The sequence below is a fragment of the Adiantum capillus-veneris genome, chromosome 1 (assembly GCF_014529385.1).
Source record: "Adiantum capillus-veneris isolate H3 chromosome 1, ASM1452938v2, whole genome shotgun sequence".
Lineage (NCBI taxonomy): Eukaryota > Viridiplantae > Streptophyta > Polypodiopsida > Polypodiales > Pteridaceae > Adiantum > Adiantum capillus-veneris.
In genome coordinates, this window is record NC_140931.1 from 2965781 (window position 1) to 3109959 (window position 144179).

The 144179-nt window shown below is 44.3% G+C and overlaps 1 protein-coding gene and 2 pseudogenes across 5 annotated transcripts; all 3 read left to right on the forward strand.

Moving 5' to 3' along the window:
• The first annotated feature begins 9326 nt into the window (after nt 1-9326).
• On the forward strand, nt 9327-9934 carry LOC147464215 (uncharacterized; annotated as a pseudogene).
• Nucleotides 9935-10480: 546 nt separating this feature from the next.
• On the forward strand, nt 10481-11610 carry LOC147464216 (putative disease resistance protein At4g11170; annotated as a pseudogene).
• Nucleotides 11611-38921: 27311 nt separating this feature from the next.
• On the forward strand, nt 38922-118256 carry EMB2423 (telomere length regulation TEL2 family protein). Of its 5 annotated transcripts, none has more exons than XM_086513700.1 (13): nt 38923-39171; nt 65762-65793; nt 65873-65996; nt 66134-66320; nt 66398-66580; nt 66839-66984; nt 67271-67526; nt 98913-99136; nt 108117-108203; nt 116192-116661; nt 116785-117569; nt 117650-117848; nt 117926-118256. In XM_086513700.1, exons 1-13 carry the CDS (start codon nt 38991-38993, stop codon nt 118058-118060), a joined length of 3009 nt encoding a protein of 1002 aa, XP_086369826.1. In that variant the 5' UTR covers nt 38923-38990; the 3' UTR covers nt 118061-118256. The 5 variants fall into 5 exon arrangements, with proteins under 5 accessions (XP_086369829.1, XP_086369826.1, XP_086369822.1 ...); XM_086513696.1 differs by having other exon boundaries at nt 38924-39171; nt 108105-108203; XM_086513712.1 differs by having other exon boundaries at nt 39079-39171; nt 65877-65996; nt 66496-66580; nt 108105-108203.
• Nucleotides 118257-144179: the final 25923 nt, after the last annotated feature.

The window sequence follows — 144179 nt, forward strand, 5'->3', positions numbered from 1 at the left end:
AACCTTCAAAAAATTTATACTTGTGTTTAAAAAATATTTATATATGAAACTTTTTGTCATGCTAATGCTGTTAAAAAAATGGAAGTTGTGTCCTCCCTATGCAAAAATAGTGCAGTGGGTCCGACCAGACTATTTTCGCATAGCATTCAAGGATACTGATGGGCTAATAGTATTCTGCTCTATGACTTTATGAATAGGAATTCCCAAATGTGAAAATGAAAATGTTTGATTTGTACTTGACTTGTTTGAGTGCAGGAACTCAAGGATGGAATGACTGCAGCATTTCGGTCTCATAAATCTCTATAGACATGATTACAATAAGGATTAGTTAATCGAGTATATGTGAGGTCCCGACTGGATCTAGATGCGATTACTAAATATGTTACCGATTAATCATGGTCAAAATTTGGAATGAAATTGTTTGTGATTTGTCATGTGATGTCTTGTGATGTTGAAAAAAAAATACTACAAGTTGTATCATGCTAACACTTAAAAATTTATATGCTAAAAGTTGTATCGTGCTAACAACAATTAAAAAATTATATACTAAAAGTTGTGTCGTGCTAACACTTTAAAAAAATTGGAAGTTATCAGTTTGTTTGAAAAAAAAAAGTATCACTCTTGCATGAAAATAGAGTACTCAGGGTACTCTATATTTGCATAGGAACGGCATATGCAAAAAAGAAAATTCTTTTAACTTTGTGTCACCTTTGCATGATTTTTGAGTCAATGATAAGGCATCTTCCCTCATTAATTTAGTGTAGGAAAGACACACCTATAAAAATGCATTCAAAAAAATATTAAAAAACAAAAGAAAATACGTACCTTTGTGTTTCCTTAACATCATTTTGAGCTTTTGAGTTTCGCTCATTTAAAAGATTTGGTAGTTATAAATAGTATGTCAATCATGCACCTTGAAACTCGTGCACAACGGCCAAATCCATGCAAAACGGTCAAATTCATGCATCGTAATTTGTGCCAATTCAAATTTTACCTAAGTAATTGTACACTACTATATACAAAAGAGTTTGCACCCAAATAACATTTTTCCACCATTATTTTGAGGCTTTTCTCATGTCAATTCCTTTCCTCTTTCCACGCCATTTCTTTCACTATTGTGAGTAATACATTCACTTATGCTAGACAAGGTCTATTTGACCCGGATTTTCTTCTACATGTATTAAATTTTTCATCATTTTCCCTACTCAAAGCATTGGATGGTGTGGAATTACCTATTGTGAGGTAAATTTTTGAATTTGTATATGTATTATCTGCAACTTTTTTTGTACATTTTTTTTCAAACTATGAACCTATGTTCTCCCTACACGAAAGTAGTGTAGTCGGACACATGTTCAACTACTCTGTTTTTGCATAGGGAGGACACCAAATCTTTTGTGAAATCTTTTTAAGGTTGTGAACTCTTGAGAAAAAATAGAGTAGTCGGATGTGTAGGGAGGACACAAAATCTTTTGTGAATTTTTTTTAAGGTTATGTCCTTCTTAAGCATAAATAGAGTAGTTGGATGCAATTTTTGGTGCAACTTTTGAGGTTGTCACTCCTCTTCAAACGAATATAGAGTAAGTTTAAGATAGTGTAATAATTTTGAAAGTGAAAATAAAGTGGCTCTATATTTCCTTTTTTAGTTTAGATATGGAAATGACCAAACGAATTGCAAGGAAGGTTCCTAAGGAAGATGTCAAATCAAGAGATGTCAAAGGAACACCAAAAGATATCAAACCAGGAGACAAAGGTGAGAGCTGTAAAAGAGATAAAGGTGAGAGGGAATAAAGGTGAAAGCTCAAAGGGAGATGTTGAGAGCTCAAAGGGATATTAAGGAGTTGCATCTTTAAAGAAACCAACCAAAAAGGGAGTTGGTATGAAACTCCCACCTATAAAAAAAAGAGATTTTCTCAGAAGGTGAGATGCTTGAGTGAGACAAGGAGAGCAAGAAAGGCTCTTACAGTTGCAATTCCAAGACTTCCTTTTCAAAGGCTCTAGATAGTAAAATAGCAGAGCAGTTTAAGATTGATATGACATGGACAAGAGGTGCCTTGGCATGTATGCTGGAAACTAGTGACGACTTTTTAATTGAGCTCTTCCAAGATGCATACATATGTGCAGCCCACTCTCACACGGTCAGACTTATGGACAAAAATATGATTATCTTGACAAGATTAAGGTACAAACTCGACAAAATTCTTGAACTAGTACCTTTTCAAGATGCAAAAACCTTCAACATACCCCCATCAAGAAAGGCAAAAGAGCTTGAAGTGGTGATTGAGAAAACCATAGAGAAGGAGGATGTTCTAGAAGAAGGGGAGAACATGAAAGTTGACAGGGAGGATCTAGAGACAAAGGAACTTAAGGAGATTGAAATTCAACTCCCTTCATTGAGGATAAGTGTCAATCCCAATGGCTTCAGGGTGGCTGCCTTCTTCGAGGATGACCTTCTTCAAAGAAAGATTATACTTCCCTAGCTGTTGAGTCTGTTGGCATTCAATGATTGTATTATTATGGCATCCTTGAGGTCTACCTTACCATCAAAACCCTAAATGTGTTGTTGTAGATTGTCAATAGTTAACAAGCATTCCTTGTATTTGTTTGTAGATTATTGATGCATGACTATAAGTTACATGTCCAACATAAAGTGAGGACATGGTTGACCCAACCATCTCTCACTATTTGAGAACTAATTACTAACATAAGGAATTGGCTAGCCAATATTGATTTTGAGACTTGTGATCTCCTTCTTTACTCCTACCATGAGAGGTATGTTTTTTGCAACCCTAGCTCAGTTTGAGTTTTTCATCTTTGAGGATTTTGACAATGTGCAGTGGTCTTGTTAAATCTCACAATGGAGTCTTATTGCAATTGATATCACTGATAAAACATATTTCATATTAAACTCTCTCAAGAGCCACCATGAAATGGCTAGAGTATAAGTGTAATTCTCCATTACTTTAGCCAGTGCTCCCACTTTTAGTTATTTTGTCTTTGTTTAAGCCAATGCTTTGGATCTTTCTAAATAGGCCTGCCTCAAGGCTGATAGAGGAAGTTGAGCAATGTCCTCCCATCACAAAGCTCATGGCTGACATGAAAATCTTCAATGTGAAGGACTGGTGCTATTAGGTTGTAAGTAAATACATTTTCAAATATTGTATTTATTTTTGCCCTTCTGTTTGTGTAGTCACCCTTGCAAAAGGAGGCTTTCTCATATGGATGGAGAGTGATAAAAAATGAAAAAAAAGTGGTTGACTACCCCTATTGCAGCCCAAAAAGAATATTAGGGTCTAAGGATTGAGTGAAGCTCAACCGTATGTATCTTGATGAGATCAATGCTCTTGTTTTCAATTACATCCTGGATAAAAAGTGATACTTCACATGTATGTGCTTCATCATTGCATGAAACACAGGATTCCAAGCTCACATGATAGCACTCTGGCTATCACAATAAAAAATCAAAATCTCTAAAACGCCAAGCTCTCCCACCAAGCGTGAAAGCCATAAAGCCACCTTGCATGCCTCGGTAGTAGCAACATAATCTGTCTCTCTTGTAGACAATGCAACACACTTTTGTAGCCTGGATATCCAACAGACTACTCCCCCTGTGAACGTGAAAACATGCCTTGAAGTAGACTTCCTGTAGTCCGCATGACCAAGCATAGTCTGCATCCGTAAATCCCGCCACAGATGCCTTCTTCTTGACAAATCACATGATTGAATCCTTTGTTCCCTTGAGGTACCTCATAATACCCTTTATTGCTTCCCAATGATTTTTGCTAGGATTTTCCATGTATCTGATAACCACTCCCACCGCAAATGCAATATTGGGACGTGAGCCACCGTAGCATACATCCAACTACCAACAACTAAATCATACAAAATCTTGGCCATTTCAGTCTTTTCAACATTAGATGTAGGGTTATCCATTGCAATAAGTTTCACATATGGAGGCAATGGTACACCAATTGCTTCCCCCCTCCATATGGAAACACTCCAAAATCTTGGATACATCTTCTTGCTGCGACAAATAAAGGAGACCTTTCGACCTATCCGTGAATATATGCATTCCAAGAATATGATTGGCATCACCAAGATCCTTCGTACAAAGCTGTCGTGTAGGTTTTGCCTCAACATGTCAATTGCATGAACATTTTAGCATGCAATCAACATATCATCCACATACAAAACCAAGATAATCAGACTATTATCTGCTTCCCTCTTGGTGTACAAGCAGTGATCAATCTGACTTTGATTGAACCCTTGAGATTGCATGAATGTATCAATTTTTTTATACCATTCTCGAGGTTCCTATTTCAGCCCATACAAACTCCTTCTGAGTTTACATACCATCTTCTCCTTCCCTTTTGCAACAAAACCTTCAGGTTGTTCCATATAAATTCCCTCATAAAATCTCATATAAAACTATGGCTTTTATATCCATCTGTATGAATTCCCAATCCTCTGATGCAACCAAGCCCGAAACAATCCGCAAACTGGTCATCTTGACTACGAGAGAAAAGATCTTATCAAAATCAATTACTTATTCTTTCTTGTACCCTTTTGACAACCAACCGTGCCTTGCACTTTATTGAGGAGCCAGAACTGAATTTCTTTTTGTAGACCCATTTGCATGGCAAAACTTTCTACGCTTTTGGAAAATGCGCCAAATCCCAAGTATCATTCTTCTCCATAGATTCCATTTCTGACAGCATGTCCCTATACCATTTCTCGTTTTCCGGACTAGTTGATGCTTCCTTGAAGCAAGACAGTTCACCACAATCTGTCAACATGACACAATTAGAACCAGGAAAAAATATATCCTGATGCCTTGATAGTCAAGTTGACCTCTAACCAAAGGCTCCATATTTGGAGCTTGCTCTCTAGCCTGCAAATCTATAGCTTGTTGTCCTGTCAATTTAGACTGACCAACTGGATGTTTTGAATGTCTTGCATGCTATCCTACATGAGGATCTGCCACTTTTAATTGTCTTGATTTGTGCTACTCTGAATGTGGACCATAAGGGCAATTTTTGATTGAGCATTTTCAACACCATTCCCTGCACTTTTACGAACATCATCAGCAATTTGCATGACCATTGGGCATACACTGTTTTCCAAAAGGTAAATCTTCCCAAAAAAAAACTCTTCTAACTTCTTCAGTCGTTTGAGGTTTTTTATGCATACGATCCTCCCAAAAGATTACATCATGGTTGCAAACAATTCTCCTCTTTTCAGGATCACATAATCTATACCCCATTTCACCATCGACACCATATCCTATGAATACACACTTATAGGACTTTGGCTCCAAATTGTTGCGGTCTTCCTTTATGGATGTGCACAAAAGCTTTGCAACCAAACACTTTCAAATGAGAGTACAAAGGTGGCTTGCCCGACCATGCTCTTTGGGAATTCTTCCACCCAAAGACTTGTGTGGTGATTGATTCATAAAATGTACGGTTGTCATAACAGCCTCTGCCCAAAAACCATGGGATAATGCAGCATGAGATAGCATACATCGGACTTTTTCTTGAATAGTTTTATTCACCCGCTTTGTAACACCATTCTGGGGTGGATAATGAGGTGCAGTCAGCTCCCTCTTTATCCCTTTATCATCACAAAAGTCTCGGAAAGAGTTTGACACATACTCACCCCATTGTCAAAGCCCAAACACTTTACTTACTACTGACTTGGTTTTCAGCAAGTGCCACAAAATGTTTGAACTTATACAGAGCCTCATCCTTATGCTGGATCAGATATACCCACACCTTGGGAATGGCATCATACACAAAGGTTAAAAAATATTGCTTTTCCCCTAGAGATAGCCGTGGCATCTGGCATACATTGGAATGTACCAATTCCAAGGGATAAGCCTTCAATGAAAGATATTTCTTGTGAGGAGTTTGAGAATGCTTTCCATAAACACGGTAAATACCCCAAACTAGAAATCACCTTCATTATGGTTTGACTCATGTGTCCCAACCTACCATGCCACAAGGAAACACTTGTATCTAGTGGTCCCGCACACTAGATACATGTAGTGGATACCGAATGTCACTTTTAGGACCTCTAGCAATGATCCTAGATCCCTTACTAATTTTTCACCTGCTATCCCCAAAGGTAGTGTGGTAGCCATCAACATCTAGCTGCCCTTTTCTTATCAGGCTCTTCTTGAGCTCGGGTACATGCCTCACATGATGCAATGTAAAATTTGATCCATGCTCAAAATTCAAATTCACACTGCCGATTCCCTCAATGTCACATGCATGGTTGTCCCCCAAATGAACAACACCCTGCCTTCCAACACTATAGCTAGAGAACCATTATCGATGTGGTGTCACATGGAGTGAAGCACCTAGCTCCAAAATCCAGGTGTGCATATCATCATCAGAATTAGCAACCAAAAATTGTGCACTATAAGAAGAAGCAAAGAGAATATCGGTTCCACGGTCCACATGACCGATTAAATTGATTTCCTCTATCTTAATCATGCTCTTCTTTTCAGGTTGACCATCCTTTTTGCCATCCCTGCCATCATCGGCCCCTTTACCCCTGCCTTTCTCTTTCTTCCACTCAAATCAATCATGCTTAAAGTGTCCTTTCTTTCCACAATGATGGCACTCAACATCTTTCCCATGAGATTTGTTTTCAGGTTGACCATCCTTTTTGCCATCCCTGCCATCATCGGCCCCTTTACCCCTGCCTTTCTCTTTCTTCCACTCAAATCAATCATGCTTAAAGTGTCCTTTCTTTCCACAATGATGGCACTCAACATCTTTCCCATGAGATTTGTTGTTGCCTTTGTTTTTTGATTTCCCCTTTTGCTAAAATCTATCTCTGCTAGGCTATGCATTGGAAGACTTATTAATTGCAGTATTCTGTCGATTCAGGTCTTCCATTGGCAAAGAGCTCTCCACATGAGAATACATCAGCATAGCATTGGAGTTGCTCATGGCTTTCCTGAATGTATCCCAACTTTCAGGCAAAGTACATAGTAGGAAAGTAACTTTAAATGCATCATCAACGTTGAATTTCAGAGCGACTAGCTGGCTGAAAAGCGAGTTGAACTCATTAAGATGTACAGTCATGGTTGTACCTTCCTTCATTCAAAGTTCCATCAACTTCTTCAACCAATAGACCTTGCTAGCAACATTTTTCTGAGCATACAACTCCTCAAGTCTAGTCCATATAGCATAGACAAAATTCAACTTCTCTATGTGTAATAACAAAAAACCAAAAACTGAAAGCTCTATAATAGATCATGCAAGATCACCTAGATCTTCCCAATCCGATTGCTCAATGTCCGCTAGTTGTACCCCCTTTGTCTTAATAGACTTCACCTATCACTGCACCAAGACATTGTAACACTATTTCTGCGAATAGGGAATAGAGAGAGCTTTCAAAGGAGATTTTGTTGGAAACTGGACCGGTTGGAAAATCTATTGAAAAAGCTCTCTCTATGTACTTTGTGATTCCAAATGTTGGTTGATGTCGTAGTCCGTCACCCAAAATTGTGCTGCCACATTACAAGACACCATTGTAGAGTGGCGGTGACAATGCATGTTTGCATGTTTCAATTATTAAAGGATGCAATGCACGTGCGGGTGAGGGAGGGGGAGACTTGTACATAAAAAGTCAAGAGAGAAAATCACACCTCATCTGGCATGTTGCAGCAGGTGTGAGTGTCAACAAGACCCTTCATGCTCCATCTATAAGGGCATTGGATGGCAAGAACAAGATGGAAGTATGCCATTTTGGACAACTCCTTTATTTATCTCTCTGCTTCTTTCTCTCTATTTTTTCTCACTTGCCTATCTCTCTCTTTCTCTATCTCTCTCTACTCCCTCGCTCTCTCTCATTTCCACTCTATCTCAACAACTCTCTCTCTCTCTCTCTCTCTCTCTCTCTCTCTCTCTCTCTCTCTCTCTCTCTCTCTCTCTCTCTCTCTCTCTCTCTTGCGCGTTTACCCTAGCTTCTTCCCTTCTTGTACCTCCTGTGCCTCCCTCAGGGTGAGGGGCAACCCTGTGGGGTAGTTGTTAACACCCATGTCAGCCCCAACAAGATTGAGGAGACCTCGCTTCTACCCCGGGGGATTCACCATGGAAAACTTACCGCGCCACGTAAGTGCAGTGGAGGGGGGTTTTTTACAAGTTACATAAGCATATAAGTTAGGGGCAGGCCCCCAATAATTTCTCTCCCAAGGTTAAAACTAAGGGAGGGGGTATCATATTTTGGGGGGGGGGGGGGGGTAAGAAGTGAGAAAAGGGAAAAATGAGAGGAAGTTTTTGTGTTTCAAAATCATGGGCCAAAAGAGTCTATCCTCGAACTTGTGAGTCAATAGCTACAAAGATACATGCAAGAACTAACACAGCTTTGTATTAATTGCCTGTTTTGTGATTATAGTTCATTTGTTGATTGATGAAAGCTTTGTATGATTGCAAATTTACACGAAGAACCTAGTACAACTTTATAATTGTTTTTTGAGTAATTTAGATGGGTCAAAATTGGATGAGTAGCTAAAGTGTAGGCTAAACAGGCACATAGTTTGAAAGTCAAACGAAGACACAATGAGGGTACATCTAGTTATCAATAGAAGTGGTTCTTTAGTCATTGCCAATCACTATGGTACACGCTCTTTGACTAGTTTTACTCACTTAGATCATGTGAAACCTAAAATTTAAATGTAAGATAGGAGTATGATAGTTTTCTGTATTGATTGGCGTATAAGCGTAGAAAGGGGGGTCATATCCCCTAATGTGAGTCGTAAATAGGGGTTTTATCAAAGTTGTCCGCTCGTAGGTGGCGTCCCATTTTGTATATAGAGTGAATCCCCCCGGGCTTCTACACAGGTTCACCAATTTAGCTTGAACGCTCATTGGCTCATGTTTTGAGCGAGCAAGACTCAGGCCTGTCAGGTTCTCTGCTCGTCAAGGTGCTCGTCAGGGTTTGTCAAGTTTGTCAGGGCTCAACAATTTTTTATTTACATTCGGTTCATGTTTTGAGCCTCTAGAGTTCACAACCACAGGCAGTCGTCAAGGTACTCTCAATCAGAGGAGGTTCAAGGTGCTCTCAAAGTGGGCACTTTGACCATAGTCTGGAGGCACACTCAAAGTATAGCAAAGTGAGCACAATATGGAGATACTTGGAGCAGAGTCTACTTAGAACAAAGTCTTGAGGAAAATCGGAGCAGATCCTATTCGAGTTTAAGGATGACAAATTTCCCAAGGGCCCCTCTAAGAGCACGGCCGAGTTTTGCCACAGTGTTAACAGCCCCTAGTAAACTCGACCGCATCACTCAACTTCAAGCGGCTCTCGATCGAGTCATGGAAAAAAACCGTGACCTCAAAACTCGCCTTAGGGAGCTAGAGGCTCGCTTTGATTCCATGGTCGATCTCGCCAACAACAAGGTCAAGTATTTCGAAGCGAAGGTGTCCCAAGCTCATTCGCAGCGACCACTACCAAGGTGCAAACTTGTGTGACAACGGAGCTTCATGAGCAATTACTACAGGAAGAGAATGTCTTCAAGGTCCGGATTGGTGGGCTACCCTCACCATGGTGCACCATCAAGGATACCCTCAAAGAAGCACTTATTAAGCTCAACGAAATTATTCAACCAGTTAACGTCAAGCCTAAAACCATCTCTTGGATCAATGATACTCATAGTCATGTGCCACCCGAGCATTGTGTTATTACTTTCAAGGATAAGGAGGAACAAATTAAGTTGCTATGCCAGTCGCATGTCCTCAAAGGAACAAATGTATGGATCATTGAGGAACTCACCACAAATCAGCTCAAGATTGAAAAACATGAACTCAAGAAACTGCGCAAAGTGCGCAAGCAAGGTAAATGGGTCGTCTACAGAGGTGGTAAAGCCATTAGCCAGAAGTTTCGAACTCCTAAAGGGACTCCCCCCTCACCTAACTCCCCCTAGGATTTTCTTTTCTTTTGTCCTCCTAGCGGACCCTCAATCCTTACCTAATATGTATCCAACCAAAACCCCTTCACTTAGAAGGAAACATTGTTATGTTTTGTATGGTCCCATGGGTCATATCTGACCTCTGTGGATCTCTCTCTCTCTCTCTCTCTCTCTCTCTCTCTCTCTCTCTCTCTCTCTCTCTCTCTCTCTCTCTCTCTCTCTCTCTCTCTCTCTCTCTCGCTCGCTCTCTCTCTCGCTCTCTTGTTTTTTGAATAGTATATAAACATCCTCTTCCTCTCTTGGTCTATCTCTCCATCTCTCTTTTTCTCTCATGTGCAATACCGAGAGAGGGCACTAGCGCTCATCACAATAGGTACATGAGAAGGATCACCTCACCGGAATTGGTCAATGGACGTGGATAGCCTAAGCCCTACCGCCCTCTTTCTCTCCTAGCTAGCATGCTCTGTGTTGTGCTCAAGATTTCTCCCTCCACACGCACAGCCTATTGGAGCATCACACACACTCTCACATCTACTCTACAACTTCCTGGTCTCAAACCTCATGGCTGAGACTGGTAACCTCTTGTGTAATGGCAACGGTGGTGAGGAAGTAACCAAGGACATAGACATTGAATCAACGATATCAATGGTAGAAAGTACTGACCTAATTTGAAGACCAATTGTTGTGCATGTGGGAAACTATGATGTCTTTCTCAATCATCTGGGCCTCGATGTGAAGAAGAGCTTCTTGGACCACCTCTCTTCATCCTTTGAGGTTGCGGGCATCCTACACTGATTTAACGACTACTACAAGAGTATCCATGCAATCTTCTCTTCGGGCTATGCCGCCTCTTCCTAGTGCTTGAGAGAGCTTTTCAACATCCTTGAATGTTGCTCCGAGGGATGGAGCCAACTCTTCTTGCTCGTCTCCTTCAAAGCTTTCCCCAATGACCTTCATCAAATCAACTTTGTATATGCCAAGAGCTGCTATTCTTCAGCTTTTCATAAACTTACAAAGAGGAATAACTCTCAATCCATTCAAAAGTGGATGAATTCTCTCAAATAATCATCCATGCTCCATGGTTGTTCACTTCGAGATACTGCACAAGGGTAAGCGATTATGATGCGCATTCCCTAATTGGGTGCTAGCACCAAGTATAGACGGAGGAGCCACTTTTCCAAAAATGCTACGTTCTCTCTCTCTCTCTCTCTCTCTCTCTCTCTCTCTCTCTCTCTCTCTCTCTCTCTCTCTCTCTCTCTCTCTCTCTCTCTCTCTCTCTCTCTCTCTCTCTCTCTCTCTCTCTCTCTCTCTCTCTCTCTCCCCCCCCCCCTCTCTCTCCCCATGATGTGAATGCCGTTATTGGGTGCTAGCACTTAAAACAAGCTAGTGATAATATCTCTCTCTATCTCTATCATCCTAAAGCTCCTTGTGGGCACTAGCGCTCAATTTGATTATGAACCCATACATGGGTTGTTTTGCATTACACCCTACATGGCTACCTTCAAGCCGCACACTAACCCAAGCCGAGGGTCGCGAGCTATCATCATACAACACATGCAGATTCGGATTCAGTGCAGTAGGGTTTCATACCTTGTCTTGGGTTGAAGATTCATTAGCCAGACAGAGATATTCAATAGCCATGAGGGCTATTACAGGTCCCCCGAGCAAGACTTGATACACAACAGCCATGAGGGCTCTCGCAGGTTCTTTCAAGCAGGGCTTTTGAAGTGTGCTCTCTCACACCTTTTTGTTGAGACTTTTTGCCCCCAGTGGGCTATGGAGTGGATTTTTTAGTTCAGTTTGTGTATGGTCTTTTGAGGTGGTGACTACATCTTTGAGTTGCATTGCATACTCACTTAGGCGTGACACAGGTACCCGGATTGCGTAGAGCCAACATGTGCCATACTCCTAAGTTTTGTGAGCCAACAATTATAATCCCAACTTAGTATGCTAGTTGTGGGTTTGGTAAAGCTATAGAAGAGAAAGCTATAGCAAGAGATAGATAGAGGGAAGAGAGTTAGAGAGAGTAATGTAGGGAGATGTATAGAGAGAGATAGAGGAAGAGAGAGAGAGAGAGAGAGAGAGAGAGAGAGAGAGAGAGAGAGAAGAGAAAGATATAGAGAGAGGGGAAAGAGAGAGAGAGAGAGAGGAATGGAGGGAGGTATAGAGAGAGAGGTAGAAAAAGCACAGAGTACACTTGAGTACATTGTGCTAAATAGCCATAAGTACCCCAAGTTTAGCCGAATGGTTTCTAGGTGTTCAATTAAGAAAAAGATGGATGAAGCTCCCTAGGTGTACAATGGAAATTGCATTTATGAGTTGGACGTTGTGCTGGATGGTGTACCAAAAATGTTAGGGACGGATCAAAAGTATGATATCTATTGTTGGGTTAAGTCTGTCCATTTTAGAATGAGGTATCCAGCTTTAATCAAGAGAAGTAAATGTGGTGGGCATCTCGTCTCCAAAATTATCTTGCTCGATCAATGCAATGCGCGGACGACCAAATGAGACTTCTTGGACACGGAAATTTCTAACTTCAATTACATCAGTTGATATGCTGAGCTTCGAAAATAGAACACTATGATGCTTCCACTGTGGTCAGACTCCGGTTTTGCTTTGAGAGTGTTCCTATGTAGTCTATTACTTGCTCGCTAAGAATACAATTAGACCCGATTGTTCATCACATCAAAAGCCATAACCACCCCATCGCAAGGGGAGTTTTACGATCGGCAATTTAGCAGACTAGAGAACTTGTCTTTTGTGTGGTGTTTGTCTCACCAGTGCCTGGACCTAGGCATTTGCAATTGAATCTTTCCAAGCAGATGGTAATGGGAGCATAGGGTGGTGTGTATCTTTCTTTCCTTCCCCTACGTTCAAAGAATAGTTTGTTTTGATGTACATGCTAGATTGAAGGTTCTGTTGGATTGTGAAACAACAAAGAAAGCTCTCTCCAAAAAGCTCCCTCCAACCAAGGAGTGGAAAGTTTTTTTTTTGCAAACACTACTCCAATGAAAGGAGTAGAAAGGATCCTTGCAAAATCTATCTCCATTCCCATCCCCTATTTCTTTCATATGGCAAAATTGTGTGCACCCTCGAGCTTCTTGATGTGCAAAAGATTGCTTCCATCACTGTTGCTTGCCATGAATTCAACCCGAAAAAGGAAATTAGAGCCTCTGTTGACCAAAATTTTAAACTCGGTTTATAGCACTAATAGCCACTCACAAAGAAGCACAAGACTAGTTGCACAAATTGTTCTAAGTCCGTCGGCAATTTGGATTCAACTTTAGCAACTTGGATTCAAATCTTTTGAAGGAGTACGAGCGGAAGTGCGACGCAAGAGAGAGTGCGAGAAGAAGAGCACGACGATATGGTGAACTCGCTCTACTGTAATGTGTAGAGCATAGTGAGTTCTTATTAGGTTTTTACAAAAGAATATGTGTACATACCTGGCGGCCCGCCCACTTACCTGGGTGACCACATTGGGCTTTACACCCCAACAACCTCCCACTTAAAGTCCAATGTGGTACTTTAAGTGTGAGAGAAGCTACTATACAAGCTAATATACAAGAGATGTAGAGAAGTGATGTACTACCCTACACCTAACTGCTTGCGAAAATGCGCAAAGCTCTCTGAGGGAAGTCCTTTTGTAAGTAGATTAGCAGGATTTTCTGTGGTGTGAACTTTGACAAGCTGAAGTTGCTTATCCTTGAGCATTTCCCTGATGAAATGATACTTCACATCCACATGCTTTGTCTTTGAGTGATAAACTGGATTGCAAGCCAATTGTATAGCACTTTGACTATCACAATATAACACAGGCATCTCTTCTTTGATTCCCAAATCTGTTACTAGTCGATTAAGCCAAATTGATTCTTTGCATGCCTCTGATGCTGCAACATATTCAGCCTCTGTAGTAGACTAAGTAAACCAATCTTGTAATCTAGAACGCCATGATACTGCTCCACCAGCCAATGTAAACACATACCCTGACGTAGACCTTCGGTTGTTTAAGTCACCTGCATAATCTGAGTCTGTAAAACCCTTTACACTAAACGCTTCATCCTTGTGCTTGAGAAAGTAAACCCATACTTTCCTCGAGTAATCATCTATAAATGTCATAAAGTAAGAAGCTCCCCCTAGAGATAGGTTAGGCATAGGTCCACACAAATCACTATGAACAAGTGCCAACTGTGTATCTCTTCTACTGCTTCTATGCTTATGTGGCTGTTGTGTTTGCTTACCATACAGACAATGTTCACAGAATTCAAAATCATTAAATGAAAAGCCAGGCAAATAACCAAAACGAGACAAGATTTCCACTCCCTTCTTGGACATATGTCCTAACCGGCTATGCCACAAAGAAACGTTCGGCTGCTCGATTACATTGATTACATTTTTAGAGACATTTGATACATAAATCATGTAAAGTCCTCCAGACTTTACTCCATGTGCTACTGTCATAGAACCCTTCGATATCTTCCACATGTTCTGTCCAAAAGTGGTGACGTAGCCAGCATCATCAAGTAAACCTGTGCTGATCAAGCTCTTTGTAATTGCGGGAACATGTCTCACATTCTTCAGCGTGAAAGAAGAGCCATTCTGAAACTTCAATTGAACATCTCCAACACCTAAGATCTCACATGTCTGCCCATTGCCTAGCCGAACATGATCTTTAGTGGTCACATAAGAAGTAAACCACTCCTTGTTTGGAGACACATGAAGTGATGCCCCTGAGTCTATTATACAGTCACTCAGTGCATTTCCATCAGATGCTATAAGAAGAGCTGAGTCCATTGTATTCTTCAAGAAGTAGATGTCTCCTGACACTAGACTGTCATCCTCTGCAACAGTGTTTGTCACATTTATTTCTTGAATCTTCACTGAGGACTTGTTCTTCTCACCATGGTCTTCAACTTTCTCTTTGCCTTTTTCTGCTTTCCATTCTCTGCAGTCTCTTTTCATGTGACCCTTCTTGCCACAATGGTAGCATTCTATGTCACTCTTGCCTTTAGCACTGCGGGACTTGCTACGAGACTGATTCCTCTTTCCACCTTTGTACTTTTCTTTGGTCCTTCCCGTGACAACTAAGGCTGTTCCTTTGCCTTTGTCCATTGTCTTTCTATTGGTTTCTTCAGTAAGCAGACTTCCTTCTACACCTGCTATGTTCAAACCATCTGGAGGTGCAGAATTACTCAAAGCTGTGCGAAAAGTGTCCCAACTTTTCGGCAATGTGATCAACAGGAACATAGCTCTAACAGGTTCATCAAACTTGACACCTTGAGCTGACAACTGACTATAGATTGTGTTGAATTCATTCAGATGATTGGACATAGGTGTCCCTTCTTTCATCTTCAAGTCAACAAGCTTCTTAAGCCAGTATACCTGTGAAGCTGCACTCTGGTTCTCATAAATATCACTCAGCTTTAACCATGCTTGATAAGCCGACATCTCGTCTGCTACATTGAAGTAAACGCTTTCTACCAAAGTCAGCATAATGGTAGAAAGTGCCAATTCATCCATTTCGCTCCATTCATCTTCGTCCATATCTTCTGGTTTTATCCCCTTGAGCTTTATAGGTTATATCTGCTTCTTTTGTACCAACACGTGCCAAATCTGCTTCTTCCACAATGGGAAATTGGTTCCATCCAGCTTCTTGATATTGTAAAGAGCAGTGTCCTGTGATCCAGCCATAGCTACGCTTCACAGTAGTTTACTTTTTTGGGAAAAATTCAGCAGAGTTTCCCCTGTAAACTGACCTCTGAACCAATATCAACTTGTCAAATGAACCAAGAAAGCTTCAGATTCTGCAGAAATTTTGGCAGAGTCTCCTTTGTAAAATGGCTCTGGTGTACTAAAAACAGACCAAAAAATAGCTCAAAAAACACTGTCTCTCTGACACTGTAAGCTACGGGTAAACCTGTCCTGCACCTGTACTGTCTGTCACTGTCCTGTAAGCATAGACTGTGACAATGCCTCAACGGCAGTAAAGCAAAGATGCAATCCCAACTGTCTAACTCACAGTCAATACATCCTAGCTGCCTATCTAAGGGTGCTCGAGGGATCGCTCCAAGACCTGTATCAACGAAAGGATCTCAACATTCGAGAATCCCCCAGCTCAATAAAACCTCACTCGACCCTCAACAAAGGCTGCAGTAAATCTGACAGTACATAGACTTCCCACAAAGTCATACATCCACAAATTTCCCACTGTATGTTGTAACCGCTGCGGCGCTTGTTTGCTACGTGACTCACAGCCAGCACACCCTCAACAGACATACATCATCTCTGACAATACATCCCATGTGGAAGTACCTGCAATGTCAGGATGAAATCTGGAATATCAAGCAGCAAACACAAGCTACCTGATGAACTAGTGGATGTCGCCTACAGTCTGTGTGTAGATGCGCCCGTGTCGTATGTGACACGCCTCCAAGAACTGTGAGCCGTCCTTCGATGTGTAGACAGCCACAAATCAACACTCTGGGAGTGTGGATATCCTCAGCACCTGCAGTCGTAGGCCGAAAACCCCAAATTTGCAGAGTTGGATCTGCACCCGTTGAGACCACGTAGTCGAAAATGGCCTGCGCAGAACTTTGTCGAAGCCGAACGGTGGCCGAGATGACCTCAGAATGAAATTCTGAAAACATCGAGCCCTTATGGCTTGCCCACGAGATTTGGGGCGGTGTCTTCGCCTGTCGAATTTCACTCCAATCTGAGTTGGTGACTCTAGCCTCCTGCAGTGCTGCCCCGAGCCTCGATCTGAGCTCTAATACCAGTTGAAGGAGTACGAGCGGAAGTGCGATGCGAGAGAGAGTGCAAGAAGAAGAGCACGACGATATGGTGAACTCGCTCTACTGTAATGTAGAGCATAGTGAGTTCTTATTAGGTTTTTACAAAAGAATATGTGTACATACCTGGCGGCCCGCCCACTTACCTGGGCGACCACATTGGGCTTTATACCCCAACATCTTTTACACTTCTAGAATCAAAGCTTTGGAGCAATTCCGAATATTTCAAAAATCAAGTCTAGTCAACACCGAAAATAAAGGTTATGGCACACTCTAGGAAACCCTTACTACTTGCCTAACTCAAAACTGAGTTACCAAGCTTACAAATCTGAGAACTTGAAGCTCATAAGCACCTCAGGCTTGTGTACTCTCTTCACATGTTTTTTGCTCCACCTACAAGACCAAGATGACCTTGCTCTAAATCTCACCCAATGCTGCAGTGACAAAGACTACCTGCACACCTTGATACTGAACTAGAGTTATGATGCAACCAGAGTTCTATTGCTGTCACAACACAGCTCTGATGTTAATTCGAGCTCACTGCACTAGATTGTGAAACCAATGCTCTAATACCAATTTGTAAAGATCGAGTGCAGCTCAAGCTGCAGATTTAGACTCAGCAATATGTTCAATTTGCAGATTCAAACTTGATAAAACTATAGAATCAGACACAGTAGTGAAGTGATTGAGATGCACGCACAAAAGATGAGTAGAAGTTAGAGATGGAGAGGATAGCTTCGACACAGTGTTTGTGGGTACAAAAGAGTTGTACCTCTTTAGGTTTTTTCTAATAGATATAGTGTAGGATTATACAACCACCTGATAAGGGTGCAAACCCCGGGGCGGTCACTTTTTAGAATGTGTATGATATCACGTGAGTTAACCGAAGAGGATTATTAAAAGACCAAAATGTATAAAAATGTATACATACAGAGGGGGGTGGGGGTTTTTTAAATAGGCTCACAGTGTAAGTATAGTATGTATATTGGGGTATTATTAATTACCTCTTGAACGCACGTGATATAGGGGTCTTTTGATAAGTGACTGCCCCGGGGTGCAAACGTACAACCGCCCAAAAAGGGTGCGGATGAACATGTTGCCCTTTATCCGAGCATAGGGTAAGCATTTGACCATATAAATATAGTTGTTACTTGAAATGTTGTCTTGGAGAGCTAACACACGAATCTTTCTTGCTAGATGTGGGGGTTTTTTAAATAGGCTCATAGTGTAAGTATAGTATGTATATTGGGGTATTATTAATTACCTCTTGAACACACGTGATATAGGGGTCTTTTGATAAGTGACTGCCCCGGGGTGCAAACGTACAACCGCCCAAAAAGGGTGCGGATGAACATGTTGCCCTTTATCCGAGCATAGGGTAAGCATTTGACCATATAAATATAGTTGTTACTTGAAATGTTGTCTTCGAGAGCTAACACACGAATCTTTCTTGCTAGATCAATAGGAATTGCTACGTCCGCAACCATGTTTGGTGGATAAGGGCAAAGTTCATTAGGTATATGGTCAGTGTCCATATGCCACTACCCACAGTAACACCTAAGCCCCCAAAGGGCCAAAGATATCAAAGGAAGAGGCCAAGCACCACAGAGGGTAAGGAAGGTCCACACAAAGGAGCAGTGGAAAGGAAGAGAAGTCCAAGGAGGTTCCGATGGAAGAGAAGAGGGCAAAGAAGCATGTTGCCCCAAGAAAGATTTTTAAAAAAACACAAACACATGCCAAAGAGGAGCAGAAGAAGGAGAGAAAGAAGAAGCGGAGGACATCAGAAGAACCAAATCCCAAGGAGGAAGATAAGTAGAAAACACCAAAAGAGCTAGAGCCCAAAGAGGAGGAGAAGCAAAAAAAGACAACCAAAGGGATAGAGCCTAAGGAGGACAAAAAGAAAGAAGAAGAGCCAAAAACACCAAGGAAGAGCCCAAGAAGAACAAAGGAGGCTAGCACAAGAAAGATTCCTAGAACTCGTAGAATCCCCAAAAGTATTTTGTGAACCAACATTTTGTAAATAGCTACTTGAAAACATTAAATACTCTCTACTTGAGAACATTACATACTCTCTACTCTAGAGCATTTTGTAAAATCACATACTCATGTTTTTTTGTAAAGAAAAAACATTACATTTTATCTCCTTGACAGTATGATGTAAATTTTACAATTTTCATTGTCTCCATCTCTTGTGTAGCTTTTAATATAGTCTTTCAGTATTTGCTATAATTGTGGCAGCCCTTGTATCTATCTCTGCATGTTTTTCCTAGTCCAACTGTGTTGACAGCAACATGTCAAGGCCCAAACCATAATCCATGCCATCCTCAACCCTACCCCTGACGGGCCTAAATAATCTGCCAACCATGGGGGGAGTTCTTTCAAGTAAGTGGAGATAATGAAAATTGACTCAGAGTCTACCTGTTTTTTCTCATCCTTTTCCTGTTCATGGGCTTTTCTCTCTTTTTCTTCTCCTTCTTGCTCACATGAAGTGAGGAAGAGAATCCAGAATCCTAACCCATATCTCTTGACCTATTGCTCATCGTAAGAGTGATAAACTTAAACCGGGTTGACTTATTTATAGTGTTGTGAAGGCAAGATTGAACATACAATATTGATGACATTGAACAAGACATTTCCACCAAATAAATAAAAATGGAAACCAACAAGATGAAACATCTGAACCAAAATGGAAAAGGAAACCAACATTTATCATTGATATGAAAGTATTGTACAAAATGTTAGTATGCTACAAGATGAGACAACCAACATTTGTCATTGATATAAAAATATTTTACAAAATGCTAGTCTGCTATAATTGATATAATTTGCATAGGGAGAAAGATTTAGCTTGGAAGAAGATGTACTATCCGTTCTAGCATTTCTTGACGTAGAAATTTCTTTTCAATCCTCCTTAGGACCTCCAATCCATATTAAAAAATAGAAAACATAATGTCTCACACAAAGAATAATATATATAAAGAAACCATTATCTACCATACCTTCTCTCCAGCTATCTAAAAAGCAAAAGTTGTAGGTAAATCGATCTCCTCATTGTGTAAGTCCTACCTCACTTGGTACAATGTGCACTTGGTTCTTATCTTCAATGTTGTGAAGTGTTCATTGTTCATACATACATCAATGTCGTGAATGGGTTTCTCATTAAAATCATCCAGGTTTTGATAAAGGGACCAAGTCCCCCCCACCCCCAAACACACACATGCCATCGACTATTAAAAAAATGATATAATGAAGTTTTGGGTATGGATCAAGTATTTACAGGTAATGGAGAAAGATTGCACTTTGCAAAGGACCTTTTGACTCCAATCTTCATCCACAAATTGTAATACATCTTTGCTATCTAAGCACTTAACTAACATCATTGTTTTAAACACTTTCACATCAACCTTTGCAAAGAAATCTAGAAATACAATGATGGGTATAAAAATTGAAACTCTGCTCTGCTTACTTGCAATGTTGGCATTTAAACATTTTTTAATCTCATAAAAGATCCTGCACCTATAGTTTTCACTTGTTACTAAGCTTGGTAGTGGTCACTCTCCACTTCTAAAACAACGAAGTAGTGCAACCTTGGTGACAGTGCCCCAATTATTCATAGAATTTTGTGGGACATAAAAATGGTCGTAAAAGATATCCCTTTTTTTGTTAGATAATCATGAGTTCTCCCTTTGTAAAGCTCTTCACTAATGGATCCATGCCAAACATCCAAGAAATCTATGACACACTCCACCTGTGCTCCTCGACGACAATTGTTAGTTGCTCATTAGTTTCTAGAACAAGCTCAAGGTATTGATGACACTTTACCAACGATACCTTTAGACAAAGCCATTGTTCCCTCTAGAGGTATGCTTACTACCTCTCAAAAACAAAAAAAACCATCAGCTCATGATGTTCAAGTCCTTTGGGAGCATGCACGAAACAAGAAGCGTGAAGGTCATGCTTGGTCAATTTGAGTAGGTGTTTTTGGGCAGAATCGAACAATTTTTGAACCTCTCACTCCATTTCTTTGTGTCGTTGACGATAAAGGTCCTATCAATGAGGAAAGTGTTTTTAAAGTGGTAGGTTGTCTTGTTGATGTCAGAGAAAATACCTCGCAAGACATTCTATATTTCCTTGTAGAAGGGAAAGAAAAACAATTTGTGAATGAAAAAGAGAGGAAACATGCTTTCAAACTTGCACTCAAGGATTTCAAGATAGAAGAGTATATCCAACTTCTCGACAAGAAGAATTCAAAGATTCCATGTTTGCTAGGAAACGAGTAAGTGAAACTAAACTTTTTTCAATTATGTTTGAAGTTTGTGTCCTGAAAAACAAGTACTGAGCATATTACAACAACATGCACAAAAGATAAACAAGAAGAGAACCAAAACACAAAGAGAAGTGCATACATATGAACCGCTTATAGTTAGTTGTGTAAAGAATGAGGATTCAAGAGAGCTACACAAGACAAGCACAAAGTACACAGAGATGGAAAGCTTCTTCTTCTTCTTTACAGAAAAGAGAGTACAAAATGACTAAGTGCTAAAGCTGAAAAGTAGCACATATGTACATGCGGTCACTAAGTGTGAACTCGCTAGAAGCGTACTAGGCTGGCACTATAAGTGTAGTCCAGCTGTAGAATCACTGGCAGAGATCCTCCGTGTCGGTCACCTAACGCGCTAGTGAGTAAATGCCGTAAGCGGCATAGACCCGTAGTGGATGCCAGCTCAAGGTGTAGAGCTCGACATCTCAACACTCCCCCTCGAGCTCTGCATGTCGCAGAGTCCAAGCATAGTCCGGAAACGTTGAAGCTTCTCAGCTCCGAGGTCCTTGGTAAAGATATCCGCTATCTGCTCCTCTGTGCTGACGTAGACCAAGTCGATGTCGCCCGCCAACACTCGCTCTCGAACGTAGTGGTAATGGACCTCTATGTGTTTGGTCCTGGCATGGAACACTGGGTTCCTAGCCAACTGCATGCTGCTGAGGTTGTCACAATGGATGAAAATCTGCTGGTCCACCTGCACTCCCAAGTCCTCAAGTAATGTGCGTAGCCAAGCTACCTCGCACGCCGCAACTGCTGCACCTCTGTACTCGGCCTCTGTGCTCGATAAAGCAACCGTAGGCTGCTTTTTGCTGCTCCAAGTAACAGCAGCACTCCCAAAAGAGAACATGAAGCCACTCGTAGATCTCCTATCAACAATGCTACCTGCCCAATCTGCATCTGTATACCCATACAATGCTAATGGTGCATCTGCTGCATAGAACAATGCGTAGTCAAGAGTACCTTGCACATACCTAAGTGTGCGTCGTACTCCATCCAAATGTGGCTTCCTCGGAAGTTGCATGAACTGACTCTCCAAGCCTACCGTGTAGCTCAAGTCTGGCCTCGTGATAGTCAAGTAGATTAGACTACCCACAATCTTCCTGTACATGTTGACATCCTCAACAACATCACCCTTCTCTGCACTCAGCTTTGCATTCACATCCAAGGGAATAGAAATTGGCTTACAATCAGCCATACCATACTTTGACAACATGTCCAAAGCATAATGTCTCTATGATAGCCATACACCCTCTGGAGTCCTGATCACTTCAATGCCAAGAAAGTAGCGCAACTCGCCTAAATCTTTCATTTCAAACTCCTGTTTGAGAAGACCCTTCACATGGTCAATCTCCATAGCATTGTCACCAACAATAATAAGGTCATCTACATATATGGTAATGACCACAATCCCCACATCACTCTCACGTACATAGAGTGAATGATCAGCATGAGCTCTCCTAAAACCAATACTGACAAGATACTTGGCAATCCTGTCATACCATGCTCTAGAGCCCTGCTTCAAACCATACAAAGCTTTGAGAAGTCTGCATACATAATCTGGGTAACCTGGATCGACATAACCAGGTGGCTGATCCATATACACTTCCTCTTGCAACTCACCATTCAAGAAGGCATTCTTTACATCCATTTGATGCATAATCCATCCTCTAGATGCAGCCACTGCTATGACAGCTCTCACTGTCGTCATCTTTGCCACTGGAGCAAAGGTCTCCTCATAGTCTATGCCATACGTCTGTGCATAACCCTTTGTGACCAGCCTTGCCTTGTGACGCTCAATGTTACCATCAGCCTTATGCTTGGTTTTATACACCCATTTACAGCCAATAGCTTTCTTGCCACTTGGCAATGGCACCAACTCCCATGTGTCATTTGCTTCCAATGCAGCCATCTCTTCATTCATTGCATCATCCCAATGCACATTTCCAACTGCATCCTCAAAACATGTGGGCTCCACATCCTGTATCACCTTAGCCATGTAGGCTTGGTGATGCGCTAGATACCCATCATAAGTCAATTTCTGAACTAGATTTCTGACTCTATTAGATCTGCGCGGTCCTGAGTCACTCCTTTGCCCTCTAGCATCTTCTTGTACTTTCCTTACACTAGGTGTCTTGACAGCCGGAATTCCAAATTCCTCATCAAGACTTTGTTCAGAACCATCTGAATCCATGTCTACATGTGAAAAACCTGATGATGCATCAACCATAAAGGGAGGTTCATCAACCTTTTCCTTTCCTTTTTGTGATACATTCCATGTACCTGTTGGTGGAGTAACCTGCGTACGTAGTCTACCATTCCATGGTTTCTCAACAGAGCCACGAGAAGAGGACTCTTGTGGTCCACTCAAAACCTGTGACTGTGGCCTCACATTTTGTACAACCACATCATCTTTTACATCAGCCCCAATAGTGCCATGTGCATTACTGTACCAGCTGCTCATCTCATCAAAGACTACATCTCTGCTCACTCGTAATTCTCGTGTAGTAGGATTGTAGCACCTGTACCCCTTTTGTTCAAGGGAATATCCCACAAGAATACATTTCTCTGCTTTAGGATCCAATTTCCTACGCAACTCATCTGGTACATGCACGTAAGCTATGCAGCCAAACACTTTCAAGTGTGCCAAATCAGGCTTTGTACCTGTAAACTTTTCCTCAGGTGTTACATCATGCACCGCAGCTGTAGGTGTCCTGTTCATAATGTACACAGGTGTCCTGTTCATAATGTACACAGCTGTATTTACAGCTTCAGCCCAGAAATGATGAGGCATGTTCTTCTCATTCATCAATGCACGTGCAACCTCTGCAATGTGCCTGTTTTTCCTTTCTGCGACCCCATTCTGCTGTGGAGTATATCTGCATGTAAACTGCCTGTGTATACCATGCATTCGCAGAAAATCTGAAAAATCATTGGAGAAGTACTCTCCCCCTCCATCTGACCTCAATGTCTTGATTTGCATATCTGTCTCCTTCTCAATCATGACTTTGAAGTCTTGAAAGTGACCAAACACTTCACTTTTGTTACGCATGAAGTAGACCCATACTTTCCTTGTATGGTCATCAATGAAAGAGACATAATACCTGCAACCATGTATACTTGCAGTATCGGTTGGACCCCAAACATCTGTGTGCACCACCTCAAGTGGCTTTTTACATACATTGCGCTCATGTGGAAATGAGCCCTTTGACTGTTTTCCAAACTGGCATGCTGCACACACTTTATGCATACCATCCACCTTGAATTTGGGCAAACCTTTTACAATCTGTTTTGATTGCATGCTGCGCAATCTCTGCTCATTGACATGGCCAATGCGTTTGTGCCAAATGTCAACATCAGCCACAACACCTGTGCCCTGTGCAAATAATGCAGCTTTTACCTCAGGCATGTCTACATTCAGCGTAAACATTCTGCCCACACATTTGCCCTCTGTGATCAGCTTACAACCATTCTGGAAATCTTCTACATAACAGCCATTTGGATTGAAGCGAACCTGCAAACCCTGCTCAACCATTTGTCCAACAGAAACAAGATTCTTTGTAATGTTTGGGACATGAAGTACATCTGCTAAGTACTTTGATTTCCCACTCTTCGTATTTAGAGGTATGTCCCCTACATGAGCAATGGGGTGAGCTGTGTCATCTCCTGTCTGCACATAGCCTGACACATCTGGTTTGCGCATATCTCTAAACCACTCTCCACGAGACGTCATGTGATTAGAGGCACCTGAATCCACATACCAAACATCATCTTGGGTGGAATTCTCTGCAGTCATTGTATTCATTACATGTTGCATAACAAACATGCGCTCGTTTTTGCTGTCATCTGCATCTCTGCTAGTAGATGCATAGTTGCCCTGTTCTCTCTTTCTACTTGCTTTTCCCTTTGGACAGTCACGTGACATGTGACCTCTTTCACCACAAGTCCAACATTCTCTACTATCTGGAGTATGTTGCTGCCTGCTTGATCCTGCACCACGACCTCTTTGACTCCCCCTGCCTTGAGACTGGTTTCCCCTGCCACCTGTATTGTTTTGATTTGATTGACCTTCCAGAAATTGGCCCCTGCAACCCCTTGGGCCTCGACCACGACCTCTACCTCTACCTCTGTTGGAGTTAGAATAGAAGGCCTGTTCAGAATTATTTCTGCCATGAGAAGAAGATGTGTCAAGGTTCTTCTCCTCAAGAATAAGCATAGAAATCAAATCTTGGAACACGGGGATGTCGTCTCTTGTATTCATGGAAGACCTAAAATGTACATACTCATCTCCTAGACCATCCAAGCATGCACGGACAATGTCATCGTCTTCCACTGAGACTTTAATAGATCCAAGAGCCTCAATGATACTCTTGATCTTCAAAGAATAATCATTGATGGAGAGGTTGTTCCTCTTAACCTGATTTAGCTCCGACTTTAGTTGAAGCTTCCTGGCCTTGGTGTTCACCTCGAACACTCTGCCTAAGTTTTTCCATGCAATGGCGGGGGTTTCAGCATCTTGTAGATAGCCCATCATGCCATCTGTGATGCTCATAGAAAGCCAATACATCACTTTGCTCTGGCCTTGTTGCCAGTCCCTCAAAGCTTTCCTTTGTTCTGCTGTAGCATTTGCCTCGGGAATCTCTAGTTCCTTTTCATTGTCTCCTTCTACATAGTCCCAATAACCTTTTCCTTTTAGGAAATTTGTTATTCTGAACTTCCATGCAGGGTAGTTATTTTTCTCAAGCTTCTCAGTAACAATCTGACTGAAACCGTCAGACATCTTGAAGCACTAAGACAAAATAGCTGCAATCTGCAAAAACCTGCAAATCTACAGAACCTGCTATCGTGGTTCCTGTAACGCTTTCTACACTCAACGAGTGTCCACAATCAAGCGTACATACAACCACTGTACTTGTATAGTAAATCTCTGTATACTGCACTTTGGAGACCTGTTCAGAAACTTGTGCGAAAAACCCCTAAAATCTGGTCGTGGATTGCGAACGAAGGGATTGTGATGCTCTTGCTCTCTTAGCCTCTCTTGCCTGCACCAGGCTCTGATACCATGTAAAGAATGAGGATTCAAGAGAGCTACACAAGACAAGCACAAAGTACACAGAGATGGAAAGCTTCTTCTTCTTCTTCTTCTTTACAGAAAAGAGAGTACAAAATGACTAAGTGCTAAAGCTGAAAAGTAGCACATATGTACATGCGGTCACTAAGTGTGAACTCGCTAGAAGCGTACTAGGCTGGCACTATAAGTGTAGTCCAGCTGTAGAATCACTGGCAGAGATCCTCCGTGTCGGTCACCTAACGCGCCAGTGAGTAAATGCCGTAAGCGGCCAAGACCCGTAGTGGATGCCAGCTCAAGGTGTAGAGCTCGACATCTCAACAAGTTGTGTGCAGAGGAAGATTTGAGCTTTCAGGTTGAAGATGAAGCTCCTTGTAAACATGCTACACCAAAACCTCTTTAACTATCTTCTTGGCTCCAACAACTCAGAAGACTTTCACTCTTCCTTTCCAACATGACAATAATGGGTTTTTAGATAAAGCTTTTCCTATCCTGTTCTGTTGCATTATAATCCAACTACCCTTGGTTATGGATTTTGGGATCCATTGGTTGTGCTCATCTAATGTGGCATAAGTGGTGATGATTTCAATGGATGTGCTAGGGCTTTTAGACCGGGTGGAGTCCATTGCTTGAGGGGAATAGGATGCAAAGCAAATGGTGAAGAGAGGATAGTAGGAAGAGGAAGTGAGACGAAGAGGGGTGCGAAAAGAAGGCCATGAGAAGATTCAAAAAATCTTTTGGGTCGGTGAAAGAGACCTTCTTGAGGTAAAAGGACGATGCACTTGAAAGCTACCTCAGACTGTGGCTCAAAGAAAATTCATTTTAGAAAATCAAAAGCAATTTCCAAAAGAAGATTACGTAACAGAAGCCCTCCCCTCATTGGCTTAGAGAACTCTCTCTCTAAACGTTATAAGGGAAAAAAAGGCCTCAAAATTTCCCTAATGATGACCCCTAAAGGATACATAACTGCAAATCAATGAGAAACCAAGCCATCAAAACAAAAAAAAAACTAAAATGTGAGCCCAAAAGTCTATTTATGTGGCAATAAAATCTATAGTACAAAAAAATTATATAGTCAACCAAAGGGAATCTATTCAAGCGATCATTTCATGTGTGATTTCCCTTATTGTATCTCAACTTGAGGGTCTTCTAGGTATAGCCTCTAGTAATCCATCTGCTCTCGCAATTAAATGGCTCTAACTTGACTATGAGGAATTAGAAGGATTGATTATGGGATTAACAATTGACATTTATTGCCCTCTTGATAGTAAAATTAGCAAAGCTGGAGTCCTTGATTCATTGACCTCTATATGTGAAAGTGAATTTAATTGTATTGTGGTTTAATGTTAATGCTCAAACATGTTTGTTTAATATTTTGTCTCCGACTACTCTTATGCCTACTCACTGCATATTCCATGTTACTATGAGAATGCCGTTACCGTGCTATTTCCTATTTGATTTTGTAGTGCTTGAGTGAGTCACAAAAGGCAGAGGACGAGTTTACCCTCTTATAACGAGTCACAAAGGCAGAGGATGAGTGCACCCTCTTGTAATATTTAACTTCTTGATTGAGTATGAGCCACTACACTCATCAAGATGTTTAAATACTACAAGATCCATACGGAGTGGAAAGATTGAGTTCTTGCTTCCCAAGTTTCACACTCATAAATTCCTATCAAGAAGGGGGGCATGTTAAGGCACCATTCTTATTATTTATTTGTACTAAGTCATGGGCCAGGCTTGTCGGTCCCGTACATGTAGAGCCAGGGATTGGGTGACGGCTGATGAGAGGTGCACCAGAGACTTATTTGTGCTGGACTGATCAAGTGTGTGCGCCCATAAGTGAATGGGATGACCCACATAAAAGCTTGTAACATAGTTTTTTTCTTATTCTCAAATGTTCTAACATTTCTCTTGCTCTCCTTCTCTCCTACGTATCTGCTTGTTGCGTGTGAGCATGAGAGGGAGGGCGTGGTGGGAGAGCAACAATAGCAATATAGTGGTGGTGAGGTAGTCAAGCAGCAATTGTGGTCTTCTTCCTCTTTGAGCATACGAGTTACCCTCATATGGCTAAACAGAGGTGAGTGACACACTGATTGCATCTGTTGAGCTTGCATGCACCTAGGTTGTGTGTTTGTAGGCCTAGTGGCTCGCATGCGATGCATAGCGAGGCCCTTGCAATTTGACACTTATCAATGAGGTATTTGTTGACTTGAACAATGCAGACCAAACCCAACTTCCTACAACACTAAAACTGTAGATTTGTAAAACCCCAAACCTTAGAATTCCTGCATGCAAACACCCTCTCCAAACAAATGCTAAAACGTGTCTGTATTGAAAATCAAGTTGCAATGGCGGAGTCCAATCGGACCCAGGGGTACACCTTTCCAAAATACCTAAAGCACGTGCGTTCAAGAGGTATTTACAAAACCCCTCTACACACAAACATACACACATTTACACACACACACGTCATGTGTGTGCTGAAAATAAGGTGCAATAGTAGAGTCCAATTTGACCCAAGGGACCCACCTTTCAAAAATACCTATAACGTGTGCATTCAACAGATATCTATAAAACCCCTATATGCACACACTTCATATGTCTATACTACAAATCAAGTTGCAATAGTGGAGTCAAATCTGACCTCAAGGATCCACCTTTAAAAATACCTAGAACATGTGCGTTCAAGAGGTATTTATAAAACCATTCTAGAGAAGGAGAGAGCTTAAGCTCTTGCAAGCAAGTGCACTTGCGTGCGTGCACATGCATATACAACCAAGAGAGCACACAATGGAGATAGAGATACAAAATACTTCTTCTTCTTCACTACAAAAAATAATAAGAAGGCCTACAATTTAAAAGTAGGGAGATACAACATAATGTGTATAATGGTCACTGCGAAACCGCTAGTGAATGAGTTGGCAAGACTTAGGGGCCATCACTCTCACTAGGTAGACCATGTGAGTGAAGTAGTACCATCAGCAATGATCCTCCTTTCTGCTACCTCATGGCAGTCATAATTGTGGACAAGAAGTCATCTAGGAAAACCATGCATTGAGCTTCATATCTAAACACATAGATCAAAGCTTATGCAATCATACATGACATCATGAGAGCTATCTAAACATTGGAATTAATCTTGGGTGTGCCAGTTCAGGTTAATCGAGCATCTATTTCATTTCTCAGCTAGTGTCCACTCTCTCATCTAAGTAGTGCTAATTAATCATGGTTGATCCTATTAATCTTAATCGGGTGTTCTGAAAGTTGCAGATTGTGTAGGCATATTGTGGTGATTTGCTACATCCAATGAGCTCAGATTGAGCTTGGTTGTTCTCTCTTTTTTTTAATGGTTTTCTCTCAGTGAAGAGAGCGTGGGCTGAAAATTTTAGCAATTTATTTACATAAGGTGAGAAAATTTGGTGGATGTTTACACTCTTGTGGGCTCTCAAGATTCAAGGGTGGATTCATCACCTCAGATTCCAAGATGTTGGTGCAACTCATGTATGCTTGAGTGCGGATTTTGCGCATGATTTGCTCATGGTCTTGAGCATGTTTATGGCATGTATGGTTATTATGGTCAAATAGCTAGAATAATGCCAGAAGTTAGCCGAATTTTTCCACGATTTTGTGTGTTTATGCACATGGTTTGCAATCACGATTTGATTGCATTTTGGCACTCAATGATTGCTTTGCCATGGTATTTTTGGCATCACATTGTGAGAGTGTTTGGATCATAGTGGCTACGAGTTACAAGTAGCCGAAATTTAGCTTTGGTAGAGGTTGAGTTGTTCTCCCACTTGCTCTACGGGTTCTTGGTACATTTAACAGTTGAGACTTGCACCAATGTGATGATTGTAGAGCACAATGTGGTTATACTAATGCAAGAGATTTTATGTGTTGATGCGCTTGAGTACTACGAGTGTTGGTGAGCTATTTTGAGAGTGTTTTCTCTCCGCAAGAGCTCCTTTCATTCTAGGTTTGGTGCAATTCTCTTTGGCATTGGTTTATGCACATTTCTCTTGCACATGTAAAGCCATAGCTCTTGTTTATTCTACTTTGACATTGTTTTGGTGATTGTGGTCAAGTTGATCTCCCATTTTGACATTCACTTATGGCCATTGATATGTGTGACAGTTTTGAGTCTATGACGATGACTCATGAGAGACAACAGTCTCGTTCGTGTCGACACGAGATGTTGGCATTGTGGTCACAGAGGGCACATTTGACATTGTAGCTTTAGACACACGAGGAAGCGGCACAGATGTATACAAGATGCAAATGTGGTTTTGACACATGTTAGAGAGGTAGTTGCAATGGCGGTATTTGCCAGTGACGGCGATGTCACCTCGAGTATACCTCTTGCCGATTTGTCTATGGATAGCACACTTTCTCCACATAGGTTACTAACTTACTAGATGGAAATGCTACTGTGAGTGGTTTAGTAGTTTTCTAGTGGGAGACTTGGTTGTGTGCGACCCTTTATGTCACACCATGTTGTAAGTGATTTAGTAGTTTTCTAGTGGGAGACTTGGTTGTGTGCAACTTGCTGATGGTTCATTGTGTGACATAGAGGGTGTAGGAGATGTATGTTTGTCATTGCCCAATGGCACATCGTACACACTTTGTCATGTGCAATATGCTCTTCAGTTTTGAGACATGATTTGATCTCAAAGAGACAATTGAGGGACTGTGAATGTCACGTAGTGCTTAGAGGATACTCTTTCTAGATGCATTGCGGTTTGCTAGTCATTGCGAGAGGAGCTACGATTGGTTTGGTTTACCCTATGCATGTATCTCAGGTGCAAGACATCATAGTCTCAATTACATTAAAGTCATGTCAGTGAGAGATTGTACACATATCTTTCATGGATGAGCTCCAAAGTGTTGGCACGACATGTATGTAGATACAGAGTTAGAGTGGTCATGATCTAGCGAGACACATCAAATTGATCCTCTTAGGACAGAGATGCCTCCTACCATGGAGATGAAGAATATGAAGTTCTTTGATATGCTCATGCTAGAGGCTAATGAATTGATGCCTAATACATAGCTCCATCTATGGGTATTGATGGCTATGGCTAAAACACTAGAAGAGCACTTATTCTGACAAACTCCTTGTAATTATTTTGGGATTTGATTGAGTTTTTAGATTGTAATTTAGTAAGTATGCGGAATCTCTAACCCCACAGTAGATGGTAGGAAGTAATCTTGGTAAGTTAGAACCTCCAAGGCTGAGGTATAAAAGCCATTTTTTGTAAACCTAATACAACTTTTTATGAATCAAATGTTGAGCTCCACTAAGTATATGTGACTGCGTGTTGTGTGTTGTGAGAGAGTGAGGTCTTCTTCTTCTCCCTATGTGCTCTCTGGTGGCTACATTGCAAAGGCGATGTCACCATTGTGTTAGCAACGACAAGAGATCTACTTCAAATCCAAGCTTATGTAGTTTCGGTCTCTTCGCAAAGAGCTCTTCCACGAGCTTCGAGGTGAGTTTTCTCTCCAACCGTGCATCCGTTTAGTGATTGCTATAACCATGACGGGATGATCTACGCCTTAGACATAAGCATGTTGAGAATCGGTAACCTGTAAATTTTGGCATGTCTTTATACACGATTTCTACACTTAGTGTTTATGGGTAGTAAGTTGGGTTAGAGACCATAGGATGGTGTCCTCTAGGTGTGTAGAAGTTAGCCGTTGAGTTTCATGACAATTCCATGACATTAGCTTATTTTTCGATGAGCATTGGCTTCATAGATAAGGTAATGGTTGCATTTTCTTAGTGTGTTTCAATTGGTTTCCTTTGGTAGTGATTGTCTTAGAAGGTCGAGTAGGTGATTGACAACCATCTATTTGTTTCCATGCGCCTACTGGTCAAGCTTCATCCTTGGTTGACCTCTTGTTGTTTAGCCTAGTTCTCGCTAATGTTGTTTAGCAGTGTGTCTGCCTGACAACATTAACACCATTTGCAGTGTCAGAGTGTATCGTCACTTTCGGCCTCTCTTAGTGTCTTACTGAGATTCTCAAGCTATTGTTCTGCTTCCTCAGCTTTATGGGTCGTCATTTGGATCGTGTTTGTGAGGTGATCATGTTCTATTTTCATATTGGCTTCCCAGATACGCAGCATACTGTTTTCTTCATCCAGTGTTAGAGACTGTCTAGTACTTGATATGCGGCTCTCACATCCTCTTTATTTGCTACAACGAGGCTTCTTGTTGATGGTCTGGAGATCGGGCCTGAAAAAGGATCTTGGTGTCCCATACCCAACATTACTCTTGTTGGAGGGGTTCTCCACAGGCTGGCCAAAGGTTTCCATTGTGGTGCATGCGGGATTTGGACCAACCCTGGTACTCTAAGCTGTGGGGATTGCCTTTCTTGTGCTCTCCTCTGCGTTTCTTGGTCTGCTTATGGTTCTTTTGATTTGTCATCTCTCACCTATTCTTTAGGGATCTCCTCCCTTTCTTGCTCTTGCCTGGCAACCCATGGTAGGGTTGGAGTGCCATATACCACCTCGGAAGCCTCTGCTGATGTGTATCCTGCTTGAAGGAGGTCTTCATAAGTGTTCCTTTCTACTTTTTCCTTGTCTTCTGGTGATGGTGCTGCCTCTTCAGTCTTTTCTAGTGAGTGTTGTCGTTGGGATGTAGAGGGCTTTGGACTTGGAGGATGAGTAGAGGAGCCTGGTGGTGAAGGTGGTGGAGTTGCACTTTTTGTCTGCTCACCTTCTTTGCCTTTCTCGACTTGAGCCTCTGGCGTTTCTTTCAGTTGCCTCTTGATATCTTGTACCTCCTCCATTGTGAAGGGCTCTAAGTTTTGCTGTTCGATCACCTTTTCAGATTCTTCATAGGCTCGGATGTAATAATTGAACTGATCATCCAATGGTCTTGAGGAGCTTCCCCTGATCCTTGCTAGGTCTGATACCCAATACTCCTCAAAGTCTCCTCTGAGTGCTCGTTCTGCTTTGAGCTGCTTGATCAACCTCTTGATCTGAGAAGCCTTTTGGCCGTGTGTCTCTTTGGGCCTTGATTCTTTTGTCACACCATCTTACCCTTATTTCTTGGGGGATCCTCATACTCTTTCTCTTGTACAGTCTCTAGCCTCTGGAGCCGTGTGGTGACTGGTCGTGCCACTGCTATTTGTGGTTCATCTTCTGTGTCTTGCTTTAACTTCAACCACTCGTTCTGGGTTGGTGGGGCAGTCCATTGTCCTCTTGCACCGCTAGCTTCAATAACAATCTTTGTCAATGTTTCTCCACCTCCAATGTACTTGGGCTTTTTTGTACCCATGCCAACCACTTACTCATGTAGATATTGGGTGTAATTCACCTTTTTGGGCACAGTGCTTCTCAATGCCCAAGTGATTGTAGTGGCCACTACATGTGGAGGCGTTGTGTACTTTTGTGGCCGCTTGCTGCAAACATAACATGGAATTATTGGTTGTAAAGCTTGTAGATCTTTGCAGTCCTCGGGTCTACCAGGTCTTTGAATGTCTAATTGGGTTTCTTGTGAGAGTAGACCTTTACTTCATCTCTTCTTTCTCTAACGGAGCTACCCTTACTATGGAGCCCTAATGCATCTGCTATGATCTGAGGTGTAATCACCACCTCTGTCTTTTGTCCATCCAAAGCAGTAATCACTACCTTGCCATATTTCTAGATTAAGCTGGCTAGCTCGTAGACTCTTTGCACATCTACACCCGTTGGTGGTGCTGAGAAGAAGTTGTACAAATCTGCTCTTTCCAATAGGGTGAGTGTTTCTTCTTTGTTTGCATACTCCAAAACTTCTCATGGATTCATTGGGATATCCACTATATGAAACCTTGAAGGTCTCTGAAGGGTCCTTGATACACCGCCAATCCTTCTCTTTCTAATGTTATCTCGTCTACCCAAGCTTTGGCTTGCTTGAGTGTCTCTTCTGGTAGTGTGTAAGGCTTAGGTGGTTGCAATAATGTCCTTCAAGGATAACCTCTTCTTCTTTGCTGGTGATCGGCTGGCTTCCATTGATCCTGCAGATTCTCCAAGTGTAAAATTAACGTAGTTGTTGAGATTTGGTGTTATTGCAATCTCTAGCTTTCCAAATAACTTCAAAATTGAAACATAAGCAAATTAGGGCCTAAGGGTGCTATGTATGTGGCAAAAAGTGCATTTTGGGTGCAGATTCATGCTGTGAGACATCATGCGCATATGATTTCTAAGTCCTCAGAGTGAAGTGATTTTTCATATGTGCATAGATCATAGCATATGCATCATGGATATATGCATGTAATTCAGTTTGGGTGTCATTTGGGCAAGATGTGACCACTTTAGTTTTTTTCTGACCTTGGATGTGTATTTTGGCCATGTCTTGAGCAAATGATGCTCAAATGGGTTAAAACTTGATGGGAAGACTCATAAGTAGGTGGAATGAACATTGACTAGAAAAAACTCCTCTCAGAATGACATTTGAATACCTTTAGACATTATACGCGTATGATGTCTCTTGATGCAATTTTGCTTGAAAATCATGGGATAGGATGCCCATAACTTGTGCATGATGTATGTGGCTTCAAAATTGAATTTGGAAATGTATTTGTAGATGGGAGGCCATAAAAGGAGTTTGTGCATTCATATTTCCGCCGTGTGGATATATCATGGATAAATGATGTCCATTCATGGTGAAATTTGATTGGCAAGCTCATAAGGTTGTGATGGAATAACTGGTAACCTCATAAGCCCTGCAACTTGTCAAATTTTGTAGGGCTTAGACATCACACGTGTATAATGTCTATTTCATCTTTTTGGCTGAGATTGATTGCAAAGTTAGCTTAGGATGTGTGCATTGCTCTGATGTGCCTGAAATGGAAATTGGATGAGGGTTCATGTGCCCAAGACCACAGGATGTGCTTTTGATCCTTGATTTGCAAAATGAGCTGTATGATGGTCAAGTCATGCCCAAATGTGTCCAAACTTAGGGTATGTGATGTACAAACCATGAAGTACAATTTTGGATGGTCAAAATGCTAACAGAACTCTTCTATGATAGAGCTAGACATTATACGCGTATGATGTCTACACTTGTAAATTAGACATTTGAGCATAGGGGCATAATGTATGTGCTAAGTGCATGCTTTGTGCTTGTTTTGACTTGATTTGGAGCACTTTTCATAGGTCTAAAGCCAATTTTTGAGATTTAGCCTAGACTTTGCGTTTTTGGGTATTAGGCATCCTCCTTGGCTCCAAATCTCATGAAATTTTGTATATTTCATGTTTAGAGTATGCATAATGTATCTGTGTAATATTAGGAGTGAGTTCTATGCAAAATCTGGTTGTGAGACATAATACGCATATAATGTCTATTTGATCAAAATCATCTTTTGGTGCTTTGTAGTGCTTTGTGCTTGTTCCCTAAGCCCTAATAGCTAGTTTTCAAATTAAAAAGTTATTGGTTTAGCATAGAAACTCCCTGTTTGGCATTTCAGTCTCCAAAAGGGATTTCTTCACTTGGAGATGACTTTCCATGGTAATTCTTCTTGAGATTCATCTCCTGAGCTTGTAGATGCAGTAAAGCACTTTTCTATTGGTTTTTTGCGACGAAGTAAAGAGTCTACAGAAAGAAAAAGAAAGAGTGGAGGGTGAGCTGAAAGCAGCAAAAGATGAAGTTTTGGAGCTAAAAGCCAAACTAGATCTCCAAGAATTGACAATCCAGAGACTTAGAGCAACCTCGAGGGCTGCAGGAGAAGTTCCGGGAGCAGATAGCCAAGCTATACAAGCTTTGGAAGCACAAATCACTGCTCTACAAAAGCAATTACGGGTAGAACAAAGACAGAGAGTGTATATGGCAGAAGGGTCCCTAGCCGTAGAGGAGAGAATGATGGCTCAACACCAAGAACTCCGCAAAGAAAACGAACAACTCCAACTCCAGTTAGGAATTCTGCAAGAGCTGCTAGTAGATCAAGCAGAAGAAGCTACATAAAAAGATAGACTTGCTCAACAAAAAATAACAAAACTAGAAAAAGAAGTAGCCGAAGCAAGGACACAGGAAACAGAGTCAGGGCCCAATGACCTTGGCATTAATGCAAGATATTAGCCCTTGGAGGTTCCTAAAGGTGTAGAATACCTACAACACCTAGAGGAACATGTACATACACAGGCAGAGGGAGAACAACCTTTAACTGCACATGATGAGACACGCCTTCAAACTCTGATTGAACAATCCACAACTGAACACCACAAGGAAGCTTTGGAATGGGAGAAGTGAATGATCCACTTAGTAGGAGTCCAAGGGCTCGCCACAAATGTGCTTAGGGAGGAATGGTTGAAACCTTCACTCCCCTACCCTCTCCTAAAGTATGAAGTTATGGTGATAAAGAAAAGAGTCGAAGCAGAAGCAACATAGCCAGTGTATGAGGGAGGTCAAAGATTCAGACACTGCAAAGAAGATAGTGGACTCCCAACCAAAGTGGAGAAAAGCATGGCTCCTCAAATACCCCGTATTTCTAAAGTACTTGGTGGAAGCTCCCAAAAACATCAGGGATGACACTCTGTTTTTCCCAGTCCCTCGCGGACGCACCTGGGCAAACCACACCAGAATCTTGAAGAAACATCCCACCTGGCTCAATTACCCATCCATGCCACCACCCAAGGAAGGAGAGAGAATACCCTGAAGGGCACCATTAAGATTTTCATTGGCTCCCCCGACTTGACGTGTGTGATGACCAGGAAGATATGCAAGACCCTCATGGCGTGCATTGAAGTGTTCGCACCGTCCAAAGTACAGACTCAACCTTACTGTCAACAAGCAACACTGTCACCACAATAACATTTGATTTGTCAAAGCAGCCATCCCTGGAGGTGTTACATCTGTTCTACCAAAGGCTAATGTTCTTACCAAGCTACCACATGCAAGCCATTGAGGAAGCCTTCTACATCGGGATCTTTACTTACGACAGCAAAATATTCGCCCCTACAGTCATCTTGAGCAACATAAGGTAAGCTGCTAAAGTCCCAAGGACTGACTCCAAGGCTAAGAATTCTTACAAGATTAGGAGATCAAGACCCGCCATGTTAGGGACGACATGGAGGTGGAGGGGGCGAGTGTCGACAACTGCAGCTAAAACACTAAAAGAGCCCAAATTTTGTAATACTTATTTTGACAAACTCATTATAATTATTTCGGGACTCGATTAAGTTTCTAGATTGTAATTTAGTAAGTATATGGAATCTCTAACCCCACAGTAGATGGTAGGAGGTAATCTTGGTGAGTTAGAACCTCCAAGGATGAGGTATAAAAGCCAAATTTTTTATAAATCTAATTCAACTTTTTATGAATCAAATTTTGAGCTCCACTAAGTATACGTGACTGTGTGTTGTGTGCTGAGAGAGGGTGAGGTCTTCTTCCTCTCCCTACGTGCTCTGCAGTGGCTACATTGTGAAGGCGATGTCACCATTGTGTTAGCAACGACGAGAGCTACACTTCAATGCCAAGTTTGCATGGTTTTGGTCTCTTTTTGAAGAGCTCTTCCACGAGCTTTGAGGTGAGTTTTCTCTCCAACCGTGCATCCGTTTAGTGATTGCTATATGTCATTGCGACCATGACAGGATGAGTTACGCCTTAGATCTAAGCATGTCGAGAATCGGTAATGTGTAAATTTCGGCCTGTCTTTATACACGATTTTTGCACCGGATGCTTACGGGTAGTAAGTTGGGTTAGAGGTTAGCCCTTGAGTTTCATGACAATTCGACGACATTAGCTTAAGTTTCAGTGAGCATTGGATTCATAGGAGAGATAGTGGTTGTATTTTCTTAGTGTGTTTCAATTGGTTTTCTTTGGTAGTGATAATTGTCCTAGAAGGTCGAGTAGGTGATTGACAACCATCTATTTGTTTCCATGCACCTACGGGGTCCTTGGTTGACATCTAGTTGTTTAGCTTAGTTTTCACTTTGCTAGCGATTGTGAGCAGTGTGTCTACCCGACAACAATGGGTGAGAGGGACGTAGCCATCCCAATGTCGGTGATGACACATCCATACCCGATGAGTAGTCCTAATGATGCAGTGCATGCAAATAGCGCAGGGAAGGCTAGGACAGTCGAGTTTGCGCACATTTCGTCAGCATTTGGGCATCTCATGTATGACTTACTAGTGTCGAGACTCGACATAGCAGGAGTGTTTGTAGTTGGGGTTATCAGCTGTGCAATGATTGACACTAGCATGATGCATCATGGAGCAGTGTACATCATTACAAAATACTTGCAAGATATGCATGCTGATTCTAGTAGGGTCCACACATCGCTAGAGCCTATACGGAGGCATGCATCTACTTCGAGAGAGCTAGAGGACATAGATTGAAACGAGTTTCCTCTCTATACATACTGTACATACTATTAGGTCCTTTAGTAGTACCACTTATCGACACATTTTCTTTTAAGTGGGAGATTGTTGGGGTAAAGGCGGTGTGCCTCTTACCCCGTTCGGACACGTCAGAGGCGTCAAATTGTCCATTACTTATGTAATACACCTTATTCTTTATCAGTTTTATTCTTTATACTGATAAAGAATAAGGGATTCTATCTCACACACATAGTGGTGAGATGCTCCACCCACATCTTGTTCTCTCTCTCTCTCTCTCTCTCTCTCTCTCTCTTTCCCCAGATCAGTGCATTCACGCACTCACATCACTAAATGCCAGAGAGTCAACAAGTGAAGCACTATCGATATTTCTGATTGTTGACCCTATGCACAAAATGCACCCTGACTTCATGCCAAAGCTACCCATCCTAACACGCGTGTGCCACCCTAAGACACGCAAGTAAAACCATTAACATTGTGTCTTTCAAGTGATTTTAAACATTTGAGAGCATATATCTCATTTGTACACGAGTGCAAGGCCGCAAGCACTCAAGGACCCCATCACACAACGCGGGTATGGAAGACGTGGAGCTTACATTGGAGAACAGTGTACGGGAATCACTGTCTGATGCTCTCTCACAGTTGGTTCGCTTGCTCGCAAAAGCGGTTTCTGAAGCGCACGATGTCTGTGATGTCACATATGCTCTTCACTGTTTGGCTTTTCTCCTTTTCCCTCACTGTTTCAAGAAGAATGCAGGTATGCTGAATTGGTTGTGTGTGTGTGTGTGTGTGTGTGAGAGAGAGAGAGAGAGAGAGAGAGAGAGAGAGAGAGAGAGAGAGATTATTGCTGCCCTTGAAGCATTGAATTTGACTGATGAAATCAAATGAAACATATTGAATGCTCTTTGTTGAGCTGGTCAATCATTCTTGATGCTTGAGAACTGTGGATATATGGGTGGAAATTGAGAGAAAGGTACACAGGGAGTCATCCAGGTGGAAAATGTGAGAGAAGCAAGCTTAAGTGTGATCAAAAGCCGAGCACGCAAGTAGGGTATGATGGTGATCCACTTGAACTTGCATCTATCAATCACTTTAATAACTTTATCATCAGAGTAGACTCCAAAACCTTTAGAAGTTGCTTTAGAAATGAAGAATAGGTTAACTGACAACTTAAGCACATGTAGCACATCATTACTGAGAAAAACGTTTCCAACACCAACCACAAGCAAACTAGAACATCACCAATATACATTGATGAATAGATAGTCCGATAACACTCCGTGTTATGAGAAGTGAGACATGTGAGAGGATGCTAGACTATCTCCAATCCACTCTCTTGGCCACGGTCTCAAGCTCTTTGTAAGGTGTAGCGGAAGTGAATGTTGAACTTTGCTCAAGATGAGTACTCCGAACTGTGCTCTTACTTACGGAAGGGAGAGCCTTCCGTTTATTTAGTGAGAGAGTGCAATGGACACAAATGAAGTGGTGAACACTGTGAATGAAGGTGCTGAGACTGAGAGATAGAGAGAGAAGAATACGACACCAAAATGTTGTCAAAACCCTCCTTCGAAGGCCCCACTCTCTATGGCGAGAGCGGTCTACTATTGATTGCACAAATCTCTACAATGCTTGGACTTGCCGACGATGTCAACGATGATGAGGACGACGACGAGACGGGTTGAAATCTGAAAATGCATCGAAAGCCTCGCATCGAAAGCCGAGGCTTTCGGGAACCATCAAGTCTTATTCTAGAACGAACGTGGTAATACGTTCGGTTCAAGTGCTTGTATAGACTTCTCCTCAGTAATAAAGATACTATTACGAGGGGGGGACCAGCCCATCTTCTGGTCCCCAATACTGTGTCGATCTTCTCACTCTCTATCTCTCTCTCTATCTATTTCTCTCTATATCCTTTGGCTTCAGTACTAAGTGATAAAGTCTATTTATCCGAATGTATTTTATATTGTTATGCGCTCCCGTTTGTGACACCTCGACTTGAGAGCCAAGATCGGTTCTTCGTGATTGATCGAATCTACAACGAGGTTAGCTTCGCTAGAAAAAGCATCAACTAAACCATCATCCTTGTGAACAATCACAATTTCTTCTTGCAAATCATCATGCTTGTGAATAATCACATCTTGATCATGCAAATCATCATGCTTATCATTATCATGAAAATCATGTGTCATGCTTTGGAAAAGAAGAGACTGAAAGAGTCTCCTTCTCCGGATTCTGTTCAATCTGTGCCTGCACATTAGGAAAAAGTCGCAACAACTCACCAACCCCAGCATGTAGCGTTTTGAAGACCTACAGCCCTAGCGTTTTTGGAGACTCTAGCGATTGCAGTTTTCATCAGATACAACCTCAGCCATGCAGCGTTTTTCAGCCATGAAGCAACCGCAGATTCAGCCCGAAAGGACCATCAGTTTCAGCCCTTAAGAACCTACAGATTCAGCCCTAGAAGAGTAGCAGATTCAGCCCAACGATTATCAGTTTTCAGCCCTACAGTAGATGCAGATTTTCAGCCCTAAAGAGCAGCAAAATCAGCGTTTTCGGCAACAACAGATTTCAGCCCATAGCGTTTTTGGACAGCAGATAAAAGATTGCAGATCTCAGCCCTTAGGTCGGAGTCGTCATCCCCGTCGTCATCGTCAACATAGCCTTGTTAGGTGCAGCGGAATGATTGTTTGCGCTTTGCTCAAGATGAGTGCTCCGAACTGTGCTCAAGGTTCCTTTTAGTTCTTATGGAAGGGAGAGCCTTCCGTTCTTAATGGAAAGTGCTATGATCACAAACAAAGTGAATGGACACTGTGCGTGCAAGTGTATGAGACTGAGAGATAGAGAGAGAAGAGAGATAACGACACCAGAGATGTAAAACCCTCCTTCGAAGGCCCCACTCTCGTCGATGAGAGTGGTCTACTTAATGATTGCACAATCTGGTACAAATGGTATGCATGAGACTGATACAAGTCTAGGCTATGTTGACGATGACGATGGTGATGACGAAGTCGACCTAAGGGCTGAAATCTGCAATCTTTCTACTGCTGTTCAAAAACGCTACGGGCTGAAATTTGCTTATCTTCTATCTGCTGAATTCTGACTCTATGTCGGTGACGATGTCGATGGCGACGATGCGACGACGACGTGCTGAAAACGCAGATGCTGAAATCTGCGTTTTCCGGGCTGAAACTGTAAACCTGGCGGAAACTGACCGTGTAGCGAGGAACTGCTGCGGGAAGGTGAGATCTGTGAGGTTCGGGACTTGATCTGCGATGTCTAACTGCTGAAAACTGAAAACGCCGGTGGTTCTGGAGTTTCCGTCGCGATGATGGTGCAAAACGCCGGGGTTGATCTGCAACCAAAAACGCTAGGGCTGAATTCTGGTGTTTCTGTCGCCGGGATTCTGCAAATGCAAAAACGCTAGGCTGATCTGGTGTGGTCTTGTCGCCGTGGCTCTGCAAATGCAAAACGCTGGCTGGTCTGCGGTGATCTGATCCAAAAACGCTAGGCTGTTTCTTGGGAGCAAAAACGCTAGGTCACTTGGGGGATTCTGCGGGGGTTCTGCTGAGAAGGTGCCTGTTGAGCATGTGCTCCTGCTGCCTCTTCTGCCATTTAGTGCTAACTTGGGTTTGCTTATATACAAACTTAGCAAAATTGCCCTACCTACTTTTGTTGGGAAGTCACTTAAAAATAATAAGTGAGAAATGTCAAAAATAGGGAAAATAGGCTAAATGCACTGGAAAATTCCCCTAACTGATTCTAATGGATTTTGATGGGAATTCTGATGATCATGCTGTGTGCAACCAGAGGATATGCATCTACACTAAGTGACTGGGCATGCACGGTCTATGAATAGACTCACAAAAGTGCCAGATCACTTCTAATCTAGTTTGATTGGATTGACTGAACCTTGATCATGCTGTAGCTTGTCCACGGACACATAGGGTTGGATATGTCACGTGACATCCCCTCCTTTCAAAGTGTGGTACTGGTACCGAACTGTATGGCGTCGAGGGAGATCGCCAATAGCATCCGGAATTCTGGAAGGGACTCTTCGCCGGCCCACTCTGATGTGTGGGTCGTGCGGTACTTGAACTTCATAAAGGTGTGCAATGCTTGCTTCTTTGGGCCGCGCCGAAAGCGACACAAAGTCTTGGGTGGCTCCTTCAATGCTTCAACTTCGTCGAGAGTCATGCTTCTTTCTTCATCAAGAATCTCCATGGTTGAAAATTCCTGAAACCATTTTCAACACAAAACCATGAACATACCTATTCCATGTAAAGTGAGTGGAAAATATCATGTCTTCCTCAAAGACTGTGCATGCAATGTAGATGAACCAATAGACGTAGTGCCAAACCGTTCACCACACATGCAAACAATGAGATCGAATCTTTCTCTTTTGATCTAGAGCAATCAACTTTGGAAATTCACAACGGAAATGCCCATGCTTGGTGCTCATGCTTTCATGTGCTCTTTCTACAAGTGTGTCATGCCAAGGAAGAGACATGGAATGTGACTTCCTTGAATGCATACTTTTCAGCTTTTCATGTACAATCCGCATACATTCGTGCTCATCCATGAGAGAAACGTGCTCAACATACAATATGTCATGCCTAGGAAAAGGGATCACATAACGATGCTGACTAAAATACAGGAAACGATCACGAATGAAACATTCAAACAATGCGTGCGTATCAATCATGCGAACACATAATACTTCCTGTGACGGTTCTTTGGACCTAGGCTCGAGAGCCAAGATCGGTTCTTCCTGAATGATCGAATCGTCCTGTGGGGGTTCTTTGGACCTCGACTCGAAAGCCAAGATCGGTTCTTCGTGATTGATCAAATCTACAACGAGGTTAGCTTCGCTAGAAAAAACATCAACTAACACATCATCCTTGTGAACAATCACAGCTTCTTCATGCAACTCATCATGCTTGTGAGAAATCACATCTTGATCATGCAAATTATCATGCTCGTGAAAAATCACATCTTGATCATGCAAAGCATCATGCTTGTCATTGTCGTACAAATCCTCATGCAAATCATTAGCATTCAAATCATCATGCTCATCATTATCATTCAATTCATCATGCTTCTCATAATCATGCAGATCTTGTGTGTCATGCTTTGGAGAAGAAGAGACTGAGAGAGTCTCCTTCTCCCGAATCTCTTGCATTTGTGCCTGCACTTGAGAAAAGAGTCGCAAGAACTCTTTCATGTGTTGGTCGCTCTTTTCTTTGATGGCTTTGTTCTCGCGATCAAATTTGGCTTGACTTTCTTTGTTCTCGTGATCCAATTTGGCTTGTCTTTCTTTGGTTTCCAAGTCGTACTTACGCTCTATGGCTGCCATGCTTTCTTCGTAGTCACGATCTATGGCTGCCATTTCTTCTTCATAGGCCTTTATTTCTGCTTCTCTTTCTTTGGGTTCTAACTTTCTTTCCAGAAACAACTGCTTCAAAGCCTCCATAGGAGTTAGTGCAATCCTTGGCGTAGATGGGGAAGGGGGAGGGTCGGAAAAACCTCCTGGTGGGGAAAATTCTTCTTCGCCTCTCTCATGCTCATCACCTCCAAGCGAAGTATCCATTCTGCTTCGAGTGATGACCATTTTGAAGTCGTGGGTTCTTGTGGTCTTGGATTCTTAAGTTCACGAGGAACTTGGGTTCTTGGGGGTCTTGGGGTTCTTGAGGGTCTTGAGATTCTTGAGGTTCTTGAGGGTTTTCTTGAGGTTCTTGCGGGTCTTGAGGTTCTTGAGGTTTTCTTTCGCTTGCAAACCGCGTTTGAGAAGGATCTTCTCTTCACCCGAGTTCTACTCTTTTCCGCTGGCGCACCCCTTGGCGGCCTTGCGCTCACACCAAGGTTGCTTTTTCCCACCTCATGTCGATTGGCCGGTCACTAAGTGCACGGTCCGCTTTCAATGAGTGAAAAGAGACACAAGGGGAGGCTGGACAAGCCCTTCTTTCTTGGGATTCCTGTCACTCTTCAACAAAACACGATTAGGAATCGACACGCCCAAGCGAACTTGGGTTCGTGCGACTTCAACAAGCAAAAAGATTCTTGTGGTTCTTGTGGTTCTTTCCTTGAGTGATCCAGAACACTGCCAAAGCTCTGATACCAATGTTAGGTGCAACGGAATGATTGTTTGCGCTTTGCTCAAGATGAGTGCTCCCAATTGTGCTCAAGGTTCCTTTTAGTTCTTATGGAAGGGAGAGCCTTCCGTTCTTAATGGAAAGTGCTATGATCACAAACAAAGTGAATGGACACTGTGCGTGCAAGTGTATGAGACTGAGAGATAGAGAGAGAAGAGAGATACGACACCAGAGACGTTGTAAAACCCTCCTCCGAAGGCCCCACTCTCGTCGGCGAGAGTGGTCTACTTAATGATTGCACAATCTGGTACAGATGGTATGCATGAGACTGATGCAAGTTTAGGCTATGTTGACGATGACGACGGTGATGACGAAGTCGACCTAAGGGCTGAAATCTGCAATCTTTCTACTGCTGTCCAAAAATGCTATGGGCTGAAATCTGCTAATCTTCTATCTGCTGAATTCTGACTCTATGTCGGTGACGATGTCGATGGCAACGATGCGACGACGACGCACTGAAAACGCAGATGCTGAAATCTGCGTTTTCCGGGCTGAAACTGTAAACCTGGCGGAAACTGACCGTGTAGCGAGGAACTGCTGCGGGAAGGTGAGATCTGTGAGGTTCGGGACTTGATCTGCGATGTCTAACTGCTGAAAACTGAAAACGCCGGTGGTTCTGGAGTTTCCGTCGCGATGATGGTGCAAAACGCCGGGGTTGATCTGCAACCAAAAACGCTAGGGCTGAATTCTGGTGTTTCTGTCGCCGGGATTCTGCAAATGCAAAAACGCTAGGCTGATCTGGTGTGGTCTTGTCGCCGTGGCTCTGCAAATGCAAAACGCTGGCTGGTCTGCGGTGATCTGATCCAAAAACGCTAGGCTGTTTCTTGGGAGCAAAAACGCTAGGTCACTTGGGGGATTCTGCGGGGGTTCTGCTGAGAAGGTGCCTGTTGAGCATGTGCTCCTGCTGCCTCTTCTGCCATTTAGTGCTAACTTGGGTTTGCTTATATACAAACTTAGCAAAATTGCCCTACCTACTTTTGTTGGGAAGTCACTTAAAAATAATAAGTGAGAAATGTCAAAAATAGGGAAAATAGGCTAAATGCACTGGAAAATTCCCCTAACTGATTCTAATGGATTTTGATGGGAATTCTGATGATCATGCTGTGTGCAACCAGAGGATATGCATCTACACTAAGTGACTGGGCATGCACGGTCTATGAATAGACTCACAAAAGTGCCAGATCACTTCTAATCTAGTTTGATTGGATTGACTGAACCTTGATCATGCTGTAGCTTGTCCACGGACACATAGGGTTGGATATGTCACGTGACATCCCCTCCTTTCAAAGTGAGGTACTGGTACCGAACTGTATGGCGTCGAGGGAGATCGCCAATAGCATCCGGAATTCTGGAAGGGACTCTTCGCCGGCCCACTCTGATGTGTGGGTCGTGCGGTACTTGAACTTCATAAAGGTGTGCAATGCTTGCTTCTTTGGGCCGCGCCGAAAGCGACACAAAGTCTTGGGTGGCTCCTTCAATGCTTCAACTTCGTCGAGAGTCATGCTTCTTTCTTCATCAAGAATCTCCATGGTTGAAAATTCCTGAAACCATTTTCAACACAAAACCATGAACATACCTATTCCATGTAAAGTGAGTGGAAAATATCATGTCTTCCTCAAAGACTGTGCATGCAATGTAGATGAACCAATAGACGTAGTGCCAAACCGTTCACCACACATGCAAACAATGAGATCGAATCTTTCTCTTTTGATCTAGAGCAATCAACTTTGGAAATTCACAACGGAAATGCCCATGCTTGGTGCTCATGCTTTCATGTGCTCTTTCTACAAGTGTGTCATGCCAAGGAAGAGACATGGAATGTGACTTCCTTGAATGCATACTTTTCAGCTTTTCATGTACAATCCGCATACATTCGTGCTCATCCATGAGAGAAACGTGCTCAACATACAATATGTCATGCCTAGGAAAAGGGATCACATAACGATGCTGACTAAAATACAGGAAACGATCACGAATGAAACATTCAAACAATGCGTGCGTATCAATCATGCGAACACATAATACTTCCTGTGAGGGTTCTTTGGACCTAGGCTCGAGAGCCAAGATCGGTTCTTCCTGAATGATCGAATCGTCCTGTGGGGGTTCTTTGGACCTCGACTCGAAAGCCAAGATCGGTTCTTCGTGATTGATCAAATCTACAACGAGGTTAGCTTCGCTAGAAAAAACATCAACTAACACATCATCCTTGTGAACAATCACAGCTTCTTCATGCAACTCATCATGCTTGTGAGAAATCACATCTTGATCATGCAAATTATCATGCTCGTGAAAAATCACATCTTGATCATGCAAAGCATCATGCTTGTCATTGTCGTACAAATCCTCATGCAAATCATTAGCATTCAAATCATCATGCTCATCATTATCATTCAATTCATCATGCTTCTCATAATCATGCAGATCTTGTGTGTCATGCTTTGGAGAAGAAGAGACTGAGAGAGTCTCCTTCTCCCGAATCTCTTGCATTTGTGCCTGCACTTGAGAAAAGAGTCGCAAGAACTCTTTCATGTGTTGGTCGCTCTTTTCTTTGATGGCTTTGTTCTCGCGATCAAATTTGGCTTGACTTTCTTTGTTCTCGTGATCCAATTTGGCTTGTCTTTCTTTGGTTTCCAAGTCGTACTTACGCTCTATGGCTGCCATGCTTTCTTCGTAGTCACGATCTATGGCTGCCATTTCTTCTTCATAGGCCTTTATTTCTGCTTCTCTTTCTTTGGGTTCTAACTTTCTTTCCAGAAACAACTGCTTCAAAGCCTCCATAGGAGTTAGTGCAATCCTTGGCGTAGATGGGGAAGGGGGAGGGTCGGAAAAACCTCCTGGTGGGGAAAATTCTTCTTCGCCTCTCTCATGCTCATCACCTCCAAGCGAAGTATCCATTCTGCTTCGAGTGATGACCATTTTGAAGTCGTGGGTTCTTGTGGTCTTGGATTCTTAAGTTCACGAGGAACTTGGGTTCTTGGGGGTCTTGGGGTTCTTGAGGGTCTTGAGATTCTTGAGGTTCTTGAGGGTTTTCTTGAGGTTCTTGCGGGTCTTGAGGTTCTTGAGGTTTTCTTTCGCTTGCAAACCGCGTTTGAGAAGGATCTTCTCTTCACCCGAGTTCTACTCTTTTCCGCTGGCGCACCCCTTGGCGGCCTTGCGCTCACACCAAGGTTGCTTTTTCCCACCTCATGTCGATTGGCCGGTCACTAAGTGCACGGTCCGCTTTCAATGAGTGAAAAGAGACACAAGGGGAGGCTGGACAAGCCCTTCTTTCTTGGGATTCCTGTCACTCTTCAACAAAACACGATTAGGAATCGACACGCCCAAGCGAACTTGGGTTCGTGCGACTTCAACAAGCAAAAAGATTCTTGTGGTTCTTGTGGTTCTTTCCTTGAGTGATCCAGAACACTGCCAAAGCTCTGATACCAATGTTAGGTGCAACGGAATGATTGTTTGCGCTTTGCTCAAGATGAGTGCTCCCAATTGTGCTCAAGGTTCCTTTTAGTTCTTATGGAAGGGAGAGCCTTCCGTTCTTAATGGAAAGTGCTATGATCACAAACAAAGTGAATGGACACTGTGCGTGCAAGTGTATGAGACTGAGAGATAGAGAGAGAAGAGAGATACGACACCAGAGACGTTGTAAAACCCTCCTCCGAAGGCCCCACTCTCGTCGGCGAGAGTGGTCTACTTAATGATTGCACAATCTGGTACAGATGGTATGCATGAGACTGATGCAAGTTTAGGCTATGTTGACGATGACGACGGTGATGACGAAGTCGACCTAAGGGCTGAAATCTGCAATCTTTCTACTGCTGTCCAAAAATGCTATGGGCTGAAATCTGCTAATCTTCTATCTGCTGAATTCTGACTCTATGTCGGTGACGATGTCGATGGCAACGATGCGACGACGACGCACTGAAAACGCAGATGCTGAAATCTGCGTTTTCCGGGCTGAAACTGTAAACCTGGCGGAAACTGACCGTGTAGCGAGGAACTGCTGCGGGAAGGTGAGATCTGTGAGGTTCGGGACTTGATCTGCGATGTCTAACTGCTGAAAACTGAAAACGCCGGTGGTTCTGGAGTTTCCGTCGCGATGATGGTGCAAAACGCCGGGGTTGATCTGCAACCAAAAACGCTAGGGCTGAATTCTGGTGTTTCTGTCGCCAGGATTCTGCAAATGCAAAAACGCTAGGCTGATCTGGTGTGGTCTTGTCGCCGTGGCTCTGCAAATGCAAAACGCTGGCTGGTCTGCGGTGATCTGATCCAAAAACGCTAGGCTGTTTCTTGGGAGCAAAAACGCTAGGTCACTTGGGGGATTCTGCGGGGGTTCTGCTGAGAAGGTGCCTGTTGAGCATGTGCTCCTGCTGCCTCTTCTGCCATTTAGTGCTAACTTGGGTTTGCTTATATACAAACTTAGCAAAATTGCCCTACCTACTTTTGTTGGGAAGTCACTTAAAAATAATAAGTGAAAAATGTCAAAAATAGGGAAAATAGGCTAAATGCACTGGAAAATTCCCCTAACTGATTCTAATGGATTCTGATGATCATGCTATGTGCAACCAGAGGATATGCATCTACACTAAGTGACTGGGCATGCACGGTCTACGAATAGACTCACAAAAGTGCCGGATCACTTCTAATCTAGACTGACTGGACTGACTGAACCCTGATCATGTTGTAGCTTGTCCACAGACACATAGGGTTGGATGTGTCATGTGACAGCCTAGACTTCCATCAGTCACATGCATTCCCATTGTACCAGATTGTGCAATCATAAGTAGACCACTCTCGCCGACGAGAGTGGGCCCTTCGGAGGAGGGTTTTACAACGTCTCTGGTGTCGTATCTCTCTTCTCTCTCTCTATCTCTCAGTCTCATACAGGTGCACGCACAGTGTCCATTCACTTTGTTTGTGATCATTGCACTTTCTCACTAAGAACGGAAGGCTCTCCCTGCCATAAGAAAAAGGAACCTTGAGCACAGTTTGGAGCACTCATCTTGAGCAAAGTTCAAACATTCATTCTGTTGCACCTTACACCGAAGGCCCCACTCGCTATGGCGAGAGCGGTCTACTATTGATTTCACAAATCTCTACAATGCAATGGACTTGTCGACGACATCGACGACAATAGGACGGCAACGAGACGGACTGAAATCTGAAAACGCTAAGGGCTGAAATTTGGAAATCTTGTATCTGCTGAATTCTAACTCTATGTCGGTGACGGCGGCGATGACGACGACGCGATGACAATGCGCTGAAACCGAAGATGCTGAAATCTGCGAATAGCGGGATGAATTTGCAAACGCAGGCTGATCTGACCGTGCTGCGAGGATCTGCTGTGGGAAGGTGAGATCTGCGAGGTTTGGGGATTGTGGTACGGAATCTATATGTTGAAAACTGAAAGCGCTGAAGCAAAGGGTACTTCTGTCGCCGAGAATCTGCAAAACGTTGGGCTGGTTTGATATCTGATGCAAAAACGCTATGGATTTTGCTGTGTCCTGCTATCGCCAGGCAGATCTTCAAATGCAAACGCTTGGCTGATCTGCAATGCTGAAAAACGCTGGTCCTTTGTCACGTGACACGTCACACATCCAACCCTATGTGTCCGTGGACAAGCTACAACACGACAAGGGTTCAGTCAGTCCAGTCAGTCTAGATTTAGAAGTGATCTGACACTTTTTGAGTCTATTCGTAGACCGTGCATGCCCAGTCACTTACTGTAGATGCATATCCTCTGGTTGCACACATTATGATCATAAGCATTCCCATCAGAATCCATTAGAATCCTTGAGGGGAATTTTCCAGTGCATTTAGCCTATTTTACCTATTTTTGACATTTTTCACTTATTATTTTTAAGTGACTTTTGTTGAAAAGTAGATAGGGCAAATTGAGTAAGTTTGTATATAAGCAAACCTAGGCTAGCACTAAATGGCAGAAGAGGCAACAGGAGCCAAGCTTAGCAGGCAACTTCTCAAGCAAGACCTTGGCGGTTCTCCCCTCCAAGCAAGACTCAACACCTAGCGTTTTGCATCATCAAGCATCATCACCCTAGATCAGCATCAGCCTGGCGTTTTCCATCGGGAGGATTATCGCCCCACCTACCCCAGCATCTAGTGTTTTGAAGACCTGCAGCCCTAGCGTTTTTGGAGACTTTGGCGATTGCAGTTTTCAGCAGGTACAACCTCAGCCATGCAGCGTTTTTCAGCCATGAAGCACCTGCAGATTCAGCCCTTAAAAGAGTAGCAGATTCAGCCCAAAGATCATCAGTTTTCAGCCCTACAGTAGATGTAGATTTTCAGCCCTAAAGACCCATAAAATCAGCGTTTTCCTTGGCGTTTTCGGCAACAACAGATTTCAGCCCATAGCGTTTTTGGACAGAAGATAAAAGATTGCAGATTTCAGCCCTTAGGTCGGTGTCGCCATCCCCGTCCATATCGCCGACATAGCCTAGACTTGTATCAGTCACATGCATTCACTTTGTACTAGATTGTGCAATCATAAGTAGACCACTCTCGCTGACGAGTGGGGCCTTTGGAGGAGGGTTTTACGTCTTTGGTGTAGTATCTCTCTTCTCTCTCTATCTCTCAGTCTCATACACTTGCACGCACAATGTCCACTCACTTTGTTTGTAATTATTGCACTCTCTCATTAAGAACGGAAGGCTCTCCCTGCCATAAGAACAAAAGGAACCTTGAGCACAGTTCGGAGCACTCATCTTGAGCAAAGCGCAAACATTCATTCCGCTGTACCTTACATTGGTATCAGAGCTTTGACAGTGTTCTGTATCACTCAAGGAAAGAACCACAAGAATCACAAGAATTTTTTTTGCTTGTTGCGGTCGCACGAACCCAAGTTCGCTTAGGCGTGTCAATTCCTAATTGTGTTTTTGAAGAGTGACACGAATCCCAAGAAAGAAGGGCTTGTCCAGCCTGCCCTTGTGTCTCTTTTCACTCATTGAGAGCGGACCGTGCACTTAGCGGCCGGCCAATCGACGTGAGGTGGTAAAAAGCATCCTTGGTGTGAGCGCAAGGCCCCCAAGGGGTGCGCCCGCGGAAAAGAGTAGAACTCGGGTGAAGAGAAGATACTTCTCAAACACGGTTTGCAATCGAAAGAAAACCTCAAGAACCTCAAGAACCTCAAGACCCTCAAGAACCAAAGTTCCTCGTGAACTTAAGAACCAAAGATCATAGTGCATGGTCGTCACCCGAAGTGGAATAGATACTTCGCATACAGGTGATGAGAATGAGAGAGGCGACAAAGAATTTTCCCCACCAAGAGATTTTTCCGACCCTCCCCTTCGCCATCTAAGCCACAAAGTGTACCAAATCCTATGGAGGCAATGGTCAAGACGATGATGGACATTATGGCCAAACAAGAAGAGACTCGCATTGCATTCCAACGCGACGAACAAAAAGAAAGAAAAGCATAAAGAAAGGAGGAAGCTTCAGCAAGACGCGCGGTCTGGGAGGCCGAGCGTGAGGCTCAAAGAGAACTACGCTCTCAAGAATTGGTTCGACAAGTACTTGCCTCGAAGTCCGAACCAACCAAAGATCGTGGGAGTTTCTTAAGTGGCGCAAGCCACGATACGGATTCCAACAACCCCAGTCACAGAGAAGTTGACTTTCATTAAGTATGATGATAAGATGGATGCTACGGTTATTCATTCTTGGTTGCATCAATTTAATGCTTATTTTGCGACAACTAAGAAGATGGGGAATAGCAAGGTTTTGACGGCAGCTATGTACCTTGCTGGTGATGCCATCAATTGGTACCACGCATGGCAAGAGGCACAATTAGCCGCGCACCTAGAGGAAGCCGACGAACTCACGCCCCTTTCCTTCAATTGGGCTGATTTCCAAGACAAGCTCAAGGCGCGGTTTATGCCACCTCAGTACCTCGCACGATTGAAGGATGATTGGCGCGCTCTCAAGCAAAATGGTATGCCGGTTATGTCTTTTTCAGACATTCCTCATCATCGAGGTCTAGGTCCGGCTCGATCTCAGCCACAGATGAAGTACCTGGTGTTGGTGGATGTGCATCTCCACCTGCCTGAGAAGCCTCTTGCTCCATCTCCCACTGTGTAAAAGGATCTGTCTGTTTGTCTGTACTCTTGCAAAGCATTTCCAAATTTGCGTTGACGAAGACAAGATCATTAGCCTTCTCCACTCCAAGCCGATTCCTAATTTTGGAAGCAATGTGGCTAAAGGTACTCCACAATTGCTCCAAGCATGAGGTACTAACTGACTGACTGAGAATACGGATCGCCAATCTTTGAAGCTCAGGGCCATCATAGCCATAGTCCTCCCACCAAAGCACTGAACCTATCTTCCTGCGATCAATCTGAGCATCTGGACTGCCAAATGACCCCCGCATCTCTCTGTACTGTCTCAGCTGATCTCTGACAATGCGTCGCCCATCTTTGTCTAGAACCATCTTGTTTAAGATCTCTGTAAATTGGTTCATGACTTCGCTATCTCTCTCTTGCCTTGCACCTTGGAACTCTGGATCCACCATGTACGCTGCCCCGTGTAAAGGAGAGACATATGAATTCCACCTCGAGCTGCAAAGTGCATGGATCTCCTCATATCGCTCTGCGTTCGGCTCAAGCTGTGCAAGCTGCTCAATCATGCGGTCCATTGCCTCATAAATCTTGCCAATGCAAGGATCCATGCCATCCAGAACTCGAAGCAAATGAACCACCGGTTTTACTTGTGCGTCTAGACTCTTGAGCTCCTTCCAGAACTCAAGATCCTCTGTCTTATCCTTGCACAAAATCCCTGCAACTGTCTTTGCATAGGAGGAGGTGGTGAACTCATCACTGATGAAGACCTGTCGAACCGCATTTTGACATTCAGATAGCCTGCGCACAAGAAGAAAGTTGAATGCGAAGCGGGTATCTGAATACTTTAGAAGCACTTTGCCGCCCGACCTCTTGAGGTACTCACTCCGAACCAAGTTGTGATTGTTGATGAAAGTAACCATCTTCACTGCATCAGTAATGACTGGAGCAATCCAGTCTAGCTTGTCGATGTCTTTTAGAAGGTTGTTCAAGCAGTGTGCCATGCAAAAGCACACTGTCACATGCGGATAGTGGCCCTCTATGATAGCTACTGCTGCCCTGTTTGATGCCTCCCCATCTGTGACAAAGGCCACCACGTGTTGCTCACCGATGGTTTCTATGGCCGCTGTCCACTCTGCAGAGAGGACATCGGTGGACTTGCCACTCTCAGTGGCATCATGAGAGTGCACAAAGTACATCTCTCCACTCGAGTATGCGACGAGACCATGGATAGATCTCTTCTTTGTATCGCTCCACCCGTCGGCAATGAGGGAAACGCCATGTTTTGCCCAAAGACGCTGAATGTTGAGGGTTGCTTGCTCCACGATAGCCTTCTCTCGATCGAGCAAAGTGGTTCGGAGAGCCTCTGAAGATGGCGGCACATAGCTGGTGCCATACTCTCCTATTCGTTGCACCATGACTTTCCAATACTCAAACCTATTTCGATTAAACATAGAAGAGGTTAGTATCAAAAAGGTGGAAACGACGATAGCGGAAGAAATGAGAGAGAAGATTGATAAATCATAAAACAATGAACATACCTCGCTGCGACAAATGGGATATGGCCGTGATAGAAGAATCGGGCCACGGCTGCATCCACCTCTTCCTTCTTCTTTGGGTCCCAAGAGGTGGCAAGGGTCTTTTGGCGACGAGTTGGACCTTGTGAAGATGCACCAGCACCTACATTGGGTAGAGAGGAAGAAGGGAAAATGAGGGTCTTTGGATCAATACCTTTGCGTGCGGGCTTGGCTTTATGGTTGAATTGCCGATCCTTTTCCTCGAGCTCCTTCCTCTTCTCGATGGTTACGTTGGCACAAAATCTCACCTCATGTCCCGGCACTCGAAGAAAGTGGCCCTCACTTTGTCATTCCCCCCTTTCCGCGTGTAAGAGCATAGCTTGCATGCCCATGCACGAGAACCTCCCGCCGCCGACAAGGTGCCCTCCGAGGTCACTTCATCCCACCACGACCATTCCTTCGCCTTTTGAGTGTTGCCCGCATGAACGGAGGGGGTTGTACGAGAAGAAGAGGCCATGGATGATGGATTATCCGTGAAAGAGAGAGCTTGATCTTGAACTTTGAGAGAGAGAGAGGGCTTGAGAGAGAGAGGCTTGCCGCTTGATTCCGTGAGAGCTTGAAAGAGAGCTTGAGCCTTGAGGGTTAGAACTTAGAAGTTAGCCCAAGAGAGAGAGAGGTTGAGAGCTTGAGCCTTGAGGCATGCCGCGGCGCCACACTATGGCTTGAGAGTTGAGAGCAAGCTAGGGAGAATGAGCTTGGCTTGAGAGTTGAGAGCAAGGCTCAAGCAAGGGAGAATGGGCCTTGAGGCTTGATGAGTGTGTGAAGAATGGGGGAGGAGGGGGGCATTATATATGTTTTTGACTGCTGAAAATGGCCGTTGGCTGCCTAACAGTCATTTTTTTTCAATTTCAAAAACTGCCGTTTATGGCCGTTGGGGCCGTTCCGTCCCATTCCAGCCCATTTCGGTCGTCCCGTTCCGGTGACAGTTTCCAGCCGGAACGCCGTTCCGTTCCGACGCGTTCCAGAAAATCCCAGCTGGCCAGAACGCCGAAACGGCGTTCCAAGGCCCGAAATGTCCGTTCCCTGGTAACTCTGCTTTTTCTAATCGTGTTTTGCAGTTAGGTACTCAATTACGCAAGTCGGATGATGAACGCAAAGAGGCATTCCTTTATGGATTGGACGAGTATATCAAGTACGATGTTGAGATGCTTGATCCAATCGATCTCAACAAGGTGGTAGCGATTGCTCTCGCACAGGAGATGAAGCACAACAAGGGAAAGCCTAAAGAGAACAAGACTTCCACAAGTACATCGCAGACTTCTCAGAACCCTCAGAACGGTAAGAATGGTAAGAACGGTAACTCTTCTAACCAATCTTCCAGCAGTCTCTCAGAAAAGAATTCTTCCAATGAACCTAAGGGTAAGGCTAACACAATTGCTAAACCTAAGCTTACTCCGGATGAAAAGGTAGCACAAGGAATTGTAGGAGGATACATCACATCGGAAGAGCAAAGGACTTATTCTAAGGAAGGTCGTTGTTTTCATTGTCACATTAAGGGTCACATAAAAAGAACATGTCCTAAGCTTGAATCGAATGAATTTAAAAAATCCACAGAACCCACTTCCTCTGTCAATGCAATTACTGATAACACGAGTGTGTCCCAAGTTTCTCTTGACCCTCTCATTGATGATTCTCTCATTAAATGTTATGGTCATATGTCGGGGCAGCGTTTAGCCAAAAGCAAATGGACGAGTTCACTAGAGGACACAGGCACAGGCAAGCTTGACAAGGATGGCAGTACCAGTACTCAGTTAGCTGCCTTGGTACCCACGAGGTCCGACAACTCGTGTTATAAATGTGACATGACGCTTTGTTTGGCTCGAGAGTTTGAAGCCAAAGGCAAAAACAAGAATTCACAGGTGGACAAAGACAAAGGCAAGCTAGACAGAGATAACGATAATAAAGATTTGACAGAGGAGATTGGCATGGCACATGTGGCGGCGGCCACAGTGGCCTCGACGTCAGATTTCTAGTCAAAGGGCAGTTGCTGCCACTAGCTTCGGCCAGAGAGAGGTTTGTGAGTGGCAGAGAGGGGCAAACAGTGCTCCCTATAATTAATTTGGACCCTTGTGTTGGAGTTCAAGTTATCGGTGTTTGGACTCGTAGGTCGGAGTTCAAGGCACATGCATTTGGCAGGGAACCAATCACATGTATCTAAAACACTATGGATGAGTGCACCAATCCATTGTTGTTGGTCAGATTATGGACAAGATGTATTCCACGGTTCATTATCTAGGAGTATTATATTTCGGGCGTGATGTGTTCACGGTTCACGAATGGAGATTCTTGGGCATAGTGTGGTCTACAGTTCAAAGTTTCTACAAAGGCAACCAATGCTCAAGATGGCATTCTCAGGTACAAAGTTGAGGGTAGCAAATCCGAGGTGTATCTAGCATTACCGGTGTTGTGGGGGTGTCCATGGTAGCTTTTTCATCGACTTGGTCTCACTATTGATATCCACTATGAGCTGCAAAGAGGGTGTTAAATTTTTGGCATCTCAAGTGAACTGCCCAATGTGATCCCATTATTTAATTTGGCTTTTAGGTATTTATTTTACTTATTTGTCAAAGTCTGGGTAGGGCAATTTACTCAGGTTGCTATATAAGCAACACCTTGTCTCCATTGTATACACATTCAGTTATTCATTGCCAAGGTTGATTGGTTCAGGAAACTCTCTCTCTCTCTCTCTCTCTCTCTCTCTCTCTCTCTACGCTTCAGCATCATCGACTTTGACAGGCATTGCACGCGGTGAGTTCCCGTGCCCATTTAGTGGGCAGTACGCGTTAGGAGATTAACACCAAGGAGAGCCATCGCAATAGATTCGAGATCTATTGGTTGCCCGATACGGAGAGGAGGTTTGCTCGCGGTTGCAAACAAGTTCATCACCCGATTCACCCTTTCCCACTGCACCTTTGACATGGTATCAGAGCCACGACGTGCTCTTGAATCGGATTGGTGATTTGTGCGAGTTTTTGGTGCTGAATTTCCGCGACGAAAAGAGACAGTTTGTTGTTTTTTCCGTGTTTTTCACTCAGTTGGGGCTGATTTTGGCTGTAGTGGATAGACTTGTAGATTTTCTCACTTCTACGTCACAAGCCCCAAGTTCTCCAACCATAGTTACAGGGGACGGGGGGGACGGGCCCTAGGGCCGGGGGACGGTTGTAACCGGGCCGAGGATGGAAGGGGACGCCTTGGGACAGCCGGATCTTTGGCCGGACGGGCGGATCGCAGGGGGACGGACGGGGACGGCCGGATCGGATGGGGTCGACAGCAGTCAGGCGGGCTAAAAGTAGCCGTTTATGACCGTTTTAAACGGCTCTTTGCAGCCCAACTGCCACGTTTTGGGGGGCCTTGGCCCTTGAGAGGCTATAAAAGGCTCCCTTGGGCCTCTTAATACTGATAGTCTCATTCCAATTGGCAATTTCCCTCAAGCTCAAGCTTTCCTCTCTACTCAATGCTCATTGCTCAAGCCTCATAGCCTCATTGAGTCATTGCTCAAGGCTCAAGCATGACCATTGACTACTCTACACTCTAGTATCTACCCTTGAAAGTTGAGTCTCCACTCTCAAGTCTCTCCCTCTTCTACCCACTTTGAAGTTTGAAGCTCTCCTCTCCCTCTGCTACCCACTTTGAAGCTCTCCAAAACTCTCTCTTCACACAAGCTCTCCTCTAACTCCTCTAACTTCTAAGCTCTACTCTCTCGAGTCTCCACCATCATGTCATCTCAAGCCAACTCCACTTCTCAAGCCGGTTCTTCTCGAAGGAGGCCCGCCGTGCAAACGTGGTCGTGGTGGGATGAAGTCGACTTTAGCACGCGTGGCAAAGGTGGCGGTGCAAGACCATGGACATGCAAGCTATGCCCATACAAGAGAACGGGTGGTTCAAACAAAGTGCGAGCCCATCTTCTTCATGAACCCGGTCACGAGGTGAAGTTTTGCCCTCATGTAGCTCCCGAGAAGAGGTTGGATCTTCTTGAGAAGCTCACGGTGTATGAGGTTGCGGAAGCGGCCAAGAGGGGCCGTTTTGTTGCCGTTGATCCCTCTGCCACAGCGACACCGCGAGAGCAAAGGGAAGCCAACCTTGACGACATCTCTTGAAGCTTCAAGATCCATGCATCTACACCGTCCTCTTCCGTTCCGCATCGCCAAAGCACTCTCAACGAAAATTGGAATCCTAAATTGAAGGAAGAGGTGGATAGGTCGGTTGCCCGATTCTTCTTCCACGACCACATTGCCTTCCATGCTTCGCGGTGAGTTTCCCTTGGCATATGCTCATTGCAATCTTCCATTTTGTATTCATAATGGGTTATAACTTCTCGACTCTCGACTCTCCATACTAACACAACATGCTCTATTTTGTGTGGATAGGTCTCCATACTTTCGAACCATGGTTACGAAAATAGGGGAATATGGCTCCTCTTATGTGCCACCTTCATTGGAAAGGCTTCGCACCACCCTCCTTGATAAAGAGAAGCTTGCCGTGGAGCAAGCGGCCCAAGCAACCAAGGATTTGTGGGAGACCAATGGCGTCTCTCTCCTTGTAGATGGATGGAGCGACACCCACAAGCGGTCCATCCACGGGGTGGTGGCCTACTCTCGGGGGGAGATGTACTTTGTGGAGTCACATGATGCATCCGATAGTGGCAAGGCTTGTTACGGAGTGGACAAGCACCATAGAGATCACCGGCCCGGAGAATGACCTTTGTATGGTTGCAGATGGAGAGGCGTCAAATAGGGCAGCCGGAGCTATCATTGAGGGCATGTATCCCAGCATCCATGTCACATTTTGCATGGCGCATTGCCTCAATAACCTCCTCAAGGACATAGGGAACTTGTCATGGATTTCACCCACCATTGGTGACGCCTCTCGAATTGTCTCCTTTGTGCTCAACCATCAAAAAGTGCGCGAGGAATTCTCAAAGAGGAGCCACTTGTCCTTGCTCAAATATTCAGAGACAAGATTTGCATTCAATTGGCTTATGCTAGGCCGCTTGTTTACATGTGGCGGAGCCTTAAGGGGCCTCTTTCTCAGTGATGAGTTCCAGGCCATGCCGGAGTCTACATCAGCAGTAGGATTGACATGCCGAGAATGGGCCGACGACGCCGCTTGGTGGGAGGAGGTGAAGACTCTTGACGCCATGGTCAAGCCTATTCTACATCTACTTCGAGTGGTGGATGGCTTGCAACCATGCATTGGCAAAGTCTACGAAGCCATGGATCGGATGATAGAGGCACTTGAGAAGCTTGTGCCTGACCCTGTTCAGTATGCGGAGATTCATGGCTTGTGTGAGTTGAGGTGGAATGGATACTACTCTCCACTTCATGCGGCAGCTTATGTGCTCGACCCTGAGTTTCAGGGAAGGCGTCAAGAGACCGACAAGGAGGTGAGCAAAGGATGGCGGCTTACATTGGAGCGCCTTGAGCCTAGCAATGACATTAGGCGCAAGATTAGAGACAAGCTACTCAACTACAGGCAAAAGAAGGGCTCCTAAGGATGTGTAGATGCACAGCTTGATCGCAACAAGATTGGATCGGTTTTGTGGTGGGAGGACTATGGAGGAGATGGCCCACATTTGCAGCGCTTGGCTGTTCGTGTCCTTAGCCAAGCATGTACCACTAGTTGCTTGGAGCAACTATGGAGTGTGTACAGCCACATTGCCTCTAAGAAGAGGAATCGCTTGGGGTTCAGAGGGCCAATGATTTGGTGTTTGTGAGCGCTAACTTGCGTATGCTTGCCAAGAGCGTCACACACAAGGCAGATCCTTTCACTGAGTGGGAGATGGCACAAGAGAATCCATCTATGGCCGATACTCTTTTGGAGGAGCTAGAGGAGGACTTCAAGCCTCTATGCGAGCCTCCCGAGCCCTCATACGTCGCTGACGACCTCGACTACGACGACGATATGGAGATTTAGCAGGCGAGCACTTCTTGAGTTTGATGATCATTGATCACTCGACTCTCGAGTCTAGACTCTTGAGTCTACTACTCTACCTACTACATAGCCCTTTGTACTTTTTGTTATCCTTGAGGCCTCAGGCTTGTCCTAAGTCCTTTAGGCTTTTTGACTCTTGAGCCCTTGTGGCATGCACTTCTGATTTTGTATTCATCGATCATCGATGTTTTATTAGCACATTTCAGCCTATATGACTCGTGTTCTTTGGTCCATTTAGTGTAAATTTATGGTCAAAGTGATGCTCTATGTGTGTGGCATGTGTGTAGGTCAAAAAATGCCAAAAAAACTCTTTTTTTTTTGCCGTTCCGACCCCCGTCCCCGTTTCCTGACTTTTGCCGTCCCGTCCCCGTTCCCGTTCCCGTTCCCGACCCCGTTCCCGACCCCGACCCGCCGTCCCATGTAACTATGTCTCCAACACCATGGAGAGGAGTGATGATTCCGACATGAATTTAGTCCGTGATGAAGAAGTACATGGGGATGCTACTGGCGGTGGTGGTGAACCACCCACCAACGAGGAGTGGGGAGATTGGTCCAATTCTACTCCAGCGTAGCTGATCAACGGGAGTTTACCTCCAAAGCATTCATTCAGTTGTATGCGGACCATGGAATTAAGCAAGAGCTTGTGAATACCAGACCGCCTTCAGAGAATGGAGTTGTGGAGTGGAAGAATAGGACAATGGTTGAGATGGCGCGGACTAAAAGTCTTTATGGGCAGAGGCAGTTGCGGCGGCAGTTCATACCATATACCGATCTCCGACCTCTTTGGTTCCAGGGAAGACCATGTTCGAGGCCTACTTTGGGAGAAATCCTGTTGTCTCTCATTTTGGGATATTTGGGAGCGATGCATATGTCCATGTACTGAAAGAGCGGAGGGGGAAGTTTGAACCCAAGTCAAGGAGAATGTTTTCTGTCGGCTACAATACTCTTTCCAAAGGATATCGACTTTAGGATTGAGCCAAGAAGGATGTTGTACTCAACAGTGATTTCTTCTTCAACGAGTTTCTTCCTTCAGCAGGGGCTTCCGCTCTTATGTCTTCCACGACGGACCAGATTTTCCGATACTTGGAGAACCAGATTATGATTTACCTCTTGAGGTTGATGAACCCTCTTTTCCTATTCCTCTCCCTTAGGCTACGGAGGAGGATGCACACGTTGCAGATGATGCAGATGACAGTGGTCTCACCATAGTGCAAAGATAGAGCCAGATGTATGAGTAGCTCCTCCCTGGGCAGCAAGTCAGACAAGTTACCTAGTGGTGATGGGAGACCTTGCAAGATGTAGCGACTTCAGATTTTCTACCAGATTGGCATGATGCTAGTACAACATGACGCTCTCAGTGACTTTGGTTTGCTGAGGTAGATGGGGCTTTATTACAGGTGAAGTATGCTTTGATGTCGATAGTGATCAAGGAGAGAGATCGTCTGACAGTTGAGGAGGCGCTTTCACAACCAAAGTGGAAGTTGGCCATGCAAACTTGATTCCAGCAAGAAGAATAACCCTTGAACGCTGGTTCCGTGGCCTGCCAAGGAGAATGTGATTGGTGTCAAATGGGTCTACAGGACCAAGTACAAATCTGATGGTTCTTTGGACAGGCACAAGGCATGACTCGTTGCTAGGGGTTTCTCTTAGAGAGAGGGTGTGGACTATGACGAGACCTTTGCATCGACTGCGAGGATGTCAACCATTCGTGCAGCTTTTGCCCTTGCTACCTTTTTTGGATGGCTGGTTTTTCAGACCGATGTAGTTTTGGCTTTTCTTCACTACGACTTAGAGGAGGAGGTGTATGTAGAGCAACCTCCAGGGTTAGAGGATCCAGATTTCGGAGGCATGGTTTGTAGGTTGCTGAAGGCTCTCTATGGCCTGAAGCAAGCCCCCTGAGCGTGGTACCATATCATCTATGTGAACGATCTTGTGATCATAGGTAGCCATGTTGAGCACATCAGTAGTTTTATGGAGACCTTGGCTAAGGAGTTTGTGATGACAGATCTTGGCTTGTTTCATTACTTTCTTGGATTGGAGATATGGCAGACTGAGGGGGGCATCTTTCTCTCTCAAGAGCACTATGCCGAAGATTTGTTGGAAGCATTTGGTATGACTGAGTGCAAACCTATCTCAATCCTTATGGATCCCAATCAGAAATTGTCATAGTATGACCCCTCAGATGTAGCAAATGGTACAAAGTATCGTAAACTGGTCGGTTCTCTTATTTGGGCTCTCAACACCCAATGGGACTTCTCAGTTCTTTCATGCAGCGACTTGTCAAGTCACATTTGGAGTAGGCTCTTCGGACTTTGCGGTATTTAAAGGCGACCAAGTTGTAAGCATTGAGTATGCGTATGGAGGTACTGACTCAACGATCATTCTACAAGGATGGAGTGATTCAGATTGGGGTGGAGATCTAGATGGACGACGGGTGACTACAGGTTACACCTTTTCTTTTGGCTCAGGAGCAGTTTCATGGAGCAGCAAGAAACAGGAGACAATTGCCTTCCATAGAGGCAGAGTATAGGGTTGTTTGCAGTGCTACATGTGAGTCAATGTTGTTATGGAGGCTACTTTCAGAGGTGGGATTTCCCAACAAATGACCACGATGTACTCTGACAACAAGAGTTGTATAGCCATTGCGAGGAACTTGGTATTTCATGCCTTTACCAAGCATATAGAGATACAATACCATTTTGTTTGTGAGAAGACAAAGGATGGCTCATTTCGATTGGAGTATATTTCGACATTAGATAACCTTGCTGATATCTTCACCAAACCTCTTCCACAGGCGACATTATCCTCTCTTGCTAGCTCCCTTGGACTTGTTTCCCGCCCAAGAGCTATGAGGGGGTGTTAGAGTTCAGATTCCTATCCAATGGTGGCTCCAATATCTCCGAGGAGCAGATTAGGGAATGAGGGTTGTTTTGTGGTTGTGCTCGGTTGTATCCGAGGTAGACGTACCTTTTCTCGGTGATGCACTACAGTGTTGCCCACCCGGCAGGTTGGCATGAGATGGGACCCCCATTCCTAGGGTTCCCCGGTGTCAGAGTCTTGAGTTTTGTGCACTGCAACTACTAAATATGTGTCCCAGGTCACTTTTAGTGAGTTACATATTTATTAGCATTTTTAGTTCACATATTTATTAGCATTTTTAGGCCATTTATCAGGTTTCTAACTAGGTAGGGAAATTCTGGCTTTTGTACTTCTGGCATGTTGTTCAATGCAGTGCTCAATCGTTTGGGCACTCTCTCTCTCTAGCGTTTTCCTCTTGCTAGTGTTTTCGGTGTCCACAGCCTCTCTCGCTCCCCAAAGTTTTTTTCGCCATGTAGGGAGATACAACATGTTGTTATGGGGAGATGACATCATGGTTTCAGGCGCATGGGTTCAGCATAGACAAATTGCCCCCCTTCCAGTACTCACTGGATGCACCCTCTCTGACTCTTACACAGTCCGAGATCACCAGGCTCATCCGCCAAGACCTGATTGAGCTAGACACCAGGAGGACATGGATACAGCGAGCACAGGATCTGGGCACGAAGATGGCTCTCTACAAAGAGCATCTTCTCCAGCTTACGGAGGACGGTTTTGTGACGAGGCCCAGTGGACACACACTCGTCTCATGGGATACGGTGTGCTATTGGCCAGATACGCACATCTTCACACCAGCTGTGGATCGAGATTGGGAGATACAACGGAGTAACAGCAGAGGCCAGAACATGCCCCCTGTGTGACATGGAGCCTGAGGCAGAGTTGCACTACACATGCCACTTCCCCATCTACTAAGAGATACGAGGCCGCTTCCACTGCTTGTTTAGAGAGGGCTTTGAATCACTTTCCAAAGTCTTCTTGTATGAGGATCAGAGATGCTTGGGTTTGTTTCTGCTCGAGCTGCGCAGACACAGAGAGAGCTTGATGAGAGGAGAGGCCAGCCAGTCTTAGAGACACATCACAAACTTCTTTAGAGCAGACACTGGACACCCGGAGGAGCTACTACCACAGCAGAGCTTGTCGCCTCACACCAGAGGCACACTGATCGACCGAGCGACTAAGCTGGGGAAATCTAGATGCCCATGATTGCAGAGGACGACACAGCATCAACGGAGGCCACATCAGAGGATTCGGATCACTTTGGCCCGACATGCACGACGCCTGGTCAGACTGCGGACCATGGAGGAGATTGATGAGATCCGCTAGCAACCGATGCTGGATCTCTTGTGACTTGTGATTTAGCTATCCTAGCTAGCTAGTTAGTTCACACCTACCAGTTTAGGATTCCATAGTATTTTTATTTTGTCATTTTGTCATTTTGTTACGCGGACTTTGTATCAGATCCATCACATTGTAACGCTCTGGTCTCATAGGTCACTTTGGTCTTTTGAAGACGTTAATATAACATTTCATTTCATTTCATCTCTCTCTCTCTCTCTCTCTCTCTCTCTCTCTCTCTCTCTTTGGCGTTTTCTCCTAAGATCCCTCTTCCTCTCTCTAGCGCTCCCTCTCCCCGCCATGTAGACACCCTACACGTGCGGTGTTTGCTTGCAGGTGGTTGCCGTGCCCGTACAATGGCGGTTTGTGCTAGGAGCTTGTGTACAAGGAGATCTATCTTGATAGATCCGAGATCCGTTTGCTGCCCGGCCCCGAGAGGAGGTTTACTCGCGGTTGCAAAGGAGATCATCACCCGATTCACCCTTTTCCTCTGCACCTTTGACAAATTGAGCCGTGCATTGAGGTATAGCATCTGCTTATATTTTATTTACACAATCTAAAGCAAATATCACATCCGTAAGGATGTGGTGGCCCTTGAGAGGGTTGGTTGGGACTTCAATGAAGAGGCCTACCAGTGTAGGTGAAATCCCGTTCAGATGGGTGCAATAAAAAAGGTTCTATGTGTCAGAATCCCTCGACAACACTTTGGGCTGATGCATAAAAGGAAGCACTTTGAAACAAGTTACTGCGATGAATTCTCCTGTACAAGCCCCAGGAAGCATGTTGTATGTTGTAGGATCTCTAAGGAGTCCTTTGCCTTCTTGCTCTAGTACCAGGAAGGTATGAGATGAGGAGAGCAGATGTAGGAGACAAACATTTGAGAGAGAGATAGAGACAAAGAGAGAATAACTGAAGAGCATTAACTGAATAACTCAAGAGGATGCTCATACAAATGGATGAATGATAATGGGAGAGCAGGGGTACTAGTAAAGGTGACCTAGAGGTGTGCAAAATGGGAGCGCCCTGACTTAGGACCTGATTTGCAAGAGAGTGCACCTAGCTAAGAAATGTGCCACCTCATCTAAAAATAGGGCGACTGGACCAAAAAAGGGTCAACTGACTATTAAAAGATTTAGGACAATAGTAACGGACCAGAATGGACTAGATTGCATATGCAAAGCCAATCTGGCGTTACAAACATGACATGCAATTTAGAATGTCACATCTAGTGAGATGATGTCTCCAACACTCACCTTGACTTGCTATCTAGTGCAAAAGCTCAACTAACTGTGCAATGTTGTCATTCAAGTTCAGTTTCAGTACAGAATAATCGGAAGGCAAATTGTAATGTAATTTGTGCAATTTTTTAAGTTGTAATTGTCATCTTTGTGTGCAATTGACATGTGGGATTTTTGCAACAGACAGTGGTGCTCTTGCGATGGATGTTGCTGAGGTATGCTGCATTTTGCTGACAGTTATTTGGTTTCATGGTTTCCTCACAAATTTATGGCATTATGTACCTTTATTGCTAGCAAGCTTCCAAATGTCACGAGAAAGCATTAGAAGTCTCTTCAAATGGAGATTGGAGGAGAGTCTTAAAATCTGTATTTTATCAGGGATCATTATTTCCGGTTCTGGCAAATATTTTGCTGTTCAGTGAGTGTTGGAACTATCTAATTCGTTGAAATTTGGTGCATTCTAGGGACACTGCTTCAACTCCAAAAACTTGTTAAGGACTCGGGAGCATATTGTCATTTGGTGATTGTTGCACTTATTTTGCTGGTTTTATGTAGGTGTAGCACCAGATTGGCTCGCTTGTTTTTCATCTGCAGAGCAGGCTCATCTGTTTGATGCATTCTTCATGTTAGCACCGGCTACTTTGATGATAAAAGAGTTGGTTAGTGCATTGGCACCCGCATATGATAAGGTCAAATGCGATTTTCCTGTTGAAACAACCCTCAGCAGCAAAGCTATTGAGAGGTATTTCTTTTGATCTTTGGTGTTAAAGCGTTGAACTTTCAAGCATACGTCTGTATCACTTAGTAAGTTTTTTGCAGACTTTTGGTGATTCACCTGTTTGAAAATGATGGAATTAAAAAAATAGCCATGGAGTTTGCTAAGAAAAGTAAGAGTGAAGGCTTGGTTTCTCGAACAGATCAGTCAGTTAAGGTAGTAGCTCAAGTTGTTGCATCCGTACCAGATAAGGCTCGGCGGGAGGCACCTGCTTCTTTGCTGTTACCGTATCCATATGATACTTGTTCTAATCTGAAAGGAATTCTGTTATCTTTTGCACAAGCTATGCTAAAGTCTCATTGATTTTCATCATTAGTCTCCCTACCTCTGCCTACGGAAATATAGTTGATTTTGTTTTAAGAGTACTTGGAAGTGTGTAACTTTGCAGGATATGTATGAACAATTTTCACCACCCATCTTTGAAGACGATGTAATTTAGGCTTTATATGAGCAACAGCCTTTTATTCCTGAACAGAATACTGCAGACAGTTCCATCTTTTTGCCACGCGCAGTGCTTTGCAGGCTGCAGAAGAATATTGGCTGTCAAACCTGGGAAATTCAGATATCTTCAGAGGACCCCTTCGTTTCACTGCCGAGTTATGTGCAAGATTCTGCAGGCGTGGACATGCAGGTTTTCCTTGCTTAGACGATAACTTTTTGTCAATGGAAATAAGATGCTTCTTCCATTAAGATGCTTCGTAGTTCTTAATTTTCAAGATTGTTTTTTGGTTGAATACAAGTAGCATGCAAGGACTGTAATTACTTTCTTACCTCATCATCCAATTTGCGTGGAAACTATTCATTGGTTTTTTCATTGCATTATCTGTTCTCCTGTGCTCAGCACCTTTCATTATCCACTTTCACACAGCTCACTACTTGTTATTTTTAATGCTTGCTAACAGACTGCATGTTTGCAGATGTTGTTGCATCACAGATTCTGTTCAAACTCGGCAATAATTTGGAACAATGTGACCTTGGTAACACAAGAGGAAGTTCAGAAGAATTTGGCTTTTGGACGGTTATCATGGACTCTATGGGGGACATTTACGCTCTGGAGAGACTTGTGAGGGAATTGTTGCTGGAAATGTCAAAGAAACAGATCAAGGATAGTGATGCTTATTGCATCTTATGTCTTTTGTTTTCGAAACTTATTGAGTGTCGCAACAACATAAGGTAAGGCTTTTGAAGTAGATTGACCAGTTAAGGTGTGTGATAATGGGCCTTTATGAAGTTGAATTGTTTAAATCTCCTCATTATTCTGTGGAAAGTATTGATCACTGTTGGCTTTCTAATTTGCACTCATCAGGGATGAAATATAAATATCCAATGTTCCATCTTTGCATTTTTGGGTGAATATTATGTTACCTTTACATACATGTCAAGCCGCAATCTAGAGAAGTTTATGCATCGAGGTTATTAATGTGCATTTAGGCTGCAAACGAATGTAAGTTTTGGATTGACCCTTGTCCATGAGAGTTCTTTGACCACACTCAGTGATAATTTTGCAATTGGATTGGTGTTCATCTTCAAAAATATGCACCTGCCAAATAATATTGCCTTCATAATTTGCACAACAGTGCCTCCCTGTAGATCTGTGCTGTGGTAAATTGAGTGTCTTGGTCATCTCATGGTTTGTAATCCCCCCGCACACCCCCCCCACCTCTCTCTCTCTCTCTCTCTCTCTCTCTCTCTCTCTCTCTCTCTCTCTCAACCATCTTCTTCTTGCTCCCCAACTACAAAACCATCCTCCTCTTTGAATGAGGGAACCGCACCCACCCTTACATACTTGAGCCCATCCGCTTGAGTGCCATCCACACTATTGCCTCCATCTGGATCACCTCTTTTTCTCTACGGTACGAGACAGGGTGTTGGGGCACTAAGGAGGAGCCTCATCAACTATGCACTGTATGCCTCCAACAAGTTCGCGAGTCTGAGTATCACAGCCTACTTGAGTGCTCAGCTTTTGATCAATTTAGAGGTTGCTTTCCCCACATTTTCAGCCATGAGATCTCCCATTCCTCCCCCAGCCATGATGTGGACTCTTAATTGCAACACTCATTTTCACATTCTTAAGCAATGAGAGTCACTGATCAGCTCCACACACACACACACACCACATGATATGTTTCTTTTGGTCCTGTAGGTCATATTTGATCTTAGGGGATGATAATGGAATCTATCTATCTATCTATCTCTATATATTTGTGCAAAAAAAAAAGGGTTTGTACCTTGTTGATATTGGAAATATTACGAAAGGCAGACTCTGCCAATTACAATACAACATGAAGCCACATTACAAGATACAACCAATGGTTTTGAAACCTTCTTCATCGAAGCTGAAATTTGCAGCATCATGGGTGAAACTCTGGTGCCTTCTTTGACAACTCTAAAAGACAGGAGAGGGATCGCTTTTATAGGCATGAGCAGCCCCTAATAATAGAGGGCACCCTACCTTTTCTTGAATCTGGTGCAGACGGGACTGCACAAGAGGGGAGTCACTCCGCTCCTTTGTCTCAGGTTACCCAAATGGAATAAAGTCACTGATTTTCCTTTGGATTTCAGGGATACTGATGGGCTGATAGTATTCTGCTGTATGACTTTATGAAAGAAGTACTTCGAACTGGGAATTCCCGAAATGAATTTGATTACGTATGCTCTCTCATGTGACTAGTGTCTGAGTGCATGTTTGAAAGACGAAATGATTGCATCATTTCGGTCTTGTGATTTCAGAGAGATGAGATGGACTTGATAACAATAAGAATTAATCAATCGAGACATCTGTGGAGATCTAGGATAGATCTAGATGTGATTGCTAAACACGTTGCCGATACATCATGATCTAATATCTCGATGAACGTTGTGATGTGAATGTGATTTGAATGTTCAGTGACTGTAGGCTTTGTGAAAGTGCTAGATTTGTGTTGTCTCGTGCATCAGTGGTTAGAGTCAGTGTCTACTGAACTGGTTTTTGGCTTATGTTTGATTTTGCAAGCCTGATTTTGCAAGCGTAATCGAGGGCGATTACAATTCTTTCAAGAGGGGGTATGTCACAAAATGATGACGTGGCATGCCCACTCGGACGATACCCAATGGAAGATGACAAAATTAAAAGTTTTAAGTTGTTCCAACTTATGGGGACCCGTTCAAAGGTGCCTTGGGGGACACAAAGACTTTTAAATGGCTGTGTAATGGGCTGCTGACATGGCAGGCAATATGGACGCCCGTGCTTTACGGTGCAGATCGCGTTGGGCTGAGCTGCAACTTTTGGGAGGCCAACTTCTTTTGAGACTTGAATGGCTTGGGAGCACTGAGCAGGGAGGACCCTTGGACATTGTACATTGCTCAAGAATTAATATAAAAATAAATATTGAAAGGGGCGCGAGACTTTGGGGCCAATACCTCTGGGCAAGGAACTACGCCGGGGCCGTGTCATCTCTTTGTAATTGTGATAAGTTCTGTTAAGTGATTTTTAAAGTATTTTCTCGTTTGTCGTGCCAGATTCCCGACTTGGGGTGTCCAAGTCTGTTACATCTTTAGGGGCTCCCATTTGAGAATCTCTCGTGTCAAGTAGAGGCCGCAGAAAAGTATCCCAAAATCTAGTACAACAGGGAGTGGGAGAAACTATATCAGAGAGATGAGGGTGCCCTACTTTTTCTCTCCCAGAATAGTGTGTTAGTGTGTTTGCTGGGGTGCCTAGAGAGAGGAGAGGAAAAGTGTCTAAAGTGAAAGTCTGCCAAAGATAGAAAGAAAGAGGAATGGCCTGTAGAGAGCGACACAGGGCTGATTTTTAGTTGCTCTCATCTGAGAATGTCTCCTATCAAGTGGTAGAAACGTATCTCAAGATCTTTGATTGAGAGCATCTAGTACAACAGGGAGTGGCTTACTGATTTGTTCCACCCTACACAGATGACAATTCATTAGGATGTTTCAGGCTGAGCACTATAGGGATTCACGCTTGCTAGAGCAAAGGAGATTAGAGCACTTTGATGATAGATTGCCCCTGGTTACAACATATCTGAGTGATCTAGGATGTTAAGAGTCAAAGGAGATTAGAGCACTTTGATGATAGATTGCCCCTGGTTACAACTTACTGACCACCACATCAACATATCTGAGTGATCTAGGATGTTAAGAGTCAGACATGAGAGACATCTCTATGAGAAATGGCAGCAAAGGGCTACTGATATTGTGAAGGTTACACACGTCTTGACAGAGGGCTCCCACATGTACACTATTCTACACATTCCATTACCATAGGATGGAGCTGACTAGGTTTGCATTTTTCATGATGAAGGACTTTTCCAGCCATATAGATACGCATTGAGCCCCATATAGGGAATAGAGAATTATGTAGCCCAATGTGACATAATAACGCGTTTTGCGGCTCTGAAACCCTGAAACCCTAAAACCCCAAAACATTTCACACCCTAAACCCGGACACCCATAAACCCCGAAACGCTTTGAGGAAATGGTCGAAATGTGTTGGAACAATTGAAAGCTTCGATTTTTTTGCAACAAGAGCCTTGTATTCAACTAGTTTTGAGCAATATTTAGTGAGATAATAATACAAAAATATTTATTGTTTTTAGACACGAACAAAAGAATAGATTTTGGTTTTTTCTCATAGAAGAAAATTGAGATTTGTTTTTTTCTACCTCAAGGTGTCAAAGGTACAAGGGAGAAGGTGAATTGGACGATGATCAAGCGTGCAACCTTGAGCAAACCTCCTCTTGAGTACAGGTAGCCACCAGATCTCAGATCTACCATGACAAATCTCCTCGTATTAGCTTTCGAACAATGGTAGCCACCGCACGGGCGTCAGACAACACAACTTTTGAACAATGACGTGTAGGGGAGGGGGGGGAGAGCTACTGGAGGAGAGAGATCGTAAATGAAAAACTCTTGAGAGAGAGAGAGAGAGAGAGAGAGAGAGAGAGAGAGAGAGAGAGAGAGAGAGAGAGAGAGAGAGAGAGAGAGAGAGAGAGAGAGAGAGAGAGAGAGAGAGAGAGAGAGAGAAAGAAATGAAATGCTATATTAATGTCTTCAGAAGGCCAAAATGACCGATGAGATCATAGTTACAACATGGTGGAATCTAGTACAATGTCTGGGTACAAAAGATAAAAAGTGATCTTTAGAGAAAGAAGCTCGCTGCCTGCTGTGTCGCCCGCCTTCCCCCCTCTTCGCGCTGTCCCCTGCGCAGCATCCCTCTCACCCGCTCCCTGCCCCCGCGGTCTCCCATCGCTGCTGTGCTGTCCCCTTCCCTCAGCCTGTCCCCTCATTCGCTGCCCTCCCCGCGCTGCCTCCCTCAAGGCCCCCCCCCCCCCCCCCCCACACACACACACTGCTAACCGCTGGTCCTCAGCCTGCCGCTTCTTAGCCCGCCTCCCGCCTGGCCAGCGAGTACCATTGCTGGTCTTCTCCCCTCCTCGCCCACCTCCATTGTGCGCCATACATTGCCCCCCCCCCCCCCCCCCCCTAGGGCCTCAAATCTGTTTCGCCTTGGCAGTGACATTTTAGTGACATTACCGTTGTAGCTCCTCAAAGGGTGGTCTTCACTCGGTCCATTCCATCACATCAATAGACACAGATGGAGGCTCATGCTTCGCCCCCGAGGGACTCTCAAGAAGCCCCCTCCCCCGACCCTGCAGACCCACCATCCGACTTGCTCTTTCACCGACAGAGCAAGCGAGCTTCGCAGCGAAGGTGGAGCGCCTCCAGGCGACCTCTGTCATTTGCAAGATCATCGGCACCCGCCCTAGCTGAGGAGAGGTGCATGATCTTCTCCAGGCCTGCCTTTTAGCAGAGGTAGGCAAGATCCTCGACGTTCAACTTCTCGGGCGTGGCTATTACCAAATAGAGTTTGAGTATCCCGAGATGGCGTCCAAGGTCATTGCGATGAGCCCTCTGGCCATCCGAGCAGTTCGAGCTCATTTTCGACAGTGGCGCCATGGTTTCGACCCAACTACCGAGGTGCTTGTTGAGGAGGCAGGCTTGCCCATCTCACTCTGCTCCCCCGGCATGAGGAGGGAGTACCTTTCGTTACTATAGAGGATAGGCTCGGAGATTGGGACTGTTCTGGAGACACCTCGCACGACAGACTCCGTAGTTGCCAAGGCAGCTGGCATTCCCATAGTACGTGTTCTGGTTCGGGACACCCACACCCTCCCGAAGGTCATTCCACTACCTCGGGTGAGTGGCGGTTGGTTCTGCCAAAGCATGGAGTATTCGGGCCTCCCGAATCAGTGTTTCATTTGTCGTTTGATGGGCCATCTTGCGAAGGCGTGTCCACGAAGGAGACCCCGATGTTCACCTCAGGCTCAACCCCAACCTCCAAGGGCTGGCCAGCAGCTGCAGGCGGAGTCACAGAGTACGCAGGCAGAGCCATCCTCTGAGCTTGAGGCTCACGCGGAGGAGGGTTGGCAACAGGTTCATGGTCGACATCGACAGGTGTCACCACGTTATCCTGGCTCTTAGAGTGGCCCCCAGGCTTGAGGCCAGCAATACTGAGTTCCCACAACAAGGAACCGTTTCGACCCTCTTCAACAGGAAGAGGTCCGAGTTCCACCCTCCACCTCAGCCTCACCTCCGACAGCCTCCCCCCCCCCCGAGTTCCCCAACCCCCTCTGCCTCCTTCCTCCTCCGCCCTACCTCGCCCTTCTTCCTCTGCCGCTCCCCGCCCCCCCACTCCTCCCGCTAGCCCCCCTGCTTCTACATCTCCTCCCGCTCCCTCCCCGCAGCCGACCTAGGGGACAGGACCATCCTTGGCTGCTAAGAGATCTCTTGGCAGCGCTTTTGCCACGAGTGGCTTGGTGAGAGAGGGACCACCTTTCTTGCGACCCCCCCCCCTTCTGGTTCAGACGTCTCCCTTTGCAGCAGTTCCTCGTGGACTAACGAGCTTCGATATTCGTCGTCGGTGGGACTTTTTTGCCTACTACTTCACACATTTTCTCGGCGATTCTTCACCAAACTTTGAGGCAGCCTGATTCAGAGTTCATGTATTGTTCCTTACAGCTAGAGGGATAGAGGCCCTGGACTCATCGGTAGGCTTCTCTTTTTCCGTATGTGGCAGGGACCAGTCTGAGTGGACTTTGGACTCAGTGTTGGAGTGGCTGTAGGCACAGGCCCTCGAGTTCTCTTACCGTATGGGATACCTAGGGGTTACAAACTTGGTTCAGACTCTGTGGCTGTTGGCCAAGTCTTCAGTGACAGTCCAAACTCGGCAGGATGTAGACACATTGTGGTACACTTTTTTGCTGACACGCAGAGCCGGCCATGCTATGTACACATACATGAGGACTCCTGGACAGAGGAGGTTGCCCTGCGCACGGCTCATTCTTCTTCGGCTTGGGCTAGACACTCTTTGCAGTCATGCCTATCTTGGGGACACTTGGATGCGGATTATTCCCCATCCAAGCCAGCCTCGAAGATAGCACGGTTAGCTGCTGTTGCTGCAGCATCAAGTCTCTCTCGCTCTCCATGAGGTTTGTCTCATGGAACGTGTAGGGATTAGGTGGGCCCCAGTTTCAGTGCCAGAGGGGCCGATTACGTTAGGAGCTTCAGCGATGCCCTATGGGAAGAGAGATTGATCTTCTTATGCTATAAGAGCATCATTTGTGTGAGAGCCGCATTACACGATGTGGCCAGCTTTTGCGTAGGCGTTATGAGACATTTTGGTCAGCTGCATTTGGACCTGGTGGTATCCAGGGAGGGGTATGTATGACTATTGCGGCCTCTTGGCAGCAGGCCATTGTGGATAGAGAGAGGCTGATCAGGAACTTTCTTTGGTCAGGGCACGACATTCAGATAGCCGGGGCCAAAGTAGCATGGAATGTCATCACTCTACCTTGTTCTCGGGGGGGTTGGGGATCATAGACCCTGCACAACAGAGTAGAGCCCTTCTTGGGAAGTTTGTTTCAGAGGATTGCTTCCAAGGGAGGAGCCCTAGAAGGATTTTTTTTTGCTTCAGCGGCTTCGAGCTTGAGTGCCTCAGGCAGGAGGCCCTTGGAGACCTTCCATCAGATGGATCTTTACAGAGATGCACAGAGTTGGTCTGAGCAGGAGACTGGAGGATTGTTTTGCTGTGACCCAGAGGCCTGGAGCAGCACCAGCCCACCCAGGGTGGTCTCGTACGGTCCTGTACGTTTTGTACACGTACGATGATATGCGGTACTAAATGAACTAAAAAAATTTATGATGTACGATGACGTTATGTATGTTCAAAATAAAAAAAACAAATAATACTTAAGCCTAAGGCTTAGGCCTTAAAGAAACTTGACATTTGTACAGATTACAATTATGAGAGCTTGAGAGGGAGAGACCCAAGGGAGAGAAGATGGAGAGCTTGTCACTTGAGACTCGAGAGCTTCAATGGGAGTTTGAGGGGGAGAGACCCAAGGGAGAGAAGATGGAGAGCTTGAGCCTTGTCACTTGAGAGCTTCAATGGGAGCACATGGATGATGAGAGCATTGAGAGGCTAGAGCTTGTAGCTTGTAAGTTGTGTTGAGAACAAGGTGGAGGAGTTGCTTAAATAGATTATAGGAAGAGGAAGAGCATGGGAGAGGGAGAGCATGGGGCATTATGCATGTGAGAGGGAGAGCATGGCAATGGGCATTGGTACATGCCACATGGTTGCAAACATGCTCCAAAACTGCTCCCTAAATGCCCACTAACGTTCACTGTCATCGTTCAAAACTGCGGCCAACGGTCATAAAAGGCTACATATTTCGACCAAACGGAACGTACTAAACGTATTGAACAGAACGGGTCCGACCGAACGGTACTAGACGTCCCTTACGTCGAACGAAAACTATCCTGAGCCCACCTGCATGGAGGAGCGCTTGAGATAGCCCCTAGTTTGGAACCCCATGGTTAGCACTCAGAGAGGCCACTTGGTCGGTAGTAGGCCTCATGTTTCTTGGGGTCCCATGGCAGAGGGTCCAACATGCACTCTAGGTAACTCGCTTCAATTCTCTGGTTTGCCAGAGGAGTTATAGAGCATCCAATTGTTGCAGGGCATGAGGGGGGTGCAGAGCATGTGTAAGGACATCACAAAGGCAGTACCCGTCGAGTGGCTTGCACCTCTAAAGGCAGGAGCTCCCAGATGAATGGGGGCCTTCACGCCTTCACTCGACTGGAGGGTCCATCGTAGTTCGAGCTTGCTTAGAGACTGTACCCTCCATGTTCTTTGAGATACAAGGCGAGGGTCGACTACACAGAGTCTCAATAAAGGCTCCAGAGGTTGCAGAGTGTTGTTTTCAGAGGATCCGTGTAGTGGGTATCTGCGGGTGGACTTGTGTCATCGATCCTGACCCAACAACTCTTGAGACAGACCATTGGAGGCTTGGGCTTGGGAGAGCTGTCCACTGGCACGAGTGCAGTGGGATCTTGGAGAGTGGTTTTGGAGGGACCCTTTCTCCTGAGCCGACCATCCAGGGATCCCTTTCTTTTAGTACACTGTTCGACTAGGATGTCACATATTGACAGCACAGAGAGAGGCTTGTCCTGCTGCTGCACCTCACTGGCAGGAGGAGGGTCTCACAGCTCAGTTCTTATCAGCTTTTTGGGCGAGGCTGTGGGAGCCAGACAGCCGTAGCGATTCACGTTGTTCGAGTGGCTAGTTGCACATAGAGCTACAGCATTGGGGAGCTGGCTAGTACATAGCGGCCTTTCGGCAGCATGCACAGCTTGTGACCATCCTTTGGAGAGTCAGTGTCACTGTTTGTGGGATTGCCCTATGGCTAAGCAGGTTTGGCTTCGGGTCCTTCGGCTGATGCCAGCTCTTTCCACAACATGACAATACACACTTGGGGCAGCTGCTTGGTCCACTCTCACGGGCCCTACACTACAGTTTGAGCTATCCTCCACCAGCAGGATGATAGTGATACAGGGGGGTCGACCTACACTCCAGCCTGCTACAGAGCTTACCCCACAAGAGTGGTGCAGTGAGAGAGAGGTATGTTGGGAGCTCGTGTGTGGCCTGACACTCTGGTTCATTTGGTGGGCCCGCTGCTTCCGCATCTGCGAGGCTTGCCTTGTGCCACCATGGGGACTGTTCGAGATTTTGGCTGGAGTTGATCCATACCCTCAAGGGACAGTTTGAGAGACTTCAGGGCAGTTCCGACCGCATGCGGGAGCGCAGAGAGGAGTTCCTTTGACTCTAGCGCCATGGGCCTTTCTTCACCATGGTCCGGGGTGGAGCTCAGATGGCACTACCGTCCACCTGTATGGCTTTTCCCTCCTCCCATCTCTTGATTTAGCCCTCATTGTAGATATATAGTTTTTTCATTGGGAGAGTCTCCCCTTATGGTTGATGTAGCCCTCTCTTGTAGAGGTGGTTGTAGCCCTATGGGCAATTTTATTAACTAAAAGAAGGATCTTTTCTCGGAAAATAAATAAACGCGAGGGCCTTGTGCGCATCTCCAAACGTGAAAAGGTCAAATTTTATTGTATGTCCACCCTCCTTGAATTCTTTAGTCTTCTTGCTCTGATGTTCAAGAAAGTTGTATTGATTGGCTCTATAAAAGTGCTTCCTCTTAGAATAAAACATTTGGTCATCAGAATCTGAGCTCTCAGAAGAGGATGAATCCTCCTTAGAATTGTCAGAAAATTTCTAAGATCTACGGTGGGATCTGCTTTTCTTGGCCTTCTTCTTGTTCTTTCCATGTCTTTGGTTCTTCTTTCGTTTCTTGCCCTTTCTATCCTCATCAGAGCTGCGAGAACTATCAGAAGAGGATGAGGACGAATTGGACACACCCTCGAAGCGTACACGCTTCTTTTGTTTTCGTGCATTTGCAAAACAAGACTGACGACCCAAGTAACTAGGGTAATCTGTTCCCTTGCTGCGTCCTTTGGAGGCTTTGTAGTCTTCAATATTTGGTTGACTCGTCGTTTGATCACATCATCAAGTTCATCTTCAATGTACATCTGCGGGGTAGGCGGTTTCTTCAATGCGGACTTTAATGGTGAATCGATGGCGTACCGCCATCGGGAATGCATCTCCTCAATTGGATGCTGAGTCAAAAAATTCGCATACTAGGGATCCTTCGAATACTGTAGCATCTGCTTAGCACAAGCATCAACCTGCTGTTGACGCTACATCTCCATTTGTTCATACTCTGTAGGCCGTGGAGTTCCGTACTCTTCTTTTGATTGTCCATTTGAATTTCTCGTACTTTGACTCACTCCAGAATTGTTGGGTGGGTTCGTTTGATTCTTGTGGGATTCGTCACTTGAATCCATGTGTAATCTGGGGTTCTTTATGGCTTATGCCCTGTAAGACAGAGCGATGAAGATGGGAGCGCGCCCAATGCGCAATGAAGTAAGGGTGGGAGTCGCTAATCAGTCCGGGGTTCGGACACGGAGATTCTTTAATAGAACTTCTAGTAAACTTTGAAGGACCGGTATGCTTTGAGAAAAGCACACGCCTGAAGCTCTGATACCACTGCAACAGACTTGGGCAGCCCAAGTCGGAAATTGGGCACGACACACGAGAGAATCACTTAACATATTTCACAATTTTATCACACTTTTAAATTAGAGAGTTGACACGGCCCCACATAGTTCCCTGCTCAGAGGTATTGGCCCCAAAATATGGCACCCCTTTCGGTATTTAATTTTCCCTCTCTGCTCGCATGCTTGTCACCACACTGAGTGAAAGAGGGCCCTTGGGTTTCTATTTAAAGGCCCTTGGCCATTCAAACTCAACAGCAGTACATGAAAAGCTACAACTCAAAAGCAATGGGCCAAAAGCAGCCAGTGTAAATCATAGAAATCCGTACAGTGTGCCACGTGGCATGTCAACACAAAATGCGGAGGTCCATACGGCAGTCTCCGTCAGCATTTTCTATGGGAGTCCGTACAGTTCTGCCATGTCATCTGGTCCAGGTAGTATTGCCACGCCATCATTTTGTGACTATTGATACCTTCGACGAAAGGGGAGATGTCTTGAAAGCTACTGCTTTCATTAGGCAGTTTGAGTTGCCTTTGCAAACGGTAATTTCTCAGAATAGTCAAAGATGAGGCATGTGAACAAACACCTCAAGGGAACTGCGAGTGCTTGTGCTGTACCAAAGCTCTGCAAGGAATTCAAACCAAGATTTGTTCTCAATTCAAGGCTGAATTTTTCGACAAATTTTTTTTTCCTCTACATTTAGAGGAAGGTATCAAAGAAGATTGGGATCGGGTGGCAGGAGGCCCCTGGCAACCTTCAACCAGATGGATCTTCACAGAGATACGCAGAGTTGGCGTGAGCAGGAGACTGGAGGACCGCTTCGCTGTGGGGTTTGCTTCGATCGTGGGAGCACTTGCGGCGAGGCCTAGAGTAGCGGCAGCCTACTTGCACGGAGGAGCGCCTTTGACAGCCCCTTGTTTGGAACCCCATCGTTAGCACTCAGAGAGGCCACCTGGTTGGTAGTCGGCCTCATGTTTCCTGGGGTCCCATGGCAGCGGGTCCAGCACGCTCTTTAGGTGATTGGCTACAGTTTTCAGGCTTGTCAGAGGAGCTGCAGGGCTTTCAGTTGCAGAGTATGAGAGGGGTGCAGAGCATGTGCCAAGACATCTCAGAGGCAGTACCAGTTGAGTGGTTCACACCTCTTGAGTCAGCAGCGCCCAAATGGATGGGAGCCTTCACGCGACTGGAGGTTCTCATCTCTGTTCGGGCTTGTTCAGAGACTGTTCCCTCCCTGTTTTTCAAGTTACAAGGTGAGGGACGCTTACAACGAGTTGCTGTAGAGGCCTCGCAGGTGGTTGAGTGTTGTTTTCAGAGGATCTGAGTGGTGGGCATCTGTGGGAGGACTTGTGTCATCGATCCTGACCCAGTTGCTCTTGAGACTGGACATTGGAGACTGTGGGCTTGGGAGTGCCGTCCACTAGTAGGAGTACAGTGGGATCCTTGAGAGTGGCAATGGAGGACCCTTTCTCTTCTATAGACCACCCAGGTGTCCCTTTCTTTCAGTACACTGTTCGACTCAGGTGTCACATTCTGGCAGCACAGAGAGAGGCTCGCTCTGCTGCAGCACCTCATTGGCAGGAGGAGGGTCTCACAGCTGAGTTCTTGGCAGCTTTTTGGGAGAGGTTGTGGGACTCCAGACAGTTGAGGCGAGTCACTTTGTTTCAGTGGCTACAGAGCTACAGCAGTTGGGAGTTGGCTTGTGCATAGTGGTCTCTCGGCCGTACGCGCAGCTTGTGACCATCTTGTGGAGAGTCAGCGCAACTATCTCTGGGACTGTCCCTTGGCACAACAGGTGTGGCTTCGTGTTCTTCGGCTGAGGCTTGCTCTCTCCACGGCTCAGCAGTACACTTGGGGGGCAGCTACTTGGTTCACTCTCACGGGCCCGACACTTCAGTTTGAGCTATCTTCCACCAGCAGGATGATAGTGATGCAGGGGGGGCGACCTACACTCCAGCCTGCCACAAAGCTTACTCCACAGGAGTGGTGCAGTGAGAGAGAGGAGTGCTGGGAGCTCATTAGTGGCCTGACACTCTGGTTCATTTGGCGGGCCCGTTGCTTCCGCATCTTTGAGGCTCGCCCTGTACCACTGGCAGAGACTGTTTGTGATCTTTGGTTAGAGCTGATCCACACTCTCAGAGGACAGCTCGAGAGACTTCAAGGCAGCTCCGGCTGCATGAGGGAGCGCAGAGAGGCCTTCCTCCGACTTTGGCGTCTTGGGCCTTTTTTCACCATGGTCCAGGGTGTACTCAAATGGCACTACCGTCCACCTGTGTGGCTTTTCCCTCCTCCCATTTCTTGATTTAGCCACATTGTACATATGCTGTTTTGTCATTGGGAGAGTCTCCCCATCATGGTTGTTGTAGCCCTCTCTCGGAGAGGTGGTTGTAGCCCTATTGGCAGTTTCATTAACTAATAGAAGGATCTTTTTCTTGGAAAAAAAGATTGGGATTGGTTTGCCCAATAGGAGCACGAGCCAGTCACAAATTACGTGGACAAGTATTGGTTCTTTCTTGCCAAGGTAGCTTCATTTTTGAACCTCGCTGAGGAAGAAAACATGAATAAATTTAATGTAGGACTTTTATCCGAACTTCGTAGATGCATCTGCAAGACACTTGGAAGCGGATAGTGGAGTCGGCCATGCAAGCTGAAACTGTACACTTAAGTGTACAAAGAATCTAATCCCCACAGCGGGATGGGAACCATTGAACACGGACACAACAAATTTTTGTTCTCTCCTCGAAGGATATGTTGCTATCTGGAGAAAGTTTTGGAGTAAGGAAATTCAATCTAGCTAGTGAGATTTTGAACAGAAGACCCTCAAAGTGAGAGGGCGAGTCTTTGATCGAAGTTACATCTTTGAGGAAACCATAAAGTGCGTCTTTCAGGTTCGCACCAGGTATGCATGTCTAACCAGGACCGATCACTCTTGAGTGTTTATGAGAGTTGGTTAAAATTGGACAATTGTGATGAACTGGTTTGCTCGACCATCCAGAAGATTACTAATTGATCTAGTATCCGGTAGTTCTCGACAGATTACCTGCTACTGAAGGTAGGACGTTACGATGGAACCATTCCAAGATTTCAAGCAAAGAAAAGCTTTTACTAAGCTTGACAACTCTATGAGCCCACATCCCCTACCCGTTAAGGGAAGATATGGTAGTTCTTTTCACACACAAGTAAATAAACCCTCTCTTTATGAGGGAAGGAGCAAGAGTCAGCTACGGCCTGTGCTCAAGGAATTCCAGGATTGAAATCGAGTTTACTTGATGACGGGTTTGCTCTAGGACCAAGTTGAGGAATCATTTGGTTGAAAGTGTTCGCTCTAAGAATCTTTTGAAGCTAGAGAAACCTTTCGAGTTCACAAAAGCTCTAACACAACATGATTATATGAGGATACAGACCTTATTGTCAAGGTGAGTCGACTAGCAGTCGATTTTTTCCCTAATCAAGGAAGAGATGAGCCAACATCCTTTCAGGAAGTGGATTGGCATTTGAAATACCTCTCTTGAGCGCATTTTTGTGTGCAATGATACTCCGACACCAAAATCTCTATCTGAGATGTGTTTGGTAGTAGTTGTTTCTCTATTGAGAAGAGGTTTTTTGAGAGTCATTGATCATTGCGTACGCTACGTGGATTGACAACTAAAGTAGCAAGTTATGGTTGCAGTATACGCTTCTCCGTAAGCAAGTCGAGTAATGAACTGTTATGTTCCAAGACGGAAAGAACTACCTTAACCACATGTGGAAGAACATCCATGAGATCCAAAGTGGGTTCGCTCTATTGTGAACCAAGTTTGAATATACGTTCAGAAAAAGCTATGGCTAGAATCTTATTTGCCTAAGATTTTGCAAACTGTCATTGATGCTTGCAAGGTAAAACATTTTGATGATCTCTGCGAAGAAGAGATGCCAATAGGCGTAAGGAAAAACATTGTTGGTGGTAACACCCGCAGGCCGAAAAGACAAAAAGAGGTTCCACGGTGCACCAAGGGATCTTCGGGTCGGAACAATCGGCCTACCTTGAGAAAAGGCCTACCTTGAGAAAAGGCAAATAACAAGAACTTTGTAACAGTGAGATGTCAGACTCTGTTTGCCAAAGGAAGACATCCTCGCATGAAATTAATGCTTTATGATTTGCACATGCCCTATGCGGGAGGATCCAAGAGGTTTAATATCCTCAAGACTAACAATTCAAGATTACGCGCGCGTACAGATACCTAGATTGATTTCTATGAAGATTATTCTTCTCGAGGTTGAGAAGGCGGAATTGACTTAATAGATTCTGTCACAAGCTTGGGCACCCCAAGTCAAGAATCCGACACGACACACGAGAGAATTCACTTCAAAATAATTCACAACTTTAAATCACGGTTCAATTCGAGACGAACGGCTCGACGTAGTTCCATGCCTAGAGGTATTGGCCCCAAAACCTGGCGTCCCTTTTAGTATTTCTTTTATATAGCAAAGTACAACTCCCGTCCGAAACCTCCGCTCTCAGACTCTTCGTCCAGATGCTGTGAGAAGTGAGGCCCTTAGGGCTCTTTTATTCTTACAAGGGATGCCAAAAGCAGAGCCCCAAAAGCAGTAAACTCAAAAGCATGTAGTCCCAAAAGAAATTGGTCAAAAATTTTCCAGGAAAAGCAGCAGTGCAAATTGCGAAAATCTATATAGCTGCCACGTCAGCATGTCAATGCAAAAAGCAGGCATCCGTACAACTGCCGCGTCACATGTCCGTACAATGGCCACGTCAACAGTCCGCCAGCCTGTCAGCATTCGTATTGCTAGCCTGTCAACGCGTTTCACGGCAGACCCGTACAATGCTGCCACATCATCAATCAGTCCACATGTGTGTGTCCGGGTAGTACTGCCACGTCATCAATTTGTGACATACCCCCCTCTTGAAATAATTGTAATTGCCCTCGATTAGGCCTGCAAAACAGATAGAGGCCATAAACCAATTTGTAGACACCGACTCTAAGTACCGACGCACTATACGATACAAATCCAAAACTTGTACAAAGACGATAGTCACATGACATCACATCACATAGATTCATTCCAAATCTCAGACCATGACTGCTAGCAACGTATTTAATAACCGCATCCAGATCCGCACCAGACCTCACTGATGTCGGATTAACTAATCCCATATTGCGATCATGTCTATAGAGATTTTCGACTCAAGCATTGTCGTGTGCAAGTAATCATTCGCCTCAAGCATTGTCATGTGCGAGTAATCATTCGCCTCAAGCATTGTCATGTGCGAGAATCATTCTGGGGATCCCAATCCATCACTAAGTTTATACTGAACAGAGTGGTCCAATCATTCAGCTCCAGCTGTGTGGCCATCTCATCCCGCAGGAACTCTTGATGCGCGCACGACAGTTCCATTGAATCGGTCGTGATTTAATTATCAGGTTCATTCGGGAGCTGTCACTGCTCCAAAATCATCGTCTCATCCTTAATTTTGTTCTTTGTCCAGAAATAACAGATTCTTTCATAAAATATTAGTTTTATTCAAAATTCAAAACCATCTTCCAAAAAGTCTTATAAATTCATAAAGCAAAATAATACTAATTCATCCATAAGTTTCTATCTAAAATCTATTCTAGAACGAGTATCGCCTCATCGTGCTGTTCTTTCAATTTGTCATTCGTCCTGATTCTTGTGTCTTTTTGGGGTGCTGTGTAGCGATATGTCCTTGTTCTCCACATTCAAAACACTTTCTTGCTTTGACATATTCATCTCTCTGGTCTTCTGTCAGTGAAGGTCGTCTATCTCTTTGTCGTTTGTTTCTGCTATGACTTGTTAAAGTTTATTTAATGGGTAAGTCAAGTTACCCGAATGTACAGCAAATCCCCGCTTTGCATGTCCCATCAATTGTTGTATGGACTTGGACTTCCTATCCAGACAGTAGTCTCGAATTTCTTTGGGAACTCCACAACAAAACCGCTCAATCTACTCCTTAAAACTGTTCTTAAAGGATGAAGCAGGTAGAAAAGTTTCCTAAAATCTTTCATAGTAAGAATCCAAACATTTTGTCTTGACCATCCGAATATGGTTCTAGTCAGTAATCATGCCTCGTTCGTATTCTTGTGCGAGCCATGACGAAATAAAGAGTTTCTTAAATTTTAACCACTTTGTCGGCGCTTGTTTCCTTAACAAAAGAGTGGACCACCATGTCCGTGCATTGCCTTTCAGAAAGGATGCTACCCATCTGATCTTGGAGTGCTATGTATAGCGGCCTCTAGAAAATGCTATGTCAAACTGTTGGATGAAAAGTACTCACACTTTACTGTCTGTCCTCCCTCTTTAAATTCTTTGGCCTTTTTGCCCTTGTCGGCGAGGAAATCATACTGATTGGCTCTGTAAAAGTGCTTCCTTTTTGCATAAAATATATGATCTTTCCGTCATGTCTTGCCCTTTTTGTCCTCATTACTCGAGTCAAAAGAAGATGAGCTGTCTGAGCTGTCAGAAGAAGATGAGGATGAATTGGATAATCCTTCAAAGCGCACACATTTCTTCTGTTCTCTAGTGTTTTCAAAAGTGGATTTTTGGCCCAAGTAACTCGGGAAATTAGTTCCCTTGTTACGTTTCTTCAGTTTCTTTTTCAATGGATTCTTCGTGTCCAAAAACCTAATTGATTTGGGTCTGGACTGCATCATGGAGCTCTTCTTCAGTAAACATTTTCGGAGTAGGAGGCTTCTTGATTGCCGGTTTGATTGGTGGCTCCGTGGCTTTCTGCCACTGAGTATGCACTTCAGTTATCGACTGCTGGGTCAAAAATTTTGCGAATTGGGGATCTTTAGCAAACTGAAGCATCCGCGTTGTGCACTCGTCAACTTGCTGTCGACGTTACATCTCCAAATGTTCATACTCGCTCTCTGCTAAGTCGCTTAAATTTTCCGTATTGCCTCCTCCCGCCTCATTGATGGCAGAAGAGGTTGACTGATTCTTCTCGGAATCCATATGTTATGTGAGATTCTTTATGCCCTTATGCCTTGTAAGACGGAGCGATGAAGACAAGAGCGCGCTCGATGCGTGATGTACAAAGGGTTGGAGTCGCTAATAAGTCCGGGGTCGGGGCTTGAAGATTCTTCAATAACGATTTCCAAAAGTGCCCAAGTGCCCTATTTGCTCTTTGCTAGGACCTGTATGCTTTGAGAAAAGCACACACCTGAAGCTCTGATACCACTGTCACAAGCTTGGGCACCCCAAGTCGAGAATCCGACACGACACACGAGAGAATTCACTTCAAAATAATTCACAACTTTAAATCATGGTTCAGTTCGAGACGACACGGCCCGGCGTAGTTTTGTGCCCAGAGGTATTGCCCCCAAAACCTGGTGCCCCTTTCAGTATTTTTTTTATATTAATCTTTGAGCAAAGTACAACTCCCGTTGGGAACCTCCGCTCTCAGACTCTGGGTCCAGATGCTCTAAGAAGTGAGGCCCTTAGGGCTCTTTTATTCTTACAAGGGATGCCAAAAGCAGAGCCCCAAAAGCAGTAAACTCAAAAGCAAGTAGTCCCAAAAGCAACTGGTCAAAAATTTGGCAGTAAAAGCAGCAACACAAATTGCGGAAATCCGTACATTTGCCACGTCAACATGCCGCCCCAAAAAGCAGAAGTCCGTACAACTGCCACGTCACATGTTCGTACAATGGCCATGTCAGCAGTCCGCCAGCCTGTCAACGTCCGTACTGCCAGCGTGTAAGTGCATTTCACGGCAGATCCGTACATGCTACCATCGTCATGAGTCAGTCCACGTGTGTCTAGGCAGTATTGCCACGTCATCAATTTGTGACAGATTCTCGGATAAGGAAACTTCCGATTTGTTGGAAAAACGTGAATGACGTATTCCTAGGGGATTTGTAAAATTGATAATTGGTGAAAGATATCCTCGAGGTACTAGAGGAAGAACATGAATTTCACCCCATCTGCTTTCAAACCGGTAAGGTAAGTACTGCTTTATTGAATTTGTGTTTAATTGAATTTTTAAGTTCTCTTTGAGAAAGGACCAACTCAACTCACCATTGAGCAAGACCTGCAATTTTTCCAATTTCTCTCGGGTAGTTCAGTTGGACCTCACTAGTTGAGGACAATGTTTATAAGTGAGAGGGATGTTGCTAAATTGGCTTTATCTGGGAGAAAAATAATTCTAAATGAATTATTGGATTTATAAGTGAGGATTTTCTTGTTTGGGACACTAGGAAAAATAATTCTAAATGAATTATTGGAATTTTAAGTGAGAGGATTTTTCTCACTAGAGACATCTGAGTACATATATTTCTAGTGCGTCATTCAAAGTAATGACGAGAGCATTGTGAACGGGAATATCTGTAAGGCCACCAAGAATGGGTGCTTCTGATGCGTCACATCGATTGGGTGACAGGTAGCATCAGGGAGAAGTATTTGACCATCCGGGAACGGACATCTCTGATGCGTCATAGAATGGGTGACTCAGAGCATCGCGAAGGAGATTGTACCGTAAGTTTGGTAGGAAAGGACTAGGTGATGGGTATTCCTGATGCTTGACATGGTTCCTAGAGGAGTGAACTAGATCACTATTGTGTCTATTCACAAGTCTGGCAACACTGTGGACCCAAGAATTACAGGACCATCATGATTGGCCACATCATGGCCAAAGTCAACGGAGCAATACTCGACGCAAATCTCAGCTCATATGTAGAGAGGTAGGGACTTAGAGCCCTCGTATAGGCAGGCTTCAGACGAGCCTTCTCTAGTATAGATCACATCTTTGTTCTGTGCTGCCTCATTGATGGGGAAAAAGCGTAGAAGCAGATACTACACTGTTGCTTTGTGGACTTCCGCAAAGCATTTGCTACAATTCCACGTGAGAGGCTGTTTCAGCGCCTCCAAAGCATGGGTGTACTTCACTAATGACCTAGGTATATATATGTTTTATATGAGCAAGTGATAGGGAGAGTACGTTGCCCTGGAGGCTTATCAGACCCTATTGCTAGCACCATTGGTGTGAAGCAAAAGATGCCCACTCTCCTTGACCCTTCGAGATCTCGGATTACATACTGCGAGCTGGTGGGGAGGGTGCAAACCTTGGAGGTATCCTAGGACATATCATGCTTTACGTTGACGACATTGTTTTGATCTCTGGGTCAAAAGAGGGCTTACAGCGACACCTCGAGGCTCTTGACCACTTTTGTACACAGAGAGGGCTGAGAGTGAACCTTGGGAAAGCCAAGGTCATGATATTTCACTTTTAGGACAGTCAGGAGTGCAACAATCTTTATGCCTGCAGGTGGACAGGGAGAGGTCATGGAGTCTTATGTATACTTTGGAGTCACCTTTGCCAGCCCACCCGGGTGCTTCACCATGGCAAAGGCGGCTACGGACAAACTAACTAAAGGTTATGTGGCTTTGGCCATGCGAGAGAGAGAGATGTCATGAGGCACTTACAGGAACCCTGCACCAAGGGGTGGCTATCTGACGCTTTAGTCGCCTCAACTTTGATGTATGCTGCAGTTGTATGGGCTCCTGGGCTATTGGCCACCTCATGGACACAGATTGAGAGACCACAGATATGTATGATATCGTGCTTGTTATGTAGCAAGCCCTCAGTACCACACGACATTATTCGAGTAGAGTTAGCCACTCCACCCATGATACTCAAGTCTAGTTCCCAAACAGTTTACCTCATTCTAAGGATGAGAGAGATGCCATCAGAGAGACTCACATGCAGAGCCTTCAAGGACTCCAAATAGATTACAGAGTCGGGTGAGCAGGATTCTTGGTACTCGCTGGTGAGAAGGTGGTTTGGAGCACATGGACTAGACATGAATAGATTACCACCCTTCCAGTATGATCGCGACTCACCCTTCATCTAGCTCTCATACAATGAGAGGAACACAGTATTGAAACAAGATTTATGGCAACTCTACATCAAATTAACATGTATTGCACCTAGACAGCCTCTTCTTCTGAAGATGTATTACAGTGAGCACTTCTTGACCATTCTAGACGAGGGGTTCATTTAGAGATCACGCTACATGGACACATATATGCTACATAGCTCACGAGTGGCGATTACTTAGCTCCGGGTATCATCACAACGACTAGAGATAAAGACAAGAAGAGCTGCTAATACCCCTCGAGCCGAGAGGTTTTGCAAGCCTTTCAAAGAGAGGGTGATTGAGGACGAGGAGCACTTTGTCTGCAGAGGTAGAACACATGAGAGTATGAGAGACATATGAGGCTCTTTTCACAGGAGAACCCACCCTATGACAGATCATAGAGTCTAGAGATCAGTGTCACGAGGACGTGGCAGCTGTTAACTATGTCACGTGAAGGTGGTAATTGCTAACCTTAGTTTTTGGTTTCTTTCCAATGATTTTTGTTTTATTTTTGAGACCCTCTTTTTGAACTCGCAAATAGTCGGACATTATATGGCCAATGTGAACGGTAGTTTCACCAACAGACGAGAAGTTGGTCGACACTGGAATTCGTATAGTAAGAGGATGTTTAGGCTTAGTGCAAGATCATGTAGGCCCCCCCGTCACACTTAGCAAGTTGGTGGATACTAGGAAGTGAACTCAATAAAGGCATAAAGTCAAGGTGGGATCACCATCAGAAAGTATCCGACAGTTGGGCCACATTGCACTTTTGGATGTGGTCCCAATGAAGATAGATGGTCAGATGACCAATGGGAGCCCAACGGAAGCATCTCCTAAAAATTAGGGAATTGCTATTTTGGGCCGTGAAATGTGTTCGCGTCATTACCTTTGGTATGACAAGGGGAACATTTTACAACTCTGCCGCAAAGTCAACTAGGCAACCAGTTGGGAGATGTTTAGGCGGCAACCCCGAAACGGGAAAAAGCTTGTAATCGCGCCAAGTGGCAGAATTCTGTGCACTTTCCTCTTGCATCAAGAAGTGGCGCTGAATTTGTAGCTGGGAGACTCATTTTTCAGCTTTTGTCACAGGTTAAGAGCTATGGAGTGCTTTCTTTCCCTCTCATGTACAGTGTGGTGCTAGGAGTGATGCCCTGCACACTACACACTGCTCTCTCTCTCCGCTACGTGCAGTTATGTGATGCCCCACAAGAGGGCTCTTCATTTGACTGATGTACAACTGTGTGGGTTCACGCTTTTGTGCTGAGGCAAGAGCCTCCTTGAGTAGGAATAGGGGTAGCTAAGTGCTACTCCAAAGCAGGCACCGGTGAGGGTCATAACCTCACGGTAGGTGCGTTTTCAGCGCTATGTATGCGCTGTAAATTGACTGTTTTTCAGCCATAATGACGCTAGAACCATTGGGAATAGTGCCCCACTGGCAGAGGACAGTTAGGGGCTGAAAACAGGGCAAAAACCAGTAAATACAGCGTGCTGAAATTACTGTTTTTGGGCAGGAATCAGAGGGTTTATGCCAGTGGAAGTGAGTTCCAGCAGGGGAATTGGTTTCGTGCAAGTTTTGGGGTTGTTATGTTGCCGAAATTTGGCCAAAACAAGTGGTATCTAGCGGGATACAGGTAAAGGATTCGCAAGACTCTACTTTGTAATTCACCCTCTCAAAGTATAAAGAAATACCGAAAGGGGCACCAATTTTGGGGCCTACAGGTTGTCTGCGTCTACTCGGAGCATTCTAGCTTCCGAGCCGTGTGTGTACTTAAGTGTTAATTCCCGTCATAGGTTTCCTTTGCACGTTCTGTGTGTGTGTGTCTAAAGTAAAGAATTTCGGGTGAAAGCCAAAGCCTACCGCCCCACGGGCCGCTTTCAAGGTTCCGTTGGCGAAACATCAATCACTTTTTCCTCAAAGAGCGAGCCTCGGTTGTTTTGGGTAAAGACACAGAGTACAAGAACGCGGGATTACACTATGGCCAACAAAGGGAAGGGCATTATGGAAGAGGGTTCCTCTTCGAAGGACAGACATGAAACTGCTATGGTGTTCAAGATTGGCGAGAGCTCACGGCCACGTTAGTCTGTACCTCCTGTTGATGTGAATGTCCCTCCAGTAGTACAAGGCTATATGACTAGGCAACTTGAGGATGATGCGTTCAGGACTCAGTTAGTTGCTGCGGTGAATGTCTTTCGCAACTGGTGCAAAATCCAAGGTTTATGGAGTTCTTGCAAACGCCACCAATGCAACAACAAAATAGGCAACCTACACCGCGTATAGAGCTTGTTGAGGCTCAAGCCCAGGTACTTCATGCGACTCAGCAGGATAGGGAACACTCGCATGTTGCAGAGTCAGGGGCTCGAAAACAGGTTCCTCTCGTGCTTCTCCCGTGCTTGAACAGGTGGCTAGAACGCCTATTCCACAGGTTATGCCAGTTTAGCCCGCCACCTTTCAGAGCCCGCATGCTGTCTTGAATGGACAGGGAACTGGTTACCAGGCAATGCACCCAGTTTTCCCACCACCCACGGTACATCTTGGGTATTTCGGGGGTCCATCAATGTTCCAAAGTATGACTGGTTATGCGCCTGGAAGTCAGCCGTACATGCTAGGAAGAGTGTTTGGAGGTATGCAAGGCGATGTGCAAGGCATGATGCCAAACCCCATGTATGGTAGCATCGGTATGCAACAAGGTTTTCAATGCAACCAGGGCCAGTTTGGGGTGCCATAGGGTCATTTTGGTATGGCTGGTTTTTCTGGACAGCAGCCAGATATCGCACCTTTGACGCAAAATGTTAATGGCCAAGATGTGCCGATCATGCCTACTACAGTGCCCATGCTGCAGACCATTCCTTATGACAACTTGAGGGCATAGGAAAAGCCGAAATCTTACAAAGAAGGTGGTGCAGCTGTAAAGTTCAGCACTTTCAGTGGCTTCGAGGATAAGGCAAAGGCTCTCACTTTCCTCCAACAGTTTGATACAGCTTATGTAGGAGTGAATTTTACAGAGGTCTCTAAGGTCAGGAAAGCTGCCACTTTCTTAAAGGACAATGCGGTTACATGGTGTACGACATTGTTAATGCAAGGGCAGGCACTCGCCACTTGGGTTTACTTCAAGCAAATGTTTGCATCTACTTGGCTGTCAAACGAATTTGAAGCCGACGTCATGACAGATTGACACCGGCTTACTTCAGCTTCATGCAAGAGCTTGTTGGAGTACAGTCGGAGGTTTTGTAAGGCGTTACTCTCAGTGACCTCCTACAGATTTGTGCCATTGACATAGCAGATAGAGAAGTACTGTTGTGGGTTGCCTAAAGGGCTTGGTGATTACTGTACCAAGAACAGAATGGCTACCCTCACCCAGCTTATGGAAGTTGCTAACACTGGTCTTGCCTTGTTGAGAGTAGAGGACAGTGGGTTTCCGAGCAACGAGAAAGGAGGGCAGCGAAAGAAAAATTCAGTGAAGAAGCCCTTTGTGAAAACGGCTCCTGAAGCGTCACAGGGGTCAAAAAGGGCCATCAAAGACAAGGATTCAACCGGGACTTGTGGAGCGCAGGCAAAGAAACAGAAAAAGAAGCCTTTTGTGTGCAAGTCGCTCGAGGAAAAGAAGGTCCTAATGGCTGAAAATAAATGCTTTGTTTGCGAGCAGCCTGGTCACTTTGCTACCAATTGTCCACAAAGGAAAAGACCAGCTGACTCAGATGATAAAGAGGACCCGAAAGGCAAGAAGCCTAAACCCACGACAGGTTTGGTGCCAGACATGGTGGGTGACAAGCCCAGTACATATGCCAGTGAGTTACGCAGGGCACGAGGTAAAGTTAGGGATTAGATGGCACTCATCTTTTTTGATCGAGGTGCCAAAACCAACTTTATCTCACCAGAGTTAGCTATGAAGTTGGGCATCAGAGCTGAAGAGATGGGGTACACAGCACAGGCAGGGTTGGCATGTCCTGGCTATTCAGAGTGTGTTACTCCCATTATTGGAAAGCTGCGTCTGCGTATTCAGTCGTACGTGGACACATAAGAATTTTATATCATGCCATTGGAAGGGTGCGATGCGCTACTTGGAATTCTGTGGATGTTCAGAGTGCATGGCGTGCTGGATGTCTTTGGCAAGTTGATCACCCTTCAGCATAGGGGCAAAACTCATGTTTTGGATGCAAAGCTCAAAGGGGAGTCTTTCCCTATTGTATCTGCTTCTGCTATCACTTCTGTAATAAAGAATCATCTTTCTGTGTACTTGATTTTTGCACGTGATGTCTCAGATAAATGTCAGTCAAATTTATCTGTGTTAGATAAAGAAAGGTCAGCATTTTTGGGAGAGTTTAGTGACTGTTTCTTTGATTCATTTCCATCGCAATTGCCGCTAGAGAGACTTGAGGACCATCGGATAGATTTGGTGCCAGGGTGTAGCCCACCAAATAGACCTCCCTACAGGGTTAGTGCGGCGCAGCAGAAAGAGATTATGGGCCAGGTTGAGGAGTTATTAGAGAAGGGGCTGATTCAGCCTAGTTCTTTACCCTTTTTCTCCCCAGTGCTCCTAGTGCAAAAGAAGGATGGCGCATGTGTATCGATTACTGTGCGTTGAATAAGAATACCATCAAGAATAGGCTTTCTATTCCTCGAATTGATGATATTCTCGGTCGTTTAGAGGGTGCTGCAATTTTCAGCAGGATAGACCTTAAGAGTAAGTACCATCAGATTCGTATAAGGCCAGAGGATGTGCACAAGATTGCGCTTATAATGACATTTGGTCTATACGAGTTTCTAGTGATGCCGTTTGGCCTAACAAATGCTCCTGCCATGTTCAACAGAATGATGGACCGGATTTTCCGCTCGCATCAACAGTTTGTTTGCGACGTTCTTCGATGACATGATAGTCTATCCGAAGAATGAAGAGGAGCATAGGCGTCACTTGACCATTGTGTTCGAAGAGCTGCGTAGTCATAGGTTACTTGTCAATCCTAAGAAAAGTGAATTCTTCTTCGAAGACATCCACTTTCTCGGCCACATAGTCTCAAAGGATGGTGTCAGAATGGATCCCTCAAAGGTCGAAGCTATTAAGACATGGCCAAACTTGAAGATTGTGCACGATGTCTGAAGCTTCTTGGGATTGTGTTCCTACCATAGAAGGTTTATCAGAATTTTGCAGAGATAGCATCGCCTCTTCATGGTTTGCAAAAGAAAGAGGTCACTTTGAGATGGACCCAAAAAGAGATTTCAGCTTTTAGTCTCTTAAAAGGAAAAGTTGACTTCAGATCCAGTAATGGTCCAGTGTGACGCGTGTGGCAGTAGCATCGGAGCAGTGCTAATGCAAGATGGACGGGTAGTAGCTTATGAAAGCCGAATTTTGCAAGGGCCAGAGAGGACTATGCAAGTCTATGATAAAGAGCTCTTGGCCGTAATTCATGCGCTTTCTAGCTGGAAGCACTACCTCTTAGGTGTTGATTTTGTTGTCCAGACAGACCATCAGACCTTGCGATACTTCTTGACACAGTCAAAGTTATCCAAAAAGCATATGCGATGGGCAAACATTCTTTCTATGTTCCACTTCCAGATTATGCATGTGGAAGGCAAGAAGAATGTTGTGGCTGATGCGTTATCAAGAAAGCCTCAAATTTCAGCTGTATCAATTCCTTATTATCACAAGCAGATGACATGAAGGAACAATATGCTACTGATGAAGATTTTGCAAGGACCTTGAACAGTTGCAAGAGGGGCAACATCATGAGCACTACCTCCTCAGAGATGGTTTTATGATGATGCATGGCAGACTTTGTGTCAGTAGACCATTGCGACATAAGATCATGGAAGAGAGTCATGTCCCACCATATGCAGGGCATCTTGGTATTGATGCGACAGTTAAAGCGGTAGAGACATTCTTCTATTGGCCTACCTTGAGGAGAGATGTGGATGCCTTTGTGCGAGCATGCTTGATTTGCCAAAAGGTCAAGTTTGACAGGCAAAAGGCACCAGGGCTGTTACAACCACTACCGATTCCGGATAAGCCATGGGAGAGCATTGCTATGGACTTTATCTTTGATCTTCCAAGAACGCCAACAGGGAATGATGGTATATGGACCATTATCTGCAGGTTCAGCAAGCAGGCCCATTTTATCCCTGTCAGGAAGAAGATAAAATCTGATCAAATGGCACGCTTGTTCATGTACAATGTGTTTAAGTACCATGGTATGCCACAATCGATTGTCAGTGATCGTGATCCTCGCATGGCCAATTTGTTCTGGAGAAGATTGTTTGAGAATATGGGCACTACGCTCAAGTTCTCGTCTTCGTTTCATCCACAAACTGAGGGAGAAGAGGCTAATTCTACTGTCTTAGATCTGCTGAAATGCTATGTGTCAGATAATAAGGGCAAGTGGGAACAGTATTTGCCTATGCTTGAATATGCGTACAATAATACAGTGCATTCGTCGACTGGCAAAGCACCTTTTGGAATTGTTGAAGGCGGCAAAAAGGTTCCTCCCATTTTGCATATAAAGGACAAGATCTTTGAGGCAGATCAATATGTTGAGAACATGGATGAAATGTATAAGAAAATTAAAGTTGCCTTGGAGAAGACTCGGGCAAAGCAAAAAAAGGCTGCTGATCGTCACCGTCGTGAATTGTTGTTATCACTTGGTGATTGGGTTATGTTAAGGTTCGAAAAGGCAAGGTTAAAGAAGATGAAGGGCAAGGAACGACTGTTTCCTAAGCTCAGCTTGCGTTATTATGGGCCTTTTCAAGTGCTTGACAAGATCAGTGATGTGGCTTATAGGTTGAAATTGCCTGATGCATGGAAGATTCATAATGCATTTCACGTGAGTCCTCTAAGACCCTTCGTGGGTGATGTGCCAGAAGATATGCCATATGAGGATCAGCCAGAAGTTGAGGAACTTGATGAAATTCTGGTACCTGAGCAAGATTTGGCACGTAAGGACAGAAAAGTTAAAGGACAGGTTGCAAGACGCTATTTGGTGATGTTCAAGAACTATCCGCCTATGGATGCAAAGTGGATGGACAAGCATGAACTGAGTCACCAAACGTATTGTAGCTTTACCTTGAAGCCTTTGGGTTACAATCTACCTATGCCCCAACCCAACGTGTGCAAAGGAGGGGTAATGATAGAGCTAGCACATCAAATGTACATATGAATTCAGTGTAATAGATAGAAATGACAAAAGTATGAATGTCTCATTAAGTCATTTATATCTATCTGTCACAACCTTTCTTGCAGATACATGCGATGATAAAAGAGTGCTAACAACACAAGATCATCAATGGCGTGTATTTATGGTATGCAATTGAGGACGTTTGCGATTTCCAGAGGGGGAGGTATGTCACGAGGACGTGGCAGCTGTTAACTATGTCACGAGGACGTGGCAATTGCTAACCTTAGTTGTTGGTTTCTTTCCAATGATTTTTGTTTTATTTTTGAGACCCTCTTTTTGAAGTTGCAAATGGTCAGACATTGTATGGCCAATGTGAACGGTAGTTTCACCCGCAGACGGGAAGTTGGTCGGCATTGGAATAAGAGGATGTCTAGGCTCAATGCAAGATCATGTAGGTCCCCCCGTCACACTTAGCAAGTTGGTGGATACTAGGAAGTGAACTCAATAAAGGCATAAAGTCAAGGTGGGATCGCCAACAGAAAGTATCCGACAGTTGGGCCACATTGCACTTTTGGATGCGGTCCCAATGAGGAGAGATGGTCAGATGACCAATGGGAGCCCAGCGGAAGCATCTCCTAAAAATCAGGGAATTGCTATTTTGGGCCGTGAAATGTGTTCACGTCATTACCTTTGGTATGACAAGGGGAACACTCTACAACTCTGCCGCGAAGTCAATTGGGCAACCAGTTGGGAGATTTTTAGGCGGCAACCCCGAAACGGGAAAAAGCTTGTAATCGCGCCAAGTGGCAGAATTCTGTGCACTTTCCTCTTGCATCAAGAAGTGGCACTGAATTTGTAGCTGGGAGACTCATTTTTCAGCTTTTGTCACAGGTTAAGAGCTATGGAGTGCTTTCTTTCCCTTTCATGTACAGTGTAGTGCTAGGAGTGATGCCCTGCACACTACACACTGTTCTCTCTCTCTCCGCTACGTGCAGTTATGTGATGCTCCACAAGAGGGCTCTTCATTTGACTGATGTACAACTGTGTGGGTTCATGCTTTTGTGCTGAGGCAAGAGCCTCCTTGAGCAGGAACATGGGGTAGCTAAATGCTACCCCAAAGCAGGCACCGGTGAGGGTCATAACCTCACCGTACAGCAGTGTAACAGGGAATGGGTGGAACACAGCCCAAACGTTCCGAAACGGCGTTCTGAACGAGTCTCGTTCTTGAAACGGATTCGGGAACGGAACGCCATTCCGGAGTGGGGTGTAACCGGAATGGTGTTCCCGAATGGGGTTGAACGGGGTTGAACATGAGGTGGAACGGTGGAACGTTGGGCGGAACGAGTAAAAGTAGGCATTTGGGGTTGTTTGGGGGACATATTTGGGCCAGTTTGAGGGCAGGTTTTGGGGGTAGTTTGGGGGCTGTTTAGGAGTTGATTCGGGACTAAGCTGAATGGAGGTAATTCAAACCTTACTTTAGTCGACCGTTCCGGCCCCGTTCCCGTTCTGGCCCCCCCTCCTCCTCCCTGTTCCCATCCCGTTCCGGACCCTCCCGTTCCCGTTCCCCGTTCCCGTTCCAGGTAACTATGCCGTATATGTGCGTTTTCAGCGTTGTGTATGCGCTGTAAATTGACTGTTTTTCAGCCATACGGATGCCAGAACCATTGGGAATAGTGCCCCACGGGCAGAGGACAGTTAGAGGACTGTTTGGGGCTGAAAACAGGGCAAAAACCAGTAAATACAGCGTGCTGAATTTACTGTTTTTGGGCAGGAATCAGAGGGTTTATGCCATTGGAAGTGAGTTCCAGCAGGGGAATTGGTTTCACGCAAGTTTTGGGGCTGTTATGTTGCCGAAATTTGGCCAAAACAGGTGGTATCTAGCAGGATATAGGTAAAGGATTCCCAGGAACGGGCATCCGGAACGGCATGGCGGAACGGTTTGCAAACTTGAAAAGAAAACAGAGAGGGAGAGGGAGAGAGAGAGTGAGAGAGGTGGCAATTTGGGGGAGATTTCAAACCTCTCAAGGCTCACACAAGGGGTGGGGGGGGGATGGGGGGTGTTTCCTTTTTTCTTTAAAAGCTATCAATATGGCTCAAGTGGAACGGGCAGCCATCAATATGGCTCAAGCCTCAAGCGCCATCAATATGGCACAACTTACAAGCTTCATTGGGGGGGAAGGTGGGTATCCTTCCCATCCTCTCCTAGATAATCCAAACCCTCAAGCTCTCAAGAGTAAAAAACAGGCCCCCCCATGGCATATTTTAGGTTCGCCGTTCCGGCCCCCGTTCCCGTTCCGCTGTTCGGCCCCCCCTCCCCCGTTCCGGGAACGTTTTGGAGGCCCCCGTTCCCGTTCCGTGTAACTATGCTCTGTGTGTGTCTAAAGTAAAGAATTTCGGGTGAAAGCCAAAGCCTACTGCCCCACGGGCCGGTTTCAATCGGTGCTAGTTTGGCTGTTTTCTAGTGGAGACAAATAGACATAGAGACACACTACTTGCACCTGTAGTGGTACCAGAGGGTGGGAGACAGTCATAGCTTACAAACTTCTTCTGGAGGACCACAACCTTACCGCCGCCCAACACACTGACACAAAGAGGGGCCACCCTACAACAGGCTGAAACGGTCAGAGCTAGGAGGCGCCCCTGAGTTCCAGGATAGATTACCACCACACCCACCCATGTACGAGATCTTATATCGCTAGTTTGACATAGGATGGGGCTAGTCAGCTTGATGCACTTCATGATTGTACTTCCTTGAGCATATAGATCTGCATCCATACCCTCTAGAGATAGAGTCCCCCCCCCCCCCCCCCCCCCCCCCCCCCCCCCCCCCCCCCCCCCCCACCCCCATGCCCCCCCATATACCATGTATCTCGTATCCCAGACTCCGATAAATCACCCACTCGCCCCTACCACATGACCACATTTTGTTACTTTGTACTTTTGTCCTTTCCTGATAGATGGAGGACACAGACGTGTATATTTGATTTGTCTCATAGACCGACTTTGGCCTCTAATAGACATAAAAATATCTCTTCTCTGTGTGTGTGTGTGTGTGTGTGTGTGTGTGTGTGTGTGTCTCTCAGATTGGCATGGCTTGCTTTTGGGCACGAGATGTCTGTTTGTGTGTGCATGAGGGCTCCCCTATTCGGGGCAGCTCCGGGGGGATCACTTTAGGCATCATAGTTCCATGAGCATGAGGTGTGTGTGGCTGCTTGAGCATTGGCACTCGAACTGTAGGGAATCCCTCTTGGTTATTGTACAATCCCACTTATAGTCTCTTTCGTCAGTACTGTTCAGTTATTTCAAGCTGTTTGGAAGTGCTAAGGTTGTTTTCAGCATGCACTCTTGACTCTCCGAAGAGATGCCAATCCAAAAAAGTGTCTCTACCAACTAGCCACTTCCCAGCTGATTGTCTTTGGGCCCTATGGGAGATGCATACATCATAGCCATCGTGATTGAGTTGTCAAAGGGCCACCCATTTCTTAGGACCCTTGAAGATTTTCCTGGTGGCATTTCTGACGTAGCATAGCTACTGTCACACACTCCTCCCCTCCACTTCTTGCCTAAAAGGAATGGCCCTGCTGTCACACCCAATTCTACGTATGATCTAGCCACCTCAACCTGCTGTCCCTGGATGTGAGAGATGCATTAATGTCTGTAGCAAGGCAAAGTGGCTGATAAGAGGAGAAATATACATTGTCAGCGTTGCAACGTATGTGGGTACAGTTCTGTGTACACAACAGTTACGCAGTAGAAAGGGAGGATAGCATGTGAATTTGACTACAGGTGATTTTGTCATCACCTATGTGTAAGGTTTTGATGCTTCTCTTGAAGCATGAGACAAGCCTCTATAGGGAGTGCAGATAGGTGGTTGCTTCAGTTTTTTTCTTTCCAACTTTTCCCCCCTTAGTTCTATCACTGATTCCTTAAAGTGCAATGCTACAAACATGAACAATAGTGTTGATTCTGTATGTTGTTTCAAAGCTCCTGTGCATCTTACTGTGGGTTTTCTTTTTTGTTCTGTCTTGTGTTTCCTTTCATCCTCTGTTACCTATTGTCCTACTTGAGCACTTTCTGAAATACATACTGCTCATTTGACTGTAAGTCTTGGGTATATAATGTCACTTTTGTCAACAGGTTGCTGTTTACAGAAAAGGTGCTCTACTGGACAAATGTTCCCTTTCGCTGCTTAAGATGGATTCTGTATTTTGCTGTATTTTTCTGTCCACCTGTGGAGGCTGCTTCAAGCTCTTTTATTCGTTTTAGTTTGGACGAATCACAAATAGATATAATCAAGCATCTCGTAGATGTCTGGGCTGCAGAAAGGTTTATACAGTCTGCCGAAATACAGAAGCATTCTCGTATCCTTCAGCAAGCAGCTTTGCATTGGACATAATGGATGTCTAGGTGTTTGTGCACACATGCACAAATGTGCTTTTCGTTTGTGAGAGAGAGAGAGAGAGAGAGAGAGAGAGAGAGAGAGAGAGAGAGAGAGAGAGAGAGAGAGAGAGAGAGAGAGAGAGAGAGAGAGAGAGAGAGAGAGAGAGAGAGAGAGAGAGAGAGAGAGAGAGAGAGAGAGAGAGAGAGAGAGATGCACACATGCACAAATGTGCTTTTCGTTTGTGAGAGAGAGAGAGAGAGAGAGAGAGAGAGAGAGAGAGAGAGAGAGAGAGAGAGATGCACACATGCACAAATGTGCTTTTCGTTTGAGAGAGAGAGAGAGAGAGAGAGAGAGAGAGAGAGAGAGAGAGAGAGAGAGAGAGAGAGAGAGAGAGAGAGAGATGAGATGAAATGATATATTTACGTCTACAAAAGGCCAAAATGACCTATGAGACCATCATGGTTACAAAATGGTGTATCTGATACACTGTCTGTAGAACTGAAAAGATGAAAAAACTATGAAAGAAAAACTAGACTGAAAGTTGTAGTGACAAGCTGGGGTGGTGGGGGGGGGCAAAATGAAATGAAATGAAATGTTATATTAACGTCTTCAAAAGGCCAAAATGACCTATGAGACCAAAAAGTTACAATTGGTGAATCTGATACCATGTCTGAGTACGGAAATTACCAAGTTACAAAGTTACCAAGTTACAAAGAACTAACACTAAGGCACTGAGGAGAAAGGGAATAAGGGGGGGGAGGGAAAAAGGGGGGGGGGGGGGGGTTGGGGGTTCAGATGAAATCTCTCATCGGTCGTTGTCGGATCTCATCGACTTCCTCCATGGTCAGAACTCTGGTGGGGCGTCTTGCATGTCGAGCTAGAGTGATCTGTATCTTCTGTTGCAACCTTCGTCGGTAGTGGGAGACCCCCCGAGGTCGTGGACGTCTGGATCTGCCAAGTTCAGTGGCTTTGTCAAGCAGTGTACCTCTAGTATGAGTAGGCTGTAATGACTGCTCCGTTTGCTCTCCTCTGTCTGGTGTAAAGAACTCTGTGATTCGTCTCTGAGATTGTCTTTCCCCTGATGTACTCAGCAAGCTTTCCCTAAGTCTGTGCAGCTCTCGCAGGAACAATCCGAGACACTTCTGATCCTTGTATCTCATGACTCTAGAAAAAGGTCCGAACCCTTCTCTGAACAAGCAGTGGAAGCGTCTGCATATCTCATAGTATGCCGGGCAGTGGCATGTGTAGTGCAGTTCTGTCTCTGGCTCTAAGTTACATAGGTGACAATGGACATATCCTGGCTCCTGCCGGCACCCCTCGGAATCGGCCAGTCTCGATCTGGAGCTGATTTGAGGATGTGCGTATCTGTCCAATAGCGCATCTTATCCCATGAGATAAGTGTGTATCCATGTATGGTGGCCTAGTCACAAAGCCGTCCTCCGTGAGTTGGAGAAGATGCTCTCTATAGAAGGCCATCTTCGTGCCCAACTCCTTTGTTGGCTGTATCCATGTGCTCCTGGTATTTAGTTGAATCAGATCGTGACGTATGAGCCTGGTGATCTCTGTCCGTGTGAGAGACGCGGAGGGTGCATCCAAGGAGTATTGAAGCGGAGGTAATCTATCCATATTGAGACCATGCGACTGGAACCATGATGCCATCTGTCCATACCAACATGCTGTATCGCCTTGTAGAGCTAGTTGTCGAGATGACTCCAGGGCAAGCCGAGCGTATCTGTCTCTGGGGAGATCCCATAAACCGTGCATAAAGGAAACTGATCTCGTCAGTGCCTCCACCACGAGGGGGGGGGTGGCTAGCTCAGCTCGGATAATCTCATGTGGTACTGAGGTCTTCGCCCGAATCATCCGAGCGATCATAGAGACCAGAGGCCTCTCCATACATCTCCATCCATCTGTATTACCAGATCTCCCATGGTCGTCTACTGAGGGTCCCCATACCTGAACTCCATAGAGCATAGCTGGAGTCAGTAGAGTGTCAAAGAGCCATAGCTTTGTTCGCGGTTCCTGAAACTGAACCTGCGAACACATCCTCTCCAGTCCTCCCAAAGCTGCATATGCTCTCGTCAGTCTAGTCTCTGATGCTCTCCTTAGTGACAACACCGGTCCACTGAATACTACCCCAAGATAGGTATATGCATCTGTGTACTCCACAGTCTCCTGGCCATACATAAATGTGGGTGCCGACCTCCTGACCCATTGTGGTGTGGTGTTGAACACCATAACCTTGGTTTTTCCCAGATTGACCGACAATCCACTGTCACGAGCAAATGTATGTAGAGCATCCAAATAAGGCTGCATCCCCTCTGGGGAGTCTGAAATCAGCACAATATCATCAGCATATAGTAACAGCGGAATCCATGTCCCTGTTAGCTGAGCCCCCCCCGTCTCCCTGCCGCTCTACATAGTCTGAAAACTCATCCACATACATCCCAAAAAGAGTTGGGGATAGTGGGCATCCTTGCTTTACTCCAATAGTGCAGTGGACTATGTCAGACATTCCCTCAGTGGTGCGTACCCGTCCCATCATTGTCCTGTATAGAGCCAGAATACCCCATATCAGCTCTGTAGGCACACCCATGTCCTGTAGTTTGTGTATAAGTCTGGCTCTCGGCATTGTGTCAAAAGCTTTGCGGAAATCCACAAAGCTACAATAGATTCTCTTGCCATGGTGTCTACCCTCCTCAATAATAGCTCTGAGTGTTAGAATCTGGTCAACAGTGGAGAAACCTCTCTTGAAACCTGCTTGCCCTGGTGCTCTTATTCCCTCTCGCTCTGCCCATCTACTTAGCTCCTGCTCAAGGGCGGATGCATACAACCTAGCTAATGTGTGGCCAACCATGATGGTGCGATAATTCGCGGGAATCATGGGATCTCCTGACTTGAAAATAGGCACAATCGTAGACATACTCCAGGTCTCCGGGAAGCCTTCATACATGGCTCGATTAAACATCATAGCTAGGAGCTCTGCAAGCATATCCCTGGCATGGATGAAGTGCTCTGCTACCAGACCATCATGATCATGCGCTCTCCTTGTCTTCATCCTGTCAATGGCTTTCCTTACCCTCTCGGCAGTAAAGAAAGAACATGTCTCTGGGCATGTCTCTAGTGGGTCCGGCAGAGGTGGTTGCCCTGATGCTGTGTAGAGAGATGTGGCATATTCCCCCCATGTCTCAGTGGAGGTGACCGCGGGTGGTGGTGAATGCTCGTGGAATAGCCTCCATGCTTCACGTGAGTCCTGACTTATAAATACCTGATATAGATCCCGCTCTAGCTGAGATAGATAGGCCCTTTTCTTTCGTCGCACTAGGTGGCGAAAGATAATCCGTGACTGTCGCTGTGTGGTAATACCCGTGAGCACTTCCCTCTGTAGTTTGATCCTCGTCTCTTTTCACTCCTCATCATACCAACTGTTCTGGGGCATGTTCCCAGATTGTCTCCGTGTGGGCTGGCTGTGGGGGTATGCCTCTGATGCTGCATCATGGAGCGTCTCTGTCAAAATCTGAGTGAGTTCATCTAGCGGCCGTCCCAGCTCCTGGGTGCATAGCTGCCTGTATATCTCATCCGTATACACAGAATCCGTCTCCCTCATGAAGGTATACCGAGTGTGTATGGGGACCCCACCTAATGGAGCTGTGCTGAACTGAAAGGTCAGGGTGAAAGACACGATAGCATGATCAACTGCTACTCCAACTGGCCTAGTGCCCACCATGAAATCCTGAAAGAATGGGATGAGACCTGGCTGGGCCATAACATAATCCACTGTGCTTGCACCATGTCGGTGTGGAAAGCAAGTAAAACCTCCAGCTGTCGAAAATCTTTGTAGGCCATTCACAATGGCCAATCTGTGTGCGGTTCCCATATCTATCAAGTATCTACCATACTCAGTGTATTCCTCATCTTGTGATAGTCTGGATAGACCCATCTCTGTGACGTCCAGCTCCCTGAGCATCCCTTCGGAAGTATCATAAAATATTGTCTGGTGGTGGGTAGTCCTAGCATTGAAATCCCCTAGTATGATAATGTCATTATTCTTGGAAAACTCCCATATGTCATTATCCAAAATAGCAAAGGGGGATTGTCCTCTAGGTTATGCATATACTGACGTACTAGGAGGAAAGTAACAAATAGCAATGTAGAGGTATCTACCCGTCTCTGCCCTGAGCCTCACCCACATGTACCTAGCCTGTTCATCCTTGCGTGCTATATATATCATTGGCTGCAGTTCCTCCCTGAATAGGACTGCCACTCCCCCTGAGCCCTGTCCTCGATGCTCCAATCTGGTCTCTTGTCTGCAGGCTGTCTCCCATCTATATCCACTCACCTGTGGCATGGATTGTCCCGGTGCTTGATGCGTCTCAGAGTAGAAAATGATGTCCCTCCCCATAAAGCTATCCTCAAAGGCCCCTACATCAAGACGGAGTGACCCGTTACAATTCCAGGTTGCCATCTTTAGTGTGGTCCCATAGGTCTCGCACCGTCATGCGGGGCGTCACTCCAATATCACCACCTTTCCATCCCTGTAAAAGGCAATCTTCCCCTTTTCCCTTGGTGCTCTTATTTCCGGCATTACTTCTTGCATGTGAGCAATCTGCGAGAGGGTGAGGTCATCTCCAAGAAAGATGCCCGTCTTCTTTAGAGTCGCTCTCTTCTTCAAGAAGTCTTTCTTCGCTTCCATGGAGGGCAAGCGGAGAATGAGTGCCCTTTCCTTCGAGGTTTCTCCGTTGCTCCCACTTTTCTTAGTGCCCACTCTCCAAGCCCTTGTATGCGTCTGCTCGTTGACCCCCACCAAGGTCATGAGTTCTTTCACCTCTTTGTCTACATTATCTTGGTCTCTGAGGCCACATACCCTTACGTGTAAGGCCCGCACACGTCTCCTTTGCTCCTCTTCGAGTGTCAGGTTGATGATGGTTGGTGTGGGGTGGGAGTTATTTCCTTGCCTTTCCCTTTCTTGACAATCTCGATCCATTTTTCGGCCTTTTCTGCTTTCTGCTGGGTCTTTGTGATGACATCTACCCACGAGGTCGTCATTTCTTTTTGTTGCTCCCCACCTTCTTTGATGGCCCGTACTTGTTCCTTGATCGTGTTAAGCTCTTCAATGACAAGAGGGTTGAAGTTCTCCCTCTTCGAGGACATTCTGCGATTGCACCTCTGCAAGCTCTTTCTTGAGTAGTGCGATTTCCTCATCTTGGGCCTTCACGCGATCTTCGAGTGTACGTATCGTGTTTTCCTGTGCTGCCACGCGTGCGTCGAGGCCGTTAATAGTACCTAAGAGGTGGCGGTTGATCTTGCAGATGGACTCGCTTAGTTCTTCTTTGCATTTTTGGATGGCATCCTCCACCGGGTCATCCTTGCTATTCGGCTTTCTCATGATTGAGAGGCCGCGACAAAGGGTGGGGGGGGGGAGAGGGGGTACCGGAGAGAGGAAGAGTCGCGGTTTCCCCCCCCCCCCCCCCCTCTCTCTACGCGGACAGAGTCACGGGTTTTCTCTCTCTACGCCCTTTTTTTTTCTCTCTCTCTCTCTCTACGCGAGTAGACCTATTCTCTCTCTATGCTCTCAGATTTTCTCTCTCTACGTATTCTCTCTCTACCCCTCAAATCCATCCACTCTCTCTCTACGCTAGGAAAGACCACTCTCTCTCTACGCTACAACTCCCTCCTCTCTCTACGCTCGTGCAAAAGGGGCCATTCTCTCTCTACGCGGGGGGCAGGTTGCAGAGCGCGCGAGGGCGGGTGCAGAACAGCGCGAGCAAGGGGGTGGGGGGGAGGACAGACGAGAGAGAGAGAGAGAGAGAGAGAGAGAGAGAGAGAGAGAGAGAGAGAGAGAGAGAGAGAGAGAGAGAGAGAGAGAGAGAGAGAGAGAGAGAGAGAGAGAGAGAGAGAGAAATGAAATGAAATGATAAAAACGAAATGATAAATTAACGTCTTCAAAAGGCCCAAATGACCTATGAGACCAAGATGTTACAACATAGTGAACCTGATACCATATCTGGAATCATAAAGAATTGAAACAAAAATACAACTACTACAAACTGGGACTGTACGGATGTGCCAGCTAATACAAAAGGTGCCCAGTACAATGTGTAGTACAATGAGAGAAGAAGGGGAAGGGGGGGGGGGGGGCTTTGGGAGGGGGTAAGATATGGTAGAGATCCATCCTCATCTGCACTCTGGACGTCGAGAAAGTATGGCTCGAATCCTCTGCTGTAGTCTCCGTCAATACTGTGTAGCTCCTCTCCTCAATCGCGGTCGTCTAGATCTCCCTAGCTCCAATGCTCGGTCTATGAGAATGCCAGTAGTGGTAGTCACGTAGTCTGTTTATAAGTTTGGCTCTTAGCACTGTGTCAAAAGCTTTGCAGAAATCCACAAAGCTACAATAGATACCCTACCATGGTATCTACCCTTCTCAATAATAGCTTTGAGTGCCAGAATCTAGTCAAAAGTGGAGAAACCTCTCCTGAACCGTGCCTACCTTGATGTCTGTATGCCTTCTCTCTCAGCCCATCTACTCAACTCCTGCTGAAGAATAGATGCAGACAACCTAGCCAATGTGTGACCAACCATGATGGTGCGATAATTCCTGGGAAGCATGGGATCTCATGACTTGAAGATAGGCAAAATTGTGGACATACTCCAAGTCTTAGGAAAACCCTCATACATGGCTCGATTAAACATCATAGCAAGAGGCTCTGCAAGCATATCTCTGGCATGAATGAAGTGCTCTGCTACCAAACCATCATGATCGTGTGCTCTCCCTGTCTTCATCCTATCAGTGGCTTCCTTTACCCTCTTAGCAGTAAAGAAAGTACGTCTAGTGGGTCAGGCAAGGGTGGCTGCCCTGACGCTGTGTATAGAGATGTGGCATATTCCCCCCATGTCTCTATGGAGGTGATGGCGGTGGTGGTGATTGCTAACCTCTATGCCTCGTGTGAATCCTGACTTATAAGTAGTTGGTACAGATCCCGCTCTAACTGAGATAGGTAGGCCCTCTTCTTTCGTCGCACAAGGCGGCGAAAGATAGTCCGTGACTGTCTATGTTTGGTGATACCCATGAGCACCTCTCTCTATAGTTTGATCCTCGTCTCTCTACACTCATCACACCTGCTGTTCTATGGCATGCTCCTAGATCGTCTCCGTGTTAGGCTGATTGTGGGGATATTCCTCCGATGTTGCATCATGAAGCGTCTCTGTCAGTATATGAGTGAGCTCATCTAATGACCACCCTGGTTGCTTATACAGAGTCCGTCTCCCTTGTGAAAGTATACCGAGTGTGTGTGGAGACCTCTCCTAATGGAGCTGAATTGAATTGAAACGTGAGAGTGAAAGACAAGATAGCATGATCAATTGCTACTCCAGCTGGTCTGGGGCACACCATGAAATCATGAAAGGATGGAATGAGACCTGATTGGGCCATGACATAATCTACTGTACTAGCACCATGTCAATGTGGAAAGCAAGTAAAACCTCCAGTTGCTGGGAATTTCTATAGGCCATTCAAAATAGCCAATCCATGCGCAGTCCCCATGTCTATGAGGTATCCTCCATACTCAGTGTGCTCCTCATCCAGTGAGAGTCTAGATAGGCCCATCTCTGTGACATCAAGCTCCCTCAGCATCTCCTCTGAAGTATCATGGAATATTGTCTGGTGATGGGCAGTCCGAGCATTGAAGTCCGCCCGGATGATAATGTCACCATTCTTGGAGAACTCCCATATGTCATCATCCAAAATAGAAAAGGGAGACTGTCCTCTAGGTGATGCATACACTGACATACTAGGAGGAAAATAACAAATAGCAATGTGGAGATATCTGTCTGTCTCTGCCCTCAGTTTCACCCACATGTACCTAGCATGCTCATCCCTGCGGGCTATATGTATCAATAGATGCAACTCCTCTCTAAATAAAACTGCCACTCCTCTTGAGCCCCGTCCTCTATGCTCTGATCAAGTCTCGTGTCCGCAAGCTGTCTTCCATGTGTATCTGCTAAGATGTGGCATGGACTGCCCAAGGGCCTGATGTGTCTCAGAGTAAAAGATGATGTCCCTCCCAATGAAACTATCCTCAAAGGCACCTACATCAAGGCGTAGAGATCCATTACAATTCCAAGTAGCAACTTTGAGTGTGGTCCCATAGGTCTCGCGCCGTCATGCGGAGCGCCTCTCCATAATAACCACTCTTCCATCTCTATAGGCGGCCAATTTCCCTTTCTCTCGAGCTGTCCTTAGTTCGGGCATAATTTTGTTTATATGGGCAAGTTGTGAGAGTGTAAGGTCATCCCCAAGAAATATCCCCGTTTTCTTTAGTGTAGGACGCCTCTTCAAGAAGTCCTTCGCTTTCATGGAGGGTAAACAATGATCAATGCTCTCTCCTTTGAAGTCTCCCCATTTCCTTCTCTCTTCTTCCCCACCCTCCATGCCTTTGTGTGAGTAACCTCACTACCCATCATGAAAAGAAGTTCCTTGACTTCCCCCTCCACATCATCACAGTCTTTTAGACCAGATACTTGTACATGTAAAGCTCTAGTCTTCCTCTTTTTCTAAGGTCATGTTGATGATCGTGGGAGTGGGGATGGTTGTTGTTTCTTTTCCTTTCCCTTTCTTGGCGACTTCTATCCATTTCTCGGCCTCATCCACCTTCTTTTGTGTCTTCGTGATCACATCCACCCAGGAGGACGTTTTTGCCTCAAATTGCTTCTCTTCCTCCTTGATATATATATATATATATATATATATATATATATATATATATATATATATATAGAGAGAGAGAGAGAGAGAGAGAGAGAGAGAGAGAGAGAGAGAGAGAGAGAGAGAGAGAGAGTTTTTCATCAATGCATCAAAGTTCTATTTTAAGAGCTCGTTTTGTTGTAGTAGGGTACTCATTTTGAGTAGTGAGGCTGTTAACATTTATGTTTCATCTGTGACTTCCTTGAAGACATGACTGCAGCAATATGCTTGTCATTGAGTGTTATGACCAAAGAGGACCTCGAGAACTCTCAAGATTTTCTAAGATTATTGCTTCAAGGAATTAGCCGTAAGTCAGACTAAATATCTCAATGTGTGCATGATAAACATTTAAGAAGCTTAGGAATGCCAGTTGCTCTGCTACCATCCAACTTACTTTTGTGCGTGCTGAAATTCTGTGAAATGATGTTTATGATCTGGCTTTTGGTGTTTTTTTTGGGCAATTTATTTTCTTGATAGAACCATCGTTAGGTACAGCTAATTTTCTTGTAACAAGTAACAGAAAGACTTGCCAGCAAGGATTTGAGCCAATAGATAAGAGAGAGGACAATGGGCTTGTCAAGTAAGGTTTCAGGTTTTAGCTTATAGAATGGTGTGGCAGAGATTAACTTAGTGGTTTTTCTCTATAAAATAGCTGTCATCTGAAAAGTTGTGTGGAAGAAGGTTTAAGAGTCATCAACAAATAATTTGTAAGAAAAATGGATGGAGCTATTTAAACATTCTGAGTTTCTATATAGATGAAGTCTTACAGCAACCTATTGTAGCAAGGCTGCAATGTCACTTGCATAGGACAGGAAGTTACAATTACAGTTGTTCTTGGGTTCACACTGGATGGACTCGTCTGGGCAGTGACATGTGGCAGAGACACGGGTGGTACTAGGTAGTCTAGTGAACACCATGGCCAGTTCACCACCACCACAGCGCGGAGATAGACGTAGCTGGACTGTCGGGGATATTTTGCTAGCTGTTGGTGGCTCTTTATGATTGTGTATATGTGTAGTCTTGAGATCTATCTACGTTCTATGGTCTAGCATCTTGAGTCTTGTGTTTTGTGTCTAGCACCGCACCTGCACTCTCGCTGCACATTGGAGCCTCGACACCCCCATTGTACTTGTGAGTCCTAGGCTTGGAGGTGAGTCTGCTGCCAGCCAAAGTCTGTACTCGTTCCCTGAGTTAGTCGAGTTCCATTGAGTTCCGAGTTTGTTGTTGTGTTAGTTCCATTGTTCTACCGTGTTTTCTTCTGTTGGAGTGAGGTTTCATGCATATGGCACTAAGGAGCACCCACAATAGAGAGCACGACACACTTTTCCTGCTACAGGTGCTCTCATTTTTGGCACGCCCAGCAGGACCTCAACTGAAGTCTCACTCCACTGAGCATTCATGGTCGAGGAGCTAGCTGGTGCAACCCCTCGCCTGGTCTAGTCTGCCGGTCTAGTCAAGCTTGCTCTAGTCCACCTTCGCTCTCAACCAGCTTGGTCTAGTCCACCTTCACTCTTGTCTAGCTTGGTCTAGTCCATCTTCGCCTCGTCTAGCTTGATCTAGCTGGTCTAGTCTCTCACCCTTGTCTAGGTGGAGTGGTCTAGCCTAGTCTAGCCTGGTCAAGTGGGTCTAGACTATCCAGTAACAAGGATCTTTGTGCCCAGAGCTTGGGTGGGTCTGATGCTACTGCATGACACATACAAGGCAGTCTAAAGATCAAGCAAGCTCCCTAAGGAGTCATTTGCAATACTACCACAGGAAATGTCGGCCTTTCGTGTAGAGTAGAAGTCCCCCCCCCCCCCCCCCCCCAGGAAACTCCCTCAACCCTCAACCAGCTCCTCACCACCTTGGTCACCTTCCCCAATACACTTTCCACCAACAGTGTTACAGCAAGCTCCTGAGCAACAGGCTCCTAAGCAAGCAGCAATGGAGGAGCTGACAAGCATTCTGGTTGAGGTGAACATAAAGTTTCCAAATTTCAAAGGACTCTCCACAGAGGATGCAGACGATCATGCTAGGACATTGGCGTCCCTCTACAGGGGTCGTGACCTAAACAGAGAATACGCCTGCCTACCTAAGACTCTTCGTGTCAACCTTGGATGGCTTAGCAGATGAATGGTACTGTCAGTTTGTTGAGAACCACTTTACAACTTGGGACACTTTTAAGGCAACAATTATGTGAAGCTTTCAGGCCAGGTGATTCTCAAGAGAAAGTCTTGGATGAGTTGGCAAATTTGGTGCTCCAACCTGATGAGACATTTGCAAAATTCATTACAAGAACAAAGTCTCTGGTGGCCAAGCTTCCCCAACAACCAAGAGAATTCATGGTCAAAAGGTGGGTGGAGAAAGCTCTCTCAATAGAAGTGCGGATACTCTTCGACCTGAAGCATCTGTAGAGGAGTTTGTCACAGCCGCTACCAGAATTGAGGGGGCAAGACAGTTATTCAAGGACTCCCCCCAGGTAGAGTCCGCCTCAGTCCTCATGGAAAGCGTCTCTGACCCCTTGATTTCTTTATGCAGGGAACTTGAAGCACTGAAATTACAATGAGCTCTCCAAGAGGAGAGGTCCTTTTCTCTTAGACATGTCCCCACATCAATAAGCTTTGGATCAAATCAAGAGAGAGCTAGAAGACCTTCGGGCTCAGCGGGAGTCTGGGGATGTGGTCTGGTGTAGCTCATGTCGCTCTCTAGGGCATCCTCCACACGAATGCCCTCTTTGACCTTATTGCCACCTATGTGAAAAATCTGGACATGAATACAAGGATTGCTACTACCTAAAGGGATTGCAGAAACTACAATAAAGTCTTGCTCTTACTCTTCAACAAGGGTTGGCACCTGCATCCATCATGGTTTCCCCCTATGGCCATCAAAACTACATGGCACCTTTGCTGATTGCACCTTCTATGCAAGGTATGCAAAGCACTTTTCCATCCCAGAGCTATTATCATGCTACTGCTCCCTAAGCCCCTCAGAGCTTCTACACCTCAGCCTGCACCTCCATATAGTAGGATCAGAGACCACCTTGTTCCTTGAATCACCCATCCAATTGGTCCGTTTTGTGCTACAGATGTGGGGAATATGGGCATTACCAAAGCCAGAAGGGTCTCCTCCTTGCCATCAATGTCCTGAGGCTAAGGATCACTATTGTAAGGATTGTCCCAAACAACACGCACCCACATCTTGGAGTCCAAGTCAAAGCCATTGAATTGACATTTCCCAAAAACAATCTGATAACAGTTAGCACCATCCCTCAACCGTCACCTTCTACTCATGTGGTGACCCCTCAGGATCAGTTCCAACAGATAGAGGAGCCCACTAGTGTCCTCACTCTGGCTCAGAGGGCAGCCCTCGGTCTTAGCCTTAGAGGAAGTTCCACTCTTCCACCCACTATCTCACGAGGGAATACCCCTCTTCCAGCAGTCGACAAACCATCCCCTAGTGCCAAGAGACGATCTTCATCTCTGCTCTCCAATATAGATGGGGCTTTCTTAGAAGCAGTTGTGCTGACCTACAACAGATCAAGGTACCAGAGAAGGCACTAGTACAAAAAGAAAAGCCTACAACAGGAAATATCTTGAAGAACACCTTCCAACAAGTATCGCTCTATGACATGCTTTGGCTAGATGCGGCTTTTCGAAGTGACACCCTTGCCGTTATTCAGTTTACCCCGGAGTAGGTCCTAGTGGCGAGTACCTCCCAGTGCAACCATCAGAGTCCTATATGATATCCTACTCGGCGGCTCCCCTCACTAATTATAGAGGCCCTCGTCTCACTGTATCCGTCTTGGGGTGGCAATCCTTAGGCGTGATAGTGGATGGTAGATCTGGCATCAACCTGATTCTTGAGTTCACTATGCTGGCATTGGGTCTCCAGCTTACTAGGCCCATCCCTTTCATAGTGACTTTGGTGGCTAACTAGAGGACTGTCTACCCCTTGGGCGTAGTAGACAAGTGCCTCTGTAGGTACAAGACTTCACCTTCAGCTTGGATTTTGTTGTGGTTCGCCTTCCCGAGGTCGAGGGTGGCTTTCCCTTGCTCATGGGTAGACCATGGCTGCGGCACACCAAAGCATGCCATGTGGATCCATACTCATGGCTCCCCAATGACACCTATCTGCCTTGAAGGGCCCATGGATCCAGTGGTGCATCCTAATCCTTTGTCAGTGGAGTTGAACCCCGAACTAGAACACCCTACCTCTGTGACGGATCAGAGGAAGACTTGCTTGAGTGGTTGGAAGCTACGAAGTCTATGCCTTGTTATGTGGTTTCTATTCAATCTTTGCCCGAGGATACCACATCTGCCCTTGTCGTTACAGAAGTTGGCTCTAGTGTGCTGCCTAGCCCAAAAGCAAGGGTCAAGGTGAAACTGGCCCGTAGGGCGGTAGACTTTGGCTCTCACCCGAAACTTTACTTTAGACTTTAGGACACAGAGAAACTTTGCAAATAAAAACTTGTAATGGGAATTGACACTTCAAACACACACGGCTTGGAAGCTAGAGCGCTACCAGGCAAATGCTGAGACCTGTTGGCCCCAAAGACTGGCGCCCCTTTCGGTATTTCTTTATTGTTATTGTTCACCTATCTCTCACCAAGCTGTCCAAACCTGTCCATGGCTGTAATTGCGAGTTTTTGACCCAATTTCGCCAGCATAACGGCGCAAAACCCTGTGTAGGTCAAAAGTACACATCAAGGACACTTTCCCTTGTGGTTAGGAAGATGCTTTTTAGTGAGCTGCAGGTCAATTTCAGCGTGCTGTAATTCCCTGTTTTAACACTGTCAGGTGCCCAAAGCCCTGTTTAAGCATCCCGAGGCTTTCCCGAGGCTCCCTTGACGTTGTTCTGTAGTTTAAGTGCGAAACCCTAAACCTGCATAAAAACACAGCAGGCTGTAATTTTCTGTTTTGGATCGTTTTGGGCGGAGCGAATATGTCTACGCATGTCTCTGGTGCTCCCGCACACATGGGACAAGTTTTCACGTGAGAAAACTCTCCGTTTTCTCAATCCTTTGTGATGGAACTGTGCATACTTGTGGGGGACTAGCAATTAGCTAATCCGGTTCCTGTACAGAAGGCTCTTGCCTTGGCAAACACGCATAAAACCCCAGAACTGTACATGGTCATCTGAGGAGCCCAACTAGTGGGGCATTACCATATGTGCCAAAGGGAGAGAGAGATACGCAAGAGCAAATAGTCGCGCGACATAGAGCAAGGGAGAAGGCAAGCTTTCCATGAAAGCTGTGATTACCTACACCCACTACTCACACACACCCATTGTAGTCACACTGAAGTGCAAAATCAGCCCCTCTCAAAAAATGGGCCAGACTTGGCAAGTGCATCTGTAACCGCCATGTGTCCCTTATGCCTCTTTTGAGTTAATTTCCTAGTACCCACCAACTTATAAGTGTAGCGAGGGGGCCGAAATGACTTTGAGCTGAGCCTAGACACCCTTTTACTGCTCGGATTCCAATGCCGACTGGCTCGACCATCTCGTGGCGACTTGGCCTTCCCAACTACCGTGAAACTATCGGCCGTTGGCCATTTCACACTTGCCACGCAATGTCCGGCCATTTGTGACTTCAAAAAGAGGGTCCCAAAAACTAAATAAAAATCATCGAAAATAGACCAACAACTAAGGTTAGTAGTTGCCATGTCCTCGTGACAATAATTAGCAATTGACACGTCCTCGTGACACAAAGTCATGGCAGTTGATGACTCAGATGCTCCTACTGTGGAGGCCTATGTGCTTGGTGAGCCTATCAAGGACCATAGAAGGGGAAAGAAATATCCTTTATAGGAGTTCACCCAATCCTCAATCTCCACCTCCACCTCCTTTGTGTCGGACTCTCCCACCAAGCCAAAGCTCTCCTCTGTGTCTGATGAACTACCCTTCGACAAGCTTCCACAAGGATGGTTACAAGAATATGCTGATTTCAATATTGATCAAACACCAGCTCATCATGTCTCTATGCTCCAAGAAGCGACCTCTCCACCTACAAAGAAATCTTCAATAGTCAACTTGGGCAACTCTAACAAGCCCCATCCCGTTCTTTCGGTTGCATGGATGCGGGATCATCCAGTGCTACTAGACCAGGTTCCTACCGCTTCCTAGCATATGTTGAGCAAATAATCATATTTGTTGTGGCCTATGTTCCAGAAGAGAAGATTCGCATCTTTCGAATTGATAAGAAGAGTCGAGCATTGTTGATTTTGCAAAACATTGGCTTGTAAAACTTCTGGCATGACCAGTGATTGTACGGCTCGCAGATCCTACTGTGTGGAATCTTCATAGGAGATTGCTTGCAAGGGCCACAAAGGGCATGTTTCTTTCAAATCTTGAACAGATTGTTCTATGATCTCACTACATAACGAGGCTAGACTTGACATTTCTAGCACTGTGGCCTTACCACATGAGGATTTTGCTCAGTGTCCCCATTTGGCCCTCCCCTAGTCCCTACCCACCCCCTACTCGCCCCTACCCTCTCTCCCCTTGCCTCTACCCACCCGTCTCTCTCTCTCTCTCTCTCTCTCTCTCTCTCTCTCTCTCTCTCTCTCTCTCTCTCCACCCCCCTCGCCCCTACCCTCTCCACCCCCCCCCCCCCCCCCCCCCCCCCCCCCCCCCCCCCCCCCCCCCCCCCTCCCAACCCTCTCTTTCCTCGCCCCTACCCATGCCCTTGCCCCCCACCCCACCCCACCCCCCAACCCCCACCCCCTCGCCCTACTCCCCACCTTCCCCGCCCCTACCCCACCGTGTATTTGCCTCTCCACTCCATACAAAATCCTCACCATGCTTTGGCGAGTATGGCTCAACATTTATTGTGGATATGAGGCTCCTTTAAATTATATTGGTGTACTCGTAGTTTTCAGTGTTTTCTCTCACCGAGACAGTGAGTGATTTTGTGGCGGGCACCCTGTAGTAGGGCTACAGTGTCACTTGCACAAGACAGGCAATTACAGTTACAGTTGGTCTTGGGTTCACACTAGATGGGCTCTCGCCTGGGCAGTGACACGGGTGGTGGTCTAGTGGACAACGTGGCTAGTTCACCACCACCACAGTTCGGAGATAGATGTAGCTGGATTGTCAAGGATATTTTGCTAGCCGTTGGTGGCTCTTTATGATTGTATATATGCGTAGTCTTGAGATCCATCTACTCTCTATGGTCTCGTGTTTTGTGTCTAGCATTGCACCTCAGCACTCTCCCTACACATTGGAGCCTCGACACCCCCGTTCGACCTATGAGTCGTGGGCTTGGAGGTTTCCCTGTGTTAGTCGAGTTCCATTGAGTTCTAAGTCTATTGTGTCTTGAGTGTTTGTTCTATTGTGTTTTCTTCTGTTGGAGTGTGGTTTTGCGCATATCGCACTGAGGACCACCCACAATAGAGAGCACGACACACTTTTCCTACTACACCTATGTGAAACCATGTGATCCCAGTGCCAGTGCATGTGCAAGATGGGTACTCCTATAGTTCTTGCTCGTAGACACCATTATGGTTATCTTATTTCAAAATGACAGGTGTGAATTGGACTGCTTTGTGGGACAAGGAGATTTTGCAAATTCCTTTTTTTTAAATGGTTGCAATGACATAGTGATGCTAGAGCGTGCAATGTAACCGAACATAAGATTGTTTGGCACTATTGGCTCCAGTGGGTCTGACCTCTTCACATTTTTACTGCCCAGCATGGCTGGATGATGTCTCATTGTGCAATCACAATAATAAAATCTGCAAGGGATGAAGCTCTTAGGCAGGAAAAGACTGGCAGAATAGAGGAATAAGGAAAATCAAAGTTGATCAGGAAAAGGATTGGGAGCATAGTATCTAATGTACATTACATTTCGTACTTCTGTATGTGTTTGAGTATGAAATGGTAATACAAGAATGATTCAGCCAAGGACTGGATCATGCACAAATCCAGCTGTTTACTTTTCTCCACCAAAAGATCAGCAAGCCCAGATAAATAGTGCAAATGTGCACACATGGAGCCAGGACGTTTGAAGATAAGTTTTCAATCCAAAAAGGACTAGTATGAAACTTCGTGTGAAGCGGAGCATCACATGCCTGGAAAGATGTTCCAGAAGAGTGTGAGGCTGACTATGATTGGCAGCGGCATGTTTTTAAACTTCAAAGACACCTTTCTTGTAAGCATGCAGCGTCCTGCGGCTAAATAGAAAATTTATGATATCTTATTTCTCGTGGGCTGCTTGAGACTGCAAGTTCTGATGTGATGTTTCCCCTGATTTGTTCTTATCAAATGTGCAGATCATCAAGATTTGACTTCTGAACGAAGTTTTCTTTCTTCAATCAGGTAGGCTAGAGAGTCCTGTGCAACTGGTTCGTTTAATGGCAAAGAAAGTAGCTCTTGCATTTTCCCTTGTGGTTGACCCAGCAAACCCTTTGCTTCTTGACGAGGATGATAAAGTTGAAGATTTAGCTGACTGGGAAGTGCTTGATACATACGGATCAAGCACAGTTACGGAAGACAATTTTGATGTGAGAAATGAGGGCAAAAGCAAGTCTGCTGACACAGTAAATGGAACCAAAAAAGTAAAGAAAGATAAGGGTGTATCGGAAGCATATGATCCGGATGAAGTTGTTGATCTTCGAGCATACCGGTTTTCAGATGATGATGGTTCAGATGAAAGTGATTCAGAAAGTGAGTGCTCACTTAAGCCTTATGATCTTTCTGATGATGAGTCGGATCTTTACAAAGGCAAATATCCCGCCCAACTGAGGGATTGTTCAGCAGACTTGAGAAAGGGCGATCAACCAGACGTTGTAGGTTTTCCTTAAGATATTAGCTGTACCTTCTATGAATTTTATAACATTTAATTTCAAGACTCTGCCTAGTGTTCTAAAGTTTCGTGCACTTATGTGTTAACAAGCAAGAAATGCTGACAGGTGGAAAAAGCTCTTGAAGTGGTAGAGAAGCTTGTAAGAGCAGTGCCTGAGGAACTGGAAAATGCCGCACCGGACTTAGCGCATGCACTCATACATGTTCGTTGTAGCGATGTTGCGGTTGAAGGGCAGGAGTCGTCAGCAGAAAAGAGAAGATATGATGCTCTTGTTGCGTTGTTAGCATGTGCGCCTTTGTCTGTGGAGGTTTTTACACAGACACTCTATTCTCCTCATGTGGATGTTAGTCAGAGGATCTTGATTCTGGACGTCATGTCAGATGCAGCTAGAGAAATTGCTTTGTCAGATGCAGATAGGTCTGAAGCTTTGTCACCAAACTGGCATCAAATCACAGAAATCGATAAAACATGGTACGGTCCAGGCGGTTACACACGTATTGGAGCGGGCCCATGGAAAGAGGTTTCTGAACGTAATGCCATGGTGAGTCTAACCCACAAATTTGAGAGAGAGCTTCCACTACGACAAGAGAGCTCACAAGCTTTGGGCAAGTCTAGACGATGGGGTCATCGCTCTATGCAAATACGGAGAGAGCAGCATAGCCAAGCTAGGCACAACTCCAGGAAGAACAACTTCGTTGCATACGCCCCTTCTTTCATGTTACCAGTCATGCGGGACTATGACAAGCAACAGCATGGTGTGGACCTCATTGGAAGGGATTTTATTGTCTTGGGAAGGCTTATTTGCATGCTAGGTGTATGCATGGAGTGTGTCTCATTGCACCCAGAAGCATGCATTCTAGCAGGAGGTCTTTTGAGTATGTTGAGATCCAAGTGAGGAACTTTCTTTTTGTCCATAAGGAACTCGTGTTTTCAAAACCCTTCGTTGTGATGGTTGTATTTTGTTGCAACAGGCACATTTCAGGTCATCCTGAGGTTTACGTGCGTAGAGCTACATTATATGCGGTTTCTCGAGTCATGATTTCGCTGCACCCTTCACATGTAAAGAATGCTATCAGTGGAGGAGATGTCGAAATCGGAACTGGTCTTGAGTGGATTCGCAGGTGGGCCATTGAAGTGGCTGAAAATGACACCGACCAAGAATGCTCCTCGGTGAGTCATCATGTTTTACAAATACCAGTAGCATGACTATCGAAGGCTTACAAGTTTCTTCCATCTCTGTGCTGCAGATGGCTATGGCTTGTCTTCACATACACTCGGAGCTTGTCTTGCAAGCATCAAGATTGGCTGAGCCACAGCATGCAGTTGGAGGCAACAGTTTGTCTTATAAATATGACAATTCCCACAGGATCTCTCTTTTCTGACGGTTCTCTTGGAGATTGTATACTTCACTAACTGCAAGAACTTGGCTTTGCAGCAAGGGTTCAGCCACAGAGCTCCTAGAAATACGCTAAAATTGAATAGGCATACTGTTCCCCTTGCAGAGCTAGTAAATATAAGGTATCTTTGCTTACTTTAACTTTGGTAAACTTGAAAGACTTGAAGTATTCTTTGTGAGCTTGTCCACAGGAGCACATTCTCTTTTCTGCGGGTTTTTTTTTTCTCCGTCTATTGTGATAGAGGTCTATCTCGTATGCGCTCGATGCAGAGCCTCTCGTGCAACCGACTTGCTGGAGACGGTAGACAAGCGTCTTCCTGATCTACTCTCGCTGTGTATTAGAGCAGTCCATTGCCTGCTTGTTATATCTCTCTCTCTCTCTCTCTCTCTCTCTCTCTCTCTCTCGTAGCCATGGACGGGTTTACTGTCTACCCTCAGCGTCTGTGGTTGATCCCTACAACAGCGTTCTGTCTACCCATGTTGCTGTTGCCGACCCTCCCCTCTCGAAAGCGAAATACGCACAACTTGAATATGTCATCGCTAGGTTTCAAAGGAAGCACTTCGAAGATATAGGACAGCGACACGTAGAGAGTGGAGCGAAGGAAAATGCTGTGTATGCTTTGGAGTATGACGTGAAGAAAATGCAGCTGTTGCAACCACCAGGGAAAGGCAACTGTGACAAGAGGAGGCCGACGGGTGCACGGGGCAAGGCACGAGAGCAGCACAGGCATAGGGTGGTGCAGCCAAGGGGTCGTAGCGAGGGTAGAGCTTTCTGGAGTGTTGACGTGGAAAGGGGATATTCGAGGGTATCTCGCTTATTAATATGATTTCTTTTTAGATTTAGATAGATATTTCAATGGTGTCAAGAGGGGGCAGAAAAGAAACCATATCAGGGTGTTGCAAATGCAAAAAGTTGACAAAATGTAGATCACCGAAACGCCTCTCAATCTAAATAGGGTCAGGATAAAAAGTCACACGTGATAAATCTTCTAGTAAGCATTGAGCTTATACATCTCACATGACAAAGTTGCAAATGTCACAATTGTACTAACCACAACTAAGATCATGCATAGAACATTTGTCATCCACAAATTTGACTTTAAGACCAAGTTTTACAAGAGTAAAAATAGCCAAAAGTTTCATCTAGATTCTATATACGTGTTAAGCATCAACAAGTCTAAAAGCACTACCACTTGTAGTAGTAACCACATCGAACTCTCTTAATTGGGTAAAAGTTATTGTTGGTAGCTTTGTCATTCTTCTTGTTGCTAGTTAGGGATAGTATCAAGAGATTTGTACATACCACAATGAGACATATAGCTTTTGGTTGCACTATCGTGAAAGTATTAAGTAGGGTCTATAGAGTTTGCAATGCATGCACAATGAACAAATGGATCATATTGACAATATGCACCAAAAGTCCATTTTGCACCTTGCAAAAAAGTTTTCCAGGATTTCTCTTTCATCTCAACAACACATTGCTTAGCCCTATTATTTTTAGATTGGGCATCTTGCAGTCTTATAGAGTCAATACCATCAAGTCTAACACGATCAAGTTTATTGTCTATCGCAAGTTAGCAAGTGGAGGCCAAAGTTTAACAAGAATCTAGCAATGTACAAAAACAATTCACTCCCAAACACCATCACAAATGACCTCATCCATAGCAATTAATCGCTCCTTCGGGTCTTTAGTCTCTAGAAGAAATACATCCATATCATCCTCCTTGTGCATAACCTTTGCTTCTAGCTCCTTACACATGCATGAAATTTTTGTCTCATTAGGTTCTGCATACAAGAAGCTAGTCTCCCACATATGTTTTGCTACTTTACCTAGCAAATGTGTGAACAATGGAATAATTAACAAAAAGTTTAATCAATACATGAGCTTGCACATCTCGAGCTTCCTAGCACGTGCTCATTAGCGGGTTGATAACTATGTCACTAGAATTGATAGAACCAACACCATCATCCATAGAGTCTAGTCTTACATCATGAACAACCTTTGCTACAAGGACACATTGCATCATTTATGCTCATAGTGAGTGGTCTATTGCCTCCAATTTGTCCACAAAAGAAGACATGCAAAAAATACCATTGTTGTCATTTATGGCGGTAATTATATGGGATGCAAAAGTTGCTTGTGTATAGGAAAAATTGTAGTGTGATACATAACATCACATATAGACAACTAAAACTTGTGTATTTTGTAAAACTTTTCGCTGTTGAATAAACCTGCACAAAAGGAAAAAATTGCATGCCAAGAATTGCCAATGGTGCAAATGGAAGCCAAAATGCACTCAAATGAATTCTCATGGTACCAAGATCCATGAGCTCTCTCGAAGATTATGGTGCTCAACAAATGCTCACCAAACATTATCTCCATTTGAGAAAGTGAGCTAGAAGGGTATTGTCGTGAATCTATCGAGACGAAAAAGCTTGAAAATAGGGTTGCAAAAATGCAAAACAAGATGGAGAAGATAGTTAAGATTCTCAAAGACACGCAACACACGAAGCGCTATTATTGAGTTTACTAATACAAATGGTAAGGCTATCCTTAGAATGATGGGCATATAGCTAAAGTGTCCTAGGGGTCCTAAGTGTCTTCACACACCTAAGATTGTAGCACTATTGTTGCCAAAATTTTGGTAGAGATTTTTTGGACAACTAAGGAGAAAATGGAAACTCAGTTGCACTTACAATTTACTCCATTTTTTTAAAAGTGGTGCTTAGTCACTAATGTGGTTGATTTTGCAACAAATACTTGATTGTGTTCAATTGTATAGAATGACTTGAATTGTAATTGATATTTGATTATTGCTAATTTGGAGTGTGCATTTAGTTGTGGCAATTCCATATTTGAAATAATACAAAGATTTTGTAATTTGAGTTGGCAACTTCCTTGAGATAAATGCAAGAGAAATTGACTTGAAATTATGGAAAGGATGCTCAAAACCAAATTGAGAAGCTAGTTGGAAATTGAGCCTGGTTTTAAAAATTTCTTTGAGACTTTTTGGCATTTGTTGAGTCGTTGGGCTTATAATGGTTTTTTACTCATTATGGAAATTGAAAGAAGAAAGAGTAAAACTTAAGCACACATGCATACATTCACACACAACCCATAAGCGCAAATTCCCTTGTGTGGATGCACCTAGGCTTACACCTAGTCACCCACACATGCACATTTAAGAACACACCCATGCTAAGATATCAAGCTCAACACATGGCTTTCTTGGATAGTGGTGCTATAGTTAGAATTTATTGACATGGTCTACCTACTGTGCAATAGCTAGATCGTCACCATCTACTATATAGTAGTGTGAGACATCATAAAGGGTGTATGTATGCATATTTTTCTCACAGGGTGTGACTGGTACATTCTATTCTTACTCCATTGTAGGTTTTGTGTAGATTTATTGTTTTTCACAAACATGTTTAACAATGATGGAATCAAGTGAGCAGCTAGATTTGAACAACTTCCATCCTTTGAATGTGAAATGGCCAATTTCTTGATGCGTAAACTTTATTGGGAGTACATTAAAGGTGAGCATAAAGATGCACTACCATTGGATAATGCAACTCCTCAACAAGTTAAAGGCTTGAAGATGAAAATCACAGAGTAGTAAATGTTATGTATCGGCTATATGTCAATGTGTTGGATACAATTATTGGGACCCACATGCATGAATACAAGGTAGGAACAATGAGGGCTCCACTATCATACCATAGAATAAGCTTGTGTATCCTTTCACAAAGAGGCTTAGAGAGCTATTCTCCCCCTTTTTTAAAGCTTCTCACATACAAGTAGTCACATCCACCGTGAGTGATGTGGCATTTTGAGCCATTTTTAATCGTTTCGGATTAATTTTTACCATTTTATGGCCATTTTTAGCCCAAAATACCCTTTTTTGCCCGTAGAAAGCCCAAACGAGATAGGAAAATCTCTAAATTTGACAAAAAGAAAGAGAGATTGTGTGCATCCTGTGACACAGACACACTTTGATTCTCGGCATCGACAACCCGTTTTCTTGGTTTGCGGCATTGACGGTCTCTCCTTCGACATCAACATTCGTGGGTGAGGTGCCTCTTTTATAGAGGAGAGACACTTGGCATCGACACGATCGATCACGTCAACCACTTGTAGAAAAAATAAGCCAAAGAATCACTTAAGGAGCTGCTACTTTAGAAGTAACCAAAAAAAAAAAGCCTAGTTGCAATTGATGCGGTGAGCTCAACTAGTGCTCTTCTAACGCTAACGCCGGCCCTATTGTTAATGCACGAGACAATTACTTTGGGGTTCATTGAGCTAGAGATCCCCACCGACATATGCAGTGCAACGAGTCAATTTAATCAAAGCATATAGGTTTTCACATGCTCTCTGGCATTGTTGAGAGTGAGATAGGGAGACAAGTTACAAATTGCTATTAGTAGTGTTTTCATGCATTTTTTAGAGTGGATTTGGATTTCCATATGTGTGTTTGGTATTGATGTATGCTATTTGGGGTTTCAGAGAATGTTTTTTCTGATTTCTCATGCATAACCATTGACATCTTCTCATAGATAGCTCTTAGATACAATTTTACACACAAAGACATCCACATGTTCTCTGGACATAGCACATTTGTGAGCATCTTTGGCAGTGACGGCCATTACATTCCAGTGAGAGTTTGTATGCATATGGTTTAGAACTTGAGAGTGCTTCTGCTCTGTTGAGAGCATTTTACTCCTCACAGGGAGTTGGTTCTATGCTTTTTTCTTGCATACTCATTGGCGCTTGTTTGAGTGATGTCTTGTATTTTGTAGTGACAATTTCACGTTTTGGATGTACGTTGTGTTGCAGATAGTGCCATTGTACATCATTGTGGACTCGATTTTTGGCTTGTTTTGGTAGTCTCGACTGTTTCTGGAGATTCAACCTTAAAGAGCCCTTTCCAAAACTATGGCTATTTGTGTCTGCATAACCTTTTGTGAGAATCATTGCGTGAGATTTTTTGAAGCCGAGCACTAGAGGCCTGGTTACCCAGTGAGGTAGATTAGGTTGTTGGAGATCCCCATTTGTGGCCTCGCCATAGGATATGCATAGATTGATATAGGTGCTTTGACTCCAAGGTGACAATCATTTTGACAGTTCTTTTGAGCAGTATATACCAGTTTATGCCTAGAGAGCACACTTGATATTTTAAGCGTTGATTTTTTCTTGAGATTTTCATCTCCATACAAAGGAGACTCTGTTGGATTTTTCCTTTGAGTCCTCTAGTTTGCATATAACACTCTTTTGCATTGACCTTAAAGTGATTTTGTTAAGATTTTGATCTTTGTGCAAATGAGACTCTGCCAAAATTTCCATAGAAATTTCACCACAAACTCCTAGTCTCACTCTCTTGCACTTGCTCAGTCATGGCTAGAACTTCTGAAAAAGTAGAGCATTATATCAAGAAGTTTGATGGGGAACACCACTCATCCTCACTAGCACATATACAAACTTGTTGGTCCTTAACTCATCTACATAATTGGCACTTGAATAAAGTATAATCTTAAGCCTCAATTACTATTGCTCTTTGTCTTTGTTTACTCCAAGTTTTAGGAAAGGTCGGTGTTGTGAGAGTCCACTAGGTATTGCCTTCATCAAGGTACAACCAAGATGTTGAATAGTGTGGCATGTGGACACCACCAACCATTTGACCCTTTTAATACTTTGGTATATTGCAAAGTGCCAATTATCATGGGTTATGTATACTTAGATCTTTTTCTAATAAATATTTCATTAACTTTCAAACATATGCACACAATAAATCCCAATCACTAGACAAAACATATATATCATAGTAAGCACAAAACTACCGTTCCAAAGAACAATTCGTAGCTTGTTTGGTTAGCAAAGGTTGAATGCCATTAACTCATCTATTAACCCTTTCATCCTACCCATGATAAGATATGACCAAAGCCTTGACGTTTTCATCTACCGGCCCATTCAGGCCAATGAAAATGTAATTTTCAAGTGTTGTTGTACTCATGCTTTTCCTATGCGCCGATTTGATATTCTTTTGAAGAGAGAAACCGCGTGTTGCAAGAGCTGTATTCACATGAACTAGCGAGAAAATCTGCCAAAGGTTCATTAAGTTTGGAAATGATTCATGTATAGTGGCATCATCATTGCATGCTTCCCATGATTCACGAAAGCTTCTGTGTTTGAAGTTGGTAGACAAAACCTTGTAAATGAGTCCAACTCTCCCAAGAAATTCTCTACATCAAATACTAGACATTCGTATTGTTTGAATATCTCCAGCAACCACTTCTTGGTACATGCTTCTTGCACCAAGTCTTCACTTGGATAATGCTTTGGACAGAAAAGGTTGCAAACCTCCAATATCGGCATGTCTTCTTGTATTTTGCTAGTCAGATTCTACACAACTTTTGTGACTAGCTCTTTACCCAAAAGCATGTAGTCTTCAAAGGAACCACCTCTGTTGGATCCCTTGAACCTATCAAATTTTAAACTATGAACATGCATTTCTCCACCCACATTAGCAAAAGTGACCTTGCCATCTTTTGTATCCTAAAAAAACTTCTTTAAATATTTTGTTCCTCACCCAATGATTCTCTCAAGAACTTCTTCAAGTTTTGTAACATCTCATCAGCAAACCCTTGCAAGGGAGGAGCTATGAATCTTGACTCATAGTGAGTATGGTTTTCCCTTTTAGTGAAGAACATGCTTTTGTAGTTGGGGGCAATATGGGTGGTGTAATGTATGAAACGTGACCCATCAGATTCCTCCCAAGCTGTAATACATTGGCGTTGTAGAAAAGCTTCATTCACTTGCTAGTCAATTGAGTCATCGTGTAGCAAGTGTAATGCATCCCATCAACCACTTCTTTATGTCTTGCATTCATCCCGTGCTCAAGTTCTTGCTTTTATGCATCTTTTGAACTTTTTTGCTTGCTTCCCATGCAATTGTAGGAAGTCAATGTGAGGGGCTTTGACACATCTTTATCATGTACTCCACAACCCTTTCCATGTCCATAAACTCAATTGGAAGAGATCTCGACTCAAGAAGTAGGAGCATATATGGTGTTTCTCTCTTAACTTGGAGAAAGTTTGTAAGAAAATGCTTTTGGACATTCTTAAACTCTTTCCAAGTAGACTTTGAGATGCTCCCACCCACTCCATAAAAGAATCGATGTCACCAATGTGTCAGAAAGGTACTTCTTGAGAAACACTTGATGTTTCCCGCATTACACATGTTCTCAAATGCATAGTATGCTCTCTATCCTGCTTCCAAACAACACATAGCACATTCATGTCACTTGTGATTGGCTGGAACCTGAGGCCAAGGTACTTAAAGCTCTCAACAACTTTAAGTCTCTCATTGTTGAACACAATGCATGTCTTCTCCTTATGGTTGGTTTTCACAAGCATAACCTTTGTTTTGCATTCATTCACAATCAATCCACTATGCAAGCAAAAGTTCTCAAGGACAGTCACCATAAGATTTTGTGCACCCTCTAAAGTGTGTGCTAGAAGCACTATATGCAAAGGCGTGATCCAATTAGTACTTCAATCATAAGGCATACCATGTTGAAGTGCAAGGCTGAACATATCACACATCCACTCATGTGTAAAATCTCCGGCATGATATCTTGGAGATCCTTTGCTTTGCGAGTGGCCAAGTTTTCAAGCCCATTGTATACATCCTCAATAGTAAAAAAGAGCGCTTACATGAGACTGAACCATAAAATGATATTTTTTCAGCATTTGGTTGCTCATATAGTTGCCTACAATGTGTGTACATATCCACAAGACTCAAGTTACCAAAATTCTCAACCCGCTTGCCCCTCGAAGTCAAAGTCTTCCACATGTACATGCATTTTTTTGGTCTTGAAAAAATTATTGCTTTACTTCCCATCTTCTTCTCTTCGTTTGAATCAATGCCTTGTATGTGTGCAAATGACTTTGATAGTTGCTTTTGTCCATAGTTTCATCAAGATTTATCAAGGACTTTCGAGCATCTTGACACTCTTTATCAAACCATTTTTTGTGTGATCTATCTTTGTTGATACCATGGACATGCTTTATGGAAAATCATTCTTCGGCGCAAGAACAAATAACTCTCTTGAAAGATTCCTATTTAGTTTCCAATGGTGCGTCATATTGAAGCTTTATAATCCATAACTTTTTCTCAACCATTTCAATGTACATTGGTGGCCATTTGAAATCCATACATAGTGACAACTTCATTTCCCTTTGACTGAGATTGTCATGCTTAGTTGTTTCTCCACATGCAAGGTCAATACATAAGGTCCGATGGTTTGATTCCGAGGTCCATTGGCCAAACATAAAACTCTTTATGCAATACATGATGGCTTCGGAGAGTAGAATATAGTCAATCACACTATCCTTATTATGTTTTCTATATGTAAATCCATCGGTTCCACTCCACAAAGATACACCATTGGCAATGAGCGTACTCTTGCTATTACACATGTGTATACTTAACATTCCATAGTGATCCAGGCTCTTTCTCATCCATTGAAGTACGATCATACAAGTGAACTTCCTCAAACTCCCTTGAAATGTATGGCATAGCAAATTGTTGAGTATCATGTTGCAATGTTTTTATACGAGCATTCATATCCCCAAAGACAATAACATCACCTTCACCTTTGAAATAATCAAATTTCCTCTTCTAAATAAAAAAATGTTTGATCTCTATACATGCAAGCATAAAAGGGGGAATCATGATGAGGAATGTAGCAACCGGCTACAAAAATGGATGCTCATTTTGGTGTCATAATTTTCAGCCACACATAACGTTTGTACTTGTCATCTTTCACAATTGATACAAAACCTTCCAATCCTTCTTAACTATACATGTCACCCCTCCTTTCCTTCTTTGTTGCTTGAGATTCTTTCACCACATCAATGAATGTAGATTGTGATCCTCCAAGCCATTAATCCTTTGTGTATCATGCTCCCAAGTTTCAACAAGAAGTACAATATCAGCTTTGCTTGTTAGTTCATCAATGCCAACCCCCGCATTCCATGGGTATCCATTGCAATTCCAAAAGCATATTTTCAATTGTAACTCGGTCTTATAGGTTGCATATTCCTATTTGCTCGAGGGACTTGCCTCCTCCTTGGGCACATTTTCTTTGTGAGAGATCTCCTTGTTTTTCTTATTCCTTTCCTCATATGCCTTGCCACACATATTTTGTTGCTTAATAGTGTGATCTTCACATACAAAACATTTTGTATCCCTCAAACAGATCCCATTATTATCAAGGATAATCTTTTGTTTGGTCTCCTCTGGCATAGTGCATACAACTGGCCGTTCTCTCGAGTGAGGAGCTCCTTGCTTACCTACTCTTATGTGCTCCATAGACCATAACTTCAGACATGCCAAAGTGGGTTTTGAAAAAAATCTTAATAATGGCAAGAGAAGGAGGTGTCTCTAACTTCTCTTTGAGAATTCCACGAATAACAATGTTTTTGGAAATTCGCTCCCGTTCCTTCAACTCCTCTAGATCCACATTCTCAACATTCTTTGTTTGAGCCATAGCTTGCGTGAGGGAGGAATTAGGAATCACATTGCTACCACATACATCAGTCCAAGATTCTTTTGTGCATACGTTTTTCATGTCGCATACATCCCAACTCATGGTGTCAAATTTCTCCTCTTTCAATACATGGTCATACTCTATTTTGCTCATTTGATCCTTCAAAACATTCAACTCTAGAAGAGAGTGTTTACATTCCTTGACTTCCTTTTCAAGTTGCATAAAATGTGTTGTTTGCATCTCAAGTGTCCTCTTGAGATTCTCATACTCAACCACAAGAACCCTTAGCGTGACTCATCCATTGCAAGTGCCCGTAAGTCTTCACCTTGTTTGTTTACGGTCTCTTGCAATGATACCAAGTATGCCATGATCATGGTTTTTGATGTCGTTGATTGAGTGGTTGTGTTGCTATCTCTACACTTAGGAGATTTTGGATCATTTTCTAGTGGACCTTGTTGAAGAAGAAGAACCATTGCGAGTGTCCAAAGACATTGTATGTAAAATAAGAGATGAGAGTCAACTTTCCTGAACTTGTTTACTTCAAAAATTTTGCTATAGAAATGCCTTCTATAACTCTAAAAACTTCTCTTTACATCAAATGCGTAGAGGGTGTGGTGCTCTTTGATTGAGGCTATAGATCACCAAATTAGAGTTTGGATGAAGAAGTTATGATCAAAAGAGTGAATTGTTGTCTACTAGGTCAAAAAATGGCTACACTAGAGAGAGAGAGAGAGAGAGAGAGAGAGAGAGAGAGAGAGAGAGAGAGAGAGAGAGAGAGAGACTCCATTATCATCGTCGGAGGTCAAATATGACCTATGGGACCAAGAAAGCGTATGTACAAAAGGGGCTCCTCTGGCTAAGGGTACATGTCTACAAAGACACAAACATACTTGAGTTGAGAGGGGGTTAGAGCCTCACTAATCCATATTGTCGTGCCCTTGAGAAGACGTGTTTACTTTAGGAGTGCCATGTGGTCCTCTTTGGTCTTGGAAAAAGGGATCCCTTGATTGGTGTAAGGATCACGATCTACAAACTCGATAGTGGGAATGTCGAACTTGACGGAATGGATAGCTTTGTTGAGCTTGGTTGGGTAGCGGGAAATTCATCGCTCTCCTCCCACCAAGTTGGGGTCAATCCACCAATGCATACAATTTGTGATGTTAAGTATGGAGCCTGATTTACCCCTTGTAATTTTCTATATTAAAAACGCACATTTGTAAGGCCCCCATTATGAGGAGAAGCCATCGTGCGTGAAGAAAAATCACTCATCGAAAAACAAAATCACTCGCCGGAAACCAAAATTTTCACGTCGGAATATTCCTTTTCGCCGGAATATTATGACTAGACGGCAGTCGAAAAGTGGTTGAAAAATGGCCGTCCTTTGGCCGGTGGCCGGTAGTCAATGGCCGGTGACCGATTTCAAATGAGGACTTGTCTTCTCAAGGGCTGCCACACATGGGTGGATTGGAGGGTTCAATTTGGACTTATCTACACAAGGGCGGCTACACATGGCCGCCTCTCATGAGAGAGTGTAGCCCTTTTGACCTATAAAGGGAGGCCATTTCTACACACATTTCATAGTGTGAAGTTGATGCAACAAGGTGGGTGTGAGGTGGTGAGAGTGAAGCAAGACGGGAGCTCTATTAAGGGTATAATCCCTTTGTAACCTACTTCTTGTTTGAAGTACTAAAGCCATCAAGTGGCTGTTTCCCGTGGATGTAGCCCACATTGGGTGAACCACGTATATATTGTGTACTCTCTCTCTCTCTACTCTATAATCTCGTGTGTGAAAATTATATCTCTCCATTAAGTAATTTACTCAATTATCTACTTAGCTACGTCATTTTTTCTAACAACTGGTATCAGAGAGCAAGGTTTGCTCATAGCTAAATTATCTCAAGGAGAGGATTCCTTGAATTGAGTGGGAGTAATGGCGGAGGAAGGGAATCTCAAGATCAATAAGTTCAATGGAAAAAACTACCAACATTGGAAGACACAGATTGAAGACTATCTCTACCAGAAGGACCTCTATTTGACACTAAGTGGTCTTGTAAAGAAGCCCGCAACGATGGAAGATGAAGCATGGATTGTGCTTGATCGAAAGGCACTGGGAACAATCCGGTTAAACTTGGCGTCAACGATGGCCTTCAATGTTTCGGAGATGAAGACCATGGAAGACTTGATGAAGTCACTTGACAACTTCTACGAGAAACCATCGGCATCTAACAAGGTATTTCTCATGAAGCGCTTCTTCAGTCTAAAGATGTCAGAGAATGGTTCAGTTGCAGAACACTTAAATGACTTTAACACCAACATAAGTCAAGTTCAATCGGTGAAAATAAATTTCGATGACGAAGTGTAAGCTCTCCTCGTACTACTATCGTCCCTACCGGATAGTTGGGACAGCCTTGTGATGGATGTAAGTAATCCTATTTCTAGCACAAATACTCTTAAGTTTGACGATGTTGTGGGTGTTCTCTTAAGCAAGGAAATACGAAGGAGAAACACATGAGAATCATCAAGTGCTGCAATGTCAGTGGAAACAAGAGGAAGGCCTAAGGAGAGGTTCAAAAACCAAAAGAGTCGTGATCGCTCAAGACGGAGAAAGTCACACACAAAGTCAGTTCTTGAATGTTGAAACTGCGGCAAGAAGGGCCACGTCAAGAAGGATTGGTGGTCCAAGAAGAAGAAGGAGTCGTAGTCTGAAGACAACAAGTCAAAATCGGAGGCCAATGTGGTAGGTAAAGTAGAGCAAGATGCTCTAATTCTCTCATTAGACAATGTGTCTAATTCCTGGATAGTAGATTCCGCGGCTTCATTCCACGCGACACCACACAAGCAACATTTCCAAGATTACACCAAAGGTAATTTTGGACATGTACACTTGGGAGATGACGAAGCTTGTGAAATTGTCGGCAAAGGTACAGTTTGTGTCAAAACTGCTAACAAAAATGAATGGAAGTTTAAAGATGTTAGGCATGTTCCTTCTCTTCGCAAAAAATTTATCTCTATAGGACAATTGGACGATGAAGGTCACAAAATTTCATTCGAAAGCAAACGGTGGAAGATCTCAAAGGGATCTTTGGTGGTTGCCAAGGGAGAAAAAGCCCGTACACTTTACTTGTGTACTGTTAGCACACAATTTTCAACTTGTGCAAAGGTACGGAAGTCGACATTGCGGTGTGGCACTATTAGCTTGGGTATATGAGTGCCAAAGGAATGCAAATCCTTTAAACAAAGAATCTTCTACCAGGTTTGAAAGAAGTGGACTTAGAGTTCTGGGAAGATTGTGTTTATGGTAAACAAAAGAGGGTAAAATTTCAAAAATTAAAAAATTAAAGAAAATATAAAAAACTTGAGTTGGTTCATTCTGATGTTTGGGGTCCTGCAAGTACACCATCACTTGGTGGCTCATTGTATTATGTAACGTTCATAGACTATGCGACTAGGAAAACATGGGTTTATGTCATGAAGAATAAATCCGATGTGGTTTCCATATTTCAAAGGTGGAAAGCCTTTGTGGAGAATGAAGCAGGTACCAAGGTTAAATGCCTCAGATCCGACAATGGAGGTGACTATTGCAGCCAAGCTTTTGAAAACTTTTGTGCTAGCACTAGCATTCGGAGGCAAAAGACAACCCCAAGGACACCTAACAAAATGGGATTTTAGAAAGGATGAATAGGACAATCATGGAATGAGCACGAAGCATGCGGCTACATGCAAGCCTATTGCTTGAGCTTTGGGCAGAAGCGGTAATTACGTCTGTGTACTTAATCAACCGGTCACCCTCAACGGCATTGGATGGGGGAGTTTCAGAAGAGACATGGACATGTAAACCGGTGAATTATGAATTTCTCAAAGTGTTTGGGTGTGAGGCTTTCATGCACATAGATAGAAGCCTAAGATAAAAGCTAGATGCAAAGTCCAAAAAGTGTTTCTTTATTGGCTATGGAGAAGATAACTTTAGGTATCACCTATGGAATCCTGAAGATGGTAAAATCTTCAAGAGTAGGGATGTAATTTTTAACGAACAAAATATGTACAAAGATTACTTGGAAAGAAAACAAACAAAAGAAAGAGATGATGAGTACATGGAGCTTGAGGATGGTGAAGACTCAAGGACTGCAAACGGTGACAATATGCAACAACGTCAACCAAATGAGGAGCCCCAACCTATTCCCCGAAGATCTACAAGAGCAAGTAGACCTCCAGAAAGGTTCGTTCCTTCAACCATCTCTTGATCTCATATTCTGGAGAGCCGGAATCATAGGAAGAAGCTATGCAACACGAATCCAAAGAAGAATGGATGAAGAGCATGCAAGTGGAGATGGACTCATTACATCACAACTAAACATGGGAGTGGGTTGAGTTACCTAAAGGTAAGCGGACACTTCAAAACAAATGGGTGTATAAGCTGAAGGAGGAAGAAGGTGGGAAGAAAAAGTACAAGTCTAGGCTTGTGGTAAAAGGGTTTTCTCAAAAGAAAAGTATTGACTTCAATGAAATATTTTCTCCTGTTGTGAAAATGAACTTAATTAGGCTTGTCTTAAGCCTTGTGGCTGGTCATGATCTAAATCTTGAGCAAATGGATGTAAATACGAAATTCTCTCACGGTGACTTAGAGGAGGAAATTACATGCTTCCATCAAAGGGGTAAGAAGTAAAAGGTAAGGAGAAAGTGGTTTGCAGATTAAAGAAGAGCTTGTATGGTCTAAAGCAAGCATCAAGACAATGGTACTTGAAGTTCGATCGATGGATGTTGGATCATGGATTCACAAGATGCAACTTGGATGAATACGTTTACATGAAGAATTTGGGAGATGGGAAGTTCATCATCCTAACGTTGTATGTTGGTGACATGCTGATTGCAAGTGCTAACATGCAAGACATCAAAGACCTAAAAGAGGAGCTGTCTAAATCTTTTTCAATGAAAGATTTAGGTGCTGCAAAGAGGATACTTGGTATAAAGATATCAAGGGACAGGACGAAGAAGACAATAAAGCTATCTCAAGAGGATTACATCAAGAAGGTACTAGAAAGGTTTGCAATGCAAAATGCAAAAATGGTTTCTACACCTTTGGCTGGTCACTTTAAACTAACCAAGAAGATGTGTCCTAAGACACAAGAGGAGATAGCCTATATGTCTAAAGTTCCATATGCTGCAGTGGTAGGTTCTCTTATGTATGCTATGGTCTGGACAAGGCTAGACATTGCACATGTAATGGGAGTTGTAAGTAGGTTCATGGATAGCCCAGCTAAAGAGCACTGGCAAGCTGTGAAGTGGATTCTTAGGTCTCTAAAAGGGACAACAACAAATGCTTTGTATTTTGGAGGAACTGATATTTTTCTAGAAGGGTATGCTGATGCAGACATGGCAGGTGACAAAGATACTCGAAGGAGCACTACTGGCTATGTATTCATGGTTGGAGGCACAACAATAAGCTGGGCTTCAAAGCTGCAAAAAGTGGTCTCACTTTCTACCAAGGAAGAAAAGTATGTAGCAATGACGGAGGCAAGCAAAGAAATTCTGTGGCTTCACAAATTCTTAGAAGAGCTTGAATTCAAACAAGACAATTGTGTCTTGTACGGTGATAGCCAAAGCGCTATCCATCTTGCAAAGAACTCAGCCTCTCATTCAAGGACAAAGCACATTGAGGTGAGATATCACTTCATACGCACTCTTTTGGAAGAGGGACAACTAAAGCTAGGAAAGGTGCATACAAGTGAAAATCCTATAGAAATGTTTATAAAGGTGGTTTATAAGGAGAAGTTGAGCTTTTGCTCATCTTGCATTCAAGGATAAGAAGCCAGGATGGAAAGCAGTCATAGGTTTGGTTTGGAGATCAGTCTCCAAGTGGGAGATTGTTAAGTATGGAGTCTGATTTACCCCTTGTAATGTTCTGTATTAAAAACACACATTTGTAAAGCCCCCATTATGAGGAGAAGCCATCGTGCGTGAAGAAAAATCACTTGCCGAAAAACAAAATCACTCACTGGAAACCAAAATTTTCACGCTGGAATATTCCTTTTCGCTGTAATATTATGGTCGGACGGCGATCGAAAAGTGGTCGGTCATTTGGCCGATTGGCTGGTGGCCGAATTCAATGGTCGGTGGCTGATTTCAAAGGAGGACTTGTCTTCTCAAGGGCGGCCACACATGGGCGGATTGGAGGGTCAGATTTGGACTTATCTACACAAGGGCGGCTACACATGGCTGCCTCTCATGAGAGAGGGCAGCCCTTTTGGCCTATAAAAGGAGGCCATTTCTTCACACATTTCCAGTGAAGTTGAGGCAACAAGGTGGGTGTGAGGTGGTGAGAGTGAAACAAAGTGGGAACTCTATTAAGGGTATAATCCCTTTGTAACCTACTTCTTGTTTGAATTACTAAAGCCATTAAGTGGTTGCTTTCTCGTGGATGTAGCCCACATTGGGTGAACCACGTATATCATGTTACTCTTCTCTCTAATCTATAATCTCTTGTGTGTGAAAATTATCTCTCTCACTAAGTAATCTACTCAATTATCTATTTAGCTATGTCATATTTCCTAACATGTGCAAGACCTTCATGACGGTGGCGTTTTTGAAAGCACTCCTCCACTTTGGAGCGGATGGTGCAACATTCACTTGGATTTAGGTGGCTATAGTAAGGCCACATTCTTAGTGAATGTATGCTCAACCTCTTTGACCTTCGCGAGGATACGATTGGTATCCACTAGCTTCTGAGACTTGAGCGATAGGAGGTGCTCCTCGAGGGTAGCTAGGTGCATTTTGAGTTCTTCGTTCTTGTTCTTCAGCTCCTTGACTTGGGCTTGGAGGGGGTCGAATGGGTCCACCCTGGGGGTGGCTACAAAAAAACGCACCCTTCTTGGAGTTGAAGGTGCATCTCTTCCTAACAATGCCATCACTGTTTTGACCCTGTGTAGGGTTTTCTTGGGTGGATGAGAAGTAGGGCTACCTCCTTGCATGGGCGTGATTTATTGCTTTACCATAGACTTGTAGAAGGCGAAGCTCACTTTTTTAGCAGATGAGCCCTTGCTGTTGCGCGAACATGCAGACGACGAGGTTAAAGATTGGGGGCAAGATGTGTAGAGAGAGAGAGAGAGAGAGAGAGAGAGAGAGAGAGAGAGAGAGAGAGAGAGAGAGAGAGAGAGAGAGAGAGAGAGAGAGAGAGAGAGAGAGAGAGAGAGATCCATGTTGAAGCCTAGCATGCCATTGGATACTAGAAATTGTGGGAAATTGCAAGGAAAATGGGTGAGGTTGCAGATGAAAGCATGGGTGCGACCATGTGCTAAGCTTGCAACTGGATAAGGTCGCAGAGGTAGAGGTAATGACAAGCTTGAAAGCATGGGTGGGCCCCCATGGAAAGCTTGCAGCTGGATAAGGCCATAGAGGTGGAAGTAATGGAAACCATGGAGGAGCACCTAGTCCTCCGGAGCTGCAGTGATCTCTGTGGTGGAGAGAGAGAGAGAGAGAGAGAGAGAGAGAGAGAGAGAGAGAGAGAGAGAGAGAGAGAGAGAGAGATAAATAGATAGATAGAGAGAGATGGATTGGAATAAAAAACAGTCTCTCTGAAAAGCTTGCTCCAATTGCTTAATGAGCGAGCATTTTTAGTAAAATATGGTAGCTAGAGATTATTTTTAAAAAGCTCACTCAAAAAGATGTCGCGAAAACTAGTGTAGGGGTCACACACAAAGCGAGCGGTAGAGACCTGCAAGTAGAGACGACGGCCTAACGGCTAACCCGAAAGCAACAAGACTTTATTGGAAGCTTACCCTAGTCTAGGAGACCAGTCTTAGATAGCCAAAGGCAGTGGGAAACCATCAGGAAAAACCCTAATTCCCAGAAACCCGCAAGAGGCCACCAAATGGGAAATCGGCGAAACGGTGACCAAATGCTACCAAAATTCATGGGTAGGAGCATCTCGACATGCTCGACAAGTCTATATGACCCGCATGACCAAAAAGTGACCCGAAGCGGCACTAAACCTCAGAAATGGCATCAGACACACAAAGCGTCAAAATGCACTTGCGGCCAAACCGCAAGTCCGTTTGCCACCAACCGTTTGCCACCAAACTTCACGAGCGGCTTTCCTAGACCATCAACAACCAAGTCCTATGGTGGAAGACCACCACAAATCATCAAAGGTATGTAAACGCAACCACGGGTGCTTTTAGAGCGACAAATTGCCAAATGGAGCTCCGGTGAAGCCAAAGTCGACAAAAACCATATGGCAAGGATCCCCAAGGGATTGGGAAGCTATGGAGACCAACATCGAAAAATTTCATCGCCAAAAACCACTCCAAAATTCACAAAACGGCTCAGAGGCTTTGAAGTCCACATAGGGAGTTATACTCTATCCATTTGACTTTTTTGTTGAAATTAGGCTCAAACGGGACTTAGGGGGGCAAAGGGCAAGCACTGGGAGCACTAGCACTAAAAAAAATCACCATGAGACATCCTACGCCGCGTAGGATGTCTCAAGGGCACTTTTTGGCACAAACCTCAACAATTTTTGTCATACACATGTTCTGAATGACATTTACAAGCCATACACCAAGTTTCATCACATTTGGACCAGATTTGACCTCATATGCATGGAAAAACGTAAAGTTAGGGCATAGAGGCAATAATGGACCATTGACCTACCAAATCTTGTCCAAATCTCATGAAACTTGCACAACACACTCACATACACATCAGCAAACAATCTGTATGGTCAGGGAGAAAAAAGGAAGAAATAGACATCATACGCGTAGGATGTCTAATGGACCTTTTTGGCATGGAAGGGATGTTTTATTGTTCCAAATCTAATTAACTCATCATCAAGAGCCCATATGACAAGTTTGAAGCCATTCTAATCACTTTTGACCCCCAACACCTTCAAGATACACTTTTTGAGCCCAAAAACACCCCACAAAGCCTTACAAGCATCAAATCTTGTCCAAATTCAAATCAAAGAACAGGGCCATGTTCCATAGGCCAAGGACAACCCACAGAACAAGTTTCATGCAATTCTGATGAAAAAGACATCCTACGCGTAGGATGTCTCCAGCATAAATTTAGCCTTCTATGCAAGGAATGACATCATGGGAGCCAATACCATGGTGCAATGAGCCCATATACCAATTTTCAACCCATTTGGACATCAATTGCTACCTATGATGGACATTCTACCCAAATTGTGACCTAAAGCCTGAATCAGCAGCCCAAAAATCCACTTTTTGATATCCAAATTCAAATCCAAGCATATAGCCATGTTCCATGAGCCTTACACTACCTGCATGTCAAGTATGAACCAATTCTGATGAAAAAGACATCCTACGCGTAGGATGTCTAAATAGAATTTTTTGGCCAGATTTGCACTGTGAGCACATGCACAGCTTCACAATTTCCTTTTAAGCTATAATTTCAATTTTCAAGTCATTTGGATAAGTAAAACTCAGTTTCGCAGCTAATATGGAAAAAAATGCTAACTTTGGATTACTGAGTGCAACAGGATCTATGGCAGCCTCGAAGTCACCGGCAAAGAAGAAAAGAATGACAATCAAATATTATCTGGATGAGGTGGAACCCTTTGTCATTCCAGAAGGAACATTAAAGCCCACCAGCACCTGGATACAAGAGGATCTGTTAGAGTCCAATGACCTAAGGATCTACCAGGGAGTGTTCAAAGACAATGAAGGCAATGTAATAGAGCTGCCAATGCTGCCAAGAGAGCTCAATGAATTTGTACGAAGCAAAATCGCCGGCTACTTGGAGAAAATTGACCTCCATAACTACTTCGAAGCGATACCAGCAGGGGTGGACATCAAAAGATTATGGGAGTTTGTAACAAGCATCAAAGAGAATGGAGTGGCCAAGGTGACAGATTTACAAGGCAAACCAAATACAGAGATCATAATCACGGAGCGGATTGTAGCCCATGCACTAGACCTCTCCAATCAAGGAGACAATGTAACAAAAAGAAGGGACGAAGTCCAGGTGTACAAAGAGAAAAAGGCCAATTACACCTTTGAAGACATTGCCAACCCAAAAGTGGAAATTATGTGCCAGTTGTACAACCAGTACTTCCACATGTGCACTAAGAGGCCACAGAAGTACAAGATTCCGCCAGGTGCAATTGCCACAACGTTTACTTGGGCAATGAAAAAAGGCACCCCAAAGATAATCAACTATGCGGCATACATACATGACAGCTTGGTAAAGATGGGCAACAAAAAGCCAACCTACATAGTGCCAGGAGAACTGATAACCAAGGTGGTTTATGCAGCACTACACGCTAAAGGAAGGTGGCCTGACCCACCATCTCAGAATGATTGGCTAAGGGTAAAAGAAGACAAGGAAGATGAGCCACAAAGAGCACCAAGGGTGGCTACGAGATTGAAGAGACAGTTAGAGCCAGTTGAAGAGGAGCAACCTGAGCAGAAGAAAGGAAAGAAGGAGTCTACTCAAGTGCCGGCCAAAGAAACCAGGTCTCAAAAAGCGGCAAGACTCGAGAGGCTGATGGAGATTTTCCAAGCAGAAAGAGCCCTCAAGGGTGATTTAAACGAACTATGGAAGCCATCTCTCGAGTCTATGTCCGGATCATCCAGACGAGTGTAGAGGGACCGCTTTGAAGATTATATCAAGAATTTTGAGATTCTTGATGCTGCAGCGGAAAACATTCCCCATGTCCCTTTCACCGAGGAGGAAGTGGAGCAAATAAGGCAAACATTGCTAGATGAACAAGAAAGCCAAGAAAGGAAAAGAAAAACAAAAGCAGACAGGGACTTAAAGGGAAAACCGGCAGCTTTACCAGATAGCCCTAAACCCCAGCCCACAACCATCTCCACCGCCCTCACCACCTCCTAGCAGCCCTCCACCAGAAGATAAGGAGGCTGAGGACAAACAAGAAGAAAGGCAAGCTGAGGAGCAAGAGCAAAGAGAAGAACCTGAGCCAAAGGAAGAGGCCAAGCCTGAGTCTGAGAAAAAAGTATTAGATGAGGCCTATTATGCATTTTTGGACCTGCTAGCTGCAGGCTATACAAAGGAAGAAGCCACCACAGCCGCATTCGACTTGGCGAGAACAAGGCATAAAGATCAGATGCAAGGCATCCGGCTAGTGGAACTTAAAGAAATTGCTACAGACACTGTAGACCTGCACCCGCCCTCCAATGACTGGGACGTGGTGATGAAAAAGCTAGCCGGCGGATTGCGAGCACAATCCATGGCTTCAGAGGAAGAAATGGCGACTCTCAAAGCCACTAAAGAACATATCAAAAAGGAAGTGGATTCTCTGCAGGCACAAAGCCAAAGGCAAAAAGAGAGAGAAGATGACCTGCAGGCCAGCTTGGCAACGGCTCTACAAAACTGCCAAGCAATGGAAGAAGCAAATGAGGCAGCAGCAAAAAGAATACTAGCAGCTGAAGAAGAGTGTCTGCACTCATCAAGTCATTGCGAGATGCTGAAAAAGAACGGGATAATCTGACACTACAGCTGGCAGAAGAAACAAAAGAAGTAGAGGCCATGAGAAATGCCAAGGAAAAGGTAGAGATAGAACAAGAAGCAAGCCTGGATGAAGTCCTTGAGCTCAAGGACCAATTAAAAGTCAAAGATCAAACCATCCAGAGGCTGCGAGCATCACCTACTAGAGTTAGAGCTACGAGCTCAACTCAAATCATTTCCGAGAGTCAAATATATGAAGAGCAAATGCAGGAACTTCAGAAAGAGCTGACTCTCGAGAAAAAGAAAAGGTTAATGATGGCTGAAGGTTCTATCGCAATGCAAACAAGAATGGAGGACAACCAAAAAGCCCTACAAGAAGAAGTGGAGAGCATAAAGATAAAGCTCGAGGAGGCGGAAAGAGTAAACTCTGAACTTAATGACCTCCTCGTGAATATGGGCGAAGAAGCTGAAGCGGAAAAGCAGACACTCCTCAGGCAAATTGAGGAGTTGAAAGGCCAGCAACAAGCAGAGGCAGAAAGCTCAGGGCCAGCCGCCAATGAGGGCATCGACCTCGAAAATGTGGCAGATCCTGTGGACACACCCATGCAAGAGGAAAGCATAGCAGGATCCTCTCAAGAGCCTCAGGATCTAGCACAAGAAGAGGAGGAAAAATTGCGTAAGGCAATAGAGGCAGAGCTAAGAGAAAGCACAAAGGAAGCCTTGGAATGGGAGCAGAGGGTCTTCAAATCTATGACAATTCAGAAGATCAACACCAGCAATCTCATGCGCGAGTGGCTTCAACCCTCTCTCCCATATCCATTGCTGAAGTATGAAGCAGCAACAATAAACAGGCGAATCAGAGAAGAGCCAACGGTACCTCTCTACAATGCAGACACCTCGAGGCCAGAAGGAGTTAAGCTCATAGTGGATTCTCATCCAAAGTGGAGGAAGGCTTGGCTTATCAAGTACCCACAATACCTAATCCACTTGGTAGAGGCACCTAAACATATCAGAGACAACCTCAGTTTCTGTCCTCTACCAAGGGTTAGGACATGGAAGGCACAAGAAATTTTGCAAAGAAGCCAACCCACTTGGCTGAATTACCCAAAGCTGCCGGGCGTGAAGGCAAGTGAGAGAATAAGTGTCCAATACATGGTGAAAACCCTAACGGGCTCCATAGAATTGTTCACTTGCTCACCTGACCTTACACGCATTATGATGAGAAAAATCTGCAGAACCATCCTAGCAGTGTTCGAGACCTTCAAGCCGGGTCAGGTGACCGACAGCATATTCTTCTTCCAAGATACATACAGATGTGCTTACGATTTGTCAGGTCAGCCTTCCAAGGAGGTGATACATGCGCCGTACCAAAGAATCATGTTTCTACCATCCTATCACCTCCAAGCTTTTGAAGAAGCATTCTATACGGGGTTCTTCACCATGAATACAGATATCTTTGGCCCGACAATGCTGAACCTACATGCAAGCCACGAATCACTGCTAAAGATGCGAGAAACGATAAAAATGAAGCATCTGATCAAGGACATGTCGGGGACGACATGAACAAGGAGGGGGGGGGATGTTAGAAGCTGGACACACCCCACGGCATCTAACTACTCGGCGGACTATTATCTTTGTAATTATTCATTCATTGAGAAAAACGATCTTTCACCTTGTAAATATTGGGACTTACAGAAGTTTCCAGATTGTATCCCAGTTTTGATAGTTAGATTGAGTAGATGGTTGATTTTGGAACTTTTGGGTTTGAGAAGTTGTAAGGTATATATACCACTTTTTGACCTTAATGAAAAAAACCTTTTGTCATTTTAAAAACAAGTTTGAAGTCTGTGAGTGAGCCTACTGTGTACGAGAGAGAGAGTGTGAGCTTCGTCTTGACGCTACGAGTGCTACGGTGGTCAGAATCGAGTGCGGAGAAGTGCAGCGTGTTGCCCCGGACTAGAGCTACGCGTCGATACCAACATTGCGCGCGTATGGTCCGGCTTTGTGAGCTCCTTCTACGAGCTTCATCGGTTGTTTGGGTGAGCATACATTGTCCGCGTTCACATTGAGTAGAACTACACATTAGGCACTTTAGATTTCGGAAACGAAGACCTGCAGATTTCGACCAGACATCCTATGTGTTTCTGCACCGGGTGTTTTGGGTCATGATTTTGGTTCATAGACCTTAGGGAGAGTGGCCTATTGGTATTAGTAGGGTCTCCTTCAAGTTCTATGGTGTTTCGAGATTGTTTGATGGGTGTTCGGCTCTAGAAAGCGTTGTAGGAAGTTTCCTCTTTTGCACTCTTGAAGGCTGTGACGTAGACAATTGGTAGAGACCTCTGTAGGAATTAGTTAGGAGTCGGTCGAGTGTAGGTTGACACCTTATGCTTGCTTCCATGCGCCTACGGGTCGAGCTTTGTCCTTAGCTGACATTACGTGTTAGGTGAGTTCTCGCTGTGCTGACGTCCGTCGCGGCGTATCCGTCCAACTCTGCCTCTTCTAGATTTTCTTGTAGTCATATTTGTCCTCTCCATCTCCTTTTCCATCACCAACATCGTATCAAATCCATGGTTTCCTTTATAGCCTCGTTCTTGACTTTGAGTACCATGCAGGATTGGATGCTTGTATAGAGGAGGAGGAGCATATTGATTTGCATGAAGTCTTGCAAGAATACCACCTTTGAGGGGTTTTTTGTAAAAATTCGACACTATCATGAGCTTCAATTTACCCTCTATGGTTGCTACAAGAAAACCACATCCTCATCCTGTTATGTCAAGTATCTGCAGCATAAGTTTTATATTTCTTTTTTCAAGAGTTCATATTGAAATGTTTTTAAAGCTCTTTGGCCAACTGAATTTGGTCTGAAAAATGTGTGTTTATTGCTTATTTCCTTGAGCAAGAAGGGTTCATATACTACAAACCTATCATGCTTCACTTCAGAGCAAGCAATGCTTTTTTTTTTTTTAATAAGTAGCTAGTATGGTGATGTAAAAGATGTTTTTGGGGCTGATGTGAAGGAGAATCCGACTACAAAGGATGTAGTTGAATAGTTACAAATTTTGAGTACGAGGGTTACATAGCACACTTCATACTAAAAATTCATGGAGTGGTAGATCGCATGAGAAAATGAGTCTTGCTATCTCTTGATATGTATCAAGAAAGAAAAAGAGAAAGTTTTTGATGCCTCAAAAATCTCAAATTTGAGTACAGGTCATGTGAGAAGTCATGGTCATGGTGATTTGGATGGCTCAAAGAAAATCCTTGATGAGGAGTTTGATATGCCTTTTGTGAACACTCCTGGTGCAAGAAAGATGCAAGTGAAATACATGACACTTGATAGTGATTATGCACCATGTACATATTAGAAGTGGAAAATCTTATGCAATAGTTTATGTATGATAGTTATGTGTCTCACCATTGTACATATATGACAAAGACTATGCATGATGTAGAAACCACCCTTTTTTTGAGAATGTATAACATGAAAGAAGTGTAAACTTTTTTGTTACTATTGGTTTTTGCATGGCTAATGTGGATTGCTCATAGTATGTCTTAGGGAATGAGGGAGAAATTGTAATTGTATGCATTTATTTGGATGACTTGATTGTTGAAGGAAATCATGAGGGGAAAGTTGAGCATGTAAAGATCATCTTCAAGCAAGACTGTGACATGAAAGTTCTGGGTGAGCTATGGCACTTTTTGGGCATTGAGATTATATGCCCAAAAAAGGGCATATGGTTGTCACAAATGCAATATGTAGTGGACATGATATCATAGTATGGTATGAGTAATTATAAGACTATTCATATACCCTTGAATTAGAATTTAAAGATAGGAGCTAATGCAGTTGAACTATTTGAGAATACCACCATGTACAAGAAGGATGTGGGTAGCTTGATTCAGTTGATGATCTCAAAACTAGATATTAGCTACATAGTTGGATTGGAGAGTTAGTCATGCAACTTTAAAGGAAGTGATACTTGGAAGCAGTGAGGAAAACATTACTCTATGTGAGTACTACCATGGATTATGCACACTTTTATGAGGCTTGCACAAAGTTGTAGCTATATGTGTAAATTAGGTTGGCATCCTATTTGATCACTTCTCCATTTTTCCCTTTGTTTACCGACATGGTATCAAAGCAAGGTGTTCGTTTGGAAAACTTCATATAGAAATTGGTCTTTGAAAAAATAAATGTGTTTTTTGTGGCTCACACATAGAGTCTAATTTTGCACCATTTGAGAGGTATTCTAGACGTTTGTTTCTTCTTCTGTGAGTCTAAGAGACTCTTGATTTTTTGACATTGTAGCTTTAAGCTTCTACTGAGTTGCATGAAATTTCAATTGGATTGAAGAAAATGGTTTTCTCTTGTACATCAAATTGTTATTTTTGTTATGTTAGAGAATTCTTTTCCCACATGAAGATTGCTTTTTCTTTTGCGACAAAGCCGAAGATGAGAATGAGGACGAGTTTTACAATAGTGAATGTTTATAGGCATTCATGCCTATAATCTAAAACATTCAATGTTGTAAAAATCATTCTCATTGTATAGGTTTAGGATGCCTATAAGCATGACAGTTATTTTGTCAAATTATTTAGGATGTTTTCTAAATCTTCTTCTAATAGTAGTAGATTAGGAATTTTTTTTCAATGAAACTGTGGTATTTTTGAGCTATAAGTCAACATTTAGTAGTCAACATTTAGCATTTTTATGGTAAATTTATTTAGTTCCAAACATTGCCTTGAAATGTTTAGTCAGTGGTGGTAAGACCGCCTAGTTTGTCTTAGATGATTCTCATGTCTTGTGGATCGAATGTGTTTTCCACCTATTTTTTTGGACAATAATACACCCTATGTTATGGTCTAGAGGTGGTTCTAGTCTATGTAGGTATATGGATTATATTCTCATGTTATGTTACCAAGCCTTATGTGGTACATAGGTTGTGGTTCACTTCATGATGAGCCTACAAAGCTTTAATCCTCCCAGTTTGGCACTAAATTATTTGAAGTACTTAATATATGCACAAAATTTACGTGAATGTTCATATTTAGGCTGCTCTGATACCAATTGTTGGTATTTGAGGCCATGAAGGATGATACTTCTCACTTTCCATAATGAAAGAGATATTG

Coding starts and splice junctions, on each gene's coding strand:
- EMB2423 (XM_086513696.1), top strand. CDS start 38,991: ATGGAAGACGTGGAGCTTACATTGGAGAACAGTGTACGGGAATCACTG. Junction 67,527..98,912: donor GAGTGTCGCAACAACATAAG/GTAAGGCTTTTG, acceptor TTTTGTCAACAG/GTTGCTGTTTACAGAAAAGG. Junction 116,662..116,784: donor AGGGCGATCAACCAGACGTT/GTAGGTTTTCCT, acceptor AAATGCTGACAG/GTGGAAAAAGCTCTTGAAGT.